The sequence below is a fragment of the Typopeltis vanoorti genome, chromosome 25 (assembly GCF_054136105.1).
Source record: "Typopeltis vanoorti isolate ZY-2024b chromosome 25, IOZ_Tvanoo_1.0, whole genome shotgun sequence".
NCBI classification, from domain to species: domain Eukaryota; kingdom Metazoa; phylum Arthropoda; class Arachnida; order Uropygi; family Thelyphonidae; genus Typopeltis; species Typopeltis vanoorti.
In genome coordinates, this window is record NC_143573.1 from 10,367,202 (window position 1) to 10,498,275 (window position 131,074).

At 36.3% G+C, this 131,074-nt stretch overlaps 3 protein-coding genes across 3 annotated transcripts; 2 read left to right on the top strand and 1 right to left on the bottom strand.

Annotated features, from left to right (window-relative positions):
• Positions 1-31,049: 31,049 nt before the first annotated feature.
• On the top strand, positions 31,050-46,675 carry LOC150092527 (DNA damage-regulated autophagy modulator protein 1-like). The gene is made up of 6 exons (XM_090414603.1): positions 31,050-31,308; positions 41,368-41,435; positions 43,621-43,763; positions 44,159-44,339; positions 45,834-45,919; positions 46,282-46,675. The coding sequence occupies exons 1-6, from the start codon at positions 31,175-31,177 to the stop codon at positions 46,447-46,449; spliced, it is 780 nt and encodes a 259-aa protein (XP_090270729.1). The 5' UTR covers positions 31,050-31,174; the 3' UTR covers positions 46,450-46,675.
• A 5,306-nt stretch (positions 46,676-51,981) lies between these two features.
• LOC150092528 (DNA damage-regulated autophagy modulator protein 1-like) lies at positions 51,982-64,390 on the top strand. Its single transcript, XM_090414654.1, has 6 exons — positions 51,982-52,290; positions 53,862-53,929; positions 54,729-54,871; positions 57,843-58,020; positions 58,729-58,814; positions 63,797-64,390. The coding sequence occupies exons 1-6, from the start codon at positions 52,157-52,159 to the stop codon at positions 63,992-63,994; spliced, it is 807 nt and encodes a 268-aa protein (XP_090270780.1). The 5' UTR covers positions 51,982-52,156; the 3' UTR covers positions 63,995-64,390.
• Positions 64,391-67,084: 2,694 nt separating this feature from the next.
• LOC150092529 (DNA damage-regulated autophagy modulator protein 1-like) lies at positions 67,085-84,341 on the bottom strand. The gene is made up of 7 exons (XM_090414739.1): positions 84,080-84,341; positions 77,307-77,469; positions 76,458-76,525; positions 74,390-74,559; positions 71,252-71,414; positions 68,985-69,073; positions 67,085-67,843 (listed from the first exon to the last, which is right to left on the bottom strand). Exons 1-7 carry the CDS (start codon positions 84,117-84,119, stop codon positions 67,643-67,645), a joined length of 894 nt encoding a protein of 297 aa, XP_090270865.1. The 5' UTR covers positions 84,120-84,341; the 3' UTR covers positions 67,085-67,642.
• Positions 84,342-131,074: the final 46,733 nt, after the last annotated feature.

A 131,074-nucleotide genomic window follows, 5' to 3' on the forward strand; every position in this document is an offset into this window, starting at 1 on the left:
AGAAATGAGGGACGCCGTTTAGTTAAAAAGAGAGAAGATAATGTCAGTGTGTTTCATCGTCCAGTGATGGTAACGAGAGAAAGAAAATTCTATAAAGGAGTCAGTGCCCACGTGGTGATTTTTACAGCCATAGAATAGATGATCCTGTGTGTGTCCTTGATTGAAGCATGTAAAGTAAAGATCGTGAAAGCCCATCTTAATGCCAAAGGAACTTAAGAGTGATAAGTTATAGAAGAGTTCGTTCTAGGAAGGTACAATCGTAAAATGGTAGAAACCAGTGTAGAAGACCCAAGTAAAAAGGTACTGTAAGAATCTCGTGTCAATTCAAATCAAATCATTGAAGGGACTAACTAGAATTATACTAGGACTTTAGTACATGTCAGACTAGAATGAGAATAAGCTTGTTACTATTAATTAATAAGTATTCAGGTGCCTAGAGATTTATGCATGTATATTGTATTTCATTTAAGAGAGTTTTAAAGGTCAAAGGTGTGTATTAGCTCAGCGAAAGGATAAAATTTAATCCATATTGTATTAGTAAGAAAATTAGAGTAACTGGTTATATATGTCCTAGAAAGTACAGAATTATAACGTGACCAGACTAGTAAGGAGTTAGATAAAGGGTAAACTAGTTCTAGGACTATATATGTTTGTTTGTATAGAATCTGTTACGGTGGTCAATTCCCATATAGGATCTTAGCCTAATACTTATGTTTAGCTAGTGAAAATGTGTATTATATATTCTTAATATTGAATTGAGTTTTATTTGGTAAAGAATGAATTGTACCATGTTCAAGAGTTCAATAAACGTTTGTTCAATGAAAATACATTTGTCTGGGATTGCTGCTCAATGCACTACTTGTAACAACGTATGAAGCTAATCACGCGGGGGGGGGGATTTTGTTAAGTTACGAGATAACGGTCACGATTGCATAATAGTATTCACACTCAGACATATTTTGGCAATTGTTCTTTGTTTTTTGAATTTTATATCTTAAACTAAATGTCCTGAAAGGCGCAGTATAAAAGAAATATTTAGGGACACTAAGGGGAGAAGAAGCTTGAATATTTGTATTTGGGTGATATCTCGTATATAGATAAGATTTGGGTAAAGACAAGTAGAGTTTCACATGTAAGGATAGTTGAAAGCATAATAATCGTAAATTGGGACACACTATGTCAGGAACAACAACTGGAAATTACTTATATTTGTGTATTGAGAAAAGTCTTGAAAATATCCACACTGACTGGTCAAAATTAGTAAGTGTGACTACAGATGGGGCTCCTGCTATGGTTGGTGTTAACGTCGGACTTGTTACAAAACTTCTAATGAAAAAGGAAATGTTGTGCAAGGACAAACTTAAATCGCTTCATTCCATAATACACCAGGAGTCACTTTGCGCTAAAAAACTAAAGATGGAGCACGTCATGAGTGTAGTAATTAAAACAGTAAACTGGATTTAAACTGGATACGCTCTCAAGCTTTGAATCATCGACAACTCAATGCTTTTTTGGATGAATTGGATTCACAATACAAGAGTTTGCTATATTATACGGAGGTTAGGTGGCTTAGTCATGGCGTCGTTTTAAAAACATTTTTTGAAATCTTAAAAGAAATTGACGTGTTTACTTCATCCAAAGAAAAATTAGCCTTTTTAGTTGACATAACAAGCCATTTAAATACTTTGAATACTGCTCTGCAAGGACGTGAACAATTGATATGGCATATGTATGATTCAATTAAGTCATTTCTGGCAAACTATCTTTGGCAAACTCAATTGGCAAAGAATAATTTAGCCCACTTTCCTACACTTAAATCGATTTCTCGAAATAATAATGATGATGAAAAGTACATTCCTCAAAATTGAATTTGAAAAAAGATTTTCTGATTTCAACCAGTTTTAAAATGAATTATTATTCAGTTCACTTTTTTTAATTAATATTGAAAATGTTGACGAAGAATTACAAATGGAAGTAATTGAACTCCAGTGCAATACTGAACTAAAAAATAAATACAACGAAGTTGGCATACCATATTTTTATAAATACCTCGGCAGTAAATATCCCAAATATAAAATTTATTGTGCAAAACTGTTGTCAATCTTTGGAAGCACCTATGTATGTGAGCAATTATTTTCAATTATGGAACTTAATAAGTCAATGTTCCGCTCACGGATAAGTTTAAGTGCAATACTTCATATTGCAACACGAAACGAAAAAGCAGATATTGGCATGTTAGTACAGAGGAAAAGATGTCTGGTTTCAGGATCAAAATCAAATTTAAAAAAAAAAAAAGGACTCGTAGATAAAAATCTTTATATTTTTAAGTCAAAATTATGTATTTAAATAATTTCTTAAAGTACAAATAAAATGAAATTGAACTTATATTTTCCAAACTTGTTATATTTTTAAAATTTAAAAATAAAAATGGTTATAAATTTAAATGGTGGTGTAACTGTTTATGTAAGTCGTAAAGGCCCGGCAACAAAATGGCCTTTGTTAGAGCCTTTCATTTTTTTAGTTTATGTTTTGGTTCACAGAATATTGAATACGGCCGGCGTCTGATATACATCTAATTGACTGGTCCTTCGCTGCATTTGAGTTTGAGACCCCTGCTTTAGTGCAAAGAGAAAATACAGTATTTTACATAGAATAATTTCTCAGCCGAGGTTGCATACATCTTAACATTAAAAGGCAGTTTAAACTGGATTTACTAAAACACAAACAAAAGAAGGAAAATGAAAAAAAAAAAGTGAAGGCAGTTCGCGTATGGAAGAATATTACAGCGCATCAGGGTTAAGTAAAAGAGATATAAACAAAACTAAACTTATTTACTCAGTTGTCAGCCCTCATTGTGTCTCATACAACCAAGGGGTAAACAACTTCTACTTTCAACTATTCTTCTAAGAGCAATGTATTCATCAGAAACTGATTATTCTAACAAGATGTATTGAAGAATGGTAAGCTACGAGGCGCTACCAAAACTTCTGGAAATTTGAATAGAGAGCGCTAACCAGTTATAGTACATCCTCTCGCTGCTATGAGGAGCGAATAGTAGCCAAACTGAGAGGCTACGTTCTTGGGTTACGTGCGTTTTTTTAAAGGCATTTTGGTGGTTCGGAGATTTTCTTCTCCATCTGAAATGATGGATGTTATGGAGCTAGCAATCAACATGAAATTTTGATTCCACCTTTAAAAAACTGCTGTAGCTAACACAAAGCAACAGTCGTTGCAGTAGAAGCTGCTAAACTCACCAAGGCTGAAAAAAGGCGTCAAGTAAAACAATGTCAATTCAATGTTGATCTTTTTTTTTTTTAGATCGAAGGCGTTGTCCAAAAAACGTTTTCCTCCTCTGCCCCCTTTCAAATTACCAAGGAGGGCAAGTTTTATTGTGAGGTTTAAAGCAGCCAAGCGTTTGGCGCACCAGACAAGTAGAAGAACAACGATTGGGTTCTCCTTCCAAAAACAAGAGTCATTCCTCACCCCCCCTTCCCCAATTCGCTTGACCTCCCTCTGCGACATTTTCCTGTTCCTTAAGATTACAGCATAACAAAGATCTGTATTTAAGTTTTGTAAATCTAAACAAAGTATGACAATGTGCCCAATAGACAGACAGACAAACAGAGAGAGAAACAAGCTTTTCAGAATGCAACAGTGGTAAGGGATAAATGGAACATTATACAAGTAATACTTAGCCTATACTGTATCCAGCAGTAATAATTAAAGGGAGTTCAATAAGATAGTTTTAGGAAGGAAAAATACGCGAAGTAGGTGTTGATGCGAAGAAAAAGGCAAAGAAGAAAATGAAGAATACTAAGATCTTGGTATTTAATGCATTAGAATTGACTTAGAAGATCGAAATAAATTAAGATCTTTGACTACTCGAGTCCTGACAGACAATAGACTAATCTTCAGGAAAATATTGTTAAGAAGGTAGTAATAATGCAAAATTTTCACGGTACTCTCATGGTGTCCTGTATGCCTTTGAGGACACATTTCAGAAATTTGATGATGACTTCGGTTAGCTGTTGAAAGTATTTAAGAATAAGAAAATTAAGAGGTACAGTGTTGGAAATTGTGACCAGAGCAGCTAAGACTGTGAAGCCAGTGAACTGTGTGTTTTAATCGGGTGTGTTTTTCTGGCCTATTTGTCTATTTTCGGGATGAATCCCGAGTTATTGGGAGGATAAGAACATTAAGATGGATAAGGACATATTGAATATTGTAAGGGCTATACCTCTACAAGTTCCTCAGCCACTAAACTACCTCTATGCATTTGGGCATAAGATGCTCCAGTTTAGTACACAGCATCCGTTTAGTACACAGGCTCATCAGTCTGATCAGAAAAGATGGGCGGGTGTGGTTCGTCGTTCATATCAAGGACTTCGAATTCTCTGTGTGCAAGTCACAATGTTTGTTACATCACTGAAGTCCGCTTTGTTGACTGTGACGATTAATGCTACGATCATATAAAGCTGCCCCTTCATACAAACTATTAACTGTGCAGCTCTTTACGTAGAGTTTGACTACTAACCTGAATTTCTCTTGGGTCGTGGAATTCCTGGCGTACTGTTTCCAAATTGGATAATTTAATCTCCAAGATATGGAGTCCAGTAAAGATTCCAATAAAGTCCAAGAAAGTAGATCTCTCCAAGGTTTCAGCTTTCTGTAATACGATTTAATTTTCCTTTTTGTCGACTTCATTGTCCTTCTTCATAGCTGATTTTAGGTAATGTTATGTTTTTATAAAGTGGTTAAAATAATGTCGAAGAAATACACATCTGGTGCTAATAAAAAACAAGATCTCCCAGTTAAAACCTGTTTATTCATTAATAATGCAAATCTTGTCGTAATGAATTATCTAAAATGTATCGTCTTGAGAGGGACAACTAAGAAACGTATGTTTCTTTGCAAAAATTCAAAACATTTTGCGGAGATAATTCTATAATTTTTGCATCTCTAAGAATCAATAGACATCCTTGAAGACCTATTTCCTCTGACATCACTTGTCTCTTCCAACATTGCCTTAAATCTTCATTCTCTATTTGGAAAGGAAACTTTTACTACCAAATGCATCAGTCTTACAATGGGCTCATCTTTGTCGCCAACTTATGCATCGACAAATTTGAGAAAGTAGCTATAGCATAAGTGACCCTAAAACCACACGTCTAGTGGAAATACGAGATATTTATCATTTCGAAATATATCCACCAATTATGACTTGAAGATTTTATGTCTTATATGAATAATCAACATCCGAAAATAAAATTCATATCAGAAGTAGAAACTAACAGAAAATTACCATTCCTAAACATCCTTGCCAACAAAATCATCGCTTGCTGATTACTATTTCGAATCCTCAGTTGTGAAATTTAATTTATTGTTATAATTAAATTCTCTTGTCTTCGTTCCCACAAATAATAAAAAAAATATTAAAATCATTTTATAAAATTCGGAAGTTATCAAAAATGGTGTAACTTGACGTTATAAACTTAGGCGAGATATTGTAATGGCAGTTTATTTTATTTATTCATATGGAGTTTCCTCCCATGGCCTGCTTGTGGGATGAAAAACCCCAGATAACTGGGAGAAAAAAACCCTACTCTCCACGCCCAAGACCGGTTAAGTTGGCTATGGCTGAAGAAGATCCTTAAACTCCTCAAGTCGGGAATCGAGCCTGGGTTACTCCCCCAAGTATATGGTTGCGAAACGCAAAGCCACTAGGCCAACCGCACGGACTGCAAACAGTGCACTGAATTGACATACTTCAAGTTTACTAACTGCATTTATTTTCAGGCCACCAAATATATAAAAAAATAGTTCCATTTTACTTTACTAAATTTAAACTGTTTAATAAAACTGTTTTTTGTTAACATAAATTTATTTTTCACATTGTTTCTCTTGGAATCCGTGTTTCTCCCGGTTTATTGAGAATTTCATTCCAGTTAGAAGTGCGAACATGCGCAGACATCCAGTAAGCAGCGGAACTCTTAGCAACAGTTGGAAGTGTGTTGTGGCATCCAATATAGTTAAGAGAGATGAGAGGAATCAGAGACCAACAGATTTATCGGAAAGAGTTTATTTCAAGCGGTGAACGACTACTATATGATATAAATCTAAAGAAGACTTCTTAATTATTGTTTTCAAAGGGATTGAATGTATTCGTTTGGAAAAGCTATTTTACTTTAGAATTTAAACATTTTCCTATTTCAATATTTTACTTCATCTTTTCTATACCTAAACGTAGTTTTAGCTTACTGAATCCCAGTCGGGTTTCGAATCCAAAAAGCACGTATTAATATTTTGATTCTCACGACGCACTTGCGATAAAAATACATTTTCGAAATAATTTATGATTTGAAATATAATGTACTCTGACATACACACAGACGAACTTTTCTCTCTGATTACTATTTTTGAATTCTGTTTTCAGTGAAGCTGGTACCAACTCACCCGAAAGTGGCATCTTCAGTGTAACAATGACTGCGTCGTCTTTTCTGTGTAAGTGCGACACCTTAACGGTTGCCTAATTGTCTGTAAAATACCTAAAAAATTGTATTCATATATCGGTAGAACTGCTAGTCTTACAACTTCACTTTATGGTAATTTAAATAGCTCTAATAAAATTAACGAATTAATTAATTAATTATATATATGTAAGTTGTTTTCTGCAACATACATTGATTCATATTCCACTCATTCCAAACATTTAATAGAAACCGATTATAACATGTTATTTATGAACTTGCTATTTTATAATACCAACGACAGACAAAAGAATTATCGAAAGTGCATTTACTAACGATAAAAATAACGATAAATTGTAAATATTGATAATTTGAATTTAATTTGCTGCAAGTTTGAAATATTTTTTTCTTCTTTCATTAGGTCTCCTGGCAATGGGTATTCGGTTCCTTATTGTATGCGATACAAACAGAACGAATTCATTTATTCTACTTATAAATGCCCTCTCGCTTATAAAGGGACTGTTAATCATTGTCTCAATGTTGTTCGTAGCAGCCTATACGGTAAGGAATTATAAAACACAGCAATGGAAAACCACCTTGTTCTATAATAATTGCCTAATAAAATAGCATTGTTACTCCATCAGTACTAGTTGGAGGGAAAACAAACACTTCGCTCATAGCAGCAGTATGTTGTCAGCTGTCTTCGAGAGGAAAAAATACTGCTTAATTCACTACGTGTTATGATTCATCAATGCTTCTGCAATTGAGTAGCACTCCCAACTCTAGCGTCACAGGATTACCGAACGGCAGAAGGGTAGAAAACCTCGTCCAGCTGTTGTGCAGATGCTAAAGTGTAGAGAAAGTTATATTCGAGTGATAGCAGTAGATACGCACATTCCCAATCATTTTGTGCGAAGATTGCTTCTATCCTCCTCTCTCGAAAATTCGAGTTGCCCTCACCACACACACAAAACATGGCCTAAGAACAATATAAGAAAAAAGCCGAAGTTATTTTTTCGCTATTAGGGATGAAAGTAGCTTTCAAAAATGGGTTTTAGAAGCAGTAGATTTAGATAGGTTTAAGAAAATAAATAATAGCTAATTCGCGCGGGGTTAGCCTAGTGGCTGTGCGCTTCGCAACCATATAAATGGGGAAGGTGTGTCCTAGGTTCGATTCCCATTGGTGACGTAAGGAGCTTAAGGATCTTCCTCAGTCATAACCAAGTTAGCCAGTCTTGGGAGTAGATAGTAGGGTTTTTCCCCAGTTAATCTTGGGGTTTTTCATCCCGCAAAGCAAGCAAACCAACCGACCTTGAGAACCTAACACTACAGGACATAGGATAGGACACATCGGGGCGTAGGGCTGACCAGCTTATCCTGTGAACGGGTTGAGGTCCGATGATTAATAAACCCTCGACACCGCAAGATAAAAGAGGGTAAAAGGAAGATGAGATAATAGCTATGGGTGGAGGTACTTTAATTAATATATATTAACTGATGCGTAATGATTGTACGCAATAAAAGTATTGGTGGTGACTGAATGTATATATATATTTAAATATGTGTATTTACAAAATTTTAAATATTTACAAAATCTGATTTTTTTTATTTCTGCAAAGCATCGGTATTCTTTCACTTAAGGGTCTATCGCTTAAAAGGTGCCGAGTAAGTATAGATGATTACCTTGTAAGAAATTGGTTAATACATACAACATTCACGGAATCTTCCGAAGGAAGTATTTTAAAAGCTTTGTCTCGCAAGGGCTGGCCCCTGCTACATTTCCTTGCTGTTACGAGCAGGGAATTGTAAGTTAAGTATTTGAGTATTTTTGTCGAGATAATTTTACGTGGGCTGTTCAATAAGTAATAAGACTAATTTTACTGTGGCGAAACCACTCATCACAATATTAATTTCTGTGGAATAAAGAAATGTTGCTGTCTGTATTAACAAAAGAGGTTGATAGACGGCGTATACGGGCCGATGTGCCAGAGTGTCACGTGACTAAACGCAAGCTTGTTTCGGCGCGCCTGCGAGGCGCGACCAGTCTTCGAAATGGAAGCGTCCTTGGAACAGCGTTATGCGATTAAAGTTTTTTGTGTGCGTTTGCAAAAATCGGCATCGGACACTTTTAACATGATACGCGAAGCTTTCTACGATGAAGCAATGTCGAGGGCAAGTGTTTTTCGCTGGGATAAAACCTTTAAAGAAGGAAGGCAAAATGTGGAAGAACTTGAACGTGAGGGAAGACCTTCAACGTCCATCACAGAGACGTGATCAACACAGCAGCGATTATCAGGAAGCACGTCAAAAGGAAGCGTCCATTGCTGAAGAATGGCTTCTTATTGCACCACGATAATACAAGGCCACATATTGCTGGTTGTGTAGTGGACGTTTTGCAGAAGAACAACACAGATATCCTACCGCACCCTACATACAGTTCTGATCTCGCACCGTGCGATTTCTGGCTGTTTCCTCAGTTCAAGAAACCACTAAGAGGCCGCCATTTCGAAAGCAACAAGGCATGTGTAAAACCTGCGGAGGCGGTTTTGAAAGAACTCTCAAAAAACGGACTTTCACATGTGTTTAAGAAGTGGACGCAACGTTGGGACAAATGCATCGCGTCTCACGGTAGTTATTTCGAAAAAGACCATGTAAATGATGACGATTAAAGGTAATCTGTTTTCTGTATAAATATAGTCTTATTACTTATTGAACAGCCTACGTATGTTCTGGATTTAAGTCATTACGACCAAAGGAGCATTAAAATATTTCTGCATCTTACTACATACGCCGTAAACCAAATAATGTCACAAAAAATGTCTGTTTTCTGTTTAACAGCTTTGTGTTTTTCATAAATGTAAAATCATTCAAGATTTCTTTTCTGTACAGTTTTGCAATGGAAAGTTTTATAAGATTTATATGGTGCTGAAGTACTAAATATAAACCACAGAATTGTTAGCAAAAAGAGGTCTTGATTAACATTTAACTATTCAGTAACTACAACTAAACATACACCTGCAAAACGATTCATTATTATCCAGTGTGATTTAACTGGCTGTTAGAAGCTTGGCATTCGTAGCCTCGATATAAACTGTTGGGTGCCCGTTCATCGGCCAGCTGATATTTTGTTTAGCTCAGAAAGCAAAATCGTCTGTGTTGTGAGGTCACAAGTTTAACCTCACCAATAACTCATCGCATAAATGAACTCTGAACGGTTGAGTAACTTGCAACGAGTCTCCTATGTGATTTATTTCTACAGACAGTTGTTACATTTACAAGTGGAATAATCTCACGCGCATTGTTTCATATCTTCTTTCTCAGAGAGAAAGAAGGTATGAAAACATAACTCCATACTACAGCGGCCCTAAGGATAGGATTGAATGGAGAAAACCCAACTGTTGTTGATCGCGCTGCACTTATTTTTTCATTACTGAAGCAAGTATTCGTTTATTACACTTGACTGAAATAGTAATTTGTGGCCATTCTGCTTAAATTCACGTTTATTTTTTTATTATGTAGTTATTTCCTTTAAGTTTCACTAGAAGGAATCTCATTCACTTTGTGTATCTCTCCCTTGAGTATTCTACAATTGAGCAGGTTCTTCTTTTAGTAGCAGCAGAAACTTTCCTTCCACTCTCTTCTGTTCTGAGCCTTCTCTTTCAAGGTTGTGTCTCCATTCAGCCTGTCATCTAGCATTTCCATACTCTTCCTTTTGGGTCTTTTTCCGTCTATTTTTCCTTCGATGGCATCTCTGATGATTCCATTCCCTCTCAGAATATGTCCGATCCAATTTCCCTTTCTTCTTTCTTTTTATCCTCTTTAACAGACTTCTTTCTTCTTCTACTCTTTTTAAGATCTCTTCATTAGTTATTTTATCTGTCTGTCCATTTGATTTTTTCCATCCTTCTCCAAATCCACATCTCAAAGCTTTCCAAAATATTAATTTCGTCTTTCTTCAATGTCCAAGTTTCAGCTTCATAGAGGTAAACACTCCGCACAAATCGTTTTATTAGTCTTTTCGTTAGGTTTCTATCCATTTTACTTCTGAATAAATTCCATTTTCTATTAAAGGCATTTCTTCCCATCGCTATTCTTGCTTTTATGTCACTTTTACATCTTCCATCACTGTTAATCACACTTCCTAGATATTTAAATGTCTTAACTTGATTCATTTTCCCCCATTTATTCTTACAGCCATATTTGCCTCTTTCCTTGCTATTTTCATTACCTTTGTTTTTCTTATGTTAATTTTATTCCATAATTGATACAGGATTCCAGTAATCTGTTCAACAGATGTTGTAGTCCTGTTTCAGTGTTTGATAGTAATGCCTTGTCATCTGCGTATCTTATTGCAAATATCTGTCTACCTCCAATCTTTATTCCTTCTTCCGAATTCTCCAGTGCTTCTTTAAATATTGCTTTTTGAATACATATTAAACAGAATTAGTGACAGAGAACAGCCTTGTATTACTCCTCGTCCAATGATACCTGGTTCTGTTGTACCATATATGTCTCTCACCATGACAGTTTCTCCCATATATAGTGAAATAATTAGCATTCTGTCTTTCGGATCTATACCAATCTTTTCCATTACTTCCACCATCTTATCGCAGCTTTATGTATAGAGAATAATAATCAAATACATTTTCTGTACAATATTTTTTTCGGCACTTTTTTTAAAACATACAATGATTTTTATTTATTTTATTTTAGCCCAAAGCCAGTAGGAGGATTCACATGTTCTTTGCAGATTCCCTCTTCGCATTAGGGGTGATGTACATGTGTGTTCACGCTTACATCACGTTCCACATGTCTCATTTGTACAGAGAAGGCGTGCGCTTTACAAGATTTCTGCTTAGTGTCATCAGCATTGTAGCGGCGATTATATGTATCCTTTCACTCGGACATTATTTTAGAACTCTTAAAAAATTAGTTTTCATTAATCAAATTACTTAGCGAATCATATTTGGTATCACTGAGTAAGGTTCAGGCGTCACTGATATCCACTCATGTAGAAATAATGTCAGACGTATCTGGGCTTCTGCTGGATTTTATCGTAATCAAAACCAGAGGAATGCTCAACACAACGGTTTCTCTTACTAATTCCTGAACTTTAATTGCATTGATAAACAATGCAATTAAAGTTCTGTACAATTCTGGGTCTTCTCATATACAAAGGCACATTGTATCCCTTACATTCACAGGGATGAATATGTCCTTTCTGCTTTTCGAATGGACAGTCGATTGCACAACTGTGGTTGGAAAATAGAAACGAGCTTTCTGAAGTTTACAAAAATATTAACAAACTAGGACGAAAGTAAAAAGGATTCTAAATGCACATTTTAAAACACATCATCGCCCATCATGACAATGTTTGACTTCTTTCAGCTTATACAGCCATCGAAACCAATCAAGAAGTACTACTAATTTTCTCTTTGTCGTTTCCGACGGTAGACGACTTTGTAGACATTGCCTACAATGTATTACTGGTGAGATTTTTACAGGGTAGTTCACCATTGCTTTCCCCAACCCCCCAATTTTATCTTAGCTCAGGACCAGCATATGGCTGGGACGTATTCATGACTGTAATCCATGTGTTCACAGGGTTTACCTGTTTTGGGGGACGAAAAACCCGAGTTTTCGGGTGGAAAAATCCCTTACTTCCGTATCCGTATGAGACGGGCTAATTCACCTTTGGTCGAAAGAGACCAGATCAAGGTTCCTCACGTCACTGACGGGAATCGCACCCAGATCTTTCCTACCAAAGGGCTTTGTCTATACTGACTGAGCTACGGAGGCTCTTAATCAAGAAGTAACTGTAAAAATTGAAATGATACTTCATCCCACGTCGTCATTAAACTCGCAAAACCTTTTAGTGCCCAGATGACTCAACCTTCAAAATCTTCTATGGCCACATCGCTAAACATTTGTCTTCTATTAGCCAATTTTCATGCTGCCAAAGAACAGTCCTGTCATGTTTCCCGGAAAGAAAATCATGCATTACTCTCCACCACTTTTGATAACGCTGGTCATCAACGAACATCCCTTCTCTTCTATATTGTGGTTATGTCAGTTGCTTTGATATCATTTTGGTTCTAGGTGTTTATCAGAACTTTTCAACCCCCCGTATATTAACGTTTACTATCTGAAGCAGTAAGACTTTACTGTGATCACCAGTTTTAGAAATAATTTTGTAAGTTTCGGAAATTCGCGAACTCTTGGCATTTACCTTTCTAAATAGACAGGAAATAAACTTTTGAAAACGAACATGGAAACTGCACGAATAGGTATTTCATGTGACCCCAATCATGAAATACGAGTGGCCATAAAATAACTTTCCCTCTTTGGGGGCATCTGTAGCTAAAACCAATAAACGGAATGAGACCAAATTTTATATCGGGACTTTTGACGGCATGCGGAGATGAGTTCCACGAAAAAAATATTTGGTACCAAAAGTCGCCGATATAGGAAATTTTGGCGCTGGCGGAGCCGAAAGCAGTCAAATATTTGCAGTAAATGCAGGTCAGGTAAAAAGATTATGCAAATTTTACTGTTCGTACGTGAGAGCAGCGCCACCAATTCCACTTAAAAGGGATTGGGAACGTTCAGGCAGTTATTCGAATGACTGTAGGGTTATCACTCAGTTCTTTCCGACGGCATGGCCACCTCGATCCCCGGACATCACTACATGCGACTTTTGGCTGTGGGGGTATTTGAAATCCGTTGTGTATGTTGATGGCGTTCCCAACTTGCATGTCTTGAAAGAGAACATAAAACGGGCTGTTATGAACATCCACTCCGACTCCTTACGCTCAGTTGTAGCGCATGTCCCACACAGGATGCAATTTGTTGTACACAAGAAAGGTCAGCACATTGAAAATCGTGTATGTGGTCCAGGGTACCCTGATTCTGATGAATAAAACATTATTTCCTGTAAGTTCAATCATTACATTAATTTCTGTGTCTCTTGCAAGTTGTTTTATTTTAATTATTATTATTATTATTATCACGGCAACGCGCCACATATCCAGCTGGAATGAGTGACGCGGCTGTCTCTTACACCGTGGAAATGTTATTATTCCATTTTATCTGTCTTTAATGTAATTAAAGTAATCCGATTGTTTTCGGCTCCGCCAGCGCCAAAATTTCCTCTATCGGCGACGTTTGGTACTAAATCTTTTTTTTTTTTTTCGCGGAAATCATCTCCCCATGCCTTCAAAAGTCTCAATATAAACTTTGGTCTCATTCCGTTTATTGATTTTAGCTGCAGATGCCTCCAAAGAGGGAAGGTTATTTTATGGCCACCCTGTATTTTTATTGTTAAACTATAAGTCAAAAGCATAAGAATAACTAGATTGTTTACAACTAGTATATTTTTTCTTGATCGCTATTTTATATAAAAACACAAATCAAAAACTCTCGATACGATACAGTATCAAAAACAATAATAATTAAAAATAAACGCTGATAAGACACAGTCGAATACCAATAGTTAAAATTGTATATGAAAGACTCCGTCATGTGCTGCCATCTGCCTGCCACTTATTGACCTATTTTAAATTTTCATTATTATTGATCCTATATGCTAGCTATCAATGTGATTTTTGTCATTTATTCTTAAAGATTATAAATTCTTTAATCACGCTATATCCATGCTCCTAAAGTAAGCATGGATATAGCGTAATGGATGTGATGGATATGGATATATCGTTAACTAAAAATAAACGAAATTTATAATAAATTGAAATTACTCGTAAGTTGAAATCCAGATGTATTTTAGAGTTTTAGAATATCTTCTAAGAAAGTATATTTTGCGTGATTTGTTTTGACCCTTCGGTAGCTCATCCAAAATCGACCATTTAGATGTTCTTTCTGATACCGAAATCCAAATTTTAATTAAATATCTCTACTTCTAGGATGGAATTTCGCAATACAACTGTTTGTTTTTGATAATAAGACATGTTCTTACGAATCTCATAAACAGAAAGCTTTTATTTTGATTCTGTTTGTTTTATTCACAGATGTGTCCATATTACCATAACTGCTGACCAACACAATGCATTCTTTTATATTCGGAAGGTGAACTAGTCGATAATAATTTTTCAATTAATAAGACAGAAGCAAAGATAATTAAAAAACTTGCAGATAACTTTCAAGCTGAATCGGTATCGACGATGCCCACTGGTTGGAAAGAGGGGCGGATTGAACTCATCTGTAATGCAAAGAATCTTTATTAGGGAATTTTTATCTGAAGAGTGGTTAACCAGTCCCGTAATGCGATGGCATGTTCTTCCTTTAGGAAACCTGGGATTATGCAAACTGTTTCGAATGCAAACAAAAATACACGAGACACTATTTAAGTATTGGCTGGCCAGATTGGACTAGTTGAGGGCGTTTTAGCTTTGCACTCAACGGGATGAGGGTTCAGATCACCCTGCAAGCATGAAGGATGGTGAATGTGTTTAGGTAGGATAGGAATTTACATCGCTGTAATGAGTGCTGAAACATCTCTGGCGAAGATTTTTTTTTTGTTGTTCCAACTGGAAGTAATTATCGTCTTCTGGATTGGTGGCTAGAACAGCCATGTTATTATTTGTGAGTATTTATTTTAAATTAGCGAAATTACTTAACTGTTCTGCAGTGAAGATTACTACGATCATTGGAATGCATCAATGGAATTCAGTTTCTCACCACCACGAACTGCAAAGAAGGGATTCAACCGACCTGGTAAGTGAATTTCATTTGTCAAAAAACGTTTTTTTTTTCACTCCTCTAAGACATTTTCAATAGAAAAATTTCATCACACCACCCAGTCCTGGACGAGTAATCTGACACAGATTATCATACTAACATTCAGTTTGTATAACGTTAATGATTTTAATCTATTCCTTGCATTTCAGAAACTTCACATTCCCCACTTCCATTCTCTGTTTTACGATCCGAAAACATTTTGAGATCATTTCTACGCTAACTTCTGGTTCAATTAGCAGATTTTATTTTGAACCAAATCAAGACGTTATAAGACAGAGGGGGGGGGGGGCGGATCTCTGCAGCTAAGTCCCGTTTTTTTTTTAAATTGCAGCAAGGAGAAAAACATTCGTCATTGATTCAGGCAAATAATTTTTTCCTTGATGATCACTTAATTGTCATCAGCATATTGTGACTCTCAACTCATTCCACGGATTTTGCGGGCATAAAGGAGAACTTTCATAATGGTCCATGTCATAGCAATAAGGAAAAAGTTCTTGGATCAAGCGGACCGTTTTCCGGAAGATATTCCCGTTTGGAAATCCTATGAGATGGCACCGAATTCGGGTTGCAAAGGCGTATAAGCTGGTTTTATAGATCGCGAACTGTTTATTCTTAAGAATTTCAAAAAATACATTAAGTGACTTAATACATTAAAGAGACATCTCCATGCTGCGAAGATCCATTGCGACAATGGGCAAGCTCGCATCGGAAAGGCTACGAGAACTCGTGCTGGTACTCAACAATGATTTTATGTTAATGGATTGCTTCTAGTTCAAAGAATCTCGTTTCCATTGAGCATCTCTAGCAGAAGGAGAATGAGATATTAGCGATAGGGACTCAAAAAATCTGATGGAGCTTCAGGAATTCATAATGTACACGGAGAGGGGTTACAGTAAAGTTTCCAGAACTCATTGAAGGATTATCGGTCCACCAGCAAAATATAATTAGGAGAAATCCGAATCAATTGGACACTCGTCTGTGTTATGGGCTGAGGAATTAAGACCCAACAGTCATCTGCTTACTCGAGGCTTGAAAAAGTTCCACGTTTAGGGTTTAGAACAGATTTTCCCGATCAGTCAGTTCAGTAGCAGAACAGACATTGTTTTTACTGCATACCTCTGCTGTTGCTTTATCAAGTTCGTATTAGTTCTGACAGCATCTTGCGCAGCATAACGTCAAACTACGTCAAAAACATGCTATGAAGCGTGAAAATCCTTGTTTGTATATGTTTTCAGATTTCAAAACAAGTCTTACGTGTAAAAGTATAGTTTAAACCAGAAACATCTCTCTTAAAAGTTAAAATATTTGCATAATTATTTTGCATTTCAAATAATTTAAATTTTTTAATTGCCAAATAATTAAAAAACTGTCTTATTTGAGACTAAAAGCATTTCACTTGTACTGTAATTGTACTTAATACACTTTACTGAAATTTTAACCACAAATGAACATCCCAAAGAGATCAAAATGGCACAAAAATATAGCACGAACTATTAACATGCACACGGGTTAGTTCAGGTAAATTTGATTCCAGGTTCTTCATCATCATCATCATCATCATCATCATCATCATCAAGAGCATCATCCGAGTGACAGTGTTCAGTGTCAGATGGGCAAATGATCTGGCGATACCACTCGTAGATCTCGCGATCGGACTTGCCGTTGTCTCCTTTCTCCTCAGAAGCATTCCCTCGGTCATCAGGTGGATTTGACCCCCTTCTCTTCTTAGGAAGCGAAAGCAGATGCGCGTTACATTCCCACATCTCTTCGAATAACTCCTGCAGCTCTGGAGAGAGATTGAAATACTGTTGCTCTGTCGAGTCCTTGCCTGCAAATTTGTGTCGAACTCTTTTGGCGGTATGTCCAGAACCAAAAATCCAGCGTGAAATACCAAACTTTTCGATTCCGTTTTCGCGATCTTGTAATATTTGCTTGTACGTTCTGAACCCTCTGTGGAATGCGGCTATAGAAGCTGAATGGTAAACGCACGGCTGTCCCTTTTCGTCTGTTCTGTACTGCATTACTGATGATGATTGCATTAGGGGACGATTTGGGTCCCAAATCGGGTTATTTTCGACATTCGCATACACATGAAAAACAGGAGTGCAACTGGTGCTTGGGTTCGCTGGCGTACCTAAACTGCATTCTTCTCTCTTGTTTTGATGCTTTTCACTGATGGCTGACCTCATCTGATTCAGAAGCTCATCGATTTGTTTCCTGGAATCTGTAAAAAATGAATCTTTGAAAAGGTGATTCATCGTAGAACTAATCGAATTTAAGCATCCAATAAAAAAATAACTAATGAATCTTGAGCTATTCGGCACTGTAATTACAAAAAAACTAATACGAATAGGAAAATTAGTCCTTATACATTGTTTCCTTAACCCCAGCTAACTGGAACTGGAAGTTTCATAGTGTATACACCGATAATGAATTCTAAACAAGAGAATTATTGCAATTGTTGTTTGTCCCATTGTTAAAAAAACAAGAATGTTTGTAAAAATAGTTGAACAATGGAATTTGTCCATTATCAGTGTTATCGGCCTTTTTAGTTGAGTTTAACATTCAAAATGACCTAAGACCCGTAGCTGCAGTGTGTCATGAGTTACTTTGGTATTGCTTTGCGAACATGCAATTCAAAAGGGGCTGATAATGTTTTCATATTTGCATTTTTTCATGTCTAGCCCATACACGAGAGGTTGGTTGATCAACCTATAGTACATTAGTACCGTATATGAGCAGTGGGTTGGGAAAGGAGGAACTTGTTTACGTTTGATTTTAAGACTGTTCCACAGTACAGAGGTAGCAGGGAAGGAGGAGAAAAAGAAACTTGTTCTGTTTGTTTCAAGGTGCACTGCGAAGGGATGTTGAGCAGCAGCTGCACGTGTTCCAACGAGCTGAATAATTTCAAAAAGAAAAATTTCAGATTGCCTGGAAATTTGAGTGTTGTCAAAATACTTGGATAAAATTGTTCTTTTTTTGTGAGAAATAACACAGACCTAGGTTTTACTGGCATTGAAGTTGACGAGGTTATCTGAGCCCCATTGGAGGATGGCTTGGAGGTCAGAATTGAGGACAGTAGTGGTTGATGTTCTGTGGGTCGAAGTGAGTTGTGTACAGTGGGGTTTGTCAAATCTGTCATCTGCAAAATTGTGTCTTGGGTTGGAGGTCAACTCAAGTATTTGATTTATTGTTTTGTATCCAAACTAAAAGGATTTAAATGCTCAATAAATAAACAATAAACAATTAATATAAAAGAGTGCACACAAGGGTAATGCCCAATGGAATAGTGTCATGGGTGCATCGATACTGCAACGTAAAATCTATGATGACTGCGCACTCACAAAGATGGCAGCAAAACTAACAACAGCTGTGATTCATGGTATGGCAATTAATTCCTTCATCAGTGTCAGCAATCCCAACTGCGCAACCTCACTTTCTCCAAGGTATCCGTGTCGCATATTCTGATCATTGCACTAATAAGTGAAACCTACAGGGGGATCAAAATTAAAGTATCCTCTTTGTGGCTTTGTGGAGCGCCATCCAGTGATAAAAATACTGCTAAACTTTGCAGGAATACTTGGGCTTCAACGACATCTGAGAAAAAAGGTTCCAAAAATCACCACCAGGACCGATGTAAACATCAAATGAATGGGATTTGCATATCATGCAACTCAGAAGGTGCCATGCGGGTTTAAAACGATGGTCACGGTATTTCCCCCCCCCCCTTCATTTTGATTGTTAATGCCGTTTACTGTGGCTTTGTTCGAAGCTGTACTACCAATTGCAATGCTGTTGCTGCACTCCGCGAATTTCGTCACCTGAGGAATAGTCGACGAGGTCCACTATTTCCACGTACTCTGCGACGAATGATTAGTCGTTGTAAAGAAACGGGATGGTTGGGAGTTTGCCCTGACAGAGGTCGCAAACCAATCAGTTCAAAACAAGTGAATGAAGTTGCTACTGCCGTTGTGGAGCAGCCCATGAATAACGGCGATGGTTCGTGTCATATCAAGACACAGAAATGTGCCTTACACCATTGTCTGAAAATTTTACGGAAGATTCTGCATTTCTATCCATTAAAGATTACCCTGAGAAAGGAGTTACGCCCGCAGGTCTTTGAAAGTCGACTTTAACATTCCTTGCTCGAGTGGAGTTGGATGCTGCGTGGCCGTCGGGGGAGATGAGGCGCACTTTAACCTGAACGGAGCTGTGAATACAATTTCCGGGCATGGGCTACGCAAAACCTGTATGCAATGCAACAAATTCTTTTACATTCACCTAAATCTGTTGTCTGGTGCTGGTTTACAGCTTCGTTGATCATTGGACCATTCTTTGAGGACATTCGCCAGTCGTGTTCTGTAACCTGCTCGGTTACTGCCGAGAGGTGTCGCGATATGATAAACAATTTTGTTGTGCCACAGCTATTTAATCCATGCACAGCAGCGCTTGTTCATGGATTAAGTCAGTTTTATGCAGGATTCCCTTCACACATCTGTCGATCCGTACAGGAGGGTCTTCGATAACATCCCCGGAATGGAAGCCAGAGTGATCAGCGTTGCGTTTCCCACTGCACGGCCACCTCGTTCACCTGATGTACTCCCTTGTGAGTTCAGACTCTGGGGATTTCTCAAAGACGGGGTTTATTGGGCTCATCCCGATAACTTGCCAGCGCTGAAAGACAGCATAACGCAGCATGTGCGCAACATCAGTTCCGACCAGCTGCGTTCTGCAATCTGTACAAAGGATGCAGTTCGTAATACATCGGGAAGGGCAGCACATTGAACAGCACAGCCCTGCGAATGCATAATTGAAGGGAATAAAAATGTGTTATTTTTGCTTGTGTCGCTTTTGTCCTTCTTACAACACACACACACACACACACACACACACACACACACACACACACACACACACACACACACACACACACACACACACAGAAAAATCACTACATATACATTCGGTATATAAAACAGCATCACCTGGTGGTGAATTTCGGGACTACCCTTTTTTTTCACATAATCACCTTGACGCATAATGTATTCCTGCCAAGTTTCACAGCATTTGTATCACTGGATGGTGCTTCACAAGGAGAAGCGGGAGCCTTAAACAGGAATGCTTTAATTTTGATTACTCTGTATTTTACTGGAGAGAGAGAGAGAGAGAGAGAGAGAGAGAGAGGGAGGGAGAGACGGAGAATATATCCCTACCCCCACATCACAAATAAGAACTTAAATCACGGTTTTAGAACTCTCAAGAATTTCATCGTATATAGAGAGCGTAAAACAAAATAGAAAAGGGAAGAAATAAATAACAAAATAACAAATATTTTGTAAGGAAACAATAAACAAAGTGCAATAAATAAAATTCGAAGGTAACTTTACGGGTTAGATGATTTTTTCACCTGGTGTGGTATCACCATATCGCATACTGGAGGCATGAAGTGGCTTGAAAAAGGTCAGTGGTGGATCTCTAGAGCAGAATTACCTGCTTATCTAACACTTGACCCAATCAACCACAGCATTAAAGATGTATTTTACAAATTTTCGTGGGCACATATATCAAAAATATGTTACTAATTAAAAAATTTAAATTTAAATAATTGAATTAAAAAATTAAATAGCATGATTAAGTTAATCTGTTAAAAAAGAACAGAATGAGGTTTTTAATTAAATAATGAACTGTATCGCTAATGTGGTTAATTTATTGCAAACGACCTCATTTATTCTCGTCAAACCCAACAAAAATATTAATAATGAATTAAAGAAAAAATAGATATCAAAGTGATGAACAAATCCACTTCTAACGAGCTGGTTCACAGAGCGGTTAGCGTATCCGCATTAAACAACCAGGGAGAGACCACCTTCCGGCTTATTGGAGAGCTGAAGTGGTTTGAAAAATTTCCATGTTTGATCTGTACAGCAGGGTTACCGGACTATGTAAAAAAATAAATTTAAAATACAAAAAAATTACAAAAGTTAATAAAAATAGAAAAATTCGTGAGCTCACCTACGGTACTAATGTGAAAAATTGTGAAAAAAAAAAAAAGTGAAAAATTGTGAGCCATAAAAAGAGGCTAATGCTTTGTCAAGATTGATGCAAGATACGCATTTATAAGAAGAATCTTATAAGAGTCTGATTCTACATCGAACCGAGCTATGGAAAAACTGAAGATTCAGAAAGAGCATGCGAAATACTCTCAAACACATTGTCCTGTTGAAAAATCTCTTCCAAGTATTCGATATAGGTAAGCACAAGCATTCATTCCTCCTATACTAGTTAAAGGATATTACATTTATTAACACAAGCGAAACAATCGTGCTTCAAAAAAGGGCATCTTCAGGCATGCTCATTATTTAAGTGAAAATTCTGTAATTATTTTAGAATCCCCAAATCTAATATCTGCGTTTTCTTTCCATTTCAGGGATTTCATTATTTAACTGTGTCTGCTGCTATGGAGTGGCTTCTCGCTGCCTGCTTTATCGCCTACTTCTACAGCTTTGTGGAGGAGTTCAGGAGGGTGCGGTTGCAAGTTTCGATGCAGCCACTGGTTCATCATTTCGACGAGGAAATAGTTCTCGATTCCAAGGGATCTGCAGAATTGAGGTACACCTAACATCCTGTATTTATCGGAAATATTCAAAGGAAAAACGTGCTGTGACACGATGGAGATACTGCATTTGCTGCTGACCTAATAAACAGTTCATATTCCAACAGAAAAAAATTTATGCACTACAGAACATCTCATTGGATAAATTGTGTTGCCTACATTTAGCCAGAGTTTCTGGATTGTGATACTAATATCAAGCTCGAAACTGATACCGCAGTATAGAAGAGTGACTCTTAGCCTTTGAACCAATTAGCAGAACTTGTATTTGAAAGTCGGTTATCACCAAACGGTAGAAATTATCATTTATAATGATAATTTAATTTAAAACGATAATTTATCATTTATTGTTTTACAACTGTTTCGAAGTGCAATAAATGACAGACAACTCACATCAAGAGTATTTTTATAAATGAGAGTACCAGGACGACTTATTTAACATCTTTCACTGCCACATAACTGATTTTACCCCACTATTTTCTTCTGTGGAGTCGATCATGATGAAGGCTGCAGTGTTTCTTCCCCTTGTGACAGTGTGGCAGTCCACAAGTGCGAACAAGTTCTTTATCCACAGCTTTCAGAACTCAACTTCCTGCTTCTTACCGGCTGTCTGCTAAGGAGAATGTAAACTAGTCGCTTGTTTGTAAAACTAGTTGTAATAAAACAGGCAGAGTTAGCTTACTGTTATAGTGAATTTACATTTCGTTAAACTTACTTTTAAAATCCTGAACGAATGCAATATTCAAAAACAGTTTTGTATATAATTAGTATGATTATACCCTGATTTATAAAACTGTTACCACTGAAAAGTGAAAAGTAATTAAATCCTACAATCATGCTCTAGAGCCACCGTAGGCCAACTTAATTAATACAGAAGAGCCCTTTGATTGAAAATACCCGGTTTTAAAATTTCCCTGTATGATGTGAGGAACTTTTATCAGATCTTTTCAATCAACTGGTGAGTTAGCCAGTCTTATATGGAGGTGAAGGGTTTTTTCCTCCCGAAAACTCAGGTTTTCATAACATGAATACCAAGATGGAAAGGACAGTTCACAAACCTGAAAAATCTTATTTTTACCTTCTGCAAAACTGGCTATCCCTCGTAGAAAAACACACGCATTTAACAGGCATAATTCAGGGCCCTCATAGCCTCTGCCGCTTTGACCACAAGCCTAACTTAGCCACATCTTATAAGTTTACTGTCTTAGATATGTGGATAATACAAAACGAAATATGAAACCTTAGTAGCACTGTTTGATGTGAATTAATAAGCGATAATGGTGAGCAAAGAAATGGCATTAATGATAAAATTCAATATTGCTATAAGGAAGAGCACTGTGTTCTTCGTGGAACCGAGCCGAACAGGGAAGAGTCGGCTACTAGAACAAACTTCAATCCACATTGCCAGAATTCAAAATGGACTCCATCAATGAGAGAAGCATCAACAGAAAATTACTGAAACCTTCAGAAGAATTATAATCAATTTAGTTTAATCCTTTATCCACGTTTTCTCAGTCCTGAAGATACTTCAGGACTGAGGCAGCTTGTGGTAAAGGAGGACCAAGCTCTCATCATTCCTTGTCTTAGTATCTCCCATAATACAAAGCACATCTCCTTGCGGAGATGTATAATGCTTTGTATTAAGGGAAGGGCCACTACCCAGACGGTTTTCGGGTGAGAAAGTAAAGATGCCATCATTGGCCTACTGAAAATAAATGGGGTCAGTGCCTCTGTTGGAGAGAAGAAAAGACGGGTAAGGAAATGACAGAGAGGTTGGAGTGGGGTGCTGGGGGAGGAGAGGAAAGGGAATAGGATGAGAAGGGCGGATGGACTAGGGAAGAAGAAGAAAAATAGGCCTTAGCTCATAATGCTCATCTTGCTAGCTCAATGGTATCAGATGATAACAGTTCACCAGAACCAGACGTCTGTCTCATAAGATCAAAGGGACCACGGAGGTAACCGGTGCCCAGGTGACTTGCCTCTTCAGGGCAGACCGCCTCGAGTGAGAGTGAGTCTGCAGTAGGCATGCGCTGCTTGGGTTCTTCCTGGAGACGCTGCTGTGGATGGAGATGTTAAAGCAGCAGTAAACAGAACTTGGTAGTGTTTTTTCTGTTAGTGCACAGGATAGGAGGTGTTCACCACTAAATGTTAAATCTGGTGTCACACAAAGCCTCTCTCTAGATATAGGAACCTCCTCAAAGAGCTATAAAACTTGTAGAGGACGACTTGAGATAGTTACAACAGACTGGGTGGATTAGCATTGTTAGGAATTTCTTCATTACCTTACAGATGTGGTATTTAACCTCATTAATGATGAATACCAGTAACTTTTGCTTGGTGGCTGGTGGAGCAAACTGCAGGTGAATGATTTGTTCCTGCATTAGGAGGAGGATGCGAAGCACGTCGCTTAACCTCCTCCAGATGTTGTTGGATAGAGGACACTCGTAGAAGGCGTTCTGTACAGTGTTAAAGCCCTGACAGAAGTCACAGAAGGGGTTCCTGGTGTTGTGGAACCTCCAGATGTTGATGTGGACTTGAAGATGGCCGTAGGCTATCCTCCACGCCAGGTCCTTTTTCGACGGGTAGCCTCGATGTTTAGAGAGGTGGACGAAGAGGATGTTGTTGTCAATTCCTAGATCTCGACCGTCGGTACGGAAGATGTTGAAGAAGTGGTCGTACCAAGTCTTGCTGTTCTGGATCCCAGCGGTGTTAATATCCGACGAGCGGAGTTGTTGTATAAGCTGGCAAAGTCTGTTGTAGTATTCAGGGATAATATCAGTTTTGGGACCTTGGTGGACTGTGATCCCAAACAGGGGGAAGTTCGAAACCTAAGCAATACCTCACAGGATAGCTACAAGGATGGTTAGTTTGCAGTATCCTGCTGAAATGAAAGACGTTATTACTTAGGTATCTGATAAGGGATGGGAGGCCGAAGCCCCACAGCTTCTCCGTGAGTTGAAGATTCTTAATGTAAACTTCTTGGCTTAGATTGCCCAGAAGAACTTCAGGGGTTTCCTTCAGAGCCGGATTTCCTGATACTCGCTGATGTTGGTAATGCTGATGGCGTACTGGTAGGCAGGGCATACAATGGTCTTAATCACAGTCGCCCTGTAGGAGAGTGACAGCTGTCCATTTGACCAGTCCTTGAGGCTCTCGACTCTAGTGTTTATAAGATGTTGCATGTCGAGTACGGGCTGTGCAGCAAATGGGACCCCCAGGATGGTGAGGGGGTCTTCTGTAGGGATGAGACCCATAGGGATGTTAATTGGGTCTCAGGCTCCATACGTCTTGATCTTTGTTTTGTCGGGGTTTGATATTAGTCCCGACACTTCGAACTTCTCAAAGTTTTTGAGGAAGTTCCGTATGGAGTTGTTGTCCATGAGAGTGGTCACCGCGTCGTCCGCGTAGGCTTTACTTTGGAGTCAACCGTGGTGAGCGGTAACGGAATCCCTTTGATGGCACGCGAGTTGATAATTGCCCGTGGGAACGGCTCAAGGGATAGTGCGAAAATCAGCGGACTAAGAGGACAACCTCGTTTGACCCCTTTCTGAATGTTGATGGGGTCGGATAAATGTCCGTTGATGAGGAGGCGGGTGGATCTGTTGTTATAGCCTCCTCTAATGATGGAAAGTAGTCCACTGCTGACTCCAACTTTCTACAGGATGTCGAACAGAAAGGAGTGCCGGGAGCTGTCGAATGCTCGGTTGAGATCGATGGATAACAACACCATGGAATACTTTTTGATGTTAACAAGACGAAGCATTTCTCATATGAGGATGAGATTGAACTCCATCGATCGGCCAGGAACACCATACACCTGTGTGTGCTCTTGATGACATACTTCATCCCGACTTTCAATCTGTCGTTTAGAACACGGGCGAGAAGCTTGTAATCCGTGTTCGACACACTGATGGGTCACCGTTGAGTTTCGGGATGAAGACGGTATGTCATTCCAAGAATTCTCGCGGCACGTTTCCGGTATTAAGGAAGCTGTTGTAGAGTGTTACGAGAATGGGAAGGATGAAATCCCAGTCTTCACGATAGGGTTCTGTGCCTAGTCCGTCTGGCCCAGGCGCTTTCTTCGTTCGGCATTGTTTGAAGGTTTATGTTACTTTGGTCACTGTAATTGGGGCATCCAACCCTACTTGGATGTGCGCAGGGAAGAGATCAATGTTCCAACAGGAGTAAACCTGCGAGGCACTGTTGTCTTGATAGAGTTGACTGTAGTACCCCCAGAAGGCGTTCAGGATGTCAGGTGTTGTAGTGTATGTACATCCGCCTTGACTGATGATGGTGATGGTTCGCTCCTGTAGAAAATGAACGTAGCGCGTGTTGTAGAAAGCAGCTAATTGCCTGTCTTGCGAGCGCAGGTGAAGCGTGATCTTCATATTCTTTTCTTCCACCTGTTTCTGTCTCTCCATTTCGATGTCGAGATTAACGTTGCGGATAGCATTGTGACATGGAAAGCCTTGGCGTTGGCTGGCCACGAAGCAGCTTCGCTCCTTATAGAGATTACGGAGCCGAGATCTTCGATGAAAGGCACGTTCTTGGTTCCATTTGATCATATGTTCTTTAATGGAGTTTTTAAGTTGTGGCCCAGCCCAAGACAGCAGTGCTCCAGGTGGAGAACAGTTGATGAAGCTTGGCCGAGAACAGGGACGGGAAGTCTGGTGGTAACTTCCAGGGACCCGGACCAGTTTCTATTGTTTCTAGATGTTGGTACGTGAGCACAACTAATTTATGGTCCGAGATGAAAGAACGGATGTTAACATGCCTTATTGCCTCGACTCTGGAAAATAGGGATAGTGACAGATAGAAGCGGTCTAGCCGTGTGCCGATTCCTCGACTTGTCCACGCGTGTAACCCAGACAGTAGGGATTGTGAGTCCTCCACATGTCTGTGAGCTGGAGATTTCTGAGGTGAATTTCCAGTTGCCTGCAGCCAGCAGTGCCTAAGTTAGAATTTCCTCCTATTTTGTCATAGACCGGGTCCGCCACACAGTTAAAGTCCCCCATCAGGATGACATGATGGGCGCCATACAAATAGGTATAAAGCGACTGGAAGAATGTTGATCTTGATGGTGGATCTACCGGGGAATAGATGTTGATGAACCAAGTGCTACAGCCCCAGCACTTCCAGTCGATGGCGAGAATTCTCCCTTCTGCATCCCTCTGGATGTTATGGAAGGCTCCGAGGAGGAGCAGGTCTAGCATAAGTACCCCTACCCCAGCGCTGTGTCTATTGCCGAAGATTCAGAATGATGTTAAGGGGTATTTTTGGTTCCTGCATATCCCTGTAGTGAAAAAAGTGTGTTTCTTGCAGGAACAAGAGCCGGATGTTAAACGTTAGCATTACCTTCCACACTTCCTCTTGTTTAGATGGTGAACGGAGCCCTCTGATGTTGAGTTTGGCAACATAGAAGGGGTGGCGGTATTATGAGGCTTTACAATGTTACACCCGGCCTAAGTCCTTAATTTGCAGCTGTTTCATATACTTTATTAAGGATTCGATCCGTTGGGGGAGGCAGAATATCCAGTCCCCTGCAAACTGGCTTCCAATTTCGAGCATGAGAAAAAAAAAAAGAAATTTTTTTCCTTTTTTTTTTTTTTTGGGTGAAGCCTCCTCTTTCCTTTTCTTTGGTGTTTCCTTAGGAGGTGGCAGTTGTTTTTCCCCCTCCTCAACTTGCGTGTCTTGTAAAGGGGGGACGCTGGCTACTGCGGGGGAGGTCTTGGGAGCATCTACAGATGAAGTTTCCTCTGATGTTGTAGAGGGGTTGGTTGCAGGTGTTATGGCGACATTATCTTCATCTGTAAGCTGTTCTTCCATAGGTGGTTGTGATGGTAAACTCGAAGTGGCTGAGGGGGGGGGAACGGCTTCCACAGAAGATTTGTAGGGGGGGGGGACAGTTTCATCCGATGTTGGCCGTTTTTTAATTTTGCCCAAGACTACTTGGAAAAAAGTCTTCTCCCCGCTGGTGTTGGGTAGTTCCGGAAATTCACCGGCGTCTCTTGCAGGCTGCGGGTTCAACGGTTCAATCGGCGCCCCTGCCCGCTCTGCGAATATGCGCAGATGACATGATGTTATTTTGTGCTGCTTACTGGAGCACTTTCGGCAGGGGTGTGGGCAATGGTTGGAGATGTGCCCGACGCCGACGCAGTTGAAACATTTGGCTCGGGGGCAGTCACTTCCCAGCTGTTCGATGAAGCCACTTTGCAGACACTCTCTGCACTCCGGAATAATTAACCATGACACGCGACGTGCCGATGGTGACAAGGTTGGGCACTGGTTGTCGCATGTCCATGGTAAATGCTACCTCACCGGAGTACCACACGGGGTCCTACTTGGAGACGCTCTTCTTTATATTGCTCACTTTTCCCCACTCGCTAAAAGTTTGGATGAGCACGTTGTCTCCGGCTTCTAAGTACTCCACGAGGATGCGGTCGATCTTCAATTGACGCACTTGTGACTCCACCATGGTAGGGGTCACCTGCTTCCCCTGGACATGGAAACCCTCTAGAAGTTTATCTCTTGATGCGACATTCTTGACTACAATCAAATATCGTCCTCCTCTGTATGGGATGAAGGAGCAGATATTGTTAACTCCTATTAGTTCATTGAGTGTTTTCGAAAGGACTCTGGGATCCTCCATACCTGGGATCTGCACTCCAAAGGTCCTGGTCCTGGGTGGACATGGATCATGTTACTGGACTCGTCGTTCTGGAAATAGAAAAAAAAAGAAATTAAGAGTCTAGAGACTCTAATCCCGTAGCGCTATAAAGCGCTACTAGCAGGTTAGTAGTTAGTAATAACAAACAAGAAAAACACAATATAAAAACGTTAGTAAATAACAAGTAATTAAACTAGCAAGTCAAATGCTAAAATCCTCTCGCAATCATAAATGGTCAGTGGGAGCCAAACCCAGAGGTAGTGATACTAAGGTGGAAGCAATGTAAAAGTCATATTTCCCTATACGAGTTGCCAAAAGGTCTCACTTTATTATTAAACTACTCTGGATTTAGAGAAAGATGTTGGAAGTTTTTTCAATTGTTTAGACTATAATAAATTTAGTTTGATCCTTTATCCAAGTGTAAGCAAATAAAGTTTGCGCATGAAGTATCTTCAGGACTGAGGCAACTCGTGGTAAAGGTGGACCAAGCTTTCATCACTCCTTGTCTTAGTATTTCCCATAATGCAAAGCACATCTCCTTGCGGACATGTATAATGCTATGTATGAAGGGAAGGGCCACTACCCAGACTGGTTTCGACCTTTATTAAGGTCTCGTCAGTGGAGCCATTGTTTGCTTACACTCGGATAAAGGATTAAACTAAATTTATTACAGTCTAAACAAGTGGAAGAAAAAAAAAATCCAACATCTTTCTCTAAATCCAGAGTAGTTTAATAATAAAATGAGACACCTTTTGGCAACTCCTATAGGGAAATATGACTTTTACATTGTTTCCACCTTAGTATCACCACCTCTGGGTTTGGCTCCCAGTGACGAGACCTCAATAAATGTCGAAACCGGTCTGGGTAGTGACCCATTCCTTAATGCATAGCGTTATACATGTCCGCAAGGAGATATGCTTTGCATTATGGGAGATACTAAGACAAGGAATGATGAGAGCTTTGTCCACCTTTTCCACGAGTTGCCTGGTGTTGTACTACTTTACCTCAGTCCTGAAGATATTTTCAGGCGCAAACTTTGTTTGCTCACACTTGGATAAAGGATTAAACTAAATTTATTATACTCTAACCATGTGGAGAAAAACTTCCAACTTCAGAAGATTTGGAAAAATACCACGCAGACCTAATTGGTGTTACTATACCGAAACAAAGGTGGCAAAAATAAGTGAGATTCTTCTAAATTACAAACACAAGATGATGCGTCGTAAGGAAAAAGAAGGAGTAACCATAGTATTCAACACTAAATACGAGGCTAATCTTCTTGAATGGCAAGCAGTCTCAAGTAGAGTGATGTGGGCAAACATCAGAATGAGGAAACTGGACTATGACTTATTTGCGCCTATCGTCCCACTGAAAGTTCTATTTAGGAAGACGCTGATGAATTTTTCAAGTCATTAAAGAAGACAGATTACACAAATAAAAATATTTGAGTGTCGGCAAATAATAGAGAAATTTGGAGGAAAACTGTCAATAAGAAGTTAGTGATAATGTAAACCTAATCATGTAGTACCCGCCATTAATGGTGCGCATCAGAATCTAATGATGATAGAGATGGTGACGACAAAAGCAATGGAGCACGTATCATAGTTTACATTCCAGTTACATTACTGAAGAAAGCCGAGTTCGAAACAACACTATTGACGGAGTTGGCCGAGTGGTTGGCGTATCCGCTCTCCAGCCAAAAGGCTGCGGGTTCGAATCCCGCGTGGGCATGGATGTTTGTGATTTTCTGTGAAAGTACTAGTGGTGATAATCGGCGGTAGATGGCGTTGGTGTTATATGATGAAGGTTGGTGGAGTAGTGAGACGAGGAGTTGTAGAGTAGATGCCCTCCCTCGATGAGTCTTTGGACTCCCTGGAGGTGTGACGTAATAATAATATTTATGGATATTCTAAATTAACTGTTTATTGTAGATATAAGAATAATTTACTTCTCGATTTTAATTCCTCAATAAATCAAACGGCAAATGATTCACTGCAAAATATGAACAGTGTTTCTTTGATAGTGTGGTTTATACGTATTTCATAAAGAAACGTAGGATCGTTTATATATTTCACTGAAAATTTGACGGATTTTTGCTGAAAATTGCAGGATCAAATTTAATTTTCTTTTTTTTACTTTGTGATATCGAAGTCATCAGTTTGGTATGCGATATCTATCGGAATGTAAACATTTCGTATTTCGAGTTATGATTTTGTTTAAATTGTCAAGATAAATTATGGGTTTTTATTGCTTAGAATATTACAGTTGCTATCGCAACAAGTGCACGCTTATGGAAATAAATATTTATGAGTTGCGCTGTGGGAGTCTGCATCAATGATGCATTCGTGGTCTACGTTATTCTGGCATGCAGTAGTAGATGAATTAGGCAAATTAATAGCTTTAACGTTACGTTGCATCTCATGCATGTACTATACACACACACACACACACAAAACATGTGACTTTCTACTATTGCGATTGTCATCTTGTAACAGCACGTTACATCACAACAGTAAAGTTTTAATCTTTGGACTGCGGCAGTTACGTCAAATAATTTTTATCACATTTTCCACACCGGTGAGAGCTGCCCTCGCAATCATATTCATTCAGTCTTTCTAACCTAGCAAAAAAAGAGGCTATTCTTAATCTGCTGTGAGTCCTTTCCCCTTTGCAAACAGTATGGTCACCACGACACTCAGAAAAACTTCTTGGGTTCCTGCTTGCTTAGGAGTGACAGTGATTGGAGGTGTTCTAATCACTTTTATAATTGCCGTTGCACGTCGTGATGTAACCCCGTATATGCCGTTCATAAGGTCAGTCATTTATCTTGAAACTAAGTGTTCAGTGCTTGCTTTAATTTCTTTGGTAACTAACTGTAGAACTACTTATGTACGTGTTAGGATTTTCGTTCGGTTTTATGAGTTGCGATTTGGATTTTTCACATGGTGTATGTAGATAATGTCAAACACATACCAGTGTTGTATGTAATCACCAGATTAAGCTGGAATTTCGCATACAGTGTGCAATCTAGATTACGTATAGCAGGACGTTTTCACATTAGGAACTATCGGCAGAATTATAACCTAAAACTCACAAACGAATGCACAATACTCAGAAAAAATTCAACAAGAAAATTCCCATAATTATCTTTGTGTAATTTCTCAACATATGAATAACGATTCTGATAAAACTAAATTTAATATTTAGTTAAATAGTCATTAAATACATTATAAATATATTTAATTATAGATGATATAATTAATTAAATATTCATTCCATATAATTAACGATAAAATATTTTAAAGCTACAGTTTTAGTTTATTTTTAAATAAATCCATTTCGAAAAGTATAAACTTCTATTAGTGGAAATAACTTACAATTCTTTTTTTAATTTAGGTAACAAAAGTGATGTTGAGTTTTTAAAGAGTTCATAAAATATTTTTGTATGCAACCACAGAAACGCTTATTCTTAAACTGTTATAGTTCATGGTTATACACACGGAGCTCGAAAAAAGGATACTAGATGAGCGATAGAAAAACAAGACAGTGTCTTCATCAGTAATCCATTAATTTTAAAACAAACCCATTTGATTATTAGAATAGTAAATTGAACTAAAAAAAAACTTCCTCAAATTTCTAGTTCAGCGTTTCCAACGCTATACTCTTTATTACAGCCTCTTTACACTCAAGCAAGATACACATACTCTAATATGTAACTCCACAGTTAACAATGCTTATGGATGTAGGCCATGGATGGAGATCGCCCTGTAGATTAAAGGGGATGTTGTCTAACGTTTATTGCATTTCGCTTTGAGGATGGATAGGCAGAAAACTCAAGGATGGCACTACCTCAGAAGTACTGGTTGATGGGTCGTTTTTAGGTCACAGAAACTAAGGCTATGAGGCAAGAGTTTTAAGATGACTGATCAGTTTTGTGACAGAAAATTTACAATCTTCCTATAGAATACATTCCCCCCCCCCTTCTCTCTCTCTCTCTCTCTTGCTAACTGTGTCACGGTTGAATAGGCACAGCTTCGCATTCTCAACAGGGCTGCAAAATAAACCATTAAACTAATAGTTAGATTATCTATATTAATGAGATGCATTCAAATGAATACTATATACTCCAGTTTAGGTATAATTTTTCTAGTATGCATTTCTTTCACATGCTGGATCATTTTGAGTGATCCAAGATGTATTGCCGAAACATTTGAAGCAGTACTGAGAAAAAAAAATCAAAAAGAAAAATTTCTTAATTAAAAGGGAAATTAATCGGAATACTGTGGGGGGGGGATCTCTCACTCATTGACAGTGTTAGGTCATTCTGAATGATTCCTAATAAGTTGATCTCAAAAGACATTTTACCTTTGACTTAGTAATACTATTTCAATATAGTGTCATTCCATCGTACCGACGCAATGATGTATACGCTAAATTCCGTAAAAAGCAGTTTAAATCACAAGAACAACTGGAAAACTGCCATGTCGAAAAATGCCATGTTCATTTTCTTTGAGTTTCCTTTTCTAAGCAGTTGTACATCCAATTCACATCCCTACTTCAAATATAAATAACTAAAAATTGGATATCTTGCTTCTAAAATCTACTCTTTCAAAAACAAAAAAAAGCACAAAACTATGAACTAAAACAAGGGAAACCGAAACACATAAAATACTGTGGACTCAGTTATTTAAGAGGAATAATGATAATACTGGCATTTAAGTAATCTCACGCGAATATGACCTAACCATTCTTGTCTTATTATAAGTACTGAAACATTCCCCATCTTTCAGAGTTGCAAGCTTATAAGTTACTGGTACTTCTGACTTACAATATGGCATATAAAACATGAGCGTGAATATTTATTTAGTCAAAGAATTCCAAGTGGACAAATTCTGAATTTACCATCTTATACTCCATTATAAGTATAAAGAAATGGTAGCTTGCATTGATAGCAAGAAGCTTCTGCATGTATTATCGCTCCTTCATTCCAGTAGCCTACGGAAAAAACGGGGAATTAAATTATGGCATTAATTAGAGCTTGGTTAAAGTTTCGAGCACAAAATCTTCACCTGTTTCTAGCATACAGAAGTGCTACTCTAAGTTACCAGTAATGGCAGTAATAGCCATAATTGCATCATAAACATGCAAATTGACTCTACTTTTTTAAGAACTGGAAACCTGACTAAGAGAAACATATATAATGCAATATAAAACCTATCATCAACTCTCCCAATGCCGGCAACTTTGATCTCCAAAATTGTGTGGCGACTATAATGCTCAAAACAATTAGGAGGTATTTTTCTTATTATTGTTAAAATTATTTCACGCTAAAATGTATAATTTGTTAAATTTGTAATAAATATCGATTATTTAATCAATATCTCATCAATTACATCCTATCCATAAGTAAGAAATATTTATTCATGTATAAAGTACCGAATAGTTATAATTATTTGCAGAAATTTATAATTATCCGACAGAAACTAAAATATCACCTAATTGTTTTGAGCAGTGTATTTGTGTTTGTTTGGGAAGGGAGGAGTCTGCAAATGTGTGGGAAGAGAAACTGGAATCTCAGAACTTCGCTAGCATAGTGTGACTTCGTACTTCCTGTTCTAGTCGAATTGAGTTTCATGGATTTCGCAGGTGTGGGTGAAGAAGATTTCACATTATGAAAATTCGTTCCAACCATGCTGGGGGGGATGGAAGAAAGGTAAATAGTTGTGCAAAGAAAGTTTTCTAGCAGAAGCTTGTCTTAGTTGAAGGAAGTCCATTGTGCAATATACGAAAGTCCCCATTGAGGAATGTTGACCTCATTCCTCAACAAATCAATATGACTTAACTATAGAAGAATGATTTTAAGAAATGTACCATTCAACGATTGTCTTGAAAAATTCCATTTTAACTAAACCATTTAATTCCTTTCAAAATCCTGCAACTAAACATAAAAGCCTAACGGAGAAGATTACACCGTTAAAGGAAGATGAGTAACCTACAACCCCCAGACCAGACTTTTTATACTGATTTTAATACTGTGTTTTGGATAAGAATGATATGGACTCCGACCAGCGTTCAAGCCTCGTCTCCATAGCTGCTGGAATCAACACAAGGCTTGTCGAGAGAGAGAGAAACTTTTGTCTTTTATTAGCATGTATGCATATGTATGTTTGTATTCGTCACTGTAGCTGACGTGATTTCTAAACAAGCAAACTGCTGAATAACACTGATTTCACAATCCTTAGGGTTGCACACTTTAAGTATATTACTTAAACTTTCATTTCAAAACGTATTGTTAAGCTATTTATAAAAGCCCAGGTTGGGAAGGTCACACTCCTTTCATGAGGTTGTGATTCAGCAACACCTTGTACTGTGTTAACTGCGCGATCCACTCAGATATCCTGAGGATGAATATTAGGAACACAGTCTGTTTGTTATTCAAGTTTTCTTGATATTTTTCCTACAAACCGAGGATTCAAGAGGAAGAGAATCTTGAATTTGAGAAGCCAGTATTAGTGGATAGATCAATAACTACTTAACAAAAGCAAATCACGTGCAATTTCTGATATAACTTTGTGAAAACATGCCACCCTATCATATTCTTTATAATTCACTGTGTCTGTGATTGTCCGTCTCATTATGTGAAGTATTTTATTTAATGTTTCTTTTATTATGTCAATGCGAACGGTGTTCCACAGCAAACTGCTGAAGATTCACAATTGCATTCTACCCGCCACTTATCTGCTTTTATCCGACAACCGCCACAGCTGACTGACAGTTAAGTAGTGCTTCGTCATGGGATTCACTGATAAGACAACATTACGCCTCACTCCCACTCTAGTACTGTAGCGAAATATTGCAAACAACTTCTTAGCAAAGCCTTTAAAAACACAGCAAAAGTGTTGAAAGCAAACAAGCAGAAATGTACGTTGTCACAGAAACGATCTGTTCTACGAAGTGTATGACTGTGGTATGTTAGGTGCTCAGTCTATGTTGTTATTTTCATAGGTACAGCGATAAAATGCAGGCGGAACATTATATATGGAGAGCAGATGGACCAGTTTAATGAAGAGTGAGTCGCGTGAGATCATCCAAAGGAAACGTCTTCAGCAAACTATATTTAGAACAAAACAATTCCAAGTTCCTATAGGATTACAGTATAAACTTTAAACTGCTCTAGATAGAATTATTCTTGACTTTACAATTCAGAGATAAAAATTACTCATCCTTTATTTTTCTGTACAACTAAAACGTGGTGAATTCTGTACTATATTCATGCAGTATTGCAAAAGATTCTCTACTCATATTATGGCATCAGCTATTCTACTATAACCAGACCTACATGCATGCACCATGAACTAACAGGATGCTTATGAAGTATAGCTTAATAGCTGAACCAGAAATACGAAATATAATAATTTACTGATGTATAGGATTTTTTATTTATATTGCACTGCATGCACTTCAATTTTCTTACAATTTCCTTACAATAAATGCTGCATCGTCAATAATGAAATAGGCGGGCCAATGAAATTCAATAGCAAGTACTCGCGTACACTTTCAAATGACCCGTGCTCCATTCAAATTTACTCTTGACCCGGTGGATGCGATAAAAGTTAATGGAAAAATATAAATTAAATATATGCAGGACACACATGAAACTAGTGAGTATAAATACATTGGATTAGATTTGATTAAATTAAGTATCTTAAATTAATCTGACAAATCACTCTTTGATGTTCCCTGATTAAAACTAATCATATATTGATGTGTCTAAATCAATTTTGAAGTTGAAAAAAATGTTTTTGGTTTGCGTTTGGTGAGGCGTTTACATTCACCCGATGGCGTGTCAGTGAAAAACAACCGAATAATATATCGGTGTTGTTTGTGTGTGTGGGGGGGGGGGCGAAGAGGTGATTGAATCGAGAAACAATTGCAAAATTGTTTGCAATTAGCAAAATGGCAGATAAAAGTAAAAGAAATGTTATGTTTCGATGATATATCTACTGGTGGTCATTGGAAGCAGGAAGAATTTCAGTATTTGTTATGATAACTAGTAATATTTGCTGTTACATTTTCACAAATGCAAACACTGTGGGGCTTTTTCAGCCTGTTAAAGTTCTTGAATTCTATACAGTAAAAACGTTAGCATAACACGTCAATAACAAAATGGTCGGTAAGTAATGTAATCAAAGATATGCCGATCGAAGTTGTGTATATAGTCACAGACACGACAGGAAAACCCATGACCGCTCCCTCATTTGTTTGTACGATTTATCTTGACATTTGGAATATCCTGGGTTGATAGACACTTCAGATAATTTTAATATGTTCCGTGAGTTTCTCCTGAAAAAACTCGGGTTTTCATTCCACAAAACGTCAAATCGGCCAGAAGAACAGACGAAATAAATTTAATAAACAGGATACAAACAACATGAATTTTATCCTAATAAAATTACGGTGAAGTAAGGCAAAGATAATTGACGGTTTGTGAGGGTAACGCTACCTCTCATAATGATGATGCAAAATTGAAGTCAATGTCGTATGCTGGAGTTTATCAGATACCTTGCTCATTTAGCCTCACTTACTTTGGTCAAACAAATGTTTATATGTTATTTAGGGCAGCTCTTTTTGTTGTTTTGAAAAAAGAAAAACCTAAGTTTCTGGAAGAAAAAAAACATTTCCTCTGTCTTATGAGATCATCTAATAAACGTTCAGTCGGAAGCTCTTATGAAGGTTCTTCGTACACGAGATCCGAACCCAGGTCTGTGCAACACAAGGGTAAATATAGCTTACTCCTCGTTGTTCTACATAGGCGCCAGAAAGAAAAAGAATTTTAAATTGAAAGACTTAAAGAGTCTAAGTCAGTTCTTGCGCAGTGTACAATGTTGGTTATTCACAGGGTTAAATACATTTAACAGCAAATTTGCTTTTATCTACTCCATAATATAAAATGATAAGCTTTTTTTGTTTTTGAGTCACGTTTTTTGTCAAGTTATATGAAACGTTTTGAAACTCAGGGGCAACCCTGAGTGTTGTCGAGTCTTCACAATTCGAGTCATCAGAATTCAAAGAGAACTGGCCCCAGTCCGCAACTCGGGGGGGGGGGAGGCGTCAGGGTGCGGAGCCTCCTAGTAGATTATAAGAAAACGTTTGATACAATGCATAGAGAAGAAATATGGAATGCAATGATTTATATAAAAATTGTAAATTATATAAAAATATGCAAATTTATATAAACTTTGTGTAACTTGCGTGCAAGTTACACAAAGTTTATATAAAACACAAAAACAAAGTTACAATTAGGTAATAAATTAACAGAACGAGATTGAAATTATTCAAGGTGTAAGACAAGAATGTAGTCTGTCTCCAACTCTATTCGATATTTATGTTGATCAAATCACAAAAAAATTATGGAAAACAATAAAACAAGGTACTCAGTTAACCATTCTATGAATAAACCAGCAGTACAATGATTTTGAAAAAGAAAATAAAAATCATGGCATTTAAATACAGCGGTCATTTAGGTCAGAAATAGTAAGAGAAGATAAAATAGAACAGGTGACATGGTTTAATTATTTGGGTCGCCAAAAGGAAAAAGAGAAAGATGAAGACCAGTCGCTAAATGGAAAGATCAATCAAGCTGGAACAGGCAATACTTAATCTTTGATGAGAAGGGGGGGAAAAGGCAGTTAAACAGATCCTAACTTGAGCCTTCCGCTAAAGTCATTGATTAATATAAAGGTTAAAACCTTTCCATTTACTTTTCACAGCTCTCCTTCCACCCCATCCTGGAAAGGAGCTGTGAAAACCTAATAAACAAATCATACTGAAGTTTAAAAGTAACTACTTCAGGCTTTGCTAATTTTTAGGGATTATGCAAAGCAAGTGACATAATTTAAATATTTGATACGTGTTAGATTCTTAATAGCACAGACTTAGTGCATTATTACCGCAAATATCATGAGAATTCCACGATGTGTTTTATTATTATACTTGAAATATTTCATTCTATCTTGTTTCATTATATCCCATCATTGAACCTTAATACTAAGTTAAATCATTTATGAAAAAGAAATACGAAGTCAAATGATTTTGTTATATACTACTATTGGATGTCCTTTTTCCGACATTCGCATTCAGTATCAGGGGAAAGAGAATATATATATATATATATATATATATATATATATATATATATATATATATATATATATATATATATATATATATATATATATATATATATATAAATCCAGCTGTTAAAAAACATCACTTCTGCGTCACCATTGAATTTTTACTTGGTTGCATGACATACCAAAATAAGCCTTAATTTAACCTGAACGGACATATTAATTAAAGCCTAGGAAACTATTTGTTAATTACATTTTTAATTTTCACGTACTTCGCAAAACTTTGTCAATATATGTGTGACACTTCTAAAGTTTGCTTTTTGAGTAACTCATTAATCTGAAAGAAAATCTCCACACTAACGTATAAATTACCTTAACAGCAACCATTTACAACACAGAAAGTTGAGTCAAGGAAAAAAGGTGAACTCAGTGAATACAAACGATCGCAGTATAACGAATAACATTCTGGCTAGTTGGGTGAAGCAAAATTGCTTTTCATATTCCCCTTTGTCTGTAATGAAAGAACTTTGAATGGAGTGTTTGTGAGCTATATGCTCGCCCATTGAGGGCAGTGAAATTAGCTGTGTTCAGCTGAACTTAAGATTGACTTAGGCCTTTTATATTTGTAGCTTTCCGCTTCATTATATTCCAATGCGTCCTTGATCAACGGGTTTGGGTGGTTACTTGTCTTGGTGAAGAACTTCTCAGCTAGAACTAGGAGAAGGGAAGAGATATAAGGGATATTGACTTCTCTATGGATCTAGGAGTTTCTAATAAACCAAGGGGCATCTAGAATCATCCTCAGGCACATGTTCTGTAATCTCAGCGCAGTGGATTTTGGGATACTTATTCGTGGACACGACTAATGTGAACTAACGAAAGAGTGGAAGGTGGCAGTACTACATTTACACCCTAATATAACTTCTGAAAGTAGTTAGCACAAATTTAACGCTGTGCATGGTAAATGAAGAACAAGACATGCAATGCAACATACGGCATTGATAATTAATAATAAAAATAGAGTAACTTGATAGGAAACAAAAGAAAAACGAATTAGTTTCATTACAAAGCTAACTGGAATTTCAACGTTAGCTACGACTGTAGATTAATACTTCATAAGAAAGGGACAAATAAGCTAAAGATGTTATTTAAAATATGAAACAGAAGAGAAAGAGTTCCTATATAATAAAAAGCAATTAAGAAAGAACTAAATTATTCACGGTATACTTATTGTTATTAACGAAGCCAATAAGGTCAGCAATTATAAGATATTTTCTCAAGAACAGCATTATTTTATTTTTTATGTTGACACTACATATGAAAGTTCACAAGACCTATAACACTACAGCGCATGTGTGGACAAGCGATTAAGGAGAAAATGCAGCCTGTTGATATGTTTCTTGAAGAGTGGGAAAAACAGTAGGGGGTGATTGTTCCAAAGAATAGAGGTGGATGGAATGATGGAAGCTGATGAGAAGAGAACAAGTTTTCTTATGAGCATTATATAATCCTCCCTATCTTTTATTACACATCTCATTAAAGTATGGTAGATTTATAATCTGTCGCGGAACTGTCATAAAAATCTGTATAATTATCAGTTGTTCTTCATATGCTTTAAATTTATTACCTAAGAGAGAGTAACCCTAATTAACCTTGTTAACCTTTAGCCTTAATTATGCTACTTTAAAAATCAGAAAAAACAGCCCCTTGACAACAGTTCCCTAACTCGGGAAGCTGCTAAAGAAAGGCGTCGAAAAAGATCCTGTAGTGGGCGACAAGAACTCGAACGGTGTTTCTCCGAGAAATTTATCACTCCGTAAGCAGCTATCATTTCCAGGTCTACACAGATATCGCCCGAAAACTCATTCATTCAATTATTCTGATGCCATGTCCGATACGGAGATTGACAACCATAGCCCTCCACTTATTTCTATCTTGTGCATCTCTAAAGATCTAAAGATCTGTACACCGAACACTGGACGCTCTTGAGTGTCCAGTGTTCGGTGACCTTCGTTCAGTGATGTCTTGATTGGCATCTTCCTCTTCTTTCTGATCGCATTCAATAAACTTTTTTGCTTTGCTCTTTCACGTATTTGGTTGACTGTAGCCTTTTGCATCCACTTGAACCGCATCCCTCTTCTTAGTACCGACGTCTCCAGAGCCATTATTCTTGTTTCTGTTTCATTCCCGATGCTTTATGTTTCTAAGGTGTACAATAATGAAGAATAGACTTACGTCGAGAGTCGTATTTTTGTATTTATACTAACTTTTCTGTTGATAAGTATTTGTTTCATGTTAATGAAGGTTATTTTGGTTTCTTATTCTTTTGATTTCTTTATTATCCGTTCCATCATTAGCATACAATAACCCATTTGATGGTTGTTAATACTGATAACACAGTGTTGTGACGGAAATAAATTTATTGTTATAAGGGTTTAAGTCTTTCTAATTAGGCTTATCCCCATTAAAGAAAACATTTTTGTCTTCTGACAGACAGTAGTGGTGGTAGTAGTCAATTCATAGATTAGATGGCTGAACAAAAATATCCGACAGACACAGAATTTGTTGGGAAATGACACAGCAGCGAGGAAACATATTGAACAAAATCTTTACCATCTACTGGTAAGAGTGAGATGATCTAATATTGCTTAAAAGTAAACGTTTTCTCTTTATGTATAAAAAATGTTACCACTCACTTGATTTGATTCTTAAAATTATTTCAAATGAATTTTTATTTTGCAGTGAAGCAGGAGCCACCCCTCCAGAGAGTGGGATCTTCAGCATCACTCTGATCCTTGGCTCTCTTTTAGGTATGTTCTCAGAATTCCCACATGAAATTTTTAAGAGCTCATAAAACTTACATAGCACGTAAAGAAGTAATATGCGTTTACACAAATATTTCTCGAAATGTTCTCGAAAAGATGTTTCCCAGTTGGTGTTGCTCTTAGTTACTAAAAAGTAACTAAGAGCAACTAAGTAACTAAGAGCATATCGAGTCTGTAAATCTCCACTAAAGGAGATTTAGAGACTGGATTTAAAGGATATCTACATTAAAATCTGACTGTTAAAATTCCCGTGCATCAAATTGACACACTATCCTAGGATATCAATGTAATCTCATCCAAATCCAATTAAACTTAAAATCTTTATATAATCATTATTTCACTCGAAATAGTAACCGAAATTATCCGATCATTTATCAATGGCATTCCTTCTATAGACTTATTTCTTGGAAAGCATCATATTGGAATAAATAAACACAACAAATTCAATCCATATTTAAATTTGAGATTTATATTTACTACGCTCTTCTATGAATACATCCGATCTTTACATGCAATACAAAGCCGAAAGGAAAACGATGAAGCAGCTTTGTGAAGAAACGTTTGATGTACTTGGAGTGCACTGTTGCAATATCATAGACTTCCCTTGATATTACAGTGTCTGTATACAGGCAATGGGGGAACGTATTATGAAAGTTAAAGAAGAAAGTTCTAAATATGGTCTTAACCTTAATCTCAAAAAGACAAAAATAATGGCAACATGTGAACTTAATGATTTTGAAGTAGAAGGGGAGAAAATGGAAGCTGTTAACAATTTTGTGCTCCTAGGATCCCGAATTGATCAAGATGGTTATTGTACTGAAGAAGTTATAAGAAGATTATTACTCGGAAAGAAATCAATGAAAAATTTAAGCAAGATCTTTAAAGATAAAGATATTAGCCTCACAACAAAAATCAGAATCTTGGTATTCCCTGTGGTGCTGTATGGATGTGAAAGTTGGATCTTGAGAAAGAGTGAAAGAAGGAAGATAGATGCATTTGAATTATGGGTTTGGAGACGCTTACTACGAATACCATGGACTGCAAAGCAAACCAATAAATCAGTGATAGACAGAATAAAGCCAGATTGCTCCCTCAAAGCTATGATCATCAAGCAAAAATTGTCATACTTCAGACATATTATGCTAGCAAATGACAGTCTGGAGAAGATGATGATGCTTTCTAAAGTTGATGGAAGCAGGAGAAGAGGAAGACCAAGAATTAGATGGGTGGATGGAGTTAAAGAAGCAACTGGAATGCGCTTGGAAATTCTGAAAGATATGGCCAGGGACAGATCTGAATGGAGAATGTATGTTCATAGAATCACCAGGAGTTGAAAACGACTACATGGAACACAACAACAACAACAATAGCAGCAATGCATGCTGAGATCGAAAGATAAGATTAACAATGATGATTGATACTTACGTGTTCCAAAGCCTGTTTTCTTCTACGAAAAATGTTTATACCGTAGAGATTTCTGTTCATACTTTTATAATGATATTTTGCAATTATTTTTTAAATAACGAATGATTTGGAGGTTTTATTTTATCTGTTCTGCACATTCACTGCTTTTCTCCTGATTGTTTCGGTCCACGTTTAGGAATGTCTTCCTCAAATTATCCATACTTTGAAACGAAACACAGACCGTTTTCTGTCCGTTTGGAATGTCTCTCATCGTAATGACACACACGAAATAATGTGAATGGTTTGAAGGACAAAAAGAAGAAGAATTCCGGAAGAAGAAATGTTATTGATATTTTGTTCTCTGGTAAATTTTGTATCATTTTTGAAGAATTTTATGGGCTAGTCTTGTTATAACTTACAGAATAATAAACAGTTATTTTTGTGATTATCGTTAAGTTTTGAATACTGTCATGACTTCAATTTAGCATTGGGACACATTCCTTTAAATATAGATGCACGTTTTTCAGGGCCATTCTAGAAGAAAGAAAAAACATCACCACAGGTTGGTTCTCAAGCACAGTAACGCAAGGTAATTCAAGAAAAAATCGCGACACGCATTAGTTTGCTATTTCTTGCTTCAAAAGAACGGCTGATCTGCGATTATGTAAAATATTTTACACACAAATAAAGCGGTCGTTTATCGAAAAAGTTCAATTAAACTAAACTAGCATAATTCAACTAACACATTCAAAATATCTCTTTTTAGGCATCTCAACCATGATACTCAGATTTTTTCTCGTGTACGAAATCAATCGAGAAGGGGATCGAATTCTAAGGTTTGCTAATATCGTCGCGTTAGTTGGCGGGATCGCATCCGTATGCGGCATGATGATTGTGGCATCGTATCCCGTAAGTGCATTCCAAATTCATTTAAACACTTGCCTCTGTTAAACTGAGACATAGTTAAGCAGAGACAGACAGAGAGAGAGAGAGAGAGAGAGAGAGAGAGAGAGAGAGAGAGAGAGAGAGAGAGAGAGACAGAGAGAGAGAGAGAGACAGACAGAGAGAGAGAGAGACAGAGAGAGAGAGAGAGAGACAGAGAGAGAGAGAGAGAGAGAGAGAGACAGAGAGAGAGAGAGAGACAGAGAGAGAGAGAGACAGAGAGAGAGAGAGACAGAGAGACAGAGAGAGACAGAGAGAGACAGAGACAGAGAGAGAGAGAGAGAGAGACAGAGAGAGAGAGAGAGAGAGAACTGTCTCTGTTAACATATCACTTTAACTAAAACATTTTGTTTTTCTTGCAGGCGACATCCGCTAATATGATAGCCCACATGGTAGGTGCGAACTGCTTGTTTTTGGTGGGAGTAATTTATATGTTTATCCAGACCTTTATGACATTCCGAATGTGTCCTACTTATGTAGGGTGGTTGATCTGCTACATCAGACTTGCGCTTTCGATGATAGGAATTATATCTGTAATTACCAGTATCCTTTTTCCGTTATTATTCTACGAAGAAGTTCTGAATAGGAGGAATTATCACCTCACTCAGTTGACAAAATGACAAAATGTATTTTGTCATTTTGTCAACTGAGTGTCAACTCAATGACAAAATGTATTTTAAAATTTCCATTCATGAATTTATCGACTAAAAGCCAATTAATGTTAAGAAATGAAGCGAGTAAACCATTTTAATGTTGGGTAAGAACAATCCTTCGAATGGATAAAAAATCCATCCCCATTGAAAAAGAAGAAGAATCTTACGTTTCGTGATGAATTTGTCAGAAGGTAAATATACTCAAAATCACTTCCAACAAATATTTCGAGTATACTTTATGCAAGCCATCCATTTGCATAAAATATACTTGTTCATTAATTGAAAAATAGTGAAACATTCCTCATCATATTGAGTTCAAAATGAAGTTAAATCAACTAGCTGAAAGTGATCGGAATTTAAATCACATCTCATCACTACGACATTTTATTGCATTTTCTTGAGAAATAAACTTCAAATATTATTTATTCCTTTTGAAAATTGAATATAAATTATCCCCAAATATAAAATGTTGTTTTTAATTTTCTTTTCCACCGTTCAGTTTATAAGTGACTATAATAAATTTACTTTAATCCTTCATCCAAGTGTAAACAACCAAAGTTTGCGCCTGAACAATGTTCAGGACTGAGGCAACTCGTGGTAAAGGTGGACCAAGCTCTCATCACTCCCTGTCCTAGTATCTCCGAAAATGCGGATATGTATAATGCTATGCATTAAGGGAAGGGCCACTACCTAGACCGGTTTCGACCTTTATTGAGGTCTGGTCAGTGGAGCCAGACCCAGAGGTGGTGAGACTAAGGTGGAAGCAATGGAGAGGTCATATTTCCCTATACGAGTTGCCAAAAGGTGTTTCACCTTATTACTAAATTACTCTGGATTTAGAGAAAGATGTTGGAAGTTTTTTTTTCACTTGGTTAGACGATAATAAATTTAGTTTAATCTTTTATCCAAGTGTAAGCAAACAAAGTTTGCGCCCGAACACCTTTTGACAACTCGTATAGGTAAATATGACTTCTCCATTGCTTCTGCCTTAGTATCACTACTTCTGGATCTGGCTCCCACGGACGAGACCTCAATAATGGTCGAAACCGGTCTGGGTAGTGGCTCTTCCCTTAATGCATAGCATTATACATGTCCACAAGGAGATGTGCTTTGCATTATGGGAGATACTAGGACAGGGAGTGATGAGAGCCTGGTCCACCTTTACCATGAGTTGCCTCAGTCCTGAAGTATCTTAAGGCACAAACTTTGTTTGCTTACACTTGGACTAAATTTATTATAATCTAACCAAGTGGGAAAAAAACTTCCAACATCTCTATAAGCGACTAACTTTAGCTAAGAATAATTATAACAAATAACCCGAATAAAATTAAGGATTTGTTTGTATAAATTCATTTAATGTTCGTGATCCTTATCTTCGGTGTAGTGATTGTAGCAGGAGGAATAGGTAATGATAGATGGAGCAATGCAAACCACACTCACATCAAGCCTAAGAAGTCACCTGAAGATAAGGTAAAAATACTCCTTTCTCTCTTTATTTATTACATGAAATGTTTATTACATTATGTAAAATATGACCTTTATTGTGTCAAATTTCTTTATATATGACCTAAAACAGCGCAAAAGGTCTAACAAGAATTCTCTCTCTATGATACATCCGAGGCTCCTGAAATGGACTATAATACAGGTTTTTGAAATAGTTTGGACAACAAATTCCTTCTATCTGTCTTTGCTCTCCAACTACAACAATAAGATGAAATTTAGAGAATGCATCGTTGGCTTCAAATCTTGTATCCTATGAGAATATTTTATAGTTTTAATGTTTATTTTCAGTATTATTACTAAATAACACTGTATATTTTTCTTTATTTCAGGGGTTTGACGGCATCCTCACTAGTTCTACGTTCGAGTGGATCTTAGCGCTGTCGTTCATCATTTATTTTGTGACTTATATGAAGGAGTTTAGCAAAGTTCATTTGCATTTCACTCTCCTTCCCCTCGTGGACCACTTTGATGACAACATATCGGGAAGCGCAGAGTAATAAGAGATGTGGAAGCAACAAGGAATAATGTGCTGACATTCTTAAGGACTTTAAATGAAGAAAAGCGAAATTCATGTAAATACTCATAAAGATGTGAAAAAGAGTCTTCGATCAAAGAAATCATGTTGTTAATTTAATTCATAAGCTCGTATGAAATGTAAATGTAAATTATTAGAAATAAATTGCTGTAATTGTGTTGTTAAATAAAATGAATAATAATCTCCAATGCAGTTAGAGTCTAAATTTATTCTGTGTATCATTTCGTTTTTTTTCCTGACTGAAGACATTTCATAATTCGATGTCAGGCCTATTTTGTACAAGGAAGAGATCTTCATGCTTTCTTTTTTATATTAGCATCTTTTAATGAGAATTCAAGGAGACACAGCATTTGGTTCGGTCCTCTACGATCAAATACGAACATGGTTTCGAAACTTTACGCAGCAGACGAGTTTCAAATGTATTTTATGTATAGACATAATAATGTGTTATTCGGTATTAGCAAACACATTCCTAGAAGAAATCTAAGCTTTATAATTTTATTTACAACTGATATGTCACCAGTATATTCTCTGCATCCATACAGGATGCAGAGAATAGGCTTCATTTAAAGCATAACATTTGAGAAGTGGATGGATGGATACCAGGTTTGTCTCAGGATGATGCCGGATTCAAATTGAGTATCACAATTAAGGTTGAAGGAAGGAAAAATGCAGAGGTGGGTATATAGGTTCGTGATAACCCCCCATTAGGAGAAGGATTGCTAATGATTTTTCTGTTTTGTTCATCCCTAGAGAAAGTTTTATTAAGAAATTCTTTAAAAATTTAAGTCCGTCCCAGAGTTACACGACCTTCACCTTTGGCACAGAGGAGTGGTATTTGTACTTCTGAAAGGGACTTGGATTTCAACCTCTCAACTCATTAAAATCTACAGTGGAACGTTATGAGTACATGCAGTATGTTGCCAAAAGTACTGCGCTATAAATACAGACATTAAATGTTTGCTTTAAAAAAAAACAAAAAAAAAAACAAGGATGTAGTTTACCTTTGGTATGTATTAAAATTCAATCTACTTGGAAAAGATTTACTTTGCATCTAACAATTTCACAGTACTGCATGAAAGACAATATTAAAGCTCCCCGAAGGTCTTCAATACATTTGAAGACTGTACATATTTTTTTTCTGAAAGATGTGTAAATTGAAGGCGTATGTTTTCATAAAAAAGTCTCATATAAAATGATACCTACCGCATCTGCGAAGTGAAATCAATTCTGATCATGAGTTATGGCTATGATCAGGTGAATAATTCTTCAGTGAAATTCTCATCCTACTAGACATCACACTCCCAAGTGGAATTACAGCTTATATTAGGTTGTGGCCAGCAGACCTAATACCGTACATAATTTTAACTGCAAATTAAATAGCAAAATCCAGTATTCTACATCTCCGTAGCGAAGGAGAACCATAGTGCCTACTGCTTGAAAAGAGACCTGAGTTGGAATCTCGTGGTAGGTGGAGGCGAGGAACCTTCTTACTGGTTTTTCCATTCAAGATCAATTAGCCATCTCACATTCGGCGAGAAGGACTTTTTTACTCTCAAAAATTCGGAGTGTTTACTCCAGCAAGATAGGCTAGACTGTTTTGAACATTTGAAATTTATAATTATCAATTAATTCAATATAAACGGTTTGCAGACACGAGTTCAGACTACTAAGGAATCAAAAAAACAATCTTGACGTATTAAAGAAATGCATTAAAGTGTGTTCCCCATTTCGGATGCCTGATACGAAGCAATTGGTACGGAAATCGCACCTCGATGGGAGCCATTCAATAAACGCATTCGCAGTCAACGTCACCCCGTATATAAGACACATCACAACACAAGCAAGGAATTCGAAACTGGCAACAATTATTCAAAAGAAATAATTTATTAAATGCTACGATTATACGAAAGTCAACACTAAGACTCGGATGCGAGCCTGGACAATGAGAGAAGAATGTGCGCATGTCTTGTTTCGTTAACTGGAGTATTTTGAATAACTATTTTCGTACATTTATTTTCAGAGTTTAATTAGGAACCACACACTACAAAATTTAACAAAAAAAAAAACAAAAAGCAGTGTTTTAAAGAACTCAGATCGATTCTGATTCCGTACAACTGAGAATTTAAATCTCATTGTGGGTTGAAACAAAAATGATGTCACCTTTAAACAGTTCTTTTTAAATTATGCGAAAGAGAAATCACAGTTTGTTGTGTTTTATTTTCCTTCTTTCGTATATTTGCCGTAAAGGTGGTTCGCCGAACTTTTAAGTTCGCACGAGTGGAAAATCCTCACCTTATCTTATCTGCTTCCTTTCCGCTTATCGCCCTGCATAGGCAGAAAAAGGAGTTAAACTTGACTTCTGATCCTTGCGGATGGTCAACAGAATAGCGTAAAGTGATCTGTTTACCGATTTACCTTCACTGATTTGTATTTCCTGTTAATATTAAATGCAAAGGATCTAATGAGAAAAACATTAAACGCTGACACCAAATGTAAAAGAGTTAGGCGACATTAATTACATTTATGGTTGCAGTAGGAAAAAAGCTATTAGCCGCCAGGAAGTGTAGTTCACTTCCTGGCGGCTAATAGGAAGTGTAGTACAAACCAAACGGTTTATAATACACTTCCTACTGTATATTACAAACCAGCTATAGTTTGTAATAGAGGAAGTGAACTGCAAACCAAAGGGTTAAAGAAAGGTAGACCGAATAAATTGCTTTTACAAAGGCCACATTTGTGAAAGGATGAAGAAGAAGAAGAAGGAAAAGAAGAAGAAGGAAAAGAAGAAGAAGAAGGAAAAGAAGAGGAAGGAGGAAAAGAAGAGGAAGGAAAAGAAGAAGAAGAAGGAAAAGAAGAAGGAAAAGAAGAAGAAGAAGGAAAAGAAGAAGGAAAAGAAGAAGAAGAAGAAGAAGAAGGAAAAGGAAAATAAGAAGGAAAAGAAGAAGAAGAAGGAAAAGAAGAAGAAGAAGGAAAAGAAGAAGGAAAAGAAGAAGGAAAAGAAGAAGAAGAAGGAAAAGAAGAAGAAGAAGGAAAAGAAGAAGGAAAAGAAGAAGGAAAAGAAGAAGGAAAAGAAGAAGAAGGGAAGAAGAGGTAGAAGCAGGAAAAGAAGAAGAAGGAAAAGAAGGAGGAAAAGAAGAAGAAGAAGAAGAAGAAGGGAAGAAAAGGAAGAAGTCTATTGGAATATTTGCAGTGGATTCAAATTGCCACAATGTTTAACAGACATATGTACTTAGAAGAAATTGTATTGTTTTTAATGCAAGATAGATATCCGAGCCGTCGTATATATATATATATATATATATATATATATATATATATATATATCAGAAGTAATGAAATAAAAAAATCCATCGCCCACCGTCGGTACTAATTGTACAACGTGTTTACAAGCTTTCTTGCTTCGAGGCCACATTAAAAAACACTGTATTATATACAATTTCGAAGTTATTTTAAAATTACAAATTCCCGCTGAGGATGATTTAGAATGAATGATCTGTGTTGTTATTATTATTATGATCATCATTTAGCCATGTATGAATAGGGAAACATATAAGAAATATTCATGTAACAAATCATGCAGATAAAGTCTACTGGACGAAACTGAGCAAAGTGTGCGTGTTTTGTACCAAATGGTAAATGCCAGATGATTAATGGGATTTACCTTCTAAACGATGTTTGTTTATGCTTTCCCAAAATTTGTGTGCTCATTAGTTGGCCTGTAGAGAATAAGAACAATGAACGTAGGTGAAGAAGGGTGTCTAAGCTGATGTTTCAATCAACTCAGTTGACTTTTTTGAATTGTTTCTCTTACTATTCTTTTCTAGCTTACTTCAAAAATGAAGGCATTAGGAATGTGATCTTGCCATGTATATCCTAGTAATGTTCTAAGGCATGCTGTCTCCAAGCTATTGATGATATTAACTGCTAACATGTTGAGTAGTGATGTTCCATGTCTGGGCACCATATGTAAATATGCCTTCACTAGTGGTTTTGTAAAGACGAAGTTTGGTATTTTGTGGCGATGAAATTTAATTTCCAGATATTAGTTAGACGTTTATGGAATTGAAGAGTTTTGTGCTCTCTTTTCACTATGTCTGTTAGAATATCGATGTAGGAACCAAAATCATTTCCTTCGTCAAGAACGTGGCCATTTAGCCCAATATTTCCTTTTCTCCTGTTCTTTAGGACTTTAGTTTTACTGTTATTGGCTTCCATGCAATCATTACTGCGTTTTTATATATACACCTAGATAGTCTGGAGAATGCTCGAGTCAATCAGCACAATATCATCTGCCAAAGAGAGACTGCTTGATTATTTTCAAAGATATGCCATAATATCTGAGAAGTTTGAACATTCTTACAATGAATCATTTGTTTATTCATCTGAAAACAGATCGGAGTAGATGCTATTAAACACACTCACCTACACACACAACCCGAAATTTCCATCTCATGGATGTGAGTGATGGGAATAGTAAGTAACAATTGGGCTTTAATGAAGAATCTGAATAACTCAAGAAGTAGTTGGAATCTTTGTGCCAAAAATAAAAGATAATTGTATGTATGATAGCTCAGTGTAGTAACATCGCCCTTCTTTAGTTCGCAGGAGCTGAGTTCGAAGTTCAAGAAAGCTAGATACAGTTTCTAAACGTGTTCCACTGTAATCTCTGTTAGCAGGTCTAGGACTTCTTCACCCCTCTCCCTAAACCAGAATTTTTTATATAACAAAACGAGGTTATTAACTGTTCAATGATTTGAAGGCTTCTGTATGTAGCTATTTTTTCAGTAAGACGTTGGAAATGAATTGTGAACGCTATACGCCATTCTTTTGCCCTTCATCTTAGTGATTTTATTCAGTGTGACCTTTACAGTGGCAACATATCCCTCTCTAGCACTATATATAGATAACAGAATGCGATAAAAAGTCAGAACAAGTTATAAGCCTGGTCATGATTTATACTAATCTACTTATCAGAGATAATTCACAAACAAAGAGATAATAATACAGAAAAAAAATTAAAAATAATCGATATTTGATTTCGACATCTATATTTATAGAAAGTGCATTTGTGTTGTTTTACTTTATCACAGGTGTAGGATTCTTATCCATCCAAAATCGATTTATAAGATTTTTACTTCAAAATATGTATTACAAATCTGTGATAAATTCATAGCCACATAAAACGCAGGAAGCACATTAATGTTAAGGAAGATCAAAATGTGAATTATGTCATATTTTTGTTCCTCTCAAGATACTGTTTTCTACGCTGAAGGATTAAAAATAGGCGACATTTATTTCGGTGCTACGGAAGCATAAAAAGAAGAATACGATTCCGATTTTAAGTACGAAATGTTCGTACACACACCTCTATGATTACAATAATATCAGGCTGAACTTTGCTCATACCTGCACTGCGAACTGGTGTAATGGTTACAGATAGACTGGTCGAGAGGTGCTTATCAATCACATGTAACGCACATCGATAGTCTACTGTGCGAGCACTGATAAGTTGCTTCCAATAACACTCACGGTGGCAATGCAGTCACACACAGATAATCGTTTTGTGATCAGCTAGAAGTGTTTGTTTCGTTTTGTGCCATTCGCTCAGCGATCTCTGCTGGATTAACTTGTGACCTCTATCCGAAGTTGTCCTAGTGACAACAAAAATGGGTCCGTGGATACTCAAGAATTTAGGATATTTACCTGCTTTACAAGTAATCCTACTTGTGACAGGCATGGTCATTTGTTACATCGTTTCACTGCTAGGGGGCCATGTATCACCATACGCACCTTTTATCAGGTAAGGTAAAAAGATTTTTCCAGAAGATAATCACGAACTAAGATAAATTATTGTACTTTTTCTAATACGAAGCCTTCCTAAATTGATATATTTTGATATCCGAGATTATCTATCTTTTGTTAAGATCCAAATTAGACATCAAAACTGTGAAACAGATTTAGTTACTTCCTGCAGATGATATGGATGTCTAATTTCGATATGTATGTTGAAAAATAAGGACATTTCTGGAACGAAAACTTATAGAATAGGACAGGAACAAACAAATAATCTTAGTACCCGGGAAATGCGATAAATAAACAGCAACTCCAGTTCAATTTCAAAGCTCCAGCTGCATCTACGCGGAGATGCAGCTGGATTATACATAGTAGTGACTTTGTCTAAATCGCCATGAACTGCAACTGCAACGGTGTTTTCCATTTTTATTCGTTTTTTTTTTTAATTTTCAAAGTGTCCAATGGAGAGGAAACACACTGCTATAATGAAACACCCACATGATTCAGTACGTTAAGGACTCTAACATCCGTCTTTTTCCATTGAAATAGTGTCGTATTAAATAGTGCACCAAATGTTTTGAAACCCTCCTTTCAAAGCTGAGTTTCATTTTTAACAAAGTGTTTTTTGTTAATAAATTATATCAAATGTTCAATCGTTTACTTTTATTATTGCACAAAAAGGTAAAAAAAAAACAGAAAAATCTATTTTCTAAGGGAACAAATATTAATAAAAAATAAAAGAAAACATCAAATGGTGATGCTCTGATACTCCTGGAAAGCGTTTATATTTGTTATCATAATCAATCAAACCGTTCAAAGGTTAACAACAGATGGAACAAGCATCTTCACTAGCAAAGAACAAAGGATTTAATCTTCAGCACATTTTCTAATGCTAACTCATTGGTCGAACTGATCCATGCATATTATAAAATAACATGGTCAGTCAGGCAGTATTTAATTAAAGAAAAATTGAAATAAATTAATAAAACACTAATAAACGTACCACTAGTCATTTAGAAGTGTAGTATAGGTCCAAGCACAACTTGTTTAGCATTTAGCGCATCCCACAATCTAGAATGCAAGAAGAAGGGTCCATCCCGAAGAAGATTACACCATATGACCATCGTATCATTGATGATAGTACAAATTTTCTCTTTAATTTTTCATCAGAAACGATAAGAACTGTGTTTTATATTGATGCAGTAATTTTTTGTCAGAATAATAGAAAATAAAGGTACAATCTGCAAAGGGTATGAGCTGTCCATCATACCAAAAAGTGACAATTTTCAGCGATCACCTCTCGTGCTACAATAATTATGTCCTCTTGTTTAGGATTGATATGAATAAGTTCTTTCAACAAGCAGACAGTTCTGAAAGTTTTTTTTTATATCATACGTTCACAGAGAGAATTTTGTATCGCTATCAAAAGTGAATTAGTCACTGTCATCATGCAAACTGAAAAACTGAAGTACGTTTCGATAAAGAACATTTTTTTTTTTTTTTTTTACTTTTTTCATAGAAATAATGGTTTATTTTGAAAATTCAGTTCTTTGAAAAATTTTATCTTTTTTTTTTCAGTGAAACTGGCGCCTACCCTCCAGAAAGTGGAATTTTTAGCCTCTTTCTTATCGTGGGAATCATTATGAGTAAGAAATTGGTTTTCTTCATTATTATTATTATTTTATGGCTCAAATTCACTAGCCGACACAATGCCTGCTTAAATGTAAAACATTTTTTTTTGTATTTGAAATAATTAACTGTTGTCAAATTATTGATTAAGATTTTCATTTGAATGGTACACGCTTAACGGTAATTATCACCAAAAGAGGACGCTTTGATCGACTAAGATGGAGGATATCTGAGATGGAATTACAAAGTATCAACTTGTTTTCTAAGAACATTCCATATGCAATCTATTGCCATGCTTCTAATAAAATGTTGATCGTATTTACATTGCAAGTTGAAAATATCTAACCATTGAGCTGTGTGTGTGTGTGTGTGTGTTTTCAGAGGAAGAACCAGAAACAATCACTGTGTTGGCGATTCCATGGAATGTTTCCTCTTTATGGCTTAGATTCATGAAAATCGTTATATTGCAAGTGCGTTAAAGGCACGCAATCAAAAGATGATATGCAAGACAGAAGCAGACCGAATTTTCACGTCTATGTTCCCATACACTCTATGTGTAACTCTGCTAACTTCACAGTGGACTCTCCTGGAGTTTCCTATATTTGCAAGAAATCTTGCTGTTGTAAAGTTTATTTGGGTGAAAATCCTTAAATTGATAACAGGATCATTTTAGTTGTGAGAGTTTTTTTACGTTCTATTTTTTCTCTAAGAAATTCGGTATATGAAAAGTATTTTATAATCTAAATTTATGATAAGCAACATACTTTTTTCGGGTTAATAAATAACATACTCATACACATCTTAAACTGATTTTAGGTCTTCTAACAATGATTGTGCGGTACATGGTTGTTGTTGAGATTCAGATTCATGAAGACAAGGTAATCAAAATTCTCAATATTTTGTCTCTCATTTTTGGAGTGCTTTCGAGTGGTGGAATGGCTGTCGTTGCTTCTTATCCTGTAAGTAGAACCGTTTTAAACAGTTCTTTAACTTAATATTATTATACAGTAGCATACCATTTAGAACTCAAGATATTCTATAACTTAGAGAATTAACAGAAACAACGCTAAACAAGGTAAATACAAAACAGTAATGAACTTTTACTGAATGATTTTTATGGCTCTCGTAAATTATGCCTTAAAAATGAGGGACCGGAATGTGGGTCTTTCTAAGTTATGCGCTGATTCATTGGTCCCATTAATGAAATGATGATAGTTTTCAGAAATGCTTATACACATACCGGTCATGGAGTTAGGAACTTTGAGTTTATTTATAGTTTCACGTTATTTTTCCACTGACTAAACACCTGGGATATCTTACCTTTGAGAAAGCAGTCAGCTCTTTTGTTTTCAAAAGCATGGCTCCAGCCAGACTGGCACCTACCCTTTATCAAACTCTGGAAGATCCCCTGCTTTTTCCTGTTGTGATCAACATTATTGACGAGTACTGACTAGTAGCATTCTTACATGCTTGCCTGGAACATGTAGTGATGCATGTGACCAAGTATTTTGCATATGTGCTGAGTTAAGTTCACGTACACCTGAATAAAGATAAGATTTTAAGTCAGTGGCAGGTATATGTATCATCTTCATTTGCCGAACATTGTGCACAGCAGCTGATCACGTGCATGCATTCAGTACGAAGCTAACTGAATGACTATAAATTTTAGTGATGATGCAGCAATGGCGACTCTCGGGAATTACGGAGCATAGGTGTTAAACGGGAACGCATTAAACGGGGTATTATTGTGTATGCGCGCGTGCATAATTAATAATGCTAATAATAATTAATATTGTAAGAGACGCTGAACATATTCATGTGGCCTTTCGAAAAGCAATCTACTGGTCAAATGGTAGATTGCCTTTTCGATTGCCACTATAGAGCAGATCTTTGGGAAAAAAAAACAGAGGAGTTTAATTAAGTATAATTTCTGGGAAAATTCCGATGTTACTTCTCTTAAACACTATTAATATAATTAGGGCTATTATAGCCTGTTTTTGTTTAGGAGTGTCCCTTATTTAAATACATTGGCAGAATAAAAGAGGTGGAAAATTTTGTACATACCTTGTTTTGATTCTACGATGCCTTCTAATTCCATGATCCTGCTGAAGGTTGTTTATAAACGGGGGGAAGAGGGGGGGGAGGAACACGAGGGTGTGTTTTAACGCGGGAAAATAAGTTTGGAAACCTGGATTACTATTAATAATATATATATAAATATACATACAAAATGTATATTTACATTTACATAAAACAAGGTATGTACAAAAATTTTGTACATACCTTGTTTTGATTATTAAACAAAATAATATATATATATATATATATATATATATATATATATATATATATATATATATATACAAAATGTACAAAATTTTCCACCTCTTTTATTCTGCCATAATTGCCTTCTATACTCACCCATAATGCCCTAATATATATATATATATATATATATATATATATATATATATATATATATATATATACCCCTTTTTGAGTAATGATAGCCAATGTATTTAAATAAGGGACACTCCTAAACAAAAACAGGCTATAATAGCCGTAATTATAATAATAGAGGAGTTTAATATAATCACTGACAATTTCAATGTTATATTAGATTCACCTAAGAGATGAGCACCGGAAAAGGCTGTGAAAGATTCTGGAATCAAGATTAGAGGAAGACAAGATTTAATTAAATTTTTCTAACTACTTGTTTACTCACATGACGTTGATATTATCGGTCTATTAGTGCTGTGAAGGAGACTTTTCTTATGTATACAGAGCTACCAAGAAGATACAACTTATCGGTACGTTTCTTAAAAATAAACACTTCATCCATCGAATAAGGAAGTACTTTTGAGAACGTTGAGCAGCTCATATACATTTGATCTCAGGTACGAGTGAATAATAACATTCAGGAAAGAAGACAGAAGATATCAGCTTCCAGTGAGTACCACTGCTATGGACTGTTAAGAATTTGTAGAAGGATTCATGAACTGTGAAAGGCTACTAAGACTAGCATTTCCATATGATGGCGAAATGTGGACTGCAGCTAAAGCAGATAAAAAATTTTTTCACTCATTTGAAAATAAAACTCTGATGGTGAGAATTAAACATAATTAATTATTAATTTTAATTACTCACTGTTAATATTGTTAGTGTACAAAATGCAATGGGACAAACTTTTCCTGACTGAGCTAGACCTGACAGTGATGAGTTTAATAGCCAAAGATGATGATGGAAATTATTATTTATTAATTAATACCAACCTGAAGTCGGTTCTTCGAGGTCTTCTGAGTCGAGGGCATTTGGATGAATACAATTCCGACGAAGGTGCTGTCGCTGCAGAATGGCCTCATTTAGACATTGCTTTCAGTCTTGCATATAATGACAACTCGTTAACCCATTTAATTTTGTTAAGTGTTTTATTTTATTCAATGTAACTACACACGATCAATTTCAAAGATTGATACAACTACTTTCTGATATTCACACACACACACACACACACACACACACACACACACACACACACACACACACACACACACACACACACACACACACACACGCGCGCGCGCGCGCGCGCGCGCGCACGCGCACACGCATTATCGACAATAAATGCTTCCAAAACACAAACTACCAGCATTTTGATTTTTACAGATTTCAAGAAAAATTTAATTATTCATTCTCTGTTTCTAAAATCGCTCGTATTTTTGACAAAGGAATAAAACGCAACTTTTGTGTCTACTGTACAACAAACTAAATCCAAAGACTTGATATCACTTTATTATCAGATCATGTACGTCATATAATATTTACTGCTCATTTTTATTGTATAAATTATTTGCGTCAAATCAGAGATCATTGTTTACTATTATGTAGTCGTAGCTTCCTATTTTTAGTGCTTTAATATTTTTCTTGCAGGTAGTGGAATTAAGGGTTGCTCACGATGTCGGAGCGTACACGTTATTTGTGCTTAGCCTTGTGTACGGATTTTTGCAAACAGCTATAACGTTCAAGATGTGTCCTCGCTACAATGGAAAGTTGGTGGGATATGTACGCTTAATCATGTGTACAATTGCCACCTTAACTCTTTTCAGCAGTATCCTTTTCTATGCCAGATCATAATTAGATCTCTCTCTCTCTCTCTCTCTCTCTCTCTGTGTGTGTACATGAATGATAATCTATTTTATGAAAACTTTTTTAGTATTACTTGAAATTTTAATGTGAGATATGAAATTATTTCAGTGTGTTTGCTCTTTTTCCCAATGTTTGGTAGTCATCTGCATTTTGACTATTCTGCGTGTGTTCAAGGAGTCGTCTTGTATATCTTAAGAAGAATATTTTGGGAATGATTCAAGTCTAATATGCGATGCTATAGGGAGGGGATGGTTCAATAGAAAGTTAGTAAATTTGCACGTTTGAATTCGTATATAATATTCGTATATGGTACTCTAGAGAATTAAATATTATAACTAATTCAAGTAATTTGTTAATTGGTCTTGTGCAATCCTAATCCTATCACAAACCATCTCTATAAATCCCTTAAAATTAGAGGGATGAGAGAAATCTCTGACAGCGCTTAATAAATTTGAACTCAGGGTTGAATAAGAAAGTCCGCTGATTAAGACGAATATGTCATTCATTTTAAAAGGTCACCGATGCCCTTATGGTTGCTTGGAGAGTGCCTCACTCCTACTAAACAGGTAAGTGACTGCACCCAAATATTGTACTTTACTCTCCGAAATATATCCCTACTTCATAATCAATATCGTTACAAACTGTTGGTATTCCTTAACTGCTGATGCAGTGATCGTCGTATATCCCATAGGTTTAAGAGTTTGGAATTCAGGGAACCATGATCACTGGAAGGGTTCAAAAGTCCCTGCAGACAAGGTAAGGTGTTCTTTATCCATCGATTACATAATATTAAGTTCCTTGCATTTTATGCGATTTGTAATCATCACACTGTTCGCGCGGTTAGCCTAGTGGCTATGCGTTTCGCTACCATATTCCTAGGGACGGAGTGTCCTAGGTTCGATTCCCGTCGACGACGTGAAGAGCTTAAGGATCTTCCTCAGCCATAGCACGTTAGCCAGTCTTAGGCGTGGACAGCAGGTTTTTTTTCCGCCAGTTTATCTGGGATATTTCGTCCCGTAAGCAGACAAACTAGCCCCGTGAACGCACAGGCTACAGTCATAGGACAGCAAGGAAGACAACGGGAAACCACTCATAGTCATTTCCCTAGATGGTGGCGTGTATATATATAGCTATCCCTAAACAACCGAAAGGCTATAACCACAACAACAACAATCATCACATTATAGTTAGGACTAAATTGAAATTTTTGTGCACAAAACAAATAAGAAAATCATCCTGGACAATTAATAAAATAAAGAGTTTTGCAATCTGCACTGACGTCATTTACAGAATAATTCATCCTAGAGTCTTCAGGTTTTACTTACATTTTGTATTTATTATTACAATATATAATCCTGTTTTGCATTTCAAATTATGCTGCTAAAACCTCCAGATATAGATCACAATCAACATAACTTGATTTTAATTTCAGTTAAGATCGAAGTACGATATTTTATTAAAACCCCGAATAACTAGAGCTGATTGGTAGTGGATTCTTTTGCATCGCTAGAATCAGTTTTTCACCAATGACTAGACTATTCTTTGGTATGCATCGAACATTAAATACAAACAATCGATAAATGAATGCAAGGAGCATAAGCACTGACTAAACCCACCAGAGTGAAAGGTAGACGGAGGTGGAATAATGTAGGATGAAACTGTTCTTCTGTTGAGTGGGTGTGCATGTACAGCTGAATCATTTATTTTCTGACAATTAAAATGTGCATTCTGAAACACTTAAAGGAAACGTCCCAATCTGCCTTAAAAGAAAAATATTCGACAGTTCTATACTTCCAGTCATGACATTTGGTAGTGGAATGCACTTTGACTAAAGCATTGAAAAACAAGTTGAGAACTGCCCGGAGGAAAATGGAAGGTTTCTTCTTGGTGTTACCATTCTAGATAGAAAGTGCAATGCTTAGGACAGAGCTAAGATTAGGTTGAGTAAACATTATAACAGCCATTAACCACCTCACCGGCCATTATGGATCAAATACGCATCCGCATACGCTTTGTATCCATCATATATTTCAATCTAATATCAATGGTATTACAATTTTAATATGCACTTCGCATCCATGATAACTTTGACGTCTATAGACATCTTGGCCGGTAGCGTGGTTTTAAAATATCCAAATGACAATGAGTAAATCATACTTAAAATTACCAAAGTTAATATCAAAATAGTATCCCAGAGATGGAAAGAGAACTAGTAAAAGACCGAAGAGACAGTGCGATAATGAGATTGAAGTGATGATTGGCACTCACTGACACAGAGACGCTGAAGATTGGAGGATTTTGAGGCAGGCCTTCTTCCAACAGTGAATAGAAAACATGATGATGATAATGACCCATCTATCCATCAGCGGTTTTAACGGGAACTTAAGCACCCATAGCCTTCCAAGTACTCTTCAATTTCTTAACCGTAATACCAGATACCCCTATGCCTCCAAGTATTCTTTTCTGTAAACTGTGTGTGTTCTACTGGCCGGTTTGTCTGTTCTGAAGAAAGAAAAGCCCGAATTTCCGGGATAAAAAAATCCTCTAGTCCCGTATAAGACCGGCTAGCTCACTTTAGTGGAAAGAGACCAGATAAAAGTTCCTCTCCTCATGGACTTAAATTGAACCCAGGTCTTTCCGCCCAAAGTGATTCGTCTATAGCGACTGAGCTATGGAGGTTCTGATGATAATAATAAAATTCTGTTATATTTGCATGCATCTTTGAAAATTGTAGACGTCATGGTATAGCAATAGGCCTGCTAAATGATAAGTTGGCAATAGTGGTTTTCGGCATAAAACATATAATAATAAAATTGTGAAATAATAAAATTTTGAACAATGTTCAAAATTTTATTCCACAAACAGCTTTTCTAGTTGAAGATTATCATTTCTCTGTAGCTTTAGTTTCAAGTAAAAACCAGTATTGAAAATTCCTACAATTCCTACGAGGCCCGGAAATCGCATCATGGAAATGTTTCACATAAAAATATTGTACTGTGTTCTGTTTGGAAATATCACAGCCAATACTACTATAAGTGAAATATTTCAATTGATACAGGAAATTCAAACTGTAGATTTTTGACTTGTTCGAAATCATCACTTTCTTTTTCAACGGTATCGATGCGTTGCTGTCCAATGTCGTGCTGCCATCTATCGTTACATATTGGAAATTATTTTAATTATTTTAATTTGTTTACATAAAATATTTCAATATGAAATATATGTGAAAAATATCAAATTTTTTAAAATATATTTTAAAAACTTAATATTCATTTTAAGTATTAATATATTGTAGTATATGAAACACTGATATTTCATTAGCTAAATCAGCGTGTGAAAATTAATATCACAGTTTTAGTGACATTTAAAAAATGACAAAAAAAAGGCAAATAACTACTTTAACAGTTTTCTGTACTCATAAATAACTAACAAAAAACGCAACTCATTCGATTCTTAATTTTTTTACCTGCTTCATTTTCTAGAGAGATAGAAGACATTTTATTATTTTTTTAAATTGAGTATAAGACATTTTATAGGGATGGGCCTATTACGCGAAGATAAAATATTGGTTGCTAATGAGCAATCCATTTCCAGTTGCACTTCCATTCATTCAAAATGATTTCAGTGGGATATTAGAGAATATTGGAATTAATCCTTTAAATTTATGCAACGAAAATTATGTCGATTACTGCTGGAGTAATTTTTTATGATTAGTATAATTTTAGTACCTTGGATAGGTAAGAATGTGTACAGTCCTCATGTCTACTAATGTATATGATTAGACATCTCAACATTAATGAACTTTTTTCGATCCACTTCAGGTCTCCAATAAGCAGGGTGGCGGTATCACACAAGTCAATGAAATTCCTCTCCCAATTAAAGACATTGCAATAACTATAGGGGAATTAGTCTGCTGAATACAAGATCTAAAATATATGCAGGAATATTAAAAGAGAAACTAAGTAGTATTGTGGAGGACAAACTACCAGAAGAACAAAATGGTTTCCGAAAAGGCCGATCCTGCATAGATCCAATTTTTACTTTAAAATTATTAATAGAAAAGAGAAGAGAATTTCAAAAAGAAACACACGTGGCCTTTATTGATTATGAAAAAGCCTTTGACAAAAATTGTTTAACATATTAACCGATTTAAATATACCAACTTTTACAATCCATTCAAGAAATATATATAGGAAATAAAATAGCATATAAATTAGAGCACATCTCAGAATGGAAAGATATATCAAGATATATATATATATATATATATATATATATATATATATATATATATATATATATATATATATATATATATATATATATATATATATATATATATATATATATATATATATATATATATATATATATATATATATATATATATATATTGATATTGATATATCTTGATATATATATAATTATAACAATCTGGAAACAGCATAACCCATTTGGTATACCCCGCAAATGAAGATAGATACACTACCATTTGCAGATGATCAAATAGTATTAGCTACATCAGAAGATGACTTACAAAGATCATTAAAATCATTAAATGATATCTCAAAGCAATATAATATGACAATATCCAAAGAAAAAAACAAAAATAATGGCATTCAAACCCAATAAAAAGTAAAATGGTGATAGATAATAAAATATTAGAACAAGTAAACACTTTCAGATACTTGGGATGTGATCTATCATACGAAGAAGAAAAAGCCATAGACACTAAAATATCAAACTTTGTCAAAGTAAATGACATAATAAATAATATATTTAAGCCATCTATAGTACAAAAACACACTAGAATCAGACTATCTGATTAATCATAATGTCATGTCAAAACCAACTCTACTATACTGAAGTGAAACATGGACCATAAAAAGGAAAGATGAAAAACGAAGTCAAACAGCAGAAATAAAGTTCCTTAGAAAAACAGCTGGATATACCAAGTGGGACCACAAAACAAATGAAGAAGAAATCTTACAATCCCTGAAAATAAAACCAATTAATTACTACATAAGACAGTATAAAACAAAAATGGCTAGAACATTTAAATAGAATGGACAACAGCAGACTACCAAAAATATTATACAGATTCAAACTAAGTAGAAAAAGAAGAATTGGAACACCAAGAAAGAGATGGCATGAGACCGGAACAGGCCACTTGGCCTAAAATCTGTTAGGAAGAAGAAGAAGAAGAAGAAGAATTAAAGACATTCAGAAACATCCATATCCATTCATATTCATATCCAATCTCCTGGAATAAATAAAAGTATTATTTTTATTCGAACTCAACTTTGTCAAGTGGATAATGGGATCGTGTTTTCCACTTACTGGCTAACAGTGGGAAAAAACTTTTCATTTAAAGAAAAGTTCAGTTCGCTTTTCAGTGGCTTCCAGGAACTCTGTACTTCACCACCATAGAGAAAGTCTCGCCTGGTAGCACTCACATTTCGCATTAATAATAGTAATACTCGTTCCAAAGCCAAACACTCCTCTGTATTTTAATATTGAATCTACTAGTGATTGAATACTGAGAAAGAACAATAACTAACAGAAAAATGTATAAATAACTTGTTCTCTAGTCCTCATATATATGACAATTAACACGCAAAGAATTAAATGGTATCATTTGTTTCAAAATTACTGCGATGTTTTGCAATATTTCATTAAAGCCTAATATTGCATTTCAAATTATGATAAGAGTATTGAATGGTCTCAATCTCTTTCAGGGATTCGATCTTCTTGTAGCCAGCTGCGCACTTGAGTGGGGTTTGATGCTATTTCATTTGTTGTTCTTCTTCACTTACATTCGGGAGTTTCAGAAGGTCCATTTGAAGCTGACACTCTTACCTCTCGTAGGTCACTTTGACGAAGTTGTGGACATGAGCCAAGTCGATGATCCGGAAAGAAGGCCAATTTTATTATGAGAGAGAGAGAAGGAGAGAGAGAGAGAGAGAGAGAGAGAGAGAGGACAACTAAATATAGTTGAATCAGCCATTTTTTCTGTTTATAATAACATTGCTTGTATTATAATCCATTCCCATATGGTTCGCGGAATGTAAGGCTGAGGGTATGATTAGTTGGGGGCACATGGTTCAATCCTATATATCTGATGTATAGGATTGAATCATATAAGCTATTCTGTGGGATATTCCGGTGCTTTGCACTCGCCTCCTGTCCAGTGGATGGCTTTCTTGGCGGCGATGTGAATTCTGAACTCATACTCATTTGTTGACGAAAATAGCATTCAGTGAATTGCTTGCTGTAATATGTACAAACGATTTTGTAATTAAATTAATGAAATAAACATGCGCTCCACAGTAGTTATTTCATTCAGTGAATTAACAAATAGTACTCATCACAAGATTTAGAGAATGTGGTTAATTTTAGTTAAAGTTATCTTCACACAGATCTCTGTAAAGAAACTAATTTCACAAATGATAAAGTCCTATCTGATTTTGCTTCCGGTACTGGTTGTCTCTTAGGTACTTTTTCTTCTGTTGATTGATTTACTTTAGAAGTGGAAAACTGTTGGCGAGATTAGAAGGAACTGCGCAGGCGACTAAAAGAGAATTTGGACAGAATGTATAATCTTTATCTATCCATTAACGTGAGATCTTTTGTAATGTTTCAACTGAGTTTGTTGGATTAGCCTTGAGATGTAGCCATTCTGTTTAATCCTGAGGTATATTCACTGGTAACAGTCGAGGTAATGCATGCATTGAGTCTTACTCGTAAAGTGAAGCTCGTGTTAATGAAGACGTCGAATCAACATTTGCCCAGAAATGATGCCAGTTGTTGGAAGTGTTAATTTATCGAGAATGACAATGTCGGTGTATTGAAAAGAAGAAAAAGTACTTGTAACTCGTAAATATTATTATTCCTTCTGCTAACGGGGATGATATAATGATGGCATTATTGGGGTATCAGTATTGGTGCTAGCCATTAGTTAACGTATGAAGACACAGCAGTCGTCAGGCATTCACGGACAGGTACTGAACCATCTTAAGAAACCAGTAGTCTATTGTAGTAATGTATTTTTGTCTGTAAATTGCGAATAAATTGTAAGTTACTGGCCAGTTTGTCTGGTTGCTGGATGAAATCGTATGAAACCAACTAACACACCTTCAGTTGAAAAGTCCTCCTGATAAAGGTTCTTTGCATCTTTCTCTATATAATCTTTCTTCCTTGACCTTTCCATAAATGGGTGGAAAACACGATGGCAAAACGGTTAGAGGGAGCGCACGTGTTCGGAAAAAAGTACCATTTGGCTATTAATGTTTGCAAGAGGTACAACTAGAGCAGTTCGTGATGAAGATCGTGATAAAATATTCATTTCGTATCGAAATTCTAAGAAACGGATAATTTATCCTTTTGAGTAAATGCACATAAATTTGCGACATCTCGTGGCACAATTTCAAATTATCATTCCATAAAATAGGTTACTGGTTCATTCATTGTGATCTTAAGTAAAGTCGGGGGGGGGATTACGATGTACCAATGAGAAAAACAATCAGGAAAATATGTTTAAAACAGCACCAAAAGAAATCACAACACGCCAACACACAAGGATATAAATATCTGTTTTCGTCAGAGCAGAATGTTTATAAACGGAATAAAAAATCAGCTGTTGGGTAGAAAATAAGATCCGAAATGCATTTAAATGCAACAATTCTCTCCGAAAGCAAAAGTTCTACAAAAAGAAATCACTTTTATGAGTAAACAAAAAATTCGGGTCACGAGTTTCGTCTGTCCCACTTCAAATTACGCTCGATTGCATCTTAATTATCTTAAATTATCTTAACAGGTTTTTCTATTTTTGGTTCAAGGAATTTGTTTAACCTCCACTCTCGTCAGAATTTATTACCCACAACAAGTAGAATTTCTTCCGGCTAATGTTGTTTTTAGGGAATATTTACGATATACGCCACTCAACTAGCAATGGGAGTAGTGCTGCCATCTCTATGAATTTTCATGAACTTTTTATTTTTTTAAGTAATCATGTGTAAAGGAGTTATAGATCGGCGAGCCATATTGTCTTCTCCTAAACTAGTGAAATATATTCAAAGGTCACATGCAAATAAAGCTTTTTTTAAATGAAGTCATCACACTGTTTAGTGGGCGAAGGATAGAGCGAGAGTTCACAATTGCGCGAGACTCCAACAGATGGTGGGGGGGGCAGAGTGAAGTCACGACACAAAGAAATCAAACAATTTTCAAACAAATTAAAGCCTAGAAATTGCGAAAAGTGTGACGACATTCACTTATAATCGACCACTGAGTACACACGTGTTGATTTCCTGTAAATCGTTTGGCGTATCATGTGTGGGAGGAATGTATATATAATATTATCATAGCAGGGGCAAATGCTGGTCTTGAAATTCACGATTGCTGCTGTTATCATTCAGGGAGTGAGAGGTGTGATTGAGGTCTGATTAGTGAAATTACTGACCATTTAAAACTATACATTTAGAAATTTATGTACATTTAATCATACAAATACAGCATTTATTTTACAAATGATATTCTGTCTTTTTCAATTTAGCTACTTGAATACAAATTCTACCCTACGGTTCTTCTTTATGAACTGGTCAATAACATCGTCATAAAAAGTTGGTTGTAACTTAATTTTCCCAAGCAACACGCGCACTTGTAAAGGCTGGCTGAAGCCCACTGGCTAGAGCTACTTTGACTGCGTATGGCCTGTGTTTAAGACTACGTGAAGGGAGCGGAAATGTAATGGGGTATTTCCATTTCCGTATTGAAGCGAGGACCTGGATGCTCCCACAACCGAGCAAGGCATGGTAGTTTGAATAGACGAGCAAGCATCGGCCTTTGATACACAACGCAAAGCTCAATTATTGCCGCGCAAGCTTAAGATAGAATGCTTATAAATGCATGCATTTATTAACAAATAAATATTACTTCTTTCTTCTCAATTAATGAGCTTGCGCAGTAAGCATAGCAAGCATGGAGAATTTGCCAATGAATCATATTTATATTCTGTACACAGTGCGAGGCCCCTGTAATCGAGTAGTCCTGCACGTCTGCATCAGGCACACACTTATGAAGCCAGTGCTGCATAATGCTTATAATTTGTTTGTAAATATTATCATCATCTTCTTCTTCTTTTTCTGTCATCAACAGTATGGTTGGTGGGACAGCGATGCTATTTTGCTATGGAATAATGATCATGGGACCAAGGTCTCTGTTCTGTTTCTTGCCGTACAGTAAGTATTCTGTAGATATTTGTGTGTGTGGGGGGGGGGTGTTCAAAGGACCGGTTTGCTTATTTTGAGGGACGAAAAACCCAGTTTTCCAAGAGGAACCTTCTCCCCATCCTCCCAGGTCTTTCCTAACCAAAGGACTCCTTCGAAATCGACTGAGCTACGAACATCACAGCATTAGTTAATTCACTGAATTCAATTTGAAAGAATTACTCACTTTAATCTATACACAGTGTTTTACTTTTCAATTTTCAGTCTAAAAATCAGAATTATTTGATGCATTTGTACGCACAGAACAATTCATAAGTTTACTGCATCGATACTCTCACAGTTTATTTAGCAATGTACCTACGATGACGCATCAGGAAGGTCGCTCTTGAACCTCTGAAGAGAAACAGGAGACAAACTTTGAGATTCAGGCGAATTTTTGGTGATGGAGAACTGTATACTGTACTCTCGATATTCTTTCATGTAGGTCAGAAGGAAGATGGAGTAACAGATGAGCAGAATCCACTCGCAGCTTGAAGATACGAGGTAGTATTTGTCAAACTACAATTAAAAACGTTTCGTAAAAATATGCATTTTACTTTTAATAATATCCTTCGTAAAGTATGAAAATAAATTCATAATACTTAGTACCACATCTCATCATGAATAATTTAAAAACATGTAATATGGATGTAACTGTCAACATTCTTAATTAAGAACATATATCTCTAAAATTATAATAACTATGTGCAGAATCATTCCACTGATTTATTCTTGGATGTAATGTGCAGCCACTAAGATGATTCTGGCCGAGTGGGTGTCAGGAACTCAAGCAAATTAGGCTGCATACCCTCGTAGTAAAAGGATCAATTACGCATTTACTTGGGAAGGTCTGTGTTCGAATACTTTACAGTATTCAAGGAATATATTAAAGGAAGTCCAACTACAAGGGGTTCGTGCGAAGAGCTTAGGACTTGAACAACAAACGAACCATTTAGAGCCGATCAGATTTATGGGAGTTTTCAACTAGTTGATTGAGATAACATTTGGTTCATCGCGCCCACAGTTCGAAGTGATTATCATATTTAAACATTTTAATAATTTTATTTAGGATTAGGATTAAATGAAAATGAACCCAGCTATCACTAACTACTAAAGGAAAAGACTGTTTACGTACTAAAAACTTACTTGGAGCTACAAAATGTTCTGCCTACTCTATATGTATAATTATAGTTTTTAGTTTAATCGACCGTATCTTGCTAAGGAAACAACTTTGTTATTGTAAAATTGAAACGCAACAAAAATGTAACGCTGAATTTTAATTTCTCATTTGAAATGCAACTTATTGATATCTTGTTGCCAAGCACTGATAAGAATGATTGGTGATTCACTAACAGCGACAATTTTTAGAAAAAATGACGAACCATATAATTCCAGTCAGATCGGCTAATGGGATTATAATTCTTATGTTTTAAGAGGAAAATAGTTATATCCATAAAACTGGTTTAAATAAGTTCGTATCAAGTATTAAATATCTTATCATATCATCTTCTAGAAGCGAGAAAAAGCACTCTCAAATCCAAATCACTTCAACTAGTACTCAATTTTTTGTTGGGTCTTTTCTCTATGAGGATATTTCAAACGTCCGTTGTTAGTCATATGAATTTAAATCATCTGCTTATAAGTAAAATTATCGACATACCTTTGTGCTTACTTCTCTTGTTTCTTCTGAATTTAACTTCCCAAAGTTTACATGGAAGGAGATAACAGTTGGGTAAACACTTGCTAACACTGACGACATCGTTAAGGTATCAATGTGAACATCAAGCAATATTTATGCTGTAATTATTATTATTATTATTATTATTATTATTATTACGGGCAACTCCAGGGAGTCATTAGACTCATCGAGGGAGGCCCCAAATCATTTTCATCACAACTATTCGACATTCATACAGTATCTATCATACCTCGCCTTAAACTCATTCACTGTCTCAGTATCCACCACAGACGCTGGCAGCCCGTTCACTCATTCACCACGCTAAAAGTAAAGAACCCAGCTCTAACACCTTTACTAACCACACTTTGCCAGGTTTCCAAGGATGTCACCTAGTCCTCCCACAACCTGCCCTGTTCTCAAAAATATCTTCTGTATTAATTTTATAGAAACCCTTCAGTAATTTGAATGTCTCAATCATATCTCCCCTCCTCCGCCTATCAACCAATTTTTGCAACCCACAAATCCTCAACTTGTTCTCATAAGGTTCATTCCACAGACCTGCTATCATCTTGGTCACTCGCCTATGGATCCTCTCAACCTCCTCCCCATCAAGAAGAAACCTGGGCACAGTAGTCGAGATGGGGTCTTATCAAGGCTCGATAGAGAGGAACAATAACCTGCTTGTCTCTGCTTGTCAACGTATTCTTCAGCAACCAAGTGATTTGATGAGCTGATTTGGCCACTTTTGCAATGTGCACCTTAAACTTCAACTCCTTATCCACCAACACTCCTAAATCTCGTGCCTCATGAATTTCCTGGAGTACAGTTCCACCAATGTAGTAAACTGCTGTCAATCTTTTCACCCCAAAATGCATAACCTTACATTTTGTCACATTAAATTGACATCCATTCTCCTTAGCCCAGACCTCCAATCTATCCAAATCATCTTGCAAAATTTTGACATTCACTTCTGCATTCACTATTGCCCTACCCAACTTTGCATCATCCGCAAACAAATGAACTGTTCCTCTCAGATCCTTTCCTATATTGTTAATGAACAAATTAAACAACAGTGGTCCAAGAACAGATCCTTGTGGCACACCACCAGTCACAGGCCGTCTTGTGGACTCTACTCCAGAGTAAACCACTCTCTGATATCTCTCCGTCAACCACCCTCCTATCCATCTCACCAACCCTATGTCCATCCCCATATGCTGCAATTTACTGATTAGAATTCCATGTGGTATCCTGTCAAAGGCCTTAGCAAGGTCCAGTAGAATCACTGTAAACCCATTACCATTATCCAGTTCAGCTGTCACTGTGTTATAATACGTGAGCAAATTAGTGAGGCATGACCTCCCCTTCACAAAACCATGCTGTCCCTGATACAGTATCCCATTTTCATCTATCCAATCTTGCATTTTCCTGTTGACCATTTCCTCCAAGACCTTAATAATGATTCTTGTTATTCTGATTGGCCGGTAATTTTCAACAGCAGCCTTGGAACCACCTTTATGCAGCGGAACTATTTTACCCTCTTTCCACCCCCTTGGGACTGACCCAGACCCGAGGCTCAATTGCTATTTAATTAGGTGTGTAAAATTCTTTAGAAAAGATGTTGTTTCTTTAGTCCTCAGGTGCTGTCAATAAAGCCTGAAATAGCGACCGTTTCAGTTGACTATCGCAATAATTTAAACAATAAAATTGCTATTTCATTACGAAATAAGACTTTTCTTAGCAAGATGGCGCTAAACTCGATAACGGTCATGTAGAAAGTACTATCAGTTAACGTTATGCTAATAATGTCTGAAGCTAACTTCACAGATCGGTATCTGAAATCAGTTTTGGCAATGTTCACATGACACGAAATTCGATGTTATTTACGATAAATGCAAAATAAAATAAATATTTGTATTTTATTCTTTGCAAACAAAGAAGGAGAAAACCGAAGACTCGTCCATACATAAAGTTAATATAAAATTATATTATTCGGTGAGAATCCCGTATGGGAGTTTAAATCAACTTGATTATGCAAAAGTATATAACCAGGGCTTTGGATAGGTAATTTAGTACACGACAACAAAATTGTCTGGAAAAAGCAAACAGTTATTAAGTAACATTTAGTGTTATTTATTAAATGAAATGGCTACTCGCGTATGGATATATTATTCCAACAGCATTGCCAACAAACTATTTTGATTTGCTTCTTACACACACACACACACACACACACTGAAATCAAAGGATACCGGTTGCTGTGGCTACCACTGTACAAAATACACGAATCCTGTGTGCAGAGGTCGCCCTTGTTTCCATGAAGAACACCATTATGACATCAAGTATCATGTACGTTACACAGCCGCCGATTGCGGCCACTGTGGCAGATCCATGAGGAATGAATACGGATGAAAGCTGAAAGGAGAACAAATGAGAGAGATTTTTTATGAAGGCATTTTATAGTAAAAAAAATCAAATCAGAAAAAATTTATTATCAAGGATTTTGCAGCCCAACTACATCCTCTCTCTAAAAAGAAACCGAACTTTTCGAAAATAGAAGGAACTAGTTGCGCCACCTGTTGTATCTTTTTGTTGTCAGAAGCGGTAACCTTCATTAGTGTCGTGTCAACTGTTTATGCCATTTGTTTCATCAGAAGCCGAGTTATAGTGCCATGACTGACAGTGTGTTTTGACGAACGGTAGGGTAACACGATATTCATGCAGTACGCGACGAATTCTCGCTATAAATCGCTTCAAACTTCGAGATAAAATTCAACATTGACCGTTTGGCCAATCTAGAAAATATTCCACATGAATGCTATAACACGGGTTTCCCTTTTCGCATTTCTGTGGATAAAGACATGTCAACTTCACTGCGATCAAAAGCACAGTAATATTTTAGTGTTGAACCGAAGACCACACCTCACCTTTGGTAATACTCATATCTCCAAACTCGATCAGGTTTCTCTCTTAGACCTCTAGTCTCTTCTGGCATAAGCACATCATATGACAAACCTAGTTATCCTTTTCTATTCAATACATTACTTCTTATCTGAACAACTTCTTAAAATGCATAAATTCCCAATCAGGAATACCTGTTCGCGCATAAGGGGAGTCAAAAAGCACACTAAAGAGGCTTCGTGCTATCCGAGGAGGGAGATCCAGTTGATCCGAGAGTACCCTATGGTACTGGTATCTGCATACAACCTGTAATATACTTGGGTTCCCTAATCTAGCATTAAAGTCTTCTGCAATTATTAAATAATTTTTTATTAGAGTGGTTCATCAGCTTTTCTAAGTCATTATAAAATATTTCACTTTCTTCTATTTTTCCTTCTTCTGGTGCACGCATTCCTATTACTCGTATGTTAGATATTCTCTTTCAGGTTTCACTCTTACAGTTGATATTCTTTCGCGAATACAGCTCTTAATTCTGGTTTTCCATTGTTGATCTCTCATTATAGCAACATCACAACATGTTCTTTTATTCTGCTCTACCCCATCCTACTGCTTGTTCTGTTTAACTGCTTGAGTTCTGTTTCTTTCCTAGATAAGCCACTACATTCTACGTGGCGATATTGAAAATATTGCAAATCGTTTTCCCTTTTTCTTGGTGCTATTTTTGTTTCCAGTAACTCCGTCCTGTTGTTTTTCATTTGGATGATCCTAAGTTTACCTGTTTTTTTACAAGCGTAATGGGAGAACAAATTTGTTGGCGATGTGAAATTGGAAGAAGATATCAACATCCAATATAAAAAAGTAGTAGAAACAGATGGAATTATCTCAGAATTAATTAAGAACAGTAATATTCGTTTCAAAGTAAGACACCTGAATCTGTTAAATGATTGTTCTATTAACTGTAGTATCCACCCCGCAAGAATGGAAACAAACTAAAGTAATATCCGTTTTTAATAAGGGAGATAGAAGTTTGTATGAAAATTACACAGGTAGTAACTTACTAAATAAGTTAATACCTTACTAAATTCTTATTAGCTTATTAAATACAACGCAATTATAAATGAAAGACTTGCCAGGATTCCTAATAATTGGTTATCAGAGGAAGGGCAGAAGTTGTATCGATGATGTATTCGCACTAAAACTACTCATAGAAAAAGGCCGGAATTTAATTTTCTGAATTTACGAAAAAGCCTCTGACCTACTTAACAGAAACAAATTATGGAATATAAAGTAAGACCGAGGATGTTCAGCACAGTTATTAAATGTAATTAGAACTTATATAACAATACAGCTGCAGTCAAATATTTATGAATGTACAGATGGCCTAATAGGAAAGTGGAAATCTGTAGTAAATCCAGAAATAAACATCGATCATCATACAACAGAAAACACAACGCTTTTTGAAGATAAAAAAAAACCAGAATCAGAGATTCGTTTACAATTTACCGCAACAAACTAATGAATATTACAAATTTCATCAACGAAAACTAAAAGTACGATTTTCTCAGGTTAATATCCCACACGAAGTAAAATTGAAAACCAAACTCTAGACACATTTTCCATGTTTAGGATGTGACATTTTGATAAAATTAATAAATAGAATAAAAAAATTAATAACATATTTCTTTTCTTAATTTCAAAGGAGCATCCAGGAAATAAAAGTGTCTACTTGCTTTCTCTGTTAACTTCTTTTTACTTCCGGTTGTGTGATTCATGAATCATAAAGCCATCAATCCAGTAATTGTTTAAGACATAATTTACTGCTTGAACTCAACATAAATTCGCCTTACATCACAGACAGACTCTTTCTGTATCTGAATGAAAGTTCATGGGTGATCTTACGATGATACCTCCTCCCACAGTGTTAGCATTATAACGTCATCACTTCATTTCAACTAAGCTTTATTTCAGGTAGATGCCTTCAAACGATTCATTTATGTGAGATGACGAAACAGCCACCCGGGGAGCTGATGTCGCCATAATATTATTGTGTATGTCATAATATTATAATGCTAACGCCAAGTGTGTATGCAACTATAAGAAAGGTAAACAATTCACATACATTTGGTGGAAAAACCAATACTTACAAAACCGAAGTTTAGCATAACTGAGATGCAAACAGCGCCAAGTAACAGCAGCGGTGAGACTGTGTTAGAACAGTAGATTTTTGATAGTACGGAGTAGGCAGCCACGGAGGTCCGCCTACTCCCTTGGGGAATAAAGCATCGTTACAGGATGGGCCTTATTTTACGAAAAATATGAGGGAACCTTAAGAAGGACAGGGATTATTTAAATTTATTTGTTTGAACATTTTCCTATCTTTTCTTCGTGTGAGACGACTTTTCCCTAACAAAATGAATACTGTAATATGAAGGTCTTCGGTTAATCAAATATTCTCGTTAAAATAGAAGCCAACAAGAATCCTGACTTACATAATGCGCGCCAGTGATGAATCCTATTGGAAAACTGGCCATTATAGCGAGAGCCAAAGCAACAGCGATGCCGGTAACAAACTGTATCTTCATCAGAATTTCAACTCTTTTGCTATTTTCCTGGTTCTCAAGACGAATTAAGAAAGCTCTCGCACAAGCAGTTATGATCTCTGCAAAAAAGGGATTATATTATTTTATTAAGAAATATGTTTCGTACCATTTGACAAACAGAAAAACTCAGACAAACAGCTTCAAACTTATATTTTTGCTAGCGAAAGAAATAACTGGCTTGTATTTTAACTGTTGTCTGTTTAACTCATGGTGTTTAGCGTGTCATCATTTAAGATAATGTACAATTATTATGGTACAGAATAAATGAAATAAATTAAATTAAAATTTTTAAAAAACATTAATAAATAATAACGAAAATTAAGTCCCTGTTTATTTAACATAATTATGGAAAAAATAACCACAAAATTTAAGAAACAGGAATTAAACAAGAATACAAATCACGAAAAAGAAAATTAAATTTTATTGAATATGCAGATGAGTAGTTTTGCTTGCAGTAAATGCAAATGATCTCCAAAAGCAATTCTTCAAACTCCAACAGATATGCAAGAGTTTTGACATGAAAATATCAACAGAAACATCCCATTCAACGGTAATTGCAGAAGAACCAACCAGATGTAAGATGTTGGAAGTTTTATCCCCTTGGTTAGGCTATAATAAATTTAGTTTAATCCTTTATCCAAGTGTAAGCAAACAAAGTTTGCGCCTGACGTATCTTCAGACTAAGGCAACTCGTGGTAAAGGTGAAGTAAGCTCTCATCACTTTTCTTAGTTTCTCCCATAATGCAAAGCACATCTCCTTGCGGACATGTATAATGCTATGCATTAAGGGAAGGGCCACTAGCAAGACCGATTTCTACGTTTATTGAGGTCTCGTCAGTGGGAGCCAGACCCAGAGGTAGTGATACTAAGGCAGAAGCAATGGAGAGGTCATATTTACCTATACGAGTTGCCAAAAGGTGTCTCACCTTATTATTAAACTACTCTGGATTTAGAGAAAGATGTTGGAAGTTTTTTCCCACTTGGTTAGACTATAACAAATTTAGTCTTTATCCAAGTGTAAGCAAAGAAACTTTGCGCGTGAAGTCTCTTCAGGATTGAGACAACTCGTGGTAAACGTTTACCACGAGTTGATAATTTAATAATAAGGTGAGGCACCTTTTGGCAACTCTTATAGGTAAATATGACTTCTCCATTGCTTCCATCTTGGTATCACCACCTCTGGGTCTGGCTTCCACTGACGAGACCTCAATAAAGATCGAAACCGGTCTTGGTAGTGGGCCGTACTTTAATGCATAGCATTATACATGTCCGCAAGGAGATGTGATTTGCATTATGGGAGATACTAAGAAAAGGAGTGATGAGACCTTGGTCCACCTTTACCACGAGTTGCCTCAGTCCTGAAGATACTTCAGGCGCAAATTTTGTTTGCTTAGAGATGTAAATTAGAACTAAATGGAAAAATACTGGAACAAGTAATGAAATTAAAATTCCGAGAAATAACTGTGAACAGGGAAAATACAGCATAAGGTAAGGTAAAAGTGCAACCTTCAAAGACTAATAAAATATCAGAATGTCTAAATTAAACTATATGGAAAAATAAAGGTCAAACAAACGTATAGTATATAAATGAGTAGTCCGATCAACACTGACTTTATAAATCATGCGAAACAAGAATAGAAAACGTCCAAAATACAACACGCGAAACGAAAACATTAAGAAAAATTAAGAAAAATAGTTAATAAAACAAAATTTGATAGGCAAAAGATGAAAATATTTATGTTAAAAAAGTGTTAACAATTATACTAAAAAGATTTTTGCGTCGACTAAAATTTAATTTATTTTTAAACTTAGCAGGTTTTCATATAGAAAGTCTGAACTTTACTAATCCATAGTAACAACTGCTGACAACTAAAGTAATTTACAAATATATTACGGTTGCAAACATATTATTTTCCATTTTAATGGTTCTTTTAATATTCATTGTAGTCTAACTTACCAGCGAATGCCGCACTGTACACAAGGAAAGAAAAAATGCCGCTCTGCGGAGGAGACCCTCCAGACTGTCTAAAAATAAACAAAGCATCAATCGTCTCTACTTGACGATTACTATTCACATGAATCAAATAAAAAGTATGAAATATAAATTAATAAATTCTTCGGCACACGAAACTAAATTTTAGGTGCATTTCCCAACATCAGTAAACGGTTATTAATCTTTTTTCCCCAGTCTATGTACAAGTCATTTGTGAACACTAATTTGGTGAATTTATTGATTTTATGCTTCGAATCGTTACAAAAATTTGTCGAGCCATTTCACTTTCTTTCATTGATCATTTCCAGTAGCCGAAAAGGGTCGTTTTCGAAAATGCAGTTTACATCCACTGCTAGGTGGATGTAAACTACTGCATCCATAAGCCTTTCTTTGACAGGTTACAAGTTTGCCGAACTCTGTTATGGAAAAATGGTTTTTTCTATCCTGAAAATTCGGGATTTTTATCCCGTAAACTCAAGAAATTACACTAGTTTTAGACAACAGTATATAATCCTAGGCTCAGGTTATTCTGACGTACTGTCCTTCTAGGATGCTAACTAAACTCACTGGTAGTCTTTGATCAGAATTCTGTGAGTTGCAATCGGTGGAGACTAGCTGCCCACTAGGCTTCAAAATTGGTGTTAAATAGACTCGTCTATACATTTTTCTTACTTTTATGCTTTTCAAAAAATGTGCAGCTATTGGCACATTTTGCAGTAATCAGTTTTGCAACAGGTTTAATAATTATGAAATAAAAAATTATAATTTTAGAGGCATTACAAAAAGAATTAAAAAGGGGTGTCTCGTTCTTACCCAACGTAAGGTAAAAAGGCGGGCATTTCTCCTGCACTGACAACCATGACGTAAGGAACTGCGACAAGCAATACGATGAGGATGCAGAACACGATTGGGATGAAGCTGATCGAGTGAACCGTAAACTCTTCATTGTCACTTGAACTCTGGTCTTGCACGAAACCTAAAAATATATATAATAAATGTCACTAATATTTTCCAATGCATCGGTCGGTATGTATACTTTCCGATAGCAGAAATTGCACTATTTTTAGAGAATAGTATATAATCCTGAGGTTAGGGAGCACGAGATGGCTTATTTATGTCATTTACGCAGCGTATGTGCAAAATACTTGATCGCGTGCATCACTACGTGTTCTAGACAACTATCTAAGAATGTTGCTGGTACGATCCTCTAAAAATGCTAGAAAGTAGGTTGTCTTCCAAGGAATATCTGAACATTGTTGCCAATCAAGTCCATCCTGCAATGTTGACTATTTATCCATCAGGTGGCGGTTGATTTATGGACGAAAATGCTACTGTCCATCGCCCCAGAAGTGTTCAGTAGCGACTCTGCGACCATCAAAGCGACTTCTTCCGTCTTCTTTGGATATCACAAAGTCTGGATCTGATCCATTGAGAATTGAGAATGTAGAGAGAATGTTAGAAAAACAGATCCGGGAGCAAAGTCCCTTTCCGTCAAATCTGAGCCAGTTAAAGAACTGTCTGGTGAACGCCTGGTATGTTGTGGACGTAGATACAATTCAACGTCTTGTAGAATCTTCTTTACGAACACTGAATGTCATATCTTTTACTCAAGGTACGTTTTTTAACTTCTCTGTGTTGCTGTTTGGCACATGAGGTAAAGAGAGGAGTTATTTGGGTAACGTGAAAAGTTTTAGTAAAAAACTTTCTCTACCGAAACCATTTTACTATTCAAGTAGCTTGAGAAGCCTAAGAAAACAAACATGCATTTGGATGGAGAACTGGACAAGAGAAAGAAAGCAGCTAATGGAACGAAGTACAGGCAACCCTCGTGTAACGCGGTCCACAAATTGTAATAACCCTTTTTCAACGCGGTATTTATACAACGCGGTTTCGATATAACACAGTCTACAAATTGTAGTAACCCTTTATCTTTTCATATATCTTTCATCACGCTACTTAAAAATCAAATTTTATCTTCGTTAAATATGCGTCTGCCCCTATTGCGAATGTAGTTATAAGTAGCACATTTATAGTAGGGAAATACCCTTTAGCATATACGTCAATAGTTTACCGTATAACGTGTTTATTGTTGAAAGTTGTCTTCGTTTTCTGCCAGGAAAGTGCATTAAAAATCATAAGTGTGTTGATCTTCTCAAGCCGAGCACTTCATTTTCTGGTGAGGCACATACAATATGTAATGCGTTTTTTATGTAAAATATTTATTTTTCTAGTAATGGCCACTAAAACTGTAACGAAAGGAAAAAAAACATTGAAAAGAAACTCCATTTCTCTCGAAGAGAAAATTAAAATTTTCTTATGAAATGGCACAACAACTCCACCCTACCTGTTTATTGGCGGGCCAGCGAAAAGGCATGGGTTACAGCTAGCATGTTTGAAAATTGGGAATCAAGTGTTTTGTACCCGATGTAGAAATTTACACACAAATTTAAGACATCCGAATATTAAAATGACTTTTTTTTTCCTGCCTAATACTACTTCACTTATTCAACCACTCGACCAAGGAATAATATCAACATTTAAGTCATATTCGTCGAACATTGCAATTAATTTTGGAAAAAAATGGAATCTAATCCAAACATAACACTGCCTCAAGCGTGGAAAGAGTTTTCAATATTGATTTGTGTGAAAATTATTTCTCAGTCCATTAAGGAATTACAACCCCCTACACTGAATGCTTACTGAAAAAATATATGTCCTGACGCTGTTCTGGAACAAAATTTCGTACCTCCAGTGGATGCCGAGCTAAGTCGTGTAATAAACCGCATACATTTTTGGTGGAGTGGGTTTTGCCATATGGTTAAAAATGAATTTAGTGAATTAGTTGATGAGGAAATAGATTTAAATGAGGAGGAACTGGTACAATTAATAGATGACGTCGAACCAAATGGCGGGAAAGTTCTGCCGAAGATTCTGATTGTGATGAATCCGTTAAAGAATTCAGTTTAAAGAAATTAACAGAAGGATTGAACTTGGCAAGAAAGTTAGGAAGGTATTTTTCGGATAATGAACCCTCAATGGAGCACTCCGGAAAATTCACGAGACAATTGGATATTTGTTTAGCTCCGTATTATGAACTTAATAAAAAATTGCAGCGTAGTAGTAAGCAAGGTCTTATTACTGACTTCTCGATAACTAAACCAGTCGAATTTGCATATGATGCATCTCGGCAGGTGTCAGAAGGATTTGAAGGTATGCCATGAGAATTATACAAATGATGTCCAAGAGATTTCAAGTGATGAAGACGTCCGGCCACTCGTAAATAAAAAACATCTACGAAATGTTATTTCTGAAGACAGTGATCACGATTAAAATATGCACTTTATTTTATTTTGTCTAAAACATTTATGCATTGTTTGCAATGAAGTTTACGTACAATTTGTAATTTTTATAATTTTATACTATGTATTTGTTTCATAGTTTACATGTTTTCTTAACTTACATGAATTACATGAATTAAATAAAAATATATTTTGGTTGGATATGTCATTGTTGTTTATATAATTTAAAAAAACAAAAACGACTTCGGAACCTAACCCTACTATTTCTATGTGATCTAAGTCTCGCATAACGCGGCATTTCTCTGGAACCTAACATCCACGTTATACGAGGGTTACCGTACTTGAAATTTGTAAATGGTTAAAATAGCGAATGGAGTCCTCTTCAGTAATCAATTTATGACCATTGATGAGCTTTGTTTTCGACTCCAATGAATGATACGAAAATTTATCTTTTAGTCCATAAATCCATCTTAAAGAACGAAACAAAAGGATTCTTCTAATTACATTCTTATTAATTTTAGTAAAAAAATTAAACCATAAACTATTTCATTTTATTTTTAAAAAGGATATAGTTACTGGTTCACACGTTATTGTATATTTAGTTTTTCACCGTTCGTTTTTCATTTTCTCCAACATTCTAGATACTTTCACAAAAACAGTGAAAGTTATGGAGAAAATGAAAACAGTCATAAAAATAAAATATTCTAAAGAAATATTAATCTAATGCTCAGTTATGCGAAAGGGGGTAGGGGTTCAGGTTCCTTCTTTTTCTTTTTTTGTCACTGATTTTTGTAAGAGCAACATAAAAGGAATACATAGGTTCGTATAAAGTTATAATTTCAAATGATTTATTCTTTCAGAAGGGAGGGTGCTGATCAGGTGAAATATGTTATCTGACACAAACTTTTAGTAGTTTATTATTATTTATTTCTGTAAATAATAATAAATAGCCAGTATTTAGTCCCCAAAGAGTAAGCACTTATCAAATATGCAGCTTTAATATAATTTGGAAAGAAAACAAATTATTGATGATTTCTAAAACGGATTTAAAACTTAAAACACAATAATAAAAATTAGAAAATAAATTAATTGACTAACCAATCACTATTGATTTCTCGTTATTAGGATTTTGTTATTGATATGAAAGCATTATTAATGAGTTATCATTTATCATTAGCCATTTTGGTGACCTGTTAGAGATCTAGAAGCCAAGAGAAGTCCTCATCCACTGCTGTACACTGCTCGTTCTCACTATGCGAACTTTAAATTATAAAAAACAAACAAACAAACAAAAATACTCTGCTTGGAAAGACGTACACCTCCCATGGGTAAGGTGCATCGTGCCATGTAACGAGTTACGTGTTTGCAGCTGGTATAAATTGGAGGAATATGATGCTCCCAAGTCAGTGTAACTGCACCCGGGTGAAGTAGCTGCGAGGAGGGAACTGAACTGACGGAGTTTGAAAGAGGCGCTGTGGTAGGATGCCATTTTGGAGACCTATCTGTTCGGCAAACTGTTGAAAAATTGGGTCATCCCAGATCAACAATCAGTGACACATACTGAGATGGAAACGCATGGAGGCAACTGCAACTGCTATCACAGTGGATGAGTCACCACACTCATCGAACGTGACGGTATGATGCTACAAATTATAATATGCAGAAACTGTTCATCGGCTGACATGTTGAATACGGAGTTCTGGGCATCGGCTGGAACACCAATCTGCACAAAAACATTCAGAATTGAGGCTCGCAACATAGGTTTGACTTCTTTCCATGGTAGGACCGCAATATCCACGCCTCCATTACCCGAACTAACATGCAGCGTCTTCAGTGTTACAGAGAGCATGTGGAGGCTTCGAAAGCTGTGTGATTGAGAAAATTACGCTACGCCCTCTACCGAGCAGAGGAACCCCGGTGAACGCCTCTTACCAGTGCATAACCCCAACCATGAAATACGGAGGCGGTGGGTGATGATATGATCCTCTTTTTCCTGGTTTGGCCTCGGACCTCTGTTTGTGGTGCTACGAACATTAAACTCCGAGAGATATCTGAACATCCTGGACAATACAACGCTTCCTACTTTGTGGCGTTTCTACGAAACCGACCATTGCCACTTTCAGCAAGACAATGCACTGTGTCATAAAGCTGCTGTTGTAACTACGTGGTTTGTGGACATGAATGTCACAACACTTGCCTTCCCCCCCCCCCCCCCCACACACACAGAGCCCTGAACATCTATGGGATGAACTGGAACGTTGAGTGAGGTCAAGGAACGTCTGACCCTCAACAGTCCAGGAACCTCATTATATTCCTATAGGAAGCATGGCCCAAAATTCCCATTTGCTATCTTACCCTGTGGAAAGCATTCTCCGAGGGATTGTTGCAGTTATCCCAGCTAAATGAGTTCCTACATCATATTAAGGTGGGCGCCATGACTGTTATTCACGCTATGGTGTCTGCTGACTTATTCCAGACAGTGCATGACCTCCAATTCTAATGACGTCATTACACTATCCGCTCAAAAACATTCAGGCACCCCTTCTGGCTTTGATAGTGCCACGACGAAAGTCGTGGCACTATCAAAGCCACCTTTCCAACACACTCACCTAGGGAAATTTGTACCCTAGTGAAGTAGTCCTGATGAACAACTGTAAGCGATGTCATTGTGAAGGAAACGCCTTGGAGCAACAACAGCGCAATCACGACCTGAAAGGACACATAAAATCACATAGCCAGACCTCCGAGCTCTACACAAAACATCGCCTGTCTTCTAATCAAACACTCGATACGGAGTTTCGAAATGCTTCTTCAACCAAAGCTAGCAGTATAATTGTTCGTCAGAAGCTGAGAAACATGGGTTTCCATGGTCGCACAGCCCACACCAGTCTATTACCATCAAGGGCACTCCACTAGTTGGGTTAAGTGGGGTAAAGCTGGTCGTCACTGGACTCTGAGTCTAACGTCTCTGGGTTTGGCGCAGCCAGGAGAATTCTGCCTAATGTGTTGTGCCAACTGTCGCGTTTGATTTCGGAGGCATCATGATCTGGGCTGCTTCTTATGGTTCGTTCTCAACCTCCTGGTGAGTGACGGGAATCTTAACGCTGTCGCCTATAATAACTTTCTGGACAACTCTGTGCCTCCAAGTTCATTTCAACAGTTCAGTGAAGGCCTTTTCCTGTTTCAACACTACAATGCGTGTCCACATAGCGAGATCTGTGGGAACGAATAGTTTGATAAGTTGTATGTTGAACGACTGGCCTTATCTCAACACCTCGAACAGCTGAATTGAAAACCCGATTGCAAGCCTAGCCGAATCATCCAAAATTAGTGATTCTATTTTCAAAATTAGGGATAATGGAAATATCTTCACGATAAAGATTTCGTGTCAAATTTGGTGCAAAATAATTCATGGGTTATATTTTTGAAACACACACATCAATCCTATATTTATTTATTTATTTCAATCCTATATGAATACTGAATACAACCTTCGTTTATACATTAAGTGCTTCACTTAACTCCCTTAGAATAAAAATCCAAATTAGCCGATGAGTGTTAAAAATTGCAATTCGATGCGCTGCACTTTTGTCATCTTTGACGTAGAAACATTGACGTCATATATTACCGGTTATATTCAGAAAGGAAAGCAAAAATATGAGCCAAAAAAGAAAAAGGTCAGAAATATATTTACATATATTGAACTGCGACATACGTTTAGGTAACCAGTGATTAACACAGTAGCCTGATACGTTTCTATTGGACGCTAGAATCTCTTTCTCTCTCTCTCTCTATGTCTAGGTTAAAGAATAATCGAGGCGCGCCACACACACACACACACACACACACACACACACACAGAGAGAGAGAGAGAGAGAGAGAGAGAGAGAGAAGGGAAGTTTAATTTATATTAGTTTCTACCTATTCATTTGAATACATATAAACTTTTTCTTATTGCAGTTATGCTGTTCTGGTTAATTAAATATGCGTATTCTTGCATGTTGAACAAGGAAAAATTTCTATTTCAAATATTCACCCGCAAGCCACCTCATATGAGGAAAATGGAGGTGAAGAGGATGTGTCCTAACACGCGAATTGGTGTCGACCTTGTTTCGTAATTACCGTTCGCGTGCATGTTACTTTCTTACAACGTATGGCAAAATCTTCCTTTCATCAAGTTCTAAATTCTCTTTTATCTCTTGCTGAATAAAGCACGATGAGATGATAGTAGAATCGTGAATCTAATAAACTCAACATTTCTAAGAACGATTAGGAAACACAACTTACCCACTTCGGTACTTACGCTTACACTCATGCACTGCTTCATCCCTGGCAGACACAAATCCTCGATGTTTCTGGAAATTTGGCTGTCACTTTTATTTTAATCTACTGTAAAAGAAGAAGAAGACAATGGCGGGTTTACTGCTAGACTTCATCACGTGTCCAGAAGAATACGGCTTGCCTTCAGCAGCCGAAAAGAGAAGGGAATAAGAGAAACAGAAACAGGTTTTAGTCTTAGCAAAGTGGTCTTCTCGTTTATACTGAGCGGTCGTAAATAATCCCCTGCGGTCACGTTAAGGACAGGAGGAAAACGAGATGTTCCCACAAGACTTCATGCTATTTGTACACACACACATACACACACACACACACACATGGCTTCATTATAGTCTGTGAGTTTCTTTAGGGAAAAATCATGTTACTTAATCTTTCGTCCTTTTCATTAGGACAGCCTGTTTTTTATCACATCTTACTGCTCTCACAAGTATGGCGAATTTATTATCTAGGATTTTTAAATATTTTGCTTTTCGTTAGACTGCTTAACACTGGGATCTAAAGTGATTACTGCGATGCAGAAAACAATTTCACATTACTCAGTATTGTGATTTTAAAGTACTTAATGGCAACTTTTATTCGTCTGAAATATTAAACTGAATACAGCACGCAAAATGAAATTAATGAATTAATGAAATTTGACTCCTTTCAAACAGGACTTTCAAAGAAGCCGTAAATGCTTCTCTTTGCCTTCATTTCATTCTTCTCTCATGGGCGAAAACTGTTAGGCGAGTTCGACCGATTTCAGTTAACTTTTAGTAAAGTCTTGTTTACGTTGATGAAGTTTTCTAGAAAATTTTAGGACATCTCCGGACCAAAATAGCGGAGGATGGTAAAGAAGCGATAGGAAATAACTTTTTCACATCCTTCAACGCGACCAATTATTTCCTCGACTGGGTTACCCACTTGAATTAAAAATAATCTCATAAAATCGTTTAAAATCATTTACATATCACTTCACGTGTAAAAAAAACTGAGTCAGGTAATGAAAAAACAGAATTTTGCTAAAATTTAGAAGCAGCAACTTGTGATAGGATTGAAATCCCATTACCAGCATCTTCAGTCTCCTTCACTGTTTTCCCTACGAACTATAATCAACTACTGTTCAGAAACATATCAACATATTTCTTCCTTCCCTTTTTAACTACGTGTACTTTCGTACTCTCCGCATATATGTTCCAGATAGTGCAACCTCTCGCTTAGAGAGTGAGCATGTAAAAGGAATAATAATAATAATAATGTAGCACTGAATTTTTATAATCACTTTATGAATCTAAACAAATTATCATTTTCAAAGTTTTAATTTTTTTTAAAAATGGAGGGGAAGGAACCTTGCGAGTAAATAATACGATGTAAGCTCTGTAAGGGTTACAACAAAAATAAAATTTTAAAGACTTTCACGTTACTGATTTATTTTAATGGAATCGTTTAAAAGTTTTCAGTGAACTCATCGAAAAAATTAATGAATTATTCCTAACTCATTACTATATTTTATTGTGGGAAATAGTGCGAGTTGTACTGTTGATTTTCTTTCTTTTTTATCTACGAGATATTTACCCTAATGTCATAAACAATTCTGAATATCTTGATTGCTCTTAATACAACATTCCTGCTGGTAGTCATTCCAAATAATTATGGCTTCCTGCTTCAGCCAATCCAGAAGTTACAAAGATCGAGGAATTTGTCATCTGAAAAGATCTCGCACAAATTGTTTAGCATAATACCAAATAAATATTTTTCGAATATAATATTTGATCCGAATTACAGAGACACTTCTTATTGCAAGGAAACATCGAGTTAACATTGCATTTAAATTCTCAACCGTTGTCAAAGCAACGATTCTTTGGGAAATGCATCGTGGTCATCGAAGACAGAATCAAACATCAAGCGCATCACAGTTGTCTTTCCACAAAACCACCACGTTCGTTTCCGACTATATAGCGACATTGCAACCACTGTCAACGATGTCATCAACGCAGCTAAAATTAAACCATTTAAGGGCCGGAATTAGAATTAGGAAACTTGTATTATATAAATAAGAACCATGTTTTTTATTCTGTTCATTCAATCCTCTGTTTACAATGTGAACTTGACCTCTAAATGCTTCCATTCTGCAATTCTCAAAAACCCTTGAGCGTGTTGAGACCAGCAGACAGCAATCACTATTAATGATCCGTATGCTAAGGGTCATCCAGTTTTTATACTATTCAAAGCAGCTAGTTATCAGTTATCCTGGTAGGGAAAATATGGGTTTTTTTCTGATAAAAGTGTGAAATTCCACCTTATTATTTTAGCTTCAATTGATAAAAGTCAACGCGTTAATTTTTATGTCCTTCGTGAAATTTTATCTCAGGTTCTTCCAAACAATAGGCATTCCTCTGACTGATCTTTTTGAAGGAGACTTGAAGGACATTTTTCCTACTTTATTGTCAGGCTCTTGTTGTACGATTCAACATTTCATATTCGTTGTGCATGTGTGACTCAATTTCACAACAAGATCAAGTAATATCAGTATTTTATTGTATTATATAATATATTATGTTATCTACAATGCTGTCCGCGCGGTTAGCCGAGTGACTATGCTCCTCGCAACCCTTATGCCCGGGAAAGGCGTGTCCTGGGTTCGATTCCCGTAGCTAACGTGAGGAGCTGAAGGATCTTTCTCAGCCATAGCTAAGTTAGCCGGTCTTGGGTTTTTCTCCTGGACAGTAGGGTTTTTCTCCCCAGTTTATCTGGGGTTTTTCATCCCGAAAAGCAGGCAAACTTGCCTTGAGAACTGAATACCACGACGGACATAGGATACACCGGGGGCATAGGGCTGATTACCCTATCCGGAGAATGGTTGGAGGTCAGATGATCAATAAACCATCGACACCGCAAAGTAAAAGAGGGGAAAGGAAGATTAGATGAGATCTACAATGCTTCAATAGAGTTATGCACCTTTCACATCATGAAAGCCAATTATTATTGGCTTTCATGATTAACTTTTTATTGGAAAACATTTTTTTGAGCAATCTACAGTTTTTATGCAGATCATCACGTAAATGCTTAATGATCTGCTTTGATTCTTCTGTTTATGATAAAATGACTTAATCTGCTGCCTATCTTACTCTTTAGAATTAAACAAAAAAGTATGACGTATGTTGACGTGTGCATTAGTCGAAATGCAACGCAACGTATTAAATACCCATCAATTAGTTTTGAATTTATTTTAAATACATTGAATTATTAGCATTACGAAAATTGTATGCTATGAAAATTAACTAAAATCACTCATCACAGAAAATGCTTAAAATGCAACGCGTGCACGTGTTAAATGACGTTTCCTATCAAACTTGATACCACGTTTCCATCCTTCACATGTTCTGCGCATGAAGTCTTTCTAAATCGATGCGTGACGCAAAATGTATCAAGAGGAAAGTAGTGCCGAACCAAGAGCAGCTTTTAATTATTTTTCTACTTCCTCCATTCTTAACTATGTCGCAAATGAAAGGAAAGAAAAAATCAGATCAGTCTTTGTGGCTGAATGCCAATTTTCAACAAATAAGCAGATAAGCAGGTGCATATCTTTCTCCAGAAACACCATTCGCCTTTCTCAAAGCTGCTCAGTTTTTAGTTATGTCTGTAGTTGTTCCCTTTGTTTCTTTAATCAGGAGATAGTAACCACAATAATTTCTTTTGCGGAGAGCATAGCTAGTATTTTTATTAATAATCATATATATAATTCAATAAATATAATTTACGTACCCTGATATCCCTTTAACTGAACAATGTACGTCTTTATTTTAAACTGAGAAAAAATTACGACGTCGTAAATACAAAATAAAATACGAAGAGCATATTTTTTACGAACTGAGTGCGATAAGATGAATTATCTCTGTTAGCACGTGAGGAAATTAAACTTCAGTGTGTGTGTCTTGTTTCGACTCAATTAAGTTTATCTTCAAGATAAGAAATAATTTAAACCTGAATTATCAACTTCTGTGTCATGAAAGTCAAACACCGGAAAATAGTGTACCGTGCATTTCTCACTTATAAATTTATGGCTCATTTATTTATTTAATGATGCAAGGTGATGTGTATTTTTCCTGTGATTCGCAATGTACACAACAAGGAAAAGATGCAATGGTAGTAAGAGAAGTGAATCATTGAGATCTTTGTTAAGAGCAGTACGTTCTGTTGTTTATTCATAAAAGTGCATTCGTACGTCTTATTTTATTCATCACCCACCTAAAGACATTCGCAAACATCCACGTCCACAAAAGAATTCGAGTCCCCCCAGCCTGTTGGTTGGAGAGAGGATATGCTAACTACTCGGCCAGCCATTCTGCCCAATTAGGTTTAATGTAATAAAGGATGTAAACGAGATAAATAATAATTCTTTTGTATTTTAGTGTTGATTTTCGAGAAAACAGAGTGCAGAATTATTCTGATGTAGAAACAGTATTTATAAGCATATAATATAAGGCTTATAAATGGCATTTGTATTAACATTCACGCGTATTTATTAATTTACTAATTACATCTTGTTAATTATGTTTTTTTTATTATTTTATTATATAATTTTTCACATATTATGTATTTTTTACATCAAACAAAAAAATAATCAGAGAGTTTTCTGATTATTTTTCTCATTTTTGTAGTATTCTTCAAGAACAAGAGATGGTTTGAGAGTGTGTTCGGACATCGTAATTGACATTTCTATGCGAAAATGTCAGCATTTCTTCGTCACAGTGAAGCAGTAGGCAGCGATGCAAATCAGGTATATCCATTCGCAGACTGAGGATATGAGGTAGTTTGTATCAAGCTAATTAAAAAGATAAAAGGAAATATTAAATTCCCACACAAATTTTTTAGATGCTCGACGTCACAACACATATTTAAAATTATATGTTTTCTGTTTCCATGTCTACATGAATTTAGTTTAAGTCTGACTGATGGCGCGAAAGTAATCTTCGCTTTGTTCCAGTAGAGCTTAAAGATATTAACTATTATGATTATTTTAAGCAACTATTTTAATGATTTACAGGTGAAAATGTTCCTCCATAAATGCTTACTTCTTGTTGCAACTTTGGTAGTTTTTCTGCTGTGAACTGAGAAAAGTACCTGATGTTGCTCTCCAGTGCTGTCCACTGGATGTGTCCTGTGCTATCCACCTGATGTTGCTCTCCAGTGTTGCCACTGTTGCTTTTGTAAAGGATCTTCATTATTGGGCGAAGTCAATAGCAAATCAGAACATAATTTGTTTTACGTTCATAATAAAATTGTTTTAATTAGAAGGCATGACCTATTGGTTTGAAATGCTATCAGATCGCCCAACTGGCCTAGCACTTGCGAAAATTAAATAAATAAAAATAAGAATTAATAAAAATAATAATAAAAAAAATTGATTATTTATCTTATTTATCACATTTCATTATGTAAAACCCTAGTTAAAGGATACAGGATTATAAGCAGATCAGGATAATGACTTTACGAATCCAAACTATATAGGTGCACCTATTTTCCAGCATGCACTGCATTATGATATCCAGGATGAATACCGTCATACAAGAAGTAAAGAATGGTACAGCAAAACCAGAGTGAGGAAGTAACACCGACAATATCTGCAAGAAGAATAAATATTCACCTCTTTCATAATTATTTTAAGATATTAGTTCAAACTGCAAATCAAACTGTAGCTGAATGTCTGCATCTGCCGTAAGTTTTATATTAGTTTGGAAAAGTAGATAATCTATCTATCCCAATGGTTTTAACAGGCGTTTAAAGCTCACAACCTTCCAAGCATGCTCGGATTTTGTAGTACGAGTATAAGTACGAGTATAAGATGGTCAGCCCTATGCCTCTAAGAATCCCTGTGTGTTCTCGGGGACGGTTTGCCTGCTTGCGGGATGAAAAATCCCAGATAAGCTGGTAGAAAAACCCTGCTGTCCACGCCCAAGACTGGCTAACTTGGCTATGGCTGAGGAAGATCCTTAAGCTCCTCACGTTGTCGACAGGAATCGAACCTAGGACACTCCCTCCCCAGGCATTGGTTGCGAAGTGCAAAGCCACTAGGCAAACTGTGTGGACGAAAAGTAGAAAAATTACAAAAAAAAAAAACTGAAACAAGAATTTAAAAAAAAAACATTCGTCTGAGGATGTTGAAAAATATTTTATTTTAAAATACCAAACTTTTGTTTCACTCTTTTGAAATTTTGTTGATCATAACATTGCGAGCATTTGTTTTTATTAAGATGTAAAGGAAATGTTCTTATCCATTTGCTGTCAACAGTAAATCCTTCAGGATAACTTGCAATTCCACACAATCCAACTACCGCAATAATCCCGACAAAAATTGTGCTTTCATTCATCTTTTTATCGTTTTGGTCTCCTTTTCTTGCTCTTGGATGAAAGATAAACTTCTCAGCGAAACCATTGCGAATGCTGTAACAAAATATATAATAATAATTATATATAATTAAGTATAATAATCACGATTAAGTATACTTAACTGTAGCAGACTGCATGTGAAGGAAATCTAATGACATTCATTAGCTTAGTGGAGGTTCGTTTACGTAAGTATAAAAAAAAAAAAACGAAGCCCGAAAAATAGCTTGAAGACTTCATGCATGACATCGACTAAGAAATTTGTCCCTTCGAACAACATGAAATGACATGGTTGGGTGAAGGCGTTCATTGCTCACTAATGAATTTGTAGACGCCCACACGCCTTTCCTAAACGAAGTTGGCTACTGGATAACTCTATAGGTTATCCTTAATGAGATACAGAAGAATTTGCACGTAACGAGATGATGACTTATTCCGTTCAATGAGGAGTACCGTACACATAAAATATAGTTGCTATAATAAATCGTAACCTGTTACGATTTATTATAGCAACTATATTTTATATTTATTTGATTATACAGATAGTCGAAGCAAAACTAAGGCTATGAAGCAAGTGTGTTATGCCTCTCAACTGAGTGGCTTCGTCAATTTTGGATTTCGTTATGCGTGACGAAAAACTCGAGACCAGAAAAGTTGAAAAAAACCTGTGAATTCATAATCTTCTTGACACGACAATTCGAAAAATACCGGGGGAGTGGAGCTGAATAGTTGTGATAATCACCATGAAGGAATTATTATTACTATTACAATTACAAATTAATACAATCTGATGAAACATTGGGGTTAAAGGGTTTTAAGATTTGTTCTCTCTTGTGGTTATGTCACTTGCTTTAATATCGTATTTGTTCTACTTCTTTATCTGAATGTTAAATACAGAACACATAAAAACTGTTCTAGTAACTGTTCTTTCAAAGAAGAACACAAGCACTTAACAGACGTAAAACAGAGGCCTCCCCCAGAAATAGTTTCATCGAATATAATTAAAAAATATACATGAGTGCTGTTTCAAACAAAAATTCTATAAGTTTCCCACTTATCCAACAGATGGCACAACATACTTCGGGTTTTGACGATAGGCAGCATTAAGTAAGCAGGTACAGTATAAGTTGGTTATATTATTATATTAAAATTTTCATTCATATCAGTACCACTCGTTATTTTCATCAGCAGAAGGGTAAATTTGCTACAGAATCCACAAAGGTCGTTAATGACACTAGTTTTTGTTGCTTCAGCAGAAATTCCGCACCAACCAACCACTCATCTCCGTGTACAAGAAATGTTAATTTTGTGTACGTGTGTTGGTCGACAGAAACTTGCTGGTATGGTATCATTTATAAACGGATATTCAAGATTTTTAAATCTTGCTATATATTTTAATACAAAGCAATTTTCAAAATAAAAATCTCTCCTTAAAATTTTTAGATTTGAAATAAACCGCCATTAAAATTATTAATATAACAGTGAATGGTGAAAGTGGCAAAACTTAACGTTAGAGGAGCTTAACATTCTCACGCTGCCATACTTCTCAATAAAGTGTTCATCTATTTATGATTCACGAATCTCCCAGCCTTTCGAGTTTCTCCAAATCATGCAAAGCACTTAAAACATGCATAATTAGATCCAATCCAAACGCAAAAATTTTTTCCTCATTGTTGAACAATTTGCGCTTTCTAAATTTGGACTTCAGCAGAATCCAGATGCACAAGAAGAAGTCATTAACTCGTTAGCAGAAACAAAACGTGCGATTTTCTAATAAACCACACGTTAAACATTCCTAATTATTCTCGCTTTAAAGGTGAATTATGCAAATAACCTCTTCAAATGTTCTTCTTCAGCTAGTTGAACCTGTTGGTGCATGCTTAGCTCCGTGCACCAGCCTCTTCCATTCCATTCCGTCTTGAGCTTTTTCATTCCAGTTCTGAATTCCCATCTCGTCTAAATCTTTTCGGATATTATTCTCCCAATGCATCCACGGTCTACCTCTGTGTCGCTTTCCATCAGGCTTCATCTTGAATGCTTGTTTAGCCATTCTTTCCACACGTGCAAGCAATCTCATCTGCTTGCTCGAATCTCATCAACTAGAAGTGGGGATATATAGAGTTCATACAGTTCTTAGTTATGTATTTTTCTCCAGTCATCTATTGAGTCATCTCTTACAAGTCCATAGACGTGTCTGAGGATTTTATTTTAAAAGATCTACAACTCTTTTGCATCTTGGCCTGTTATTCACCAGGTTTCTGCTCCATATGAAACACTAGGTCTAATGATTGTCTTGCATATTTCCGTTTTAACTCTGTTTCACAGAATTTTGGAAAATAATAAATTATATAGTAAATGATAAGATCTATTGGAGGCATATATTCCAGCTTTTATTCCTGTGCTAATTTTATTGTCCTGAATAATCAGTGCTCCAAGATATTTGAAGGATATGGCACTTTTAAATTTCAGGTTATTAATGGTCATTTTCCTCTTGATTGTGATTTCTGCGTGTATTTAAATATTCAGTTTTACCCTGGTTGATTTGTAGTCCTAGTTTTCCAGCAGCAGTTTTGAGTTTTCTAAATATTGTTCTATTGTCTTCAGCATTTCTCCAACAAGGCATATATCATCTGCATATCCTAATATTACTGTTCTGTTTATGTTATTTTTTACAATTCCCTGAATGCATTTTTCTAATACCAAATTAAAAAGGATGGGCAAAAGGGCATCTCCTTGCTTCAACCCTGTCTTAATATCAAAGAGTTCAGATCTAATTCCATTAGCTAATACCATACTTTAGCTATCAGAGGTGTAAATGTTGATTAAACGTATTATTATCTTGTAAGGCATTCCTAGTTCATCTAATATTCCCCAAAGTCCTTCTCTGTTCTATATTCGAAAATAGTGTCAGAAATTTCACGTGAACCTTTCTCGCTTTGTGATATTTCCACGCTCAAAGTTTCTTTATCTAACTTTGTGCATTTCTTTATATGCTTACATCTTTTACTCCTAACTGTTGGACTTTTTGTCTAAAACGTATATGTAACGAGATACTCCATTACTCAGGAATAAAAACTCTCCCTGATGACTCTGAATGCAACTCTAACTGACTCAGATTATCCATCTCTACACATCAAGTTCGAAGAGATAACAAAGGAGATCGTGGCTGTTGCCAGTAAATTTGTCAGAAGAGGGCCAATCGCAACTTCTGATATTCATTGACGTCATTAAAACCGCCGTGTTGATCATGCATCACTAGGCGCAGGATCAGTACTGTCTATCAGGAACCTCTGGAACCTCTCAATGTAACTCCTGATCCAATTCTGCAGGAAATGCACTCACCTTTACGCGTTATAGACAAATGAAATTAATGTTTCCATGTTCCTCACTAATTTTGTCTTTTTATTGTCAACTTTCGCTTGAAAGGTTTTAGCAGTTGCTCAATTCGACTGAAGAGTCCCAAAGACATTGTACTGTGGTTATTGAAGAGTATAACATCACCTACGTGCATACGGAGCATTAATGTTACTGATTTTCATGTCATTCCAGATCTAATGCTACTCTTCTTCTTAATGTGATCTATTTAGATGATGAATAAAAGTGGAAGTAGTGAAGACGCTTTTCTATTCTGTCAGTATGGTCTTCAGATCTATCCTGTTAACTTATTGGTGATCTCTTCCTATTTCAGATCTCCTAAATACTCTTCTTTCCTGAATCCAGTGCGACGTTATTACTCTCAACAGTAACATAGTAGTCAATTAGACCTTTTTTTTAAAAAAATTTCTTTTGTGTTCTCCTCGTGCGATTTTAGGCAAATCTTAATGTTGATCGTGATACGTATAATGAGTAACTCGTGTGATGAACAAACATATAGGAGTTACTGTTATTGTTAGCTTTGCATTTTCGTCTATTTTGTTTTCAAATTTTTATTGTCTAATATTGATTTCCTACTCTGGTGTTCACATCTTGAACAAATTTTCTATTTATATTAACCGTTTTCTCTAATGTCTAGACATATCCCTCCACTTCTTCCTCAGCAGATACTTCTGCAGGAGCATAAGAATAAATATATATATTATTGCCCAATTCATCATTTTGAAATTGCCTCGATCAATGTGATTATTACTATTTTCTCTTATCAACTGTAAGCATTGCTATCTTTCCCTGATCACAGTTGCCATATAACATTTTAACTGTCATTTTAACTGTCGGGTGTGTTTTTTTTTAACCTTGGTAATAAATTTTACAATGATATATACACGAGGTTGTTTTTATAAAAGGAAATAACATATGTTATTTAACTGTTGGGAATATTTTTGATATCTAAGAAATTATGAAAAGAACAGGTTTTCCTCAACACACTATCAGGTTGATAGCCAAGTTGAATAAGGAGCAAGAAGCCACAGTAAGAACAGGTGTTGGATTGACTGACTGGTTTTAAGATGGAAAAGGAGTTAGACAAGGATGTTTACTTTCTCCTCACTTGTTTAGTATATATGCAGAGGACATCATGCGTGAAGCATTGGATGAGCTCAGGACAGGAATTACGATAGCAGGTAGATTGATCGGTAATTTGAGGTACGCTGATGATACAGTACTCCTTTGTAATGACATGGAAGAACTAGGACTAATTCTTGACAAAGTTAACAAGATCAGTAATAATAGAGGACTTCAACTCAGTTCTAGCAGGACAAAGCTCATGGTTCTCAAAGGAAAAACAAACAGAGAAGTTCATGAGAAACAAATGTATCTTAATGGAGAAAGAATTGAGGAAGTCAGCAAATTTGAGTACCTGGGATCCATTATTAATGTGAAGAATTGCTTTTCAGAAGACGTCAGAAAAAGGTTAGGAATGACTAAAACAACAGTCAGAGACCTGTCTAAAATCTGGAAGGATGGATCTATCTCCATGGGAACAAAGTTGAGGATTTTAGATGCAGTTGTTTTTCCAACAGCAACTTATGGATGCGAGACTTGGAACCTAAAGAAGTCAGATAAGAAACGGATATCTGATTTTGAGATGTGATGTTACAGAAGGCTGTTGAGGATATCATATACTGAAAGGCGTACAAATGAATGGGTGTTAGAAAAAATTAGTAGAACTTTAAGGCTCCTTAAGGATATTGACAGAAGAAAGTTAAAATAATTTGGACACATAGAAAGGATGGAAGGAGGACTTCTCAGAACAGTAATAGAAGGTAAAGTTCCTGGAAAAAGAGGCAGGGGTAGACCATCAATCAGATGGATGGATGGCGTGTGTAGAGTGACTGATCTTCAGAGAGTTGAGGCTGCCAGAAAAACAAACAAGAGGACTACATGGCGAGGCCTGGTGTGGAACATCACCGAGCATCGGAGTGACCATACTGCATCTGTAGATGCCCAATGAACATAAAGAGAGAAGAAATTCTGCACTTACCTGACATACGGTAAAAAAGCTGGATGGTACCCTTTACATAGTGACATAAGGTAGGGGACTAACATGGCCTAACAGAATCAAGATTCCAGTCATGAGCGCAATAAATTGTACCGAGGAGAGAAGAGTTACAGTGGCCTCATCAGAGGTACTTCTTTCCGAAAAAAAACCCTGAAAATAATGTTAAGAAAACATTCACTACTCAGCATAAAAACCATCCCCAGATTATTGCACTTTATTCAGTAGGAGCCATGTGATTACCTACAACAAATGGTTTGGATTCTTTGCGACTGTTTAGTAACAGAGGATCCGGATGTGTACAAGTGACACAATTCTTATATTCAGTCCGATATGGGAGAAATGAGACAATGAAGGAAATAATTAGTGTTTCTTTGCTAGAAAGGATAACAAGAGATCGGATAATGCAGAAACATGGCTGATAGAATGAAATGAAGTAATAAAATATGAAATTATTTTTGTTTTGAAATTCAAGTGCATTTTTATATGGGTAAAATATCAAAGATAGTAACTGCAATAGAAATTCAATTATATTGGTAATTAGCCAGTCGTGGTGTACTCCTTTTTCATGCAAGGCTGTCCAAATAAAAAGAAGGGAATAAACTACGTACTTCGTCTGGAACGGAACAAGTTCACTTTACATACATAATAATAATAACAGTCATCTCGCTACCATAATCATAAAAAGATGTCGAGACACAGCAACTAAACCTAACGTGTTTCCTTGATAACTGGTTTCGTTTTTTATTTTTTTTTGTAAAAACGTGCTTTTCAACTTGCAGATATTCTTTGAATCCAAATTTAAACAACAGATACTCAGTTCAAATTGGGAGAAAGAATATTTTAATGAGAACATGAATAGCTGGTTATAAATGTATTTAATAGTATTATAAATAACCGAGTACTCATTTTGAATTAAACATTTAAAAGAAAGAAGAACCTCAATTTACAGAAACGAAATGATATCGTATTTTTTATGTGCGAAACACAACATGAATTTATTTAGCATAAGAAGTGTTTTAGTAATTACTTTTGAGAGAGAAAATTTTCTTATTCTTGAGGTGTTAACTTTCTGCATTGTTATTCAGGTATTAAGAAACTTCGTTTTAGACCTTGTCTTAGAAAAATGCATATCCAAAACAATAAACGATATTTAAATCGATCTTTTCTTTTATAAGATGTACGTGTTTATTACACGATAACTGTTGACTCCATCTATTCAAGTGTCACTGATAAACAACTTGCGCTGGTAACAAAGCTCTACACTTCATGCAATTCAACTAGTAACCGAACTCTGCAATATAAATGATTTTTTTTCATTAGGCAATTTGAAGTAACTTCAAATTGCCGTCTTTGCAACTGACTTTCATTCCAGCCTTTGCACGGTTGTTTTTGAGTGTGTTTCGGTAGCGAAGGAATGTCGTTGCTCAGTGTCAAATTCCAAGCTTATTGGAGGCCTCGTGTGGATTGGAAAAAGATTCCATGTTTGGGTTTCTAGAGGGACTTCTGGCTATGCAAAAATGTAAAACTAAGAACTATTCCATCGAGAGTATTAAAGGATTTTAAAATCTTCCGAATGGGAGTCAGAAAAAATATTTGGACAAAGGAACCGAGTCCAGGATGCCAGTGTGTCATATTTGTCATTTTCTCCTATTCGTACTAGTTTGTCACATTTGCGGAAAGAAAACCCTCAGTTTCCCTGGTGGAAACCCAGCATTCTCTAGGCGAATGGTTACTCCTATTCAAGCCTTCATAATATAGTTATTCTCCTCCTAGACGGAGTTCATACTCGGTTCTTTAAACGAACCGATAACACTGGACGTTTATCTCGAAATTATATAATGAACATTATGAGGTTTCCATATTCTAAGTAATTTCATCCCTTTTTTACTTATTTATATTACACTAACGTCTCAATATCTCACCAGCCTTTTAAATCAAAGTTTTCACTTTTGTAATGGAGCAGGAAGCCTTTTGATACGATAAATGCGATCTTTGATTATGAACCATCGACTTTATAAAAATATTTCAATTAATTTTAATTGCTTTTTGTCATTGAAATAATTATTATTATTTTTTTTTTTTGTTGACCTGAATGAAATAGTTGTTGAAGTTTTGTGAGCCGATGGAAGTGAGTACGTCAGCATAATTTGATCTTCTGTATAAATGGTAAAGTTGGTTCAAGCAATCCTTGAAGTTCCCGATAACTTCACATGCTGTAGCACAGTCATTTCATGCAGACATAGAGACAATCTCGTCTGTGAGTTCTGCGTTATAGTTATTACGCCATCTCTTGGAACAAAAGAAAAGTTCATCAGGAAGTTAGGTTTGTTTTTTAACCTTCTGCATAACACATATATTTTGTAATGCGATGTAAGTTGTCAGTTGGTCTTATGAAGAAATGTGTTGCATCTATTGTGAAGCAATATATTAAGAACGTCCTTTACTGAGTAAACATGACTAAAATTAACAAACTCATTACCTTGAATCCCTCTTTTGATTGAGAAACTAGGAATCTTTAAGAAGCAAGGCGATTGTAATGAATCGGGGATTTGGGCATGATAATTTCGCAAAAAACAAGGAAGCCCTTAACAGTTTCAGGAGACGAGGCTGAACAGGTGTCCAAACAAGAAAATAAAACGAAAATGTAAACCTGTTTTTTTTTCCAATTTACGCCAGGTAGAGAAGAAGTGTTTATAATTTATTTACAGTTTTAACAACTTAAGCAATGGCAACATTACTGCCACACACACACACACACACACACACACACACACACACACACACACACACACACACACACACACACACACACACACACACACACACACACACACACACACACACACACACACACACACACACACACACAATAACTAATTTTTTCGTTCGTAAACCACTCGGTCAGCCAGGCTGGCCGATTGGTTAGCGTATCCGCTCTCCAGCCAAAAGGTTGAGGGTTCGAATCCGCCGTGGACATGGAGGTTTGTGATTGTCTGTGGAAATACTAGTGGTGGTGGTTGGCGGTAGATGGCGTTGGCGTAGTTAGTGGATTGAGTGGTGGAGACAGAGTTGTACAGCAGGTGCCCTCCCTCTATGAGTCTTTGGACTCCCTGAAGGTGTCAAATGATAATAATAATAATAATAAATCGTAAACTCAAGGATATCGCACGCAGATTACGGAACTTGTGTCTCATACTCTTTTCAGATGCCATTTAAAATTAGAGACATTTGTGCCAGTTATCTCTGATTGGCTCCATGAGGAAATGGATTATCCCTCCTTCTCCATAATGTACAAAGGGCTAAAGTTGCCTCGCCTGCTCCCTATGGGAAATAAAAGGGGTTAGCGTATTTACTTTATTTACTTTTTTTAATGAGTGCTGTTTTATTAGAAATAATAATTTTAAATCCGATGTTCGCCAGTTTCTTCTTTCTGAACACCTTTCTGACCTCGATGCACTGTGCATTGAACAACCTGTCGTGTGTTGGACTGCATTAATAAATTGTATACAATTGATAATTCCTAATGAATTGTGCTAACGCTGGTAGGAGGCCTCAACACCCAACTGAAATGCATAAATTCTCCGTAGCATTGTATTCCGAGTTGCAAACAGTGCAGTGCATCAATACACTGAAATGGATTTGCTGCTTGGTCTGTTTCATAATTATGAATTAAAAAAAGTCATGATTCTAGATGCATTATGTAATTAATTAAACAAAGTCTTTTTAACTAGATAAGGTGAAGTAAAACAAAACGTTGCATTTCTCCTGCAATCAAACCACAGCGTAAATAACTACGAATTACAGCATGCATGAAAATGCAGAACATAAACGGAACAAAACTCATCCAGGATAGCAAACTGATTACCGCTGTAGAAACGTCTTGAACTATCTTGTCCAAGACGCTGTTGGTTTAACATAAACCATCAAAGTATTTGAGAAATAAACAGAAAAAAATTATTCCTTATTTAATTTATAATTTTTAATAATAATTAAATTAATTTTAGTTAACATATGTAGAAAAAAATGTAAAAAAAATTTTTCTTTGTACGTGTAGAAATTGGGAGAGTCCATTATCTAAATATTATAAGAATGTGATTAAAATAAGTATGTCCATGTTATAAAGTTACAAAAGAGAGAGAGAGAAAACGGGAGAATCCATGCAAGTCAGATTTAATGTAATCAAGCCTCATTATCTTCATTGTCTCAAAAATATTATTTATCATTAACTAAATCAAGTGCAGGTAGTAAGAAGCATCATTGGCTTGAAATGATGGCTTCTTTGGTCTGATTGAAACTTGCAGAAGCTGTGAATGTAGATTAATAGGTCATGAATTGGATGTGTTTCCATTGCCAGCTTGCATATCGTGCATGATGAAAACCCAAGTCGAGGGAAGGGGTCCACTCCCGTATGAAACAGAGTAACTCATTTTTATTAAAAGAAAAACAACACTTTTAGTCTTTTGCGTCTTAGATGTGACATGAACTCCTGTCTTACCAAACAAAGTGCGTCTTCGATACCGACTGAGCTACAGGAAATTTGAGAATGCAAACAAACAATTTTATGAGTTGGTTTTTCTTTTAAACAATTCAAATCTTTAAGGCGATAAATACACTTCATTACGTCAAAGTAGAAGGAGTAGCCTAAAATAAAACAGGGCACGCTATGCTGGAAAGCTGCCAAAATACTAGTAAACTTTTATCGGTAATATGAATAATTTATATCACACTATGAAATGTGTATACACTATGAAAATCGTCTGATTATGTACAGCACCTCTGACAGACAAAATGTTGAGAAGCCTTGTCGTAAAGGGTACCAAGAATGAGTTGTCTGTGTAAGAATGAAGGAAATGAATCTTCGATGGTTGTTTTCAAAAACAGGTTAGCAAAGCAGGTGTTTGATGCTAAGATGACAGGAGAGAGAGTGAGACCCAGACCAAGGTAAGTGGATAATTTCAGTCAGAAGTGCCTTCGAAGAGCAAAAATGTTAGATCTGACAGTATTAGTGCTGACAATTAATCGACGAATTTGGAGGAAAATTGTTGATGGGAAATTAATAATAATGTAAACTTCATCATGTACTGTACTTTAGTGCTGTCATAGGAGCCTGAACTTGAGGGTACATCATCAAGAAATTGACGACGATTAGAAAACACCTCAAGTGACACCGGTAATTATACACTATACGTTCCAATACTAGTTTACTAATAGTATTCCTTGAACAAATACGTCGATTTTCTTTATTATGGACTTTCCTGACATCATATTTTATGTTTGTACATTTTTTCACATTTTCTCATTTCTTTTTCGTATCAAACAAAACCAGCTCAAGTGTGCTAATTAATTTCCACGGTTTTGTAGTCTTCAAGAACAAGGGATGGTTTTGGGATGGTTGAAGGCTTCTTTGTAATTGTAATCTGTATGCGAAGATGTCGTAATTCCTTCCAGAGACTTATGCAGAAGAAAGCAACAGAGATCAAGACAATCCATTCGCAGATCGAAGATATAAGGTAGTTTGTATCAAACTAAATAAAAAGATAAAAGGAAATATTAGTTTCACGAATAGATATATTAATTTCTCAAAACATTGAGCATCAAAATATATTGCGATAGAAAATAAATTCTGGTTGTATTCATGGCAATAAATATTAAGGGTCCTTATCGCAAATGGAAATATGTTGCTTTTAATGTCATTTGGAGTGACTTTGTATGTAAATCTATTAGGAAATACGCAGAATTTGTAGAGGGAACTGTTGCTCTAAATACTTACCTCCTGTTGCAACTTTGGTAGTTCCTCTGCTGTAAACTGAGAAAAGTACCTGATGTTGCTCTCCAGTGCTGTATAAGGAATGGCTGCCACTGTTGACTTTTGTAAAGGAACCTGTATTACTGGGTGATAGCAAAAGTAAAACAGAACATGAATTTGTTTACTTTCCTAATAAAATTGTTTTGATTACTAACTCAGTTCATTCATGCCTAATGGTATGTAATTACACAGTCTGGGCTGAGGCTGAAGTCGGTGAAACATGTGTAGAAAGAGATGTTCTTTCTCTCTAACAATCTCCTATAAGACAACGAGTGTAGCCGGTTGCCTCTTAACTGTTATGGTTATCATGCAAATGAATGGTCAGCGTACTTGCTCTCTAAGCAACAGGCTGTGGGTTGAAATCCTGACGTGTAGCAAATATATATATATATAAGATTCTCCCTTTCAGTCGTTTCCGACCGTGGATGATTTTATAGGCATTGCCCACAAAGTACTCCTGGTGAGATTTTTACAGGGTGGTTCACCATTGCTTTCTCCAACCCACAATTTTATCCGGGTTCAGGATCGGCAATGGCTGAGACGTATTTATGACTATAATCCATGTCTGTTCACGGGGCTGATTTTCCTGTTCTGGGGGACGAAAAACCCGAGTTTCCGGGTTAAAAAAAACCCTACCTCCGTATGAGAGACCGGCTAATTCACCTTTCATCAAAAGAGACAAAGTTCCTCACGTCACCGACGAGAATCGAACCCAGGTCTTTTCGACCAAAGGGCTTCGTCTATACTGACAGAGCAACGAAGGCTCTCTTTAATAATTAAACATTTTTTTAAAAAAAATATGGACTAGTAAGCTTATGAAGGCATGGTTTGCCTACATAATATGCTTGGATAGATTGTAAGGCAGTGGTTCTTAAGCGGGGTTCCGCGAACTGGTTACAAGTGTTCCGCCGGTGAAAGATGTCACATGACACAGTTCTGAATGGATTGACTTCTAAACAAATAGAATATCGTTTATAGGTCTTGTGTTTGCACGAGGGGCAGGAAGGAGCGTCCCTTTTACAATCACTCAGTGATGTGTGTTTGGTTTGTGTGTTGTATAACATTGCAATAGCGCACAGTCCATTTTTAATGGGCATTTGGTTTGTACGTTGTCTAATATCGTAGTAGTATACAATGGATAAATTTATCGTTAAACGAAAACGGGATTTTGAGGCAAATATTAATGATGGGGCAAGTACAAGTGGAAGTAGTTACTAATAACGTTGCTACAAATACGTCTCATATAGAAGACAGCATTAAACGTAGTGAAATAAGAAAAATTAATAGACAATATTCGGAAGAATATTTAAGTTGCGGTCTTATGGGGGAAAAACTATCCAATAGAGCAATGGTTCCTGCTAAGTTGAAACGCCATTTTACTACGAAGCACGCCAATCTTGCTTCAAAAACTAAAGATTATTTCAAGAGATTGTTGGAAATGCAAGTTAAACAAATAAAATAGTTTGAAAAGACAGTTAAAATTTTTGATAAGGCACAATTCGCATCATATAAGGTAGCTGAATTAATTGCTGTAAAATTAAAACCACGTGCTATAGCAGAGTCTCTTATTTTACCAGCATGTCGTGAAATAGTAAACGAAGGTTTGGCGACGAAGCAAAAAAAAAAAAAAAAGGAAATTATGAAAATTCTCATTCTGACGATACAATAAAAAATAAAATTAAAGATATGTCAGAATGATATTGAGAAAACAGATATGTTTCCTTCGCTCCATAATAAAAATATCGAGGGAATTATTTCCATTATAACAGAACATTTAGCAATATTGGAAGAAAATATTTCAAGTTACTTTTCTTCCTTAAATACACGAAGTTATGACTGGATACGAAATCCATTTGGCACAGTTAATACATCGAGTTGTGAATACAAGAAGAAGAACAATTTGTTACCTTGTCAACGGATCGTACTCTGAAAATGAAATTCCCTGAAATAACTCTTGAAGAATTTTGGAATTTTAAAAGTTCCATTTCTTTAAAACGGAAGTCCATGCATATTTTTATTGTTAGTTTTATGACCCTAAGGCTTTTGGTGTTCCCCAATTTTTTCTTATAATCAAAAGTGTTCCGTGATTTCATCCCTTACAACACTGTTGCAAGGGATGACTAGCTGGTTTCGAATTGCATCAATTCGAAAATTGGTAAATATAGCAGCACATCACAACATCCTGTCTTGTGACTTCCTTTTTATCTCTTCATAACTCTTAGCGCCAGTTAGCATCATTATGTTATTTATATATGAAATTCTTGGTCTGCCTCGTGGCCTCTTTCCTTCTACAGTCCCCTCCATTATTTCTGTAATCAGTCTCCCATGCCTCAAATGATGTCCAATTAGGTTTTTTTTTCTCTTATTGATGTGTTTCATTAATGACCGCTCTTCGTGAACTATATTCAGAACTTCTTCATGACTTTTCTTTTCTGTTCAACTAATTTTCATCATCTTTTTCCAGCACCAAATTTCAAAAAGTCGGAAGAAAAAAAAAAAAAAAGTTGGAGGCGCTGCGCTATTAACACCAAATTGCCATCGGGTTGACTTTGGTTCATTGTTCAATTTTATAAACAACAGCCATGTTACACTCCACTGAATAACATCATGAATACGTTCTTAATCATCTTCATGTGACTCCAATCCACAAAACGTTGTAATTTTATAGCGCATCAGTAGATGAAGTTTTTATTTATTCTTACATAAACCTAAAACACTGCCCTAGAGACCAAATAAGGAAACTTTTCCCCGACTTCAGCCTCAATAAGCGAAACGGAGTTTGTGGCTCACATGGACGATGAACTTAGTCTTTAATCTTAAAAGAATCACCTACAATCCATGCTCCTAATGGCATCTCAATTCAGGACAAGTTGGTTTGAGATGATATCTACTCAGCAGGCTAAAGCAGCATTTGCACGAATTTTAATAATTTGTAATTAGCACATTTTGTTATGAGAAAAAATAATGAGAAGAACACAGTAATAAAAGGATACTGCATAATAAGTAGATAACGCTAATGATTCCACGAAACCAAACTGTATGACTGCGCATATTTCCTAGCAGGCAATCCATTATGACATCCAGGATGACTACCATCATGCAAGAGGTAAAGAATAGGGTAGCAAAAACAGTATGAGGAATTAACGCCGATGATAGCTACGAAAAAAAAGAAAGCATTTTCCCTTCTTTATAAATTTGTTCAAATCAAAGAAACCATAACTGGATATCTGTGTTCGCGTTAACATCAAATTAACTTAGTAAAGAATAAAATACTGGAAAATGGCAAGAAAATATACTCGAAATTTTATTGCTTGAGACTAGACATTTTAATTTTATCTTATTTTTATTATTATTACATTTGATAAGTATATAATTACAGTAAATATACAGTATATAATAGCATTACTTATCAAAGATATTACAAGTAATATCTCATTATTACGAACAAATTCATTTCTCACACAGAATATTTTATTTAAAAACGACAAAATATTATTTCTCTATTTTCGTATTTCTCCGATTATCACATTGTAAGAATTTGTTTCATAAAAAATGTTGGGAAAAATGTTCTTACCCAGCCGCTTTGAACAAAAAATCCTTCAGGATAACTTCCAATTCCACACAGTCCAACAGCCGAGCTAATTCCAAACAGAAATTGTGCTTTCATTAACCGCTCTGCGGTTTTATTCTTTTTATGATTCGCTTGGATATGTGAAAATATTCTCAGTAAAACAAGAGCGAGTTCTGTAACAAAATAAAAGATCGCAATCAAATTCACTATAATAGACTGCGTGTTACGATAATGTAATCTCATTCATTAGCCATGTGACGCCTCCATCAGAGCGAATGCGAATCGTTGCTTCGAATAAATCATATGGTTAAGATTTTGTCAGTTCGTTCACCACGAATAAATTCTCGCAAACCCAACTTTTAAAAGACCATCACTCAGTCACTGAATGAATGTATCTTTATATGGGTGTATAATAGAACACTGTAAGATAGAACTACATAGAATTTTAGTTTTTATTTCATGGGATTTCCCTCTTTCTCCCCATCTCTTAGGACGGGTTTTTCCTCACGTCATTTACAGGAATCGAACCCAGGTCTTTCCGACTAAAGGGCCTCGTCTATACTGACTGAGCTATGGAGGCTCTATAGAATTTAGATAATTACATGTAACGAACTGAAGTCTCTTAATTATCTGTTTGCATCGAGAAGTGCTGTATAAAAAATTTGTAAACGTAATAAACCAGACAGTTTTGACAAAGAACACTGTAAAGCACTATAACTTTGTATTATATAAAGCAAACATGCGGCTAACTTTTCACTAAGGCTGATACTATTCTTGCAGAGAAAATGGGCGGCTATCGTTATGGGTTGGCATATACCTAACATTAATATTCACAGATCTTAAAGCAGCAATGCACAAAAACCTGAACACCTGTTATCATATTTTACATATTTCGTTTATAATGCCATCATAAAATGTATCTACCTAATGTTCAGTAAAATTAAAACGAATTTGGTCTATTTTGGATGCAAATAAAGCTCAAGCTGAGAAGACTATGAGGCCGGTATATTACATCTGTAAGTACGTGGTTGATCTTGCAAATTTGGTTTTTGTTTTGTTTTTTCCGCGATGAAAAAATCGAGACCATTTAACACACCCTCAGCTGACTAATATTTATAAAGGTTACTCAATCCATAGGCGGATTTAAACGAAATTTATGAGTAAAGAGTGAGTAGTGAGATAACTCAACTACGCTAACTCACTTCAGAATGAAAGATTTCAGTGGAGAACTGTGGATTCAACTATACAAACATTATTCGAAAAATATAATAATAAAATGGTTTGCAAACAAGAACCAATGATGGGGGAAATTATAAACAAAACATAGATGATTCATCCAGGAAGGAAACGTTGACTGAAAATGTAGAAAAAGTTTGAACTCTGGGTGCACGAAGGAAGTATCAGACAGACGCCATCTATGAAACAGCAACTAAAAAGTCATAGGACGAGAAAATTATTAATAAAATATAATTAACAATATCAGGAAGATTTTGGTAAAATCTTCCTGTTATTAAAAGTAGTTAAAGAGATTATAAAATGAATTGCCTTGTGTGATCTTTTTCATACAGGTTTTCTGCGTTGTGTTGTAATAGTTAATCGCATTTTCATGTTTTAGACGTCAAGCTTTGATCGTTTTGATAATTTGTATTCAGTAAAAACATACTACAATTCCAATTATTTATATATTTCTTCTTATTATTATTTATTTATGAAACTCATAACACTAGCAATTAAGTATCTCGTGCGAATATGCAACTTTTCAGATCTCCATCATACCAGCAACCATGAAAAAAAAAACCATGGATAACAAATAGTAAATGTTTAAGCCTCGTAAGACTTGCTGGAATAATCCAGGTTATTTGTAATAGTTTAAGTTTCAATAACTGCTACTTAGATGCTGTCAGATATTTGTTGTGTACTTTCTAGTGTGTTAATTATCTTAATGAAGTTGCTAGTCAGAGGGCAACTAAAGGTGGAGAAGTTGAGCTTCATTTTTATGATTATATTAAATATATGACAAATCGCGATATTGTATACTTATGGAATTCAGCTAACTAACGAGGCTCTGTTCAGAGCCTCGTTAGCTGATTTGTTATCAACGATCCCTATTGGTGGGAGAGACGTGAACAATTGGAAGTCCATCATGAAATTCTTCATGCGGATATGAAGAACTTCATAATGTCTTTCCAACTGAAGCTGAGTTAGTTGGCTTTGTACGGTGAATAAAGGGTTTTTACCGCTTGAAAACTTGGGTTTTTCATTCCACAAAGTAATAGACCCGGTCATAAGAACATAAACACTTAACATACATAAATCAGATGTCTCCGAGACAGTTTCTTCGGACATAAATAAAAAATGAAATAAAGTATATAAATAAATAAAAACAGATATACGTGTTTTTACTGAATTCAATCAAAAGTTTATGTGATACGCTGCTTTGAAAAAAGTCAACAGACACCATAGTATGAAGAACAAATAGTCCTGTTGCCCACCTTAATAAGATGCAGGGCCTCATTTCGCTGCGATGACTGCAGCATTTCTACGGGGCATACGTCCCACAAGCGTGATGAGATCCTGGACTGTTGTGGAACGGACGTCCCTTGACCTCTCCCGATGTCCCAGTTCATCCCACAGATATTCAAGGCCAGTCAAGTGTGGTGCCATCCATGTCCTTAAAACACACAGATACAGCCGCCGCCCCATGACACGGTGCATTGTCTCTCTGAAAGTGACAATGGTCAGTTCTATAGAAACGACACAAAGTAGGAAGCATTGCATTGTCCAGAATGTGCAGATATCTCCCGGAGTTCAATGTTCGTGGCACCACAAACAGAGGTGCGAGGCCAAACCAGGAAAAACACGACCATGCCATCACATCATCATGTCCGAATTTCATAGTTGGGGGGTTACGCACTCTGGTAAGATACGTTCATCGGGCATGTACCACACCGACATCCGTCCATCTGCTCGGTAGAAGGTGTAGCGTGATTCGTCGCTCCATAACACGGCTTTCCAAGCCTCCACGTCCCATTGCACAAGCTCTTTGCACTACTGAAGACGCTCCTGCATGTTGGTACGGTTAACGTGGGACTTGCATATGATCGTATTATGGAAACTCATGCTGTGATCCTCGGTCATGTTTTTGAGTGTGGAGGGTCGTCCACTGCGTGTAGCACTTGCAGTTAACTCCCATGTAGTTGGCTCCCGATCAGTGATATCAATCTGTCAAAAACTGCCGTACAAATAGGCCTTCAACATGGCATCGTATCACAATGCCTCCTTCAAACTCCGTCGGTTCCCTTCTAGCAGCCATTTCACCCAGACGCAATTGCACTGACTTGGGTGCATATTCATACTCCTCCGATTTATACCGGATACAAACACATGATTTGTTACATGGTACGATATACCTTGCCCATGTTGGTGGTCGTTAACTTTTTCCCAAGCAGTGTATACATGTCTTGAAGCACCTAAGATGTATTAGATGTTCTTTTTTTCTGACTTATCAATAGATGTCGCCACAAAGTTCATGCTTTCTAGACGATAGGCTTTTCGTTTGTGTGGTATTGTGTTCACACATACATACATACATGTGTGTGTGTGTGTGTGATTACGTTTACAAGTGAATATTCAAGACTTTTAAAAGCATGTCACATATTTTAATATAAAGCAGTTGCAGAAAACTTTCCGATGGCTTACCGAAGTAAATGACGAAATACAGAAGGAATGAGAGGATTCCGCTCTGAGGAGGACTTCCACCAGCCTGACTGAAATGGAATGAAACAATAAAATTAAATGATGAACTACATAATAAAGGTTAAAAATAGAAAGAAGGTTTGAATGAATCGTTTAAAAATGAAATTTTTAGACTTGTGGATAAAATTATTAAGATAACAGCGAATAGTGAAAGGGTCGAAATTCAACGTCAGTGGAGTTAAACATTTTCATCCCTCCGCACGTGTAATTAAATTTCTAATCTATTTTTGCCCCGCTTATCAACGAGCCTTCAGATTTTTCTCCAAATCATGAAAAACATTCGTATTATGAATGCTTATGAATTTCAGAATCCTTCGTCGTTCTTCCTGACTTTGCTAAACCACTGATGTTTTAAGTTTACTGATGTCGTTTATTCCGTGGATAAATTCATGTGACTACATCCACAAGCTTCTGTGTCTCTGTCAGTGCAGGACACTGCCAACTGCTGTGATCTTCGTTACTTCTTTCCATCGGTGAAAGAATTTCGAACATATGAAAGGTAAGTACGCAACGAAGGTGTTTCAAAATATGGGCGAAGGATTTGCTTGTCAGAGATCCATGTAAGACGTAAATATGAATATAATTCAGCATTCCATCATGGTATCTTTCCCATCAAAGAAGAAATTGGCGTATCGTATGTTAACCAGGAAATAATAACGTGATGTACATCTCCAATGGATGTAAGTCTCTGGACGTAACAACGAGGGAATCCGGGAGATGATTACAAAATAGGCTATTTGTAACACCAGATACTCTCTCTATGTTCACTGGGCCTCTACAGATGCTGTATGGTCACTCCGATGCTCGGTGATGTTCCACACCAGACCTCGCCATGTAGTCTTCTTGTTTGCTTTTCTGGCAGCCTCAACTCTCTGAAGATCAGTCACTCCACACACGCCATCCATCCATCTCATCGATGGTCTACCCCTGCCTCTTTTTACGGGAACTTTACCTTCTATTACTGTTCTGAGAAGTCCTCCTTTCATCCTTTCTATGTGTCCAAAATATTTTAACTTTCTTCTGTCAATATCCTTAAGGAGACTTAAAGTTCTACTAATCTTTTCTAACACCCATTCATTTGTACGCCTTTCAGTATATGATATCCTCAACAGCCTTCTGTAACACCACATCTCAAAAGCAGATATCCGTTTCTTATCTGACTTCTTTAGGTTCCAGGTCTCGCATCCATAAGTCGCTGTTGGAAAAACAACTGCATCTAAAATCCTCAACTTCGTTCCCATGGAGATAGATCCATCCTTCCAGATTTTAGACAGGTCTCTCACTGTTGTTTTAGCCATTCCTAACCTTTTTCTGACATCTTCTGAACAGCAATTCTTCACATTAATAATGGATTCCAGGTACTCAAACTTGCAGACTTCCTCAATTTTGACACCAGATACAATTTCCCTAAATTTCTCTCTTCTCTGTAGTTTGGATAGCCGGTTAGCCATCATGGCTAACTGGCTATCCAAGTCCTAACCGGATAGCCATCATGATACATAACGACGTGGCGTTGTTATGTATTATGATGACTGCTTCGTACAGCATCCCGTGTTATATGTAATAATGACCTTTTAGTGTTCATGTTGTTAAGAAACACAACAAAAGATTGATTTGTTTGCGTTTTTTGACGCAATTAAATCCCCCCCCCTCTCTCTCTCTCTATCTATCTCCAGAGAAGCGTATTATAATTCATGAAGCTGTTGATAAGCATCCGTCGGTCGTACCAGTCCTTCTTTACTGGTCGTACCAGTCAACCTTCTTTAAGATCTCTAGTTCTGTCAATCCTATGTCCCCAATGCATTACTTTATATTTAGCTGTTAGAGTTGCTCTATCATTATCACATTATTAGCATAATCATCAACTACTGATAAGTATTCTCAATGAATATACAAAATACTCTGATAGTATTAATTTATTAAGTTTACATTATTTTTCATCCTATCAGCAATGTTCTTCGTCTACTGCCTGTCAAAACTCCAATGTTATCAGATTTCACATTTCTGCCTGTCTTGTAAGGCACTTTACCTCTATTAACCCACCTAGATCTCCGTTTCCTTCTAGGTTCCTTGCTGTCATCTTCGCATCAAACAACCTCTTTGCTCACTCTTTTTCTCCCATTCTGTTTGGATGTAATAGACCTAATCACAGGGGGTAACCTGTGATTAGGTCTTCTCACACATTCCTCAGTCCTGACAGTGCAAGTATTCTTACGAATATCCCCCCCCCCCATTTTATTATGATCCTACGATTAATGTCATATGTCCTCTTAGTTTCCTCATAACTTTCATGTTTTCAGGTTGGTTGTTTTGAATATTACCAACCTGATTATTTCCATTTTAGTGTTTTTATTGCTACTTTTCGTGCCGAATTTTACAGCACGTAGAAATAAGCTTTAATATTTCTGTGCTTTTGTCATATCTAACGATAAAGCAATGTCAGATCTAATGCCGCTTTCCTTTACAATGTGATCCACATAAATGATGAATAACAGTGGCGATAATACGCACTCTGCATCCAACCATCTTCCTGTATTTCCTTCATTTTTAACTGCTGACATGTAACATCTTCGGTATTGTCTTGCGGAGCATTCTATTTATACGATAGAATTATTTTTGAACATCCTTTAGTTTAGCGCCATAATTATATATCTAACTGATGTACATAACGTAAATGCAGATCCTTATAATATACGGCTGATTTCGCGACTGACTTTAAGATTTCATCCTAGTATTTCTATTTGTACCACGTGAACCATTTGTACCATCTGCCCCAATTTTTTTTAGTTTCTCTCTCTCTCTCTCTCTCTCTCTCTCGCATTCTCACAAATCTTACCAGGAACATTGATCAAGAAAATTCCTTTGTAATTCTCCGACTCGAATTTATTTCCCTTTTTATACTTTGACACCAAACGATCTCAACTCAGTTTATCCAGAATTGGGCTTACTGGTCAGGCCTTCTGAAACAGAGGGTGTAGTCATGCCAATATTTTAGATCACGATATTTGCGTATTTCTAGTTGAATGCTATCAAGGTCAGTTGCCTTTCATGGCAAATATCAAATAGGTTTTTGAACTTTCGCTGTTTACATGAGATGACATATCAATCTTTTGAAGTTCTCTATACGTCCAGAGTATATCCAGAGTATAAGAAATTGTGATTTCTTTTCTAGGCCTTCCTTTTTACCTTCTTGAGTACATCACGAAATTCAAATTACTATATCCTTTAAAACAAGCCCTCGACAACCTTCAATCGCTGAATCGATCGCTATTTCGTCCAGACCCTTCTGGTTGAGTCTTCAAGAGTTTTGGTTCTTGTTTTCCAACCTTTTCATTTTTTTCCCAATAATGTTTGTATATTTTTGCCTGCAATTCACATATGAAAACCCTCTAGTTTGCCACCCTTTAAAACTATCACGCATACGGTATCTTCACTATGTTATTTATTCCGGTAAAAAAAAAATAATGTGTCTTTCTATTTAAGACGTCCTGTATATTCTTCTCTCCAGAATCATTGTGAAGACATTGTGAAGTATATGGAAGAGCATACATATACAAGTACATATACATATGTTCTTCCATTGTGTTTTGTGCATCTCTTTCGTAGTCAAACATGCATGCTGCTGTTAATTTTGTACTGAACAAAAATATAGAAATTACTGACCAATTATTATCTTGTTCTTTTCTGCAAATTTTCCTTGTAATGATTTCCTACTCTGTGATTTCGATGTGTAATAAAAATTCTTAAAAATTCCTCTAAGCCTTCCTTTAGGGAAATCTTTGCGATCATGGGTACAAATAAATCTCAGTTTATAAGTTATCGTTTTGAAATTTGCCAACATCACTATGCTTGAAACACCTTACAAATAAATATGATTTTTGATAAATAATATTTTAATATTTTTTTAGTTGCTATTTCACAGTATTCTTTTCCTATCGGTAACAAAGGTTACTGATTAGTATAAAAAGAGGTTGCTAATGAAAATGAAAATCAAGTTTCTAATAAATTCAAATATTTATTTATCTTAAATAAATACGGATAAACACAAAGATAGAAACCACTGTGTGCTTAAAGGGATTAAAAGAAAATATTAACAATATTTTTGATCTTTAATAAATTCTGTACTTACCTAACGTACGGTAAGAAAGCTGGAAGATATCCTTCACATACGACCATCAGGTACGGTACTAAAATGGCTAAAAGAATCAAGATTCCAGTCGTGATCGCGATAAAATGCACCGAGAGAAAGGTAACGGTGGTCTCATCACTGGTACTTCTCTGCTGAACGAAAGCTGTAACAATGTTAAAATGACGTCATCAATCAATGTAAATATCACGCCACACCAGATTATTGAACTTAGTTCTTTACGTACACCAAGTGGATCCTACTGAGTTATGATGCAAGTCTCCTATTAAGTTATTCAGTCAGACATGGAAGAATTGCAGCAGATAATAAGGACAAGGTATTACTGTTTCTTTGCCGGAAAAGCGTAATAAGTGTTTGGATAAATAATGTTGAAACATTGCTGAGAAACAACAGGAAGGAGGACTTAATTTCCTTGTCATTATTTCCTTTGTATTTTTGCCTAACTGAGACTGTTGCTTGTTACTAACTGCTTATTCTTAAAACACGATTGTATTCAAAATGAACAACAAAGCCAACTCTCGTTTTCAAGTAGAGTGTCCTTTCCGCATTATGGCTATCAATTTGTGTGTGTGTGTGTGTGTGTGTGTGTGTGTGTGTGTGTGTGTGTGTGTGTGTGTGTGTGTGTGTGTGTGTGTGTGTGTGTGTGTGTGTGTGTGTGTGTGTGTGTGTGTGTGTGTGTGTCCACGTTAGCATTGATAAGTGAATTGAAAAGGAAACACGAGCTGACATTTTCTTTTCTAAAGAACGATTACAATTATTTAAATGTGAATATTAAATGTTTATCAACATTAAGCACAAATAGAACACGAACCACCTGACTAAAGTATCAATACACGCATGACTGTTAGCAAAAGGATAGCAAAAGAAAATAAATCTAACCAAGTTAAATAAATAAATTAATTAATGAAAATTTACTTTTCCATTGGTCACCATCATTACTGTACTCTAATCCAAGAAGATTTTACGGAGTCAGATATCTTCAATTCTGCCTTTTGTTACTCATGAGGTTGTCCACTACTCCCAAGCTATGTACCTATCCAAAAAAAAGCAGCTTTCTTAAAACGATGTATGCTACACCCCAATGCTGTGCGTGCTACTAAACTGATGAAATTCATGAACAGGACTCCAGAACTAGGAAGGGTGGAATAAACAGTTTTTGGCACCTAAAACAGACTAACCTGTCAATCCAGTCAACATCCTAAAATTGTTTGATGAAAACCAAACAGCATATAGTGTGGGAAGTTACTACTGGCACTCAGATATGAATACTTTCCGTTTTTCAACATTAAGATTATTCGAAAACTTGAAGTGAAACATTTTGTATATTAAAGACACATTTCAGATAAATGCGCACTAATTAATTTCAAAGAAACGTTTTAGAAATATAGAACATACCATGTTCAGACTTATTCTTGGTTTCCTTCATCTTTTGACATGAAACTAACGGCAGCTCATTATGTTGATGTAGTTACATCTAAAGAAGTGTCTGCAGACGGACCGTAAGCATCTATGCTTCTGTTTTGAGATTCGACTGTCTAAATGAATTTTGCAACAAGGAAGAAATACACGTTTGCCTTGAATAAAGCTAAATACGATAATTATCAAACAATTGCCATGATGAAATGGTCACTTTCAAAAACGATTTTGGAGAATAACCAATAATAAAAAAATGTTTAATTCGTTTTTTTTCTCCCACACTACTCATCATTACTAATGGAGAATATCGATTCGATTTTAGCAGGATTTTATTTTTTATCTTCATCTTCATTTTGAGCATTTTATGTATTTTTATTGATTTAAATTACAAAACTGGATCGAGCTGTGAAAAATCTGATCTCTAAAACACTGATTTCAAGATGTTTTAGAAGCTGAATACGTTTTGAATCTAAATGACTACGCAGTTTTGGCCTGAAGAGGTGATGGGGATAACATGGATTTAGTTTGGTTATATGCCCTCTGTCCAAAAAGAAACCGAAGTTTTCGAAAATAGAATAACTTAATGGTGCCACTGTCGTATCTTTTTGTTGTCGAAAGCGGCAATCTTCATTAGTTGTGTGAACTGTTTATGGCAATTGTTTCATTAGAAGCCGAGTTATAGTGCCAAGAGTGACAGTGTGTTTTCATGAACGGTCGGTCGTCACGATGTTCTTGTTCTACGCGACGAATTATCGCTAGCAATCGCTTCAAAACTTCGAGAAAAAACTCACCATTGACTGTTTGGCCAATGAAGTCTTTGTGGATAATGCCCTTGGAATCGTAGAAACAAATCAGCATTGTCTTTACTTTTGACTTCTCCAAGAGACATTTTTTCGGATGCCCTCTTCTGGTGGTCTCCACTCACCATTCTGGCGCTTTGTTGCAGGCTCATACTCAAAACACCACGTTTCGTCATCACCAGTAACGATCATTTCAAGTAAGTTTGAGTCCTTACGAGCGGTTTTAATGAGGTCCTTGCAGTGTTCAATTCGAAACATTTTTTGGTCGTCGGTCAACTTGTGGGGAAGAAATCGCGAATTCAATTTACGAAGGCCCAAACTCTCGATCAAAATGTTGTCCACAGTTGATTTTGGAATTCCCAATTCATCTTCAATCAATCTCACGGACTATTTCGAGTTTTATTTGATGAAATCACGCACTTTTTGGAGGTCAGCTTCGCTCAGTCCAGTTTTTGGATGGACCGCTTTTCGTCGTCCTCAAGCTTCTCACACTTTGAAATCGATTTAAACCACTCGTAAACTTGAGTACTGGATAAACATTCATCTCCGTATGCTTTTTGAAGCATTTGATGCGTTTCGGTAGAACGTTTACGAAGTTTAACACAAAAGTCAATCGCAGCTCTCTGTTTGAAATTCATTTTCCAACCGTCCGTCAAAACACACTGTCACTCTTGGCACTATTACTCGGCTTCTATTTAAACAAATGTCATAAACAGTTGAGACAACACTAACGGAGGTTTCCCCTTTCGAAAATATAAAGATACAACAAGTAGCACCACTAGTTTCTTCTATTTTCGAAAAGTTCGATTTCTTTTTGAACAAAGGGTGTAATGCGCCGGTCTTGTAATTAGCAGATTCGATCTCCACAACAGACTTGGATGGAAACAGGGTTCAATCTCGCCATAGATATGGACGTTTGTGAATGTGTTTAGGTGGGAAATGAACGTCACAATCCGGTGTGAGACCATCAGCTTACTTAATAGAGGCCTGAAGTTGCTTGAAAAAGTTTCATGTTTGGTCAGAATAGTTCGTTTTCTGGATTAAGGAAAAATATAAAATTAATCCCGCCCCCTCCTCCGTATACCTATATTAGGCCTATTTACCTTCGTATTAAGCATGGTCTATTATGATTTGAAACTATGACCGCCTAGAGGATAAGTTGGTTAGCACTTTGCCTCCCTGGTCTATTCCTAGGTCTATAGATGGGTGTGTTCACGGGGTGTGCCTCTTCTGGGGGACGAGAAACCTGGGTTTCTGGAAGAAAAAAATAAAAACCTACCTCCTTATGACACAGACTAACTCACTTTTATTCGCAAGAGACCAGATAAAGTTTCCTTACGTCTTGGACGGAAATCGAAATCAGGTCTTTGTCTATACCGCCTGAACTACGGAGGCTCATAAAGTTAACAATGTGTTGTGATATGTTAATGTGTTATAGGACTATAAATCTCCCCGAGTGAGAGTCCCATAAAAACTGGCGAAGTAACGAAGGCGATGAGGCATTATGTTTTTCATTGTTTGTGTTCTTATTAGCAATTTGAGCCTGGCTGATCCCCTCCTACAATTGTAAAGCGCTTATAAAGTTATTCACATTACTCTACACGGGATTCGAACCCAGAAATTTCCAAACAAGGAGAAACTACCAAACTTTTCTGTACAATAGAACTGCATTATGTTGCACGAAATTACTAATTTCGATACCATGAACCTCTTACCAGCGCTATAAACGATTAAAGCGCTGATAAGAGACCTCACCATCTTCAAATGCAAAAAACAAAAATCCCTTGACCCGATGTCCCGAGTTGCAAAGCACATCTATAGAACAATGAACTTCGGATTTTTGACTTGGACAAGTGTTGTGAACCAAGCCGTATATTCGTTGTTATATTCGTATAACAGCACACCTATCAGAACACAGAATTATAAATAAATAATAATTTATTGACTTATTGCTGATATTTCGCTGGTGTTATAACCAGCATCTTCAGAGCACAAAAACACAGTTTGTCACAATACGCGAGACTACAACAACATGGTGTAATCAACGGACTAGTGTAACAAAATTGTAGCAGCAACACAAAGACTAAAGTCCTAATTAGGCGCCCTCTATCTGAAAAGAAAATTGCAGTTACTACACAAAGACTATAGTCGTAAAAAACAGAGAAAAAAGAGAGAAAAAGACTGTACTAGTTATATCTTAAGATGACTGTCTCCCAGATCTTAGGCAAATTTATACAGCCATATTTGTTGAGATTTGGAGTATGTTTCAAAGCTTCTGTTGCTTCTAAGAACAATCTTTCTGACTTGTAAGAGTTTATGTACAGTACTTTTGTTTTCTTTTTGCGCACAGTATTCAGACCGTGTGTCAAATTAGCAACTCTCATTCGTTCATTCAAGGACAGCATCCGTCCTTTATCGCATCCAGGAGTCTACGAAGTACCCTGCTCGTGTGATCAAGCTTACTACGGTCAAACAGGAAGAACTCTGAACATCCGCATCAGTGAACATAAAAGATACATCCGGCACTATCACTCTGGCAAGTCGGGCCTAGCATATCATGCTTTGGATACCCCCTGCACACAGAATTAACTGCAAGAAAACAAACGTACTTCACATAAACTCTTACAAGTCGGAGAGATTGTTCTTAGAGGCAACAGAAGCTCTGAAACACACTCCAAATCTCAACAAATATGGCCGTATAAATTTGCCTAAGATCTGGGAGACAGTCATCTTAAGACATAACTAGTACCGTCTTTTTCTCTCTTTTTTTTCTCTCTGTTTTTATGACTTTAGTCTTTGTGTAGTAACTGCATTTTTTTCAGATAGAGGGCGCCTAATTAGGACTTTAGTCTTTGTGTTGCTGCTACAATTTTGTTACACTAGTCCGTTGATTACACCATGTTGTTGTAGTCTCGCGTATTGTGACAAACAGTGTTTTTGTGCTCCGAAGATGCTGGTTATAACACCAGCTAAATATCAGCAATAAGTCAATAAATTATTATTTACTTATAATTTTGTGTTCTTATATATACCATCAAAAATAAATCAACATGTACGACGAACACACAAGCCTTTCTACACGTTTAACACATGCAGTGAGTTATAATTTAAACCAACAAAGTCTCTGAGAATTATAAAGAATTAGTGACTTTCAACAAATACGTAAAGAAAATTTGATGTAATATGTGTAACAATGCTGAAATTTATCTTAGAATGTAAGTCGAAAGGAGAAATGCCCGTTACATTGAAAACAAGTATTTTCATGATTAAAGCAAAAAGAGATAATGTTTGGTTTGAGTAAGAAAAAAAAATGTCAGTCTAATATATGAGAGTTCATAAGCGTAACTAAAGTAGCGTGAAGGAAAACATTCATTCAGAATACAATGAAGGAAATAATATTATTGTTACGTGGCACCTCGTGGGACGACACTCTGCTCTGATACGCATCTTGACCTTAATCCTCTAATTGCACCCAACTCACTGTCTCCACTACTGAATCTTTCAACTACACACAACGCCATCTACGGCCAATTACTATTATCAACAACAGCATCTTCTCTTCTCTAAATTTCGTGTGTTCTGAAATATGTTTCCTGATTCCTTGACTTACGAATTTTTAAATGGACGTTTTTTAACTTATAAGGAGTTAGCTGATCTCATACAGAGATAGCAGGGTGGGTTTTTTCCCTCCCGGAAACTCGAGTTTTTCATCCCACATACAGACAAGTATGTGGCGTTGTGTGTTGATGCTAGTAGTGTCGCAGTGTACGGTAGCGTTCCCTCTCAAGATTAGTCCAAAGACTCTTTGGAGTCGTCACTTATAATAATAATAATAATAATAATAATAATAATAATAATAATAATGCATTCCTATTAATGAATCTTGTTTCTCTGATAGGATGAGGAATAGAAATTTGGAAATGCGAGTTTTTTTTCATCTCAAGTGATCACACAAATTCTTAAAGACCAAATGATTCACATCATTCTCCAAGCACTTTGTAATTCAACGTTCCTTCCTGTAGAGTGCCCAATGTTTCTGTCTTCGTAAGAAACCAACTTCAAACTTAGCACTGATGTTGTCTCTCATTGCTGAATAATTTTACTTAATTGAAACTTATCTTACTTAACACCAACGGAATGGTCTCTGTGGTTCCGAGGCCAAGTTTACTTGAGTGGGTTGATTCAATTCTCATAATCCAAATATTTGAAATAAGTATCGCAGAAACTAAGTATTGTTGACTAGGAACCCTTTAATTAGTACTGCAGTAAACATTCCTATCTGTTTTCAAAGCAAGGTTGTCCACGAAACGAATCATCTTCATCAAAGATAGTATGATTTATATTACAACAGGACTTAATCGAAATTTTCACCGTTGTCTTTTATACTGAGGTTTCAACCTGTTGCAAGGAAATTGTCGCCACATCACAAACTGAATTTTGGGGATTAATATTCTTTCATTATGTAAATAAAGTCAAGTTTTCTACAAGTTCCCAAACTGAGGTAAGGCTGGTGATGTAACTGAGTGGTTTGTTGATATAAATGTGAACGTCGCCACACTTGACTGGCCTCCACAGTACCCTGATCTGAACCCCACTGAACTTCTATGAGATGAACTGGAGCGTCGGTTGATGTCAAGGGACGTCTTTCCCACAACAGTCCAGGACCTTATTACATGCCTACAGGAAGAATCGTCAAAAGTTCCTTTCGATCGCTATCGTACGCTTGCATCGTATCTTGTAGGATTGCTGCAGTTATCGCAGCGAAAGGAGGTCCTACATCTCATTAAGTTGGGAGATGGCTGTATATTCTTCACACTATGGTGTCCTTTGACTTCTGTCCAAGCAGTGTATGTGACACAACTTCAAAGTAATATCCCTATTTTATTATATTGTTAAAAAATATTCTGTCTTCTGTGACATGAAACTTCTAATGTTTGCACTTTGGGGTATTTTTGATAATTTTTTTAAGTTTTGATCGGTCTAAAATTATCAGGGATCAGAAAGCCAAAATTGCTTAATGAGCTGTTTGATTCTTCTGCTGATGTTTGCTGTTGAAATGAATTGTTAGTAGAAAACTAAAACTGCGCTAATTGTTAGGTGTGTATTCCAGTTTTTTTATAAAGAGAATACAAAATTCGGGAATACAAAATACTTCCATCGTTCAAATGAAAAAGGCATCAAACGTACGTCAATTTTGAGTTTGTATTAAGTGTATAAAGAGAATTAAAGCATTTTTCACATTCTGAAGAATAGAAAACAATGAAACGTAACTGAAATCGCTCTGAACAATTAAGATTTAATATGCACTTCACACATTAAACTCGTTAGCGCGATACCATCCTTCACAGTTCTGTATATGAAGTGTGTATAAATTGGTGTGTGATACGAAATATGTCAAGAAAAAAGTTGCGATAAGCAGTTTTCTATTTAAATCCATCCTCAACTATGGCAATGAAATAAATAAATAAATAAGGATTAATTCTTGCGCTGAAAATCAAATTTGTAACAAAGTGCGTCTTTCTCCTCAGCTGCTCATTTACAAAATTGAATTTTTTTCCATTGTTACTGAAGCTGTTCTGGTTTTTGCTCTAATTATGAGATTTGCATTGAGTATAGACGTTGTTTTTTTTGTGTTTTTGCAATAATTCGATAATTTTTATTTTTTTGACTTAGATCCAGTTTTGTTGGATTCCGAGCGCTTTTAAAACTCCGTAGATTAGTGACACAAATATGAAATAAATTGCAGGTGAAACGTAACTTTTATAAGTAAGAGATAGCGAGAACAACGAGTTCTCTGGATAAGAACGTGAGTAAATGAAACTTGAATGTTTCTTTTCGATGCAAACAAGATTACCTTGAAGATAAGAAATCATAATTTAAGACTCAAGTGGCAACTTCTGCATACTTGAGTAGCTGTTGAACGTGGCCATACTTATAACTTATAACGTAGAGCATTAATTTGGGCAAAAGTGTCACGTCAATTTAATGACCAAGTGTATCTTAAGATTTTGTACCAAGAAAGTAATTGATTATTAAATATTTGCAGCATTTAGGCTTGCAGCTTTAGTTTTAAACTGTGCTGAACTTCAAGAAATATTGAAAAAAAAAAAGAAAAGAAAAAAGAACCATGCATTTCTCACTTTAAACATCATCAAGATACCAAAATTAAATGACATTGCTGAATCGGTGAGTTGATTTTAATGGCGTCTACTTGTGCTCCATGACTCGAGGTTTAATGGAGTTCATCAGGCACATTTATTTATTTTATAATAACACAACGCATGACCACATCATATGCTTTCTTTATTTTTTTTTCGTATTAAATTTCTAAGTGTTGCTTAACTTTAATGTATGTTAATAAGAATTTTATTGTTCTTCTGTATTTCACTGTTCATTTACCATGATATTCAACAGAACAGCACGAGAATCCACGCTGAAATTGGTGTTGAATTCAGACAAAATTAATGATTACAACTACGATATTGCCAGAATGCAAACGTCTAACTAAATTCAACAAAATCCAAAAATATTCTGTGCTCTTATCACTTGTCCTCACTAATCGAGAAAGCAAAAATAATTTATGGTTAAAATGTCCCAAATTATGGCTTGCAATAGAAACCACTTGAGTGTAAACGGTAATTATAAATCATCCTTTTCAATGCTAATTTATTAATAGTATTAACAGTTTAAGTATTAATAGTATTAGTTAAACAAAACTTGATTTTGTTTATTGTGTTTCCCACTGTATTCTACTTTTAATTTTTTTCACATTTTAATATTTTTGTCCACATCAGACAGAACTAGCCCAAGCCCAGTTTGCTGCTTAATTTCCTCCGTTTTGTAGTCTCCAAGAACAAGACATGGTTTGGGAGTGTTACAGATCATCTTTATAACTAAGATCTGTATGCGAAGATGTAATTCCTTGAACAAACTTATGGAGAAGACAGCAATAGCGATCAGGGCTATCCATTCGCGGATCGAGGATGTAAGGTAAGTTGTATCAATCTAAATAAAAAGATAAAAGAAAATCTTAAATGAGCAATTAATTACTTCCCCTCCCCCACGAACACACAATTTTTTTTAGCACTGGGTGTCACAGGGAAATTATTCTTCGTTGATTCCATGATAGCAATGTGTTCCAAATGCGTCCACTAGGTGGCTTCGCACGATAGTCTGCGTCGTATGCGTATGCTGTAAACTGAAGTGTCCTAAAAACTAATTAACAAATGAAGTTGGAGACCAAATTACGTCACCACTTTTTTTATGAAAAATAAAACAGATGATATTTTAGCACACTACGCTGATCGAAGCTCTAAGTTAAAAATAAAATAATTTCCATCAAAATCATCCCTGAAACTTTGAACTTGATACACGTAATGGTAAATATCAACATTAAATTATTATAATAGTGAAGAAGAAAAAAACAATAATGGAATATGCGGTTCAATAAGAACATTGAATTTCCATTCAAACACATAGGTTTGAATTCAAAGCTGTTAACATGGCTTGTTATGTAATTTGTTAAGGTAAATGCTAAGTTTTGAAAGCGCAGGCGTAGAAAGCTTCAGACATTGTGATAATACGTTGCAAAAGTATATTAACACCCGAATATCGATTATTTTCTTTGTGAATATGAGCAAATATCGTCTGTTGATTTGCCACTGTGATTGGGATAATCATTAGAGGAGCTATAGGGTATTGAAGTGCTCTTATAAGTAATTTGAGTGTAAAAAGATTATTTAAATTAGGTGGCATACTTTTAACTTGCGGATTGAACAACAGAGGTTTACACTCACTCTCCTAGTAATAAATCAGTGATATCTTTATATTTTCAACTTATCTTCAGTAATTCCCAAAAAAATCCTGCATATTTTATAATCAAATCCCACAATACAGCTGAAATAAACATTTCAGTTAAAAACCCTGTGTAGCCCAATAGAAATGAATATTGCCTCCATAGCTATAGGCTTCCTGGAGAAAGACGGTTTTAGTTCGAATCTAATCGAAGACTAGCAGAACTTTATTCCTCCAACTGCAGAGTTCTCCATCTAGACATCGATCTCTGGCACGGCTGAGTAGGCTTTTCTTTTATAAGCTTTGGTATTGAATCCCGGAACTCAAGAAAATAAACCTTAGATTTACATTATTGCAAACAGGAACAAAGTAATAATGACTGCGAGATGGCAGTAGTTGTCTTCCGTACTTCTCTAGACGGTAATTAAACTCATTGATATTCATCGATCAGCTATCACGATTGGCTGTCTTTCCAACTTCAAAAAAAGTTAGGAATAAATGAGCTCATCTACTTCCTTAGGAGAATAAACGCCGTTAGCTGATTTTTATCTAAACTATATTTATTTCTGAAAACGTTTATTGTGTTTAAAAATAGTAATGCAGACTAAAATGATTTTTCCATTCCTTAATAGAAAAAACAAACAAACAAACTGAGAATCCTTATTGCAATCAGTTTCTTTATTAAAATTAAAGTGTGATTATTTTAAGAATGATTTTTATGATTTTTTGAATTAAAAGTTCGAGTTATTTTTTGTACAGCTCTGTTGCAAACTACGTAGAATTTTACAGATGAAATTGTTGCTCTAAAAGTACTTCAAGTACTTCTTGCAATTTGGGTATTTCCTCTGCTTTGAATCGAGAATAGTACCTGGTGTTGCTCTCCAGTGCTGCGTAAACGAACGTCGCCACTGTTAGCTTTACTCAAGCGACATGATAATTGAGTGATTGCAACTAAATCAGAACATGAAGTTGTTTACTTATAAAATATTTTTAATTACTAAGTCACTTCATTCTTACTTAATGCTGCCCAATATCTACCCAGTCTGAGCTGAGACAGCAGTGATTGCAACATGTACAGAAAGAGATGTAAGGTTCATGATCGTTCGCTTTAACGATATTCTACAAGTGAGCAATATATATATAGGGTGGTTCAAAATTCCACGTACAAACTTTCAGGGGAGGTAGAGAACATCAAAATCAACCATCTTCACATAGCAAAGCATGACCGGAAACGCCACCCGAAAGTGATAGGTGGCGCTGTTCGCCAGCGCTCCAGACGAGCAATTGGGGCTTCCTCATTCAAGCTTTCGACATCGTAAGAAGAACATGGGTCTTTTACGAACGCTGAGATGGCAGACATGTACCACATAATATTGGATACACCATATTATGTATCCAATTGTTGTATTGAACTGTTCAGTTACGCCTAATAAAGTTTTTTACACTACTTACTGCCTTGTGTTATTTCTGTATCTTTTGTGTCCCTGTTAGTACCCTCCGGTGGCGTTTCCTATGTGAATATGGTTGATTTCGATGTTCTCTACCTCTCCTCAAAATTTGTAAGTGGAATTTTGAACTATCCAGTATATTGGATTTTTATTAGAAATGTATACTTTCTCACTAAATTTGCTTTGCCAAAACCAAAGCTGAAACAACATGACAATAGAATAGATGCTATTATATTAACTTTCATGGTCAAAATCGCCATTATAATGTTAATTCCTAGATATAATTTAGATATGAGTGGAGTTCATAAATACTGTGATGATTTCCAAACAAATTTAATTGTAGTGCACAAACCAGACGTCCGCTATGCAACACTTTCTTATACGACCAGTAGTACCTTCAGATTAAAACCAAGACAGCTGTAACATAGTCAAATCGTTTTTCCCTCACTTTTATAACTCAAGTCATCATCATAATTTCAAAACTTCGTTCACGTTGTCGTATTACACATTAACTCTTAGAACTGTAGATTTCATTAACATCTGGGTATTAATTAGAAAGGGTAGTCTAATGAGAATGTCTCGTGAGGATTTCTAATTTTAGAAGTACTGCGGAAGCAAGCTTGATTAGTTATCTAAACAAGGAAGGAATATGAGAGAAAATTTTACCACAGTATGTTGGAGGATGGAGCGAGAGAAATTCCTTCTTATCCAGAATGTGTTCCCTCAATTGTAAGTTACCGATTTTTACTTTAGTTCTGGATGAAAAGATCTGGCGTGAAAAGAGCGACTAATAAGCGCAGGATTAGTTCAATTCCACATTCCATCTTTATGTTCATCTGGTGTAATTCGATAATGCTTTCTTTGTGCTTGTTTAAATCTTAATCATATCAGGAAGAAGCTAACCGTTATATCGTAAGACGAAACTGGTTCTTATTCTAAATATGATACGTAAACGACAAAAAACTTAGCTAACAAACAATCTGAGTTAAACTTTGTAAGACATTAAACTTTAAAGTTTCGAATGATACCAACGACCAAATCTGAATGCGATTCTTCAACTGAGACAAGTATTATGTGTTTGCCAGTGGATAAACAAAATGAACCTAAATGAGGACGATTCGTTTTGCGAGATTCACACACAAGAAACCACTTTTCTGAAAATGATAAGCTAGCAATTGGGACACGGCATTGCAATGGAGGGAATAAAAATTAATTAAGTTTGAAATTGGCTGAAGTGTAGCCAACCATAGAGAAATTTCTTTATATAACAAAGATTGCAAATTTCTGGGTTTCAAATTTGTGGGTTTCAACCCATCTTCTCCTTAACATACTCTCTGCAAGTGTTTCTGTCTTGGGATCTTCTTAACAAGGTGGAGAACGAAGAATTAGTCACTTTTTAATATTATCTATCCAGGTGATTCTAGGTTGCCCTTTTTTTTACCAGATGTCAAGCACTAGTTTTCTTTTAGGTAAGCTAGCTAAGTGACCCAGCCACCGGAGTTTGTTTCTGACGTTTAGCGACCGATGTTTTCTTGTGTTCTGAGTTGAGATAGAGATGAGCAAGAGTACCAATGAGGTGGGATTTCCGAAAGGCAACCGTTGTTTTAGTAATTCGTGCTTTAATATCGCGTTTATACCGGATATCTCTGTGTTGTACGCTTCCCACTTCTTTCCAATTTTTCATCATTAACTGAAATTTTCATTGGCTTATTGCCTGAACATTTGATTTCTGATCTTTGAATGCTGATCTTTAATCATAATCATTAAGTGCCTTAAAAGCTGTCTGTTAATTCTTGTAACTGATGTTCATTCTCTCTTATTAGGTCAATGTAACCGGCGAATATGATATTATTGAATTTTTTTGCCACAAACAGTAATTCCGATGCTACTCTTTTCCAAGGCTACGTTTGTTATATATTCCAAATATAGATTAGAAATCCCATCTAGATGGTGAGAAACAGAAGAGAGAGAGAGAGAGAATATTACAAAGTACCTGTCTAAGGGCTTTTCAAAACTGAATTATCCAGTCTCATTCAGAGGTAGCAGGATTCTCCCCCCCTCCCCTTCCTGAAACGCTTGTCCATCCAAAAACCAGGTAGACTAGCTAGAAAAACCCAAAGAATCTCTTCTATTTACACTTAATATCAGATTATTTAATAAAGTAAACAATGTATAAGGTGGCCATAAAATAACTTTCTCTCTTTGGAGGAGTCTGTGGATAAAACCAATAAACGGAATGAGACCAAATTTTATAATGAGACTTTTGAAGGCGGAGTGCCTAAGGGTCGAAGCTGTATAACTGAGAGGAGACCTCCACATAGCCTTTAAAGTAATGCGGAGAACCGACCAGGGCTTCTGACCTAATGTCCAATCCTCACCTTCTCGTGGTGCACCCGGTTGGGTATCTACTTGGATACTGAACAACGAGGATGGGCTGGCAATTTGGGATTTAGTCGACCAAATTGTATTCTTATTAGTTAAACCAAAATAAAAAATGATGGTAGAACATGACAAAATTTCATGCTGGCTGGGGCATCGCCCGGTTAAACAAGGCCCCCGTTGTTTTCGCCACGGAACCAGGGCGAACAGCGAAAAGTCAGCTACTGGAACAAATCTGAAAACAAAGCCCAACTCAACATCACCAGAGTTAAAGATCGGTACTATCAACCTAAGAAGCTTGAATGGCAAAGAAATGGAGCTAGCTGAGGAATTAGATAAGTACCAGATCGACATAATAGGGGTGACTGAAACAAAAAAGACCAAAAAACTGGTGAGATCTTTCTGAGCAATAAATACAAAATGTTATATTCAGGCAATGACAATCAAGGAAAAGAAGGCGTAGCCATAGTATTCAACACAAAGTACGAGGCTAATCTTCTTGAATGGCAGTCAGTCTCAAGTAGAGTAATGTGGGCAAATATGAGAATGGGGAACTGGACAATGAGACTTATTTGTGCCTATGGCCCCACAGAAGGTTCTACTAAGGTAGAAGTGGAGGAATTTTTTGATGCGTTAGAAAAAGCAACTGACACAATGAAAAATGAAAAGTTGGTCCTTGTTGGGGATCTAAATAGTAGAGTAGGAAATGACTGTGAGACATACAAAAATATTTTGGGAAAATTTGGAGAAAAGAGCAAAGCTAATAATAATGGCAAATATCTGTTAGATTTCTGCTCAGGACATGGACTGGTTATTACTAACACCAAGTTCCAACATAAAAATGTGCACAAATTCACGTGGAGAGAAGAGGCTAGGAATAAGAAAAGTCTCATTGACTATGTTATTGTTGATAGTGATGTTTTCTCCCTGGTGCAGGACACCAGAGTGTACACATGATTTGAAATTGGAAGTGATCACTATTTAGTCTTCAGCAGGATAAAATTGAATTTCGTATTGAAAAGAATAACATGTAAGAAAGTTTTAAAGCGAATAAAAGTTGAGCAGCTCTCAGATGTGAACTGTAGACTAAAATACACAAAGATTATTGAAGAAAAAATGAAAGAGTTTGAGAACAGGAACCAAACCTTGGAGATTCAGTGGCAAGCCTTCAAGAAAACACTGATTGATTCTGCCAGAGAGGCATATAGTGAGGTTGTCTGCAAGTATAGAAAAATCAGAACTCCCTGGTGGACACAAGAAGCTAAAGAGGCAGTGAAGGAAAAGAAGAAAGCATATCGAAAGTTCCTGTCAAATAAGTCAGCTTGTGCTCTTAGAGAATATAGAGACAAATGCAAGAATGCTAAACACTGTGTAAAACTAGCTAAACAAAAGTCATGGGAGGACTTTGGCAAGAATATAGAAAATAAATAATAAATATCAAGAAGGTGGCAAAATATTCTGGAGGTTGTTGAAGAAGCTTAGGAATGGAGGAAAGAGTGCTGTAAAAGGAGTTAGAGATGATACAGGTGACATGAAAACTGGAATAAAAGATATCCTTGAGGTATGGAGTAATTACTTTGAAAAACTGCTAAATGAAGCAAGCAGTGATGACAGCACAGTGGTCAAAAACACTGACCAGGCATGCAGGCAGGAATACATATCCATACTTGAAGTAGAAAAAGCCATCAAAGGCTTGAAATGTGGAAAGGCAGCTGGAGTAGATGATATTCGACCAGAAATGCTGAAGTATGGTGGTGTAAGAGTCTTACAGTGGCTGCACTGCATAGTTCAGAAAGCCTGGACAGAGGGACGAATTCCCGATGATTGGAGTAGCGCTCTCATAGTACCCATATATAAAAAGGGAAATACAACTGAATGTGAGAATTACAGAGGTATTTCCCTACTGAGTGTTCCTGGCAAAATCTATGCAAGTATACTTGAGAAGCGGTTGAGAAGAATTGTGGAAGAAAAGCTTGGTGAAGAACAAGCTGGATTCAGGCCAAACAGAGGCTGTCAGGATCAGTTCTTCACTTTACGACAAATAGTCGAGAAAGCATGGGAATATAACAAAGATCTGTATTTAAGTTTTGTCGATTTGGAAAAGGCATATGACAAGGTGCCAAGAGAGAAGCTATTCAATACGCTGCAGTTATATGGTGTCAATGTGGCATTATATCAAGCAATACTTAGTCTTTATTTGAGTTGTAAGTCAGCAGTTAGAATTGAAGAAAGTACAGGAAGATGGTTTAATGTTAAATCTGGTGTGAGACAAGGATGTACATTATCCCCTCTGTTATTCATTATCTATATGGATCACATTATGAAGGAAAGTGGTATTAAACATGATATCAAAATTGGAGATGTTAATGTCAGCTCTTTGCTTTATGCGGATGATTTTATACTTCTAAATAAATCCGCTACAAGTCTGCAAGATTCTCTGACTAAATTGAATAGCTGTTGTAATAGATATGGTATGAAGGTCAGCAATAAAAAGACAAAGACAATGAAAATAGGCAGAATTATTGAAAATGTCAACTGTGTTGTGAATGGAGAACCTGTGGAACAAGTGAAACATTTCAGCTACTTAGGTACGATTTTTACTGAAGATGGTAAACTAAATATAGAAATAGACAACAGAATCAGCAAAGCTGGTATGGTGGGAAGTCAATTGAATACATTCATATGGAATAAGAGAGAAATTAGTCGGAACACTAAATTATTTGTATACAAGACAGTGTTCAAACCAGTTTTAACTTATGGATCTGAGAGCTGGGTCAGAAGTACAACACTTGACCAAAGACTAGAGACCGCAGATATGAGGGTCCTGAGAAAGATTAGAGGCGTGAACAGATGGCATCAATGGCAATATCATATTAAAAACGAGGATATTAGGAAAGAACTTGGCATTGTCAGCATCCAGGAATGCGTTAGCAGGGCTAATCTCAGGTGGTATGCTCACTTAAATAGAATGGGAGAGGAAAGATTAGCAAAACAAGTGTTCTCTGCCAGGTTGGCAGGAAAACGACCCAGAGGAAGACCAAGATATAGGTGGATTGATACGGTACAAAGTGCCTTAGACGATAGAAATATAAGATCTGATAATGTTGGAGTCTTGACAAGTAACAGACTGATTTGGAGGAAAATTGTAGATAGGAAGTTAGTGATGATGTAAATTTTTCATGTAGTACTGTCATATCCTGTACACCCCTTGAGGATACATGGCAGGAATTTGATGATGATAATGATGATGACTTTTGAAGGCATGGGGATATGATTTCTGCGAAATAAAAATTTAGTACCAAACGTCGCCGATAGGAGAAATTTTGGCGCTGACGGAGCCGAAAACAAGCCGATAATTACATTAAAGGCAGATAAAATGTAATGATAACATTTCGACGGTGTAAGCGACAGTCACATAATTCATTCCACCTGGATGCGTTAGAATGATAATAAGAATAAGAATAATTAATCTAAACCTTGCGAGCGACACAGAAATTAATGTAGTGATTGAACTCACAGGAAATAATGTTTTATTCATCAGAATCAGAGTCCCTTGGACCACATACACAATTTTCAATGTGTTGACCTTTCTTGCTTACGACAAATTGCATCCGGTGTGGTGTGCGACATGCTCTACAGCTGAGCATAAGGAGTCGGATTGGATGTTCATAACAACTCGTTTTATGTTCTCTTTCATGACATGCAAGTTGAGAATGCCACCAACATAAACAACGGATTTCAAATACCCCCACAGCCAAAAGTCACATGGAGTGATGTCTGGGAATCGAGGCGGCTATGCTGTCGGAAAGAACTGACTGATAACCTTCTCATTACTGAAATGCTGGCGTAAAAGGTGCTGTACTGAACGTTCAATGTGTGGCCGTGCTCCATCCTGCATAAAAATTATGGAGTCCAAACATTGTCTTTGTTGTAATGAAGGTATGACAAAATTTTCCAGATTCGTCGATAAATAGGGGTTTTTATAGCAGGGTTTTTTCTCCTGGAAACTCGGGTTTTTCATCCTGCA

Bases quoted from the DNA above. Each gene is read 5' to 3' on its own strand.
- LOC150092527 (XM_090414603.1), top strand. From the start codon at position 31,175: ATGGTCACCACGACACTCAGAAAAACTTCTTGGGTTCCTGCTTGCTTA. The intron at 31,309-41,367 runs GTCAGTCATTTA...TTTATTTTGCAG, and splicing joins CCGTATATGCCGTTCATAAG to TGAAGCAGGAGCCACCCCTC. The intron at 45,920-46,281 runs GTAAAAATACTC...TCTTTATTTCAG, and splicing joins AGAAGTCACCTGAAGATAAG to GGGTTTGACGGCATCCTCAC.
- LOC150092528 (XM_090414654.1), top strand. From the start codon at position 52,157: ATGGGTCCGTGGATACTCAAGAATTTAGGATATTTACCTGCTTTACAA. The intron at 53,930-54,728 runs GTAAGAAATTGG...AACTGATTTTAG, and splicing joins TATCGTGGGAATCATTATGA to GTCTTCTAACAATGATTGTG. The intron at 58,021-58,728 runs GTATCCTTTTCT...CTGCTGATGCAG, and splicing joins CACCTTAACTCTTTTCAGCA to TGATCGTCGTATATCCCATA.
- LOC150092529 (XM_090414739.1), bottom strand. From the start codon at position 84,119: ATGAAGCAGTGCATGAGTGTAAGCGTAAGTACCGAAGTGG. The intron at 77,470-84,079 runs GTAAGTTGTGTT...ATATATTTTTAG, and splicing joins AAGCGTAAGTACCGAAGTGG to GTTTCGTGCAAGACCAGAGT. The intron at 74,560-76,457 runs GTAAGTTAGACT...CCTTTTTTGCAG, and splicing joins GTACAGTGCGGCATTCGCTG to AGATCATAACTGCTTGTGCG.